The sequence below is a fragment of the Siniperca chuatsi genome, linkage group LG14 (assembly GCF_020085105.1).
Source record: "Siniperca chuatsi isolate FFG_IHB_CAS linkage group LG14, ASM2008510v1, whole genome shotgun sequence".
Taxonomy (NCBI): Eukaryota; Metazoa; Chordata; class Actinopteri; order Centrarchiformes; family Sinipercidae; genus Siniperca; species Siniperca chuatsi.
Genome location: NC_058055.1, coordinates 26483872 through 26623514, shown reverse-complemented (window position 1 = coordinate 26623514; position 139643 = coordinate 26483872). Strand labels below are relative to the sequence as shown.

Sequence of the window (139643 nt, the reverse complement as noted above, 5' to 3'; positions counted from 1 at the left end):
CCAGTCTTATCAGATGATGAATTATAAACAAAGACATTCTAATATGTCTTTAACTTCAGATTAAGGGTGAAAAAACAATAAACCATAATCTGACAGTCACGAAAGAAGAAATCTTGTTTTTTCATAGCTCAATTAAAGAGTTACCACACTGCACATTAAGTTTTTAATCACTCCATACTGCAACATGCTTTCTTAAACAGGAAATTAACAGCCTTGTTGTTCTTAATCCAAAAGGGTGAAATATTAATTTAACTCCTAAATAAATCAGCTTTAGTGCAGTTTATTTTCTACAATAGTTGTACATTCAAGAAAGCATTATCTGCATTTTTTATTTGTTAAAAGCCAAATAAATGTGCAGTCTGTGCTGTCAAAAGGCATCCAAAGACAAACTCCACAGGCATTTGTCTTCATGTTTATTAATACAACTGTTGTGACAAGCCTTGCATGTAATTTCCGCCGCAGTATGTTCCCGCTCTTCATCGTCAAATGCAATTAGCCGCGACCTACTTCATGAGAGGGAGAGATACTGTTCTTTAATTGCCTCGCATCCTGGAGAGCAGTAAATGGGGTATGTTTTATATAATACTGCCAGTCAAGCTGCAGGAAAATAACTGGGAAAATGTTAATGAGCGCGTTCAGGAACACTTATCAGGAGGTTAATGAATAATTACTAACTTTTGTCTGAAAAAATGAGAAAAGACCAAATTCATTCAAATTATGGGTAATCACAGAAAATTTATGGGATGAACATTAAGTGTGTTATGGCTGGAATACCGGGCACCAGGGAAAAGACCCAAATGCAGACAAACTAGGCAGAGCAGGTGCAGGTCAATGATATTTAATTAGAATCAAAACTAAAAGCTTACATTGCGGTGATGAGGCAGGCAAAGAACAAAGGTAGTCCATGAGTGGGAGACAAATCTGATAGAGGAAGCAAAACAGCTAAGGGTGGCTGAGGAGTCCAGGTAAAATCCTACCAAAAAATTAAAGCTGCAAGCAGCTATGATCAGGCCCTAACAAAGTGAGCAGATATATTGTAAATGCAAATGGTAACAGTCCCCTGGCAAACTAGGAATTTATGAATGTAAAGAAAATCTGTTTTGGGTGAATAGATTTTCAGAGTGATTCTACTAAATACTACAATAATGACAAACCTTTCCTATTCTTATACACTGTTTTAAGTAATAAGAATTAGTGTGGTTAAGAACACACATTCATCAAAAAACTGGAGTTTTGCATGAGTTTTATCAGCAGTCAGTTTATGTAAATTATTTTAATGGCCTCCAAATGTACTGTTATTTTTCATTAACCACATAACATACCATAAAACTGCTTTGTCTTTCGCTCTTTATGTAGTGAAGGTTGAGGTTAAATATTCCAGTGTCTTTGTACACAGCCCTTTGTCTTTGTCTGAAGTGGTGTGACATTCAAAACAGAGCCCAGTCTCAGTCTAGTAAAGGTAAAATAAAGTCATTTTTGGCAAAAGAATTCAACTAAGTACTGAGTTGACCTGCTGGTGGCACTAAACAGATTCAGGGCATCAACAAAGTCATTATGATTCATCCTCTGGGGAATATGGGTATACAAAATTTCATGGCAATCATCCAATAGTTGTTGAGATATTTCTGTCTGGACCAAAGTGGTGGACAGACCAACCAACACTGCCATCCCTCGAACCCTGCTGCTAGCATGGCAGTAAAAATGTCTGATAACATGCAGCAGCACAGGCTGCATATTTAGTCACTCAATCAAAATTAAACAGATCGATGACTGGTGTGGCTTTGTCATGCTACAGATTGTGCCTGTTCATTTAAGTGCATTTCAGTTTAGTTTGGCCGTAAGGTACCAACTTTGCAGCAAATTCCGTGTCCGACAGTTCCTCGTGGAGGATCCTGAAGCATTCCCATACCTGATGGGATATATATTCCCTCCCTCTGGGTCTGCCCTGAGGCCTCCTCTCAGTTGGACATGTCCAGAATACGTTCTCAGGAAGGAACCTCCTCAACTGGCTCCTTTCAATTTGAACGAGTTGTGGTTTCTCTCCCAGCTCCTAACCCATCTCAAAGAGTGACACCAAACACTCTGAGAAGGAAACTCACTTCAGCTGTTTGCATGTCAAGTATATCTTTTATTTATGTATTTAGCAACTCACTCCGCAATCAACCTGGAAGGGTTTTTTTGTTGTTGTTGTTGAGTGGACAGGTCCATCTCTGGTCTCTTTTTCACTGTCTCTCACCTTCTCAGTTGTGGCTTCCTATCAGTATTCTCAGAAGAAAACCTTGTTTGAATCTAAAAAAGGCATCAGTGTCACAACCTTCCTCTGGACCACACACACACACACACTGCATGCACAATCCCTGTCCACACCTGTCATTCAAACGAATTATGCCATGCTCTCTGTCAGACTCTCTTGCTCACTCTGTTCATTAGCATCACTGCCTCTCACCTCATCTCTCCCTCCTCCCCCTTTGTCCACAGAGATGAACTCTTCATCACCTCCTCTTCTGCAACGTCCACCCTCCCCTCCATCCAGCCACATTCTCATCAGTTTTTCCAACATTCAAATGTAATTCAGTTATAATCACCTGTCCAGACACACACACACACACACTCACACAGTCGTGTTTCCATCACTTCAGAGGACATTACATTGACTTACATTTATTTTCTGAAGACTTACCCTAACCCTAAGCTTAAACCTTCGCCCTAAAATGTAATGATTTACATTATGGGGACCTGCATTTTGTCCCCTGCACTAGCAGCGGCAACATTAGCGAGGAGAAGCACCAAAAGAGTGAACAAAGTAGGCAGATCGTAGAATTTTCAAAATGTCCCACAGAAAAAGGAACATAACAGGTCTGTTAGTTAATTTCATTGCGAAGGATATTCGACCACTTGCTGCAGTGTCTGGAGATGGCTTTAGGGACATAATCCAATTTTTCGAACTGGGCTACGTTATCCCCTCACGTACTACGCTGTGAAACACTATCACACACCAATACCACGAATTAGCATCCAATATGAAAGATCAGAGTGTTTGACTCACCACAGACTTATGGACTTCTCCCACCATGGGGCCATACCTCACTGTGACGCATTATCTCATCGCCACCTCCAAAAGTCCTCCGCCCCTGCGTGATGCCAGAGAGGCGTACCGCTGCCAACATCGCCCAAAGGCTGACAGACACAATCAGAGAGTGGGGCCTTGTGGTGTTCTGCGTTATACACGACAATGCCAGCAGCATCAACCTGGCGATGACTTTGTGTGAAAATTTCTCCCACGATTTTGGTTCCACTGGACATACGTTATAGTTTGCGATAAAGGCAGGGCTGGATGCGGCGCCCCGGGAGCTTTACCGAAGCAGCCTGGGCTTGAGTCCGGCCGGGGCCCTTTGCTGCATGTCATCCCCTCTCTCTCCCCTGCCTTTACAGCAGATAGAGGTTGACCTGTGGTCTCTCTTAAAGGTGGGGTATGTGATTCTAATCCAATACACATCTTTTTGTGAAATTCAGCGAATATCTCCTCACAGTCTGCTAGCTGTCCCTTCAGTGTGTGTGCTGAAAAAAACCTCCGGTGTTTGTACACAGCCCTGGCCGTATAAATGCAAAATCCCAAATGCAGGAGAGTTGTGAGTATCGCTGTCTGGAGTTGCTGTGCTGCTCTGGGAAACCGCCTCGTCCTCTCTGGCTGTTAGCTTCGCAGCAGCAGCTGTAGCGACAGTCTGCTAACCCACAACCTAGCTAACGTTAGTTACATCACTTGCTGTGTCGTTGTTCGCTCTATATCATGGTATTTGTCATGGTATTGGATTTCTCCAGAATCTCATACTCCACCTTTTACCCTTTCAGTCCCAGGCCCAAAACTGTGTTTTTGTACTACTTCCATTTATTAGCCTCTCAAAGTCTCTCATTAGCTTCAAATATGGATGTATTGCACATTTTCTTTTTTTGAATAACCAAGACTACTGGAAAATAAGATTTATTTGATGGGAATAGTTGCATTCAAGATTTATGATGGATTATACAGAAATACATAATTTAGGTTTGCTGAAACAATTGTTACAAAATGCATTTTATGAGAATTCTGAAGTCGTCAAATATGACAGCTCATTACAGAGCAGTAATCCAACTAATCAGTGACATCTGTGAGGTTTTTGGTGAGCTTTTTATCCTGTTCAGCTGCTTTATGTTTTGCTTTCTCCTGTTCTATTTTTACATGTTGTGTATTTCATTGTTGTTTTAAAGGCTAATTTAACATCTGGCCCACGACAACAGTTGAAAATTAGCCACTGCCACATTTACAGTGATGTTGATCAATGTGTATTGTCCCCGAAAAAAATAAAAAAACTGACAGGAATATGGGCATACAACAGCCTCATAAGCAATAAATAAAAAAAAGTAAAAATTGATAAAGTAAGTAGTAGAAAGTAGAAAGGGACAAAACCAAACTAAACAAGCAGCAGCATGATAACTAATTTTGCTTATAAAGACGTGTTGATATGTGTGAGACAGTGAGATAGACCCATCGATCGTGTGTAAGCCTCACTTAAACAGTGGCTGGGACTACATATTTACAATGATAGGGTTAGAGGGATTGTCACATAGGAAAATAAATAAAGTCAAGAGGAACAAAAGGTGCAGAAGAATTTTTGATCACCTTTATGTCCAGCACTGAGGTGTGTGAGAATACTGAGTAAATAATGTTTCCAGAAGGAGGGAGGCGAGCTGCACCTTTCACTGGGAGGTGGATTAGAGCCAAATGAATCAATCAGAAGTTAATACCTTCCTGGCCAGTCTTAACTTGCCTCTTATACACGCACGCGCACACACACACACACACACACACACACACACTGTTGCCTACACTACTGCCAGATAACCCTAGAGTGGAGATTGATTCATGAGGCGAGTGTCAAGTTCAAGCCAAGGACACCTGAGCACCTGCTTACAGCCAGTACAGCTGAACACCACACACACCTTTCCAGATATATGCCACCAGGCTGAACACACACACACACACACACACACACACACACACACACACACACACACACACAAACGCATGTACAATTATGAACATTTAATGAGAAATAATGAGCAGGTCAGGACTGACAGAGCTGCTTCGACAAAGGCAATCTCGTGTGAGAATGAATGCCTTGATAATCTAAATTTGTTGATTGGAGATCATTTGAAATTAAAACAAATAGCTTGCATTGTTTTAGGCTGTAATCAATCACTGTCATTAAAAAAGATGGTGAAATGAATGCAGCAAATTTACATTTTCTGCACTCCTTTGATCATGTTAATAATAACAAGTTCTAACCCAAGATAAGTGCATGTATACTTCCCAGCAGTGTTATTATCATTAAAGCAGCTATAAACAACATTTGTCGCTCATGGTGATGAACCCACACAAAATGACCATCCGACTCAGCAGTTCCTCTCAGGTATACGGAGCTTTATAGTGCTTTCAGCTCATTGTTTTGGTTTTACAGCCCGCAACCTTATTCTTTTTGTTAACTCTCACTGCTCTAATCAGCGTAGTTAGTACACGACCTGCCCAGCAGCAAACAGCAGACAGAGTCACACAGTTAGAGACTAGCTGGTAAACATAGTGGAGCATTAGCCATTAGCAAGAGCCAGATATTTCCCTCAGCAGTTCTGGGAGACCAAAACAGAGCTAAAAGAGAGTGAATATTGGACTTACATTCAATCGTAGAAAAGGTTTCAGTCGTAGTCATCTGGACACTGTTTTCAGAATCAAGACATTTCGGCTCCCATCCGGAAGTCATTCTCAATTGTGAAAAAATTGGACGGGAACTGGAAATTTAAGCTACTCTGAGTTACATAAGCCCCGCCCTCAGGAAGGAATCTACCTGAGTATCTGTTAATAGCTAGTTTCACCTGAAACTGACTAATAGTTTCAAGATGGCCCAGTAATCAGTAATCAGGCCTATTGTTTTCTGGCTGACTTACATTCAAACACACACAAACATGACTCTTCAAATGAATGGCAATGTCGTTCCATATCTGCTGGATGTGAAAATAAGCTAAGCTAATTTGCTAACAAGTTCGTCACGTCAGCTTAAAAGGTGATAATATGTCAGTATTGCATCCCACTGCCACCAAATGGCAAAATCAGTGAATGCAGGTTTAAATAGCACATAAGTGCAGAGCAGCATCTTCTTTGATACTGGAGGGTTTTGATGACAGTAGCTCTGGAAAGATGTACCTGAGGCTGCTGAGGAATATGTTTTTGTGCCATTTATGAATCAGATCATTTAAAAGCAGAACTGGAGCATGGGAATGACAAAGCTAGCTCAGACGACATGAGCTCTGAATGGGACAACGGTCAAGATGCTATCCAAGTAGCGGCGCCATGATAAGTTAAGACTGACGAGGGAATCTTAAAAAGTTATCTTAACTGTGGACAGCGGAGCGGTGCGCACAGTGTGCAAAGCCATGACTACAAGCGACTGTGATGAGTGATTATTGTGCTGACTAATTTGTGTTTAGAAGGTGCCAGTCTATGAGATGTTACAGTAGCCTGTGTGTGATATATTACAGTATAAACAGGGAATATAACAAGCTATGCTTGAGTATTTGAATGAATTTAAAAACAAAAATTCTGACATCTATAAATGACTGTAAAAATGTCATAGATGACAAAATCTATTATGTGTGTGCTTGTTATTGTTAATAATACAAGCAATGTGATTTTAGTGTATGGCTTAATCTGCGTTATATAAGTGCCAGGTCACAAGAACACCCATACATTCAAGGGTTAAGTTGAATGCTTGCATGTACATACTTGGTACATGTGTACACAAACTGTACACAAACTACATTTAGTTCATCCTATTGTTGACACTTACAAGTGCAAGTACAAGTGCTGTTACATTGTTTCCAGTGAGATATTATTGAGTCTATGTAGTGACATTGCTGTTGTAAACATTACTGTTGCTGCTCTGGAAACAACATTTAGTTATATTTAGTGTATATTTACATTGTTGTACAATGTTGCAAATGTACCACTGATAACATTTTGGCTGGTGAAATTTTTGAGTGGCTGTTAAATCTGCAATGTATTTATTTATGTGAGCCAGACAGTTCGCTATTAAGCCCCTGAACCACATTTCACAATAGATAATAACACACACATTAACACACAGATGCACACATTGTAAAAACACGCACACACACACACAAACAAATGCACACACACTGTAAAAACACGCACACACACACACAAACAAATGCACACACACTGTAAAAACAGGCACACAAACACACACTCAGTAGTGTACGTACAGCACACACTGCAGAATACTCTTTCTCCTCTGTCTCCCCTTCATTCTCTCCTCATGTGTGACACACAGGCAGGAGAGCAGAGGTCAGAACTCGGCACTGAATCAATTCACGACTTTGCCTTCTTGTTGCAAGACGGAAATGTCTGGTGGCTTCACGGCGAGCAGATGATGCCTATATAGCTGTTTAGTGCTGTCATCCGGATTAGTGTGTCATCAAGCAGCATTAAGGTCGCTGATCGTCATGTGACAGTCAGGAAGGGCGAGCCAATTATGTGAGGTCGAAGACTGGAGCAGCGGGCTTCCATCTGAGGAACACATTAACCAGGCTCTGCACTGGAGGATATAATTCGAATGCCTGTAACTTGAGTCTCTCGAGTGGCTTTGACTTTGTTGTTCTCTCCAGTTTTCAATAAATAATGTTACATTTGTTTGTGTCCATTGATCATATCAAATTTAAAGCCTCTATGTATAGGAACATTGCTTTCCAAACAAAGTATAACGGCTTATTGCAATTTCAGTTATTTTTGCATCAGTTCTATTGGTTATAATAACATTGCACACAGATCTCACCAGTTGTTACCATATGTGCACATACGATAAAACTGATTGCCAGAGCTTCTAAAATAAAACCCAAATTACAGCATGACTTTCCTTTAAAAGAAATGTAGAAGACAAGAGCTCATTTTCATATGGTCTAAAATAAATTACTTAAGATTTGAGTTGAGATTTTTAGTGTTTAAAATGCAGGATTCTTCATCAGATAGTATGTGTTGGTATGTGTGAGATAGCGTGTGCGACTTTGATAACGCAGCCTGCACCAACTTTGGGACTGTCTAATTATTCTTCAGACAAAAACAGAATGATTTGATTGACGCTCATGTAAGAATTCTACACGCAAACTGATTTTAAATGATTTAATGATGAGCTAATGCATTTAAAAGAACACTAAAGGAAAGATAGTGTCCTCATGTCTTCATTTTAAACTGTTGAAAAACATGGATGTAAAACCTGTGACGTCACTCATAGCTTTCTGGAGGTGCTTTTTTAAACTTGCTGCAATATTGGTAGTTGTTTGGCCGTGAAATCCAATTTATCCAAATACTTAGGAAACTAGATGATGTTAAGGTGGAAATAGCAATGTACCACCATGGTACACCCAAAACCCAACACTGGTTCCAGTTCAGGTCTGACCTGAAATTCTCCAGGCCTAAGATCTGTGCTAAATTATGATAGGGAATGCACCTCAAGAAAGAGTCAGTGCATTTTGAGTGAACAATCAAAATGAGATTTTACTGACAAATGCGGCTTCATCATGTGGCAAGGAGGCATGCTGACCACAGGGTTTTCCCTCACATTTGACAGCCCTGGTGATTTTTCACTATAGACTGTTTTAGACATGTTTTATATGCATTGTTGACATGCAGAAATGTACTTAAATGGAGTCGCCATGGAGCCACCATCTAAGAACTGCTTCATAAGGCACTGGCTTCAACATTTAGCCATGACCCATCATGGCTGAATGGGCCACTTGGACCTCTCAATCAACAACCCAAATTAAATGAAAATTGCATATGTAAAAAGGCCAACCTACCCGTAGTTTTTCTACATATTTTAGCAATTAAAACACCCATGTTGTTTTATACAGAGAACGTTACACAGTTCAAGTTCTAAAAGACTGTAAATGTGTTCCCATTTCACTTTTCAGCCAAGGTTTTCCATAACAAGAGCCTGCTCCTTATAGACCAAACAAGGCAATAAATGAAAAGCAAAACTCTGTCTGAGTAATAAAAATACATACAGAGCAAGAGAGACAGGGCAGAGAGGGGAGGAAGAACGAGAAGGCAACAGGCAAATAGAGTTGAGGAGAAAAAGTCAGACAGAGTGAAAGAATACCGAGAGGACAAAACTTTGGAACAGATAGACAATCAAAATCTTCATGACTGCAAACTGACAAAATACTACAAAAACAATATTTTCATGGACTGGATCCCATTTCACATGCTGGGCTCATTGTTGCCCCAGGCAACCCAGGTTCCTTGCTCAGGTGGAAGTGAGCAGCTGCCTTGGGCCATAATAACATATTTACCTGACTGTTAATGAAGAGAGTGGACTCTCAGAGGCCCAGAGGTCACGCTGCCTCTCCCTGACAGCATCCTCCAAGATCATACCATCTCATCTCCCCTGCAAAGTAACGAGTCATTGATTTTCAGATGATATCATTGTGGATATAATTTGTGGATTACCAATCCTCCCTTCTACAGAGAGAGCGACAAAAACAGAGATATGTAGAAAGATAAAATGCATTTTTAAAATTTTAAGTCTTTGTACATTAAGAAATATTACAGTACAGAGCAGTTATGTGTAGGTACATAAATAAAATCTTCACACTGGTGTAACAACACAGCGTCACTACAAACACAACTTATGCAGGCTGACCCATTGAAATAGACTGTCGAAAAGTTTTGCTCCACATCACTGTGTTGGTCAAAGTTATGGATTATCTAAAATACTTTGTTTTTTACTTTGTCTAGCTGCAGGTTCTAATGATGGTGAGGTCGGTCAGTCTCTCTGCTCTGTCTGTCCCCACTTACCAGCCAAATCACTATGAGATTCACAACAGATATTCATGGTCCCCAGAGGATGAATCCTAGTGATTTTGATGAACCCCTGACAAGGCTGGACTATCACCCAGGCAAAGCAGTCAACTGTCCCAGTGTATTACAAAGCCTGATGGCCTGATTTCCAATACATTTTGCTGTAGACCTTCATGGTGCTCAGAGGATGAACCCTGACCTTTCCTCTAGCACCGTCATCAGGCCACAACTTCAAGTTGCTCACAAGCTTTATCAACATCTAATGGGTAGGTGGTCATGACATTTACTGAACAGGTTCATGTTCCCCAGAGAATGAACCCTCTCTATTTCCTCTAGCAGCATTGTGAGACTGAAATGTCAATTTGGAAAACAAGTTGTGTCAACATATAAAAGGCAGTTTGAAATCTGTGAACATGTTCATGCTCACCAGAAGATATAAACCTTTAAGCTCAAACAAAAACTAAACTAAAACGCAGCTAAGAACTGCAAAATTATACACTGTTCGGCCCATCCAACACTGTTGTACTGTGTGGTCTAAATAACACTCCAGTCCGTAAAGTCCACCATCAGGGATTTGACTTTCAGTCTTGTTATTTCAGTCATAAGTTCAGTGCTGATGGGGAGAAGGAAGGGGGAGCTACTCTGGATGAGTCAACGGTCTCCAGAGCATCAGGAGGGTGATGAGACTCCGCTGAATATATATGAGCTAATCTGAAATTCAGGTTTGAGTTCAGGGGATGGCCAGGGAAAAGGTCAGTGTCATCAAACTGGACTGGACACATTTTGTTCTTAGGCCTTTTGTCAGTGACAGAGGAGAGAAGAGTTTGTGCTTCTACCTCAGAAGTCTCACCCAGATGCCTAAGCTCCTCACTCATCCTGTACATAAGCATTTAGCAGCCGCTCAGACTGAAAACAGCCCTGCGTTAAAAAATTGCAAGGGGCTGCGTTGGTGAGGGTATGTTGCTTCAGGTACCAGTGATTCATTAAATATGATTCAGGAAGGCCAGTTAAGTTTAATAGATCCATGAGCTTGAAGGCTTACAGTATAAGGTGCCGAAAGACTGCAGATTTATGCTTTATAATACTTTAAAACATGATTTTGCATCTCTAGAAAGTTATCACGGCAATTATTTTATTTTTCATCGCAATAATTGCAAATTTAACAGTAAAAATACTCAGTTCACATTTCAAAGGATGTGCACTTATTATTATGCACATATTTGATGGGGCACCACAGCGCCTTGCAAGATGATGTCGCATTGCGGTCTGGCAAAAGTAGAGCCAGGGTTACCCTTTTTGCTGGAGCCCTCTGTGTTGGCTTCATCAAATAAACAAGGGGCCTGCGTTTTTTCACACAGGACTAAAGTCAATCTGACCACTCCTATTTGTTTCCTAAGCATTTTGCTAAATATTCACACTGTTAAGTAGGTGGCATGAATGAAAGTTAAACATTTAGGGAGGAAAGCCGATCATTTTTGTGGTTTTGGGGTACCATGGTGGTAGAATGATCGGTTGCACTTTATTTTACGGTACACTGATAAGATGTAACAAGCCGTACTTTGTATCAAATTAGACAAAAACTAGTTCCTAGCCGCTCCTGCCCATCACAACTCTAATCGACCCCCGTTAATCGCTATTAGACACTATTAGACACCATTTTACTGAGATTTTGTTCTAATTAGAAATCAAATACAATGCCATATCAAATCCAAAATATGCTACAGTTACATACGCTATTCTACCCGTACTACCAAATTATGCTGTAATAATTAGACACCACATTTAATGCTACTAACATGAGCCTATGATAGCTTAATTAAACAACACAGGCTGTAATTACATGAATGTAAGGCCATATTAAATCGGACATGACCTTTATAATAGACAAAACACTGAGAGGTCAGAGGACAATACATTTATTTGGCCTTTATTTAACACAGTTTCACTTTCTTACAGGGTCATTTGTTGCTCATTAGAATAAAACTGTTCTGTAAACTAAAGTCAAACCACATCAGGTCACATGTGGTCGTTACTTCACACGCCCCTCGTAGCCTGGATGTTCTCCGGAGTCCCGTGGAGTTTGTAGTTGTAATGCATAGCCTAGATGCTTCCTCGACGCTCTGCTCCCATACCAGTTAAGACATCAGACCAGTCATGTCACTATCCAACCCCAGTAACATATAGAAGCTACCAGGACAGTGCATCTTTATTTCCCACTGTTAGACCCTTATTAGACTTTCTTAGAGGGTAATTTGTGACACATTACAAAAGAACTGTACCATAAACTAAAGGGAAATCCCGTAACATCATAAACCTGTGGATTTTCACGTGAGTTCAGTGGGTGATTGGAGCCCACCACAAAGGTAAGCGAGGGGCTGCTTTATACTGTAAACGCTGAGCAACTGTCATACACTGTAGAAGGCACGCAGGGGCCAGTCACTGTAGAAGCCATGGAGGCTAGTCACTGTAGAAGGGTAAACAAAAAACCCTGAGCTAAATACTGTTTACTATTTGTACAATATTGTCATACGTAGTTCCTGTCTCTCTCACACACACCATGGTGGCAGGCTAAGCTAACGATACTGCATCTAACGTTAAACAGCTGCAATAAATAACATTTCTTTTTTTAAATGATTTTAATTTGACATATTTGTGCAATAAAATCATACGTTCAACTTTAGCTACACTGAGCTATGATTGCCAACCTGCTGCTTCTGCACCATTGCTCAAATGCCATCTTCTTCTCAAATGAACTTTGACCTAGATCCAATAGCGACGTCACGGTCCTCCCCTGGCCTATTGTGGGTTTAAGGGTTTAACTGGATGCACACATTGCGCCCCCTCACGCTGCCCCCCCTGGTCTACAGGCCGCAGCTGGACCCTTCTCATTTGAATTTGGTATAGTGTCTAAGTATAGTAATATCTTGGGTCTAATATAGCAATATATGCGGTTTCTAATTATAGCATAATTTAGGTTTATGGAGTCTAATTAGGGTATAACAGTGTTTGTTTACTGTACAATAAAAACACATTAATTCTATATTTTGTCTAATTTGACACAAAGTATGGTTTGTTAAGTCTTATTAGTGTACCATAACATAAAGTGCAACTGAATGACCGAGAATCATTTCCTCAACAGCATTTTGTGGTTTGTTAAAGTGATATTATTCTCCTTCTGCATACAATATTATATATAAAAGACAGATTTATTAGTGCTCTTAACAAGGCGAAGCAAGTAATGCATTTAAGATATCTCTGCATATTTAAATTAAGTTTTATCCATGCTTAAAGTGTTACGGAAATGTTCCAAGGTTCAACCTATATATGATTTGCCTTTGTGACTTTTATGGAAAAGTGTCTCAGTTGCTAATTTAAACATGAGACCAGTGTATAAAATGTCCATCACATCCACATAACGAAGTGTCTGAAAGGGGATTTTGACACAAGATGCATTGGTTTCCACTGCAAGCAGCAGAAAGCACACAGCAGGGGCTAAATTAATTTCCTTAATTAATTTCTTAATTTCTTAATTCCCTAATTTCCTTTCCCCGGAGATTCTGTTTGAATAGATGATGATAAAAATAATTGTGATTAAGAGCTGAAAACTGGAAGCAAACTGGAGCATGAGGGTGCAAATGTCACTCAGATAATACTGTATCCCGTAGGGGAACACTGCTGTTTCATGATGGATCATGGCAAGCTTTATGATCAGCCGTGGCTAAACTGAGAGGAAGCACCCTTCCTGTGGACTCGATTTCCTGCAGGAAGAAAAAAAAAAAACAGGAGAAAAATAACTAACATGAAAGGTGGGTGGGAAAATTGCATCTGACTCCCGCCATATTGTATAAAATGGAAGGAAATTTGGTAAGGAGTGGTATTGAATTAAAATTGTTATTCAATCAAAGTGATATAAGAGCCCTTGACAGTGCGTAATTACAATCAGTTAAATTGCTTAATTCAAACAGAGAGCCATGGGGAACCACAATTTGCAGAGAGAGATAGGAGAGAGGGCAAATAAGAGGAATGAGATTGTGAGGATTTTATTTATTTTACCCTAACCACCTCTAACTATGTTTACATCAGGCTGTGCAATTAATTCAATCTGGATTTTATGTTGATTTAATTGTGTTAATGTGCCAGTGAATATACCCAATGTCAGAGTGACTTCTATCATTTCATTCTTTGTTTCAGACTTGAGGTGAGATGCCTTTAGACCTTTTTCTAATTGTTCCGCAATTTGGGTTTTATCATATCTTAACACTGCAAACAAACCAGGGTGAAGATACTCTTCTGTTTCTTGTTGGTTGGGAGATGAAGTTATTACTGAGGGTGTTGAGGTGTGTCAAGCAGAGAACAGGGAACGGACCCCAACGCAGACAGCCGAGGCAGATAGGATGATTTCAATGATTTAATAGAGAACACAAGGCTTACATGGGTAGTCAGGCAGAGATAACAGTCAAACGAGTCCAAGAGGGAGCAGACAAAATCCAAAACACACGCAATAAATCCACGAACAAACACGGGAAACAAAAGGCTGGGACGCTTGACACCAGATACAAAAACGATCTGACACAGAATAAAGGAAGAACACAGACTAAATACACTCAGGTAGGGGAGACAACAGGACAGGGGAAACCAATAAGGGCAAGCAATCAAAGACAGGAAGCAAAGCCACAAGACACATGAGGGAGGGAGAATATTTCAAAATAAAACAGGAAACATTGATCGAAAACATGAAATTGAGTAAAACCAAAATAATATTATTTACAGAGACCCAACAAATCCCACCATGAGCAAGCACTTGGCGTCAGTGGCAAGGAAAAACTTCCTTTAAGAGGGAAAGAAACCTCTGGCAGAACCAGACTCTGCCATCCGCAGAGAGAGAGAGGTTTAGAGAGAGAGAGAGAGAGAGAGAGAGAGAGAGAGAGAGAGAGAGGTCCCCTCCTGCGAGTATAAAATAGTGCTTTAATCCGGCCTCAAAAATATTAAATGTTAAGCAGCAGTTATTCTCAAGCTGCTGTGATGCAGTGCTGATAAACTCCTTATTTTATGATTTGTGTCGTCCTCTGACAAAATCAACACGAGTACAGTTTAATGACAGCAGCTCTACTGTATGATCGGCTGGACCAACATTGCAAATGAATGATCTTAGAACTTGCTTGAATGCATCTCAATTTTCACCGCCCTGAACGCATTTGTGTTTTTTCACATTCAGTTGCATCCTTTCACTGACTTTTTATGCAACCATGCTGTTGAGAGCATTAAGGAGATAAAGAGAAAGTAGAAGAAAAGAAGGGCAGGAGGAGGAAGAAACAAGGAGCTCTCTGTCGCATCCTTCCATTATTTCATCCATTTTTCAGCGAGAGGAGAGAGTCCTCTGATTGAAATAATACCTTTGGAGTGTTAGTAATACCACCTTAAGTGCTGCTGGAGTCGAGAGAATTAATCGCCTCCCTGACTCGATCTCAGCCAATCACATTATCTCCTGATTTATGAAACAACAGGCCAGAACGCCACCATAACCTTGAGACCAAGAGGTGCTGACTAAAACCAGATCTCTGTGGAATTCCAAAAGCAAAGAACTGTTAATGATAAAATCACATTTGAATCTGAATATTATCATACTATCAGTAATGAAATTGTATCTTTAGAATCTAGTGCTCTTTGTATGTTGTTTCTAAGCCATTGGACATCATGCTTTAGATTCTTACACTTGATTTGGTGTTATTCACTCATCAGACAACATATAGTACACATAACAGAAAACAACATCAAAATATAAAATAAGAATAACTGGAGGACTCTCACCTACAGCTGCATCATACTGCTTACTACCATGTTGCATTTCGTAGTGTTTAATTAATACGAGACAGAGGTGTAAAGAAATCCTGTTTCCTGTCCAACTTTGACAAAACTAAAAAGGGATGATTCAGCTTCACTTCATGTTCCAGCCTTTAAAATTTAAATTACATCAAGTTAAATTGATGTGTGACCATGGCAAACACGGGAACTACTCCACTAACAACAATATAGTGACCATTTTTTAAAGATTATTTTGTTTGCATTTTTGCCTTTATTCAATAGTTGACAAATGACACAGACAGGAAGCATGTGGAAAGTAAGAATCAACAAAGGTTCCCCTGCTGGGAGGCATCTGAGTACCCTCAGTTATTACCAGGCTATTATAATTCAGGCTGAAAACAGCACTGTGGAGAAAGAATGCTAGAGGCTGCATTGGTGTTGTTATGGGTACTGGTGAGACAATAAAACGCCATCCAGGAAGGCTGGTTTGATAAGACATCTATGAGTTTGTAGGCTTATCAGACACCAAAACACTGAGACAGGATTTTACAACTATGAAAAGTTGTCGCAGCGACAATCGATCGCTAACCTCTGGTTATTAATTGGACTGAAAGGACGCAACGTGTGTGTGCACAAGTTCACTCCTGTCTCAGTGAAGAGAAAACTGGAAACACATTTATTGTATGACTCTGCCAGTTATGCATGACTATTGTATTGAAACTTCTGGAGAAAAAAGTTAGAATTTCTAAATGATTCCATCCCAACTGATGCAGAGTGTTGCATGCAGAGGCTACATCTGCTACATCTGTACATAGCTCATGCTCCTGACAAGAACCTGGTTTGTATATATTTTTCTCTCAATTAAAACTCTGGGCAGATATCGTGAGATCTGGCTGCTCGCACCATCTCTGAAGCACTGTTGAACGTTTTTCTGCATCAACCATTGGACCTGTATCCTCCAAGAGTATTTAAAACAAAGGTTGGGTAATTGCACAAACTGAATGGCTGCATTGTGATACAAGGCTAAGGCAAGAGATCCCAAAGTAGTCTGAAGTAGTCCAAAGAACAAATAAAGGAACACAACTTAAAAATGAGGTCAGTCTTTTAATTTTGTCCTTCCTTGACAAAAAGAAGCTTAATCAGATCTTTGAACAGGAGTTGTTTAACATAAAAGTTTTACAGGAGCAGATGAATAAACTGCTTTGATTTCTAATAATAGTGTTCTGCGAGGTCCACTTCACAGTTGGGGCTCATGAATGCTTCATGCTCTACCAGGTGTTCACAATCTGGACTATACCAAGTGGGATTTGAAGGAAGGAGAAGGCAACAGGCTCTTCTTCTTTGTACTTGTAGTTTTCTTTTTCCTTCTTGTCCTAGTTGGATTATCTGTAACCTTGGTGTGATTTTGTGGAGATATTGTTCAGTTAAAACCTATTTGTGGAGCTTTGTGGAGCTTCTTGACACAGTTTGTCTGACCTGTCTATTGGTTTTGACCGAGTGGTATTTACAGCTGCTGTTTTGTTGATTGGGGTTTTGTTTGTTGGCTGCTGGAGTCTTCTTTGTTCTTTGGTAAAGCAATTGTCGCTTTGCACCATTTATATAGTTAAGCTGGAAAAATAGTATAAAAAAAAACATAACTTGACTAAAAGTTTCTGAACTGTTGTTCTCATTGCTGGTGCTCCAAACCTCCCACTGCTGGTCCACAACCTGATCAAAGGGGCCTTTAGATCCACAGCCAAGAGATAGATGAATAGATGGATGGTGTACAGATAACTTTCTTCAGGGTAACGGCAAAAAGACCACAGACGTGGTGCTTGATTGACAGTGACTCAGTTGTAGGAGTCTCAGCCTTTAGATATCTTGGTACTGAGATTGACAACAATCCCAAATTGATTGCATACTTGTGCAGCTGCACAATCGTGCAAATGTGTGTTAAGAGCTGAAACAACAAACTTCAGCAGATTAGAAAGATAGTAAGCCCATCACAGTCGAACTGACAACAGCACAACTTTACAATAACCCCATTTTAAATAACCCCGACACGAGCATGAGTTGAGTTGAATACTATAGCATAATATCAAAACCACAAGATTTAAGCACATTTGTTTCCTGCTGCTGTGTTTAACAGCTGCCTCCATTTGTGCCATGTCTAGCAGTGGCTACTGGCACTATTGCATTTTTTGCAATTGTGTAATATGTTTTATGTTTTTATTGTCATTTATTTAAATGTATTATTAATAGGGGACAGGGACGGGGGCATATAAGACATATCACCTTTAGGTGACGTGCAGCTTCTGTACTGTGTATTTGTATTTTCTTTTATATTTTTTGCAAGACCAAGTGAATTTTCCTTTTTGGATAATAAAGTTAAACTTTACTTTATATATAATACGTGGATGGATAGAAGAAAAGGCTTAATTAAAAATGTTTTTAAGAAAGAAAAAAAACATCTGAATAAATAACGTTAAACACAGCTAAATTATTGTAATAAACAAAAAAAATTAGAAAATGTTTAGGTACAAGATAGATAGAGAGATGCCCCCCTGCAAAAACCAATCAGTTTCCTTTACGTTTAATTTCCAGTGACTCTGTGAACGACTCCACGGCTTTATTCCCTGGAGCATCAGAGAAAGAGAACAACCAGAAAAGTCAGCAGCGGCACCAGATCCTCTCTTTTGATGGGCATTGTAGGTGATGGGATTGTCTGTATCAGCCTGTCGGCGAGTGAGAGCAGCACGATGGAGACCCTGAAGCTGATTAAAGGATGGCGCCGTCCGCCTCCTCCTAAACAGCTTGTGACAGGCCGGAGTCTGGCGGGCTCCACGGAGGCTCCTGCTGCAGCGAGGCGGACACTGGAGGTGCCATCGCTGCTTAGACTGTGTGACAGAAGCAGCTTTACAGAAGGACAGACAGCAGCGTTGCAGTTCTGGTTGGCTGCTGCTGTTGTGCTGGTTGTTGGCTGGTTAGTTGCAGTCTGAAAGCTGATCTGAGAGAAACAGGAAGAAATAAAAAAACAGCTCCCCAGAACGTCCTTTTCAACCGTAGAAAACTATCTGGGTTTTTCAACGGCAGACCCACAAACGGCTGCCTACAACAGTATGGCTACATGCAGCAGTAAACACACAGCAAGGAGTGAACATAATCACTTTGCTCGGTACAACACAAAGCCCGTCACAGCTGAAAACAAGGTAATGGCTGCGAAAGATAACCAAAGGCAAAAATACCAGGTATTTTCACAGAATCAGGGAGAAAACATTATTCAGAGCTGTTAACAACAAGAGATTACCAGGCCTTCACTTTTTGACATTTTCTTCTGTTCTTTTAGCTCCAAGGACACTAATTGCTCCTATTGATTTTCAAGAGAAAGTGTGCAGCATTTTACCTTTTTCAGCCACATCAAAAGAAAGCAAAATACTTTGCACTGCAGCAAGATAAATCGAGCCTGCTCATATGTTTTTCTCTCTGTTATGTCACCATGTACTATGCACTGGGCCACTGGCCTACCTCTGATTGCAACACTAATTTATGCAAACAAAAGCTGAATACAGCATGAGCCTTTACATGTATCAGCCAAAAATGCACATTTACAAACCTGAAGTTTTTACTGTATTATAAGCATGGCCGGATTAACCCGTTAAGAGGGCCCCGGGCCCCCTGTTGGTTGGCTTTCATATACTTGATATCATGTTTAAAACACCTCTCCATGTCTGCATTAAGTCTAATGGAGAAAAGTACAATTTCTACATGAAACACTGAGACAGAATTTATTTACATTTTCTGGTGGAAATAATAGATGTAAGAACTGTACAGTGGTTGCTCTGAGAGTTATGTAAAAGAGGTCATACAGTATGAATCACTAAACCCTGCCGTAACCACACCCCCCGCAAACTTACACCAATGTTCCCAACACAGTGTCTTTGTTGAATGCGCCTCTGATACCGGGATCAACTAGCAAAGTGTGTAGACAAAAAGTTTTGGCATTATTGGCATTTAGGATAAGTCAGGCTACATGACAGCAACTGCAAAAAAATGCAATATGTTTTGAAATTAACTCAAGGCCTTGCAGTTAAATCAGTTAAATGTGGGACTTGAATAATGGCTGCATCTGTACAGTGACTGTGTGTGTGAGAGAGCAAATTGCTTGCACTCCCCCCTCTCGAGAACGGGGGAGGTGACAGTGCGGGCCAGGCCAGACAAATGACCATTTGCACACACACAGACTTACACTCAGGGTCAAGTGTTGGAGAGCTACAGATCCATTATCGAGATCAGCCTGTAGAGGATCCAGGTGTCTAGACACAGAGCACATTACATGATTAAGAGGAGTTAAGATGCCGCACAGGTGGAGTGTGTATGTGCATACCTCTGTGTGTGTGTGTGTGTGTGTGTGTGCAGATGAGGAGTACAGGTTCCTTCAGCAGCACAGAGCTCTCGTTGAGCTCTCAGATGAATCAATCCATGGCCATCCAATTTAGACTGTGGGGAAAGGGTGCGTCGATCCAGACTTGGGGCTTTCCACACATAGTGGTAGCTTTCCAAAAACTCCCTGCACTTGCTGCATATTTTACATCTTGTAACACACACTTGAAATCAAATTTTTCTTCTTCTCCATTGTTTTCACCGCCTGATGAGTGTCATGTTAGGTTAATCTCTGAACAGTTTCTCTCCAAGGAGGAATAACTTGTCTGATCCTCTGTAAGTATGTGCTCAGGCTAAACGTGAAGGGAATTTTAGAGGTTGATTGATGTACTAAAATAATGACAATAAGACTCAAGTGGAGAGAAACACAGATTTGCTCTAGGTGGCACAGATTGATGCAAAGATGCATCTACGCAGGTTGAAAATCTTTCAAGTTCAGTGAAAAATTCACACTTTTCTCAATACTGTATGACTGTATACCGTATACTGTATGGATGTACAGTGACAGAGGAAACAGGGGAGAGAGGAAAACAACAGAAAGAAGTTGGAGCTTCTTGTAAGCTTTGAGATCAGTCTGAGAGTCAGAGCTTTCTCTCTCAAACACACTCACAGACACACTCTGCACACACAATGTTCGCTAACTAGCAACATCTGTACAGTGGGTACATTAGCTGTTTATGGTGAAAAAACTCGGACTGCAGAAACATTCAGACAGTCAAATTCATCCTTATAATATGAGGTGAAAATTTGCTTCAGATTCAATCTGAATGCACTTTAACTGTCCGGTACGGGAGCGTGTAGTAGGTGTGTGTACTGTAGTGTCAGCAATTTGATGTTATCTAGGCGTTTAGGTTTTATTTGCTGCGGTTCTACGATATCCATAATTGAGATTTGTGCTACCATCACAGTACCCGTCCCAATGAATGTCTTTGGATTTGTTTGTGTTATTTAAAACAGCAGAACGTGTCTTTTGTAAAAAATGAAAGTGTCAACCACAGTTAATCCACAGACCTCGCTGCAAACTGGTTGCTCTCATCCAGTGTAAACTCTGATTTATTGGAGGCATTATGTATCTCTTCAGATTTGGTACATACTGAACTCGAATGAGTCAAAATCAGCACAAAACATTTGGTCACACTTTTTGCTTGCCACTTGTACACTGGCTGAGATAAAGAGATGAGAGAAACTTAATGGAGACAGATGGAAAGAGGGAGCCTGAAAGAGGAAGAGATTTAGGAAAACCTCAGACAGGGAAGAGAACGACAAGGGCAGACTGAGGCAGTGAAGGAGAGGCAGTATACCTGTAACGAGATTTGTTTGAGCTAAACTCCCTTGTTGAGATGCTCCACATGCCTGTTGGAATAATGACAGAGCAAAATACTGCCCGGCAATCAAAGCACATATAAACCTTTATCACTCTCAAGCTTTGACATTAAAAACACCTCAGAGTAAACAGTCCCCCGTATAACCAATATAACTAAAGCTTTGTGTTTATGACCCTGTCGGTGCTGTATATCTTATATGTTGATCACCGTCAGAGTGTCACAAAAATCAATCTCAGTCTGAGCCTCCTAAAGTCATCTGTCCTTGCACATGCTCATTGGTGCATTTAACGATCAACTGAAAGGGTCTGGAACATGGATCATGTCCATCACTGGGTTTAACGCAGCGCACTACAACATGGCTGAGCAACCTTCATCTGATGATTTCTGCTTCATTAGATCGACAGAAGGAGATGATGTAACAAACATCTTCTGCATGTCTTTTGCATTTAAAAAGCACCGCCTCCTTTGTTGCAAAAATGTTTACCTGAGGAGGACATGTGACTCAAACCAAGATCAGTTTCCCCAAATCACAAAAAATATGCAATCTTATATGACTGTATATAGCCATGCAGAGTTCTGGTTGTATTTGGTAATGGTTTTTAGCTAATCTGTGTCTGAGACTACTAGCTCCAGCCAAATACAAGGTAAGTGAATGGATTTAAGTTTGTCGTACTTACAGCAATGAAAAATGACTTTAAAAACAACAGAGCTGTTAAATCTCCTAAACAGCGTTACTTTGGATAATTAACAGACCTCACTGTCAACAGTTTTATGGGAACTCTTTTGGTATATATTTGGTAGAAACAGTCCCTGTGAAAGCTGAGAAGAGATGCAAAGAGAGATTAATCCAAATCAGGTTTTAGAATCTGCCATGTGCATAAAATACTAATCGAGGGCGAATATAGTATTCAAAGACCATAGTTTTGTTTTGGCACTTTCTCCTCCTCCTCATATGGAGGCTGTAATGGAGACTTTTTATGTAAGTGAGTACAGCAATTTATATTTTATACATTTCCATAACAGCAATTACAAAGAGATTTACAGAAAGAGAGGAGAAAATAGAGGAGGCTGAAGACAAACAGATTTACCATCCCAACATACAAGCCAGTACAGAGCTCTAACAGAGGGGAGGAAATGCAGTGGGCAGCAAAATCCCACTACATTTCCCCTCGTGAAAAAACCTTGTGTGAAATTCATGTTTTCTAATGTGAAATATGATGTTATATATTTTATGTGAATCATCTCATGATATCTTACATTTCACATGTATTAAATATTGAAATATATGAGATATAATTTATCACATGTGAAATCTCCTCTTATTTTACAATAAAATACGCTAATGGGCTAAATCACTCTTCTGACTTATTTAATGTGTGACCCCTTAAAAAGAAGCGATGGCTCCTCGCAACCCATCATAGCATGTTGCATAATGTCTCAGTCGAAAACGTTAACCACAGAGAGATTTACCTAAATCAGATTCTTTGATTTGAATAATTGTCTGGGTAGAATGATCCAAAAGTAAAATGAATCAGGAAAAGTAAAACAGAAAGATTAGAGAAACAGCAGTGTAAAAACTAAAAACTGACCCCTAGGATTGGGAACGATATTGCCCTCTGACCTACCAATGAGCCACAACACAGTAAGCAAAAAGTACCAACATTGCCATGTAGTGCAGCATGACAGCATCCACTGCAGGCATGTGTCATACTGGTCACCTGTTTGAATCTGGGAAGTGAACATGACACACCTCTGTTCCACCACAGCTACATCAAACATGAGTGAAAGCAAAAAAGCATCCGCTGAGGCCAAATTAAAGCGGATAATGGATGGCACATCATGGCAAGAGATGGGTGTTGATCATTTGTGTTGCTTTTATTGTTGTTTTTGGTTTTTATCAGCAGTTTTTTTTTCCTGTAAAGCACTTTGTAACCTTGTTAATAAAAGTGCTATACAAGTTTATATATATATATATATTTTTTTTTTTTTACCGTCACTGCCTCGGAACAGTTTGAAGCAATAATTTCGAGGCTTCCTTTCACAGACATTTCAATTACACAGTGGCCATCTTGTCACACTTTTTGTTAGAACATTAAATCCCTCTCCAAAGATTTAATGCAATCAAAATAGAGGGATTTAAACTTTGTGCTCAGGTTTTGGGCTGGCATGACAGATGACGTAACTAATGTATATTTTCAATGCGTATAAAAACATCAAAGTTAAATGCTTCTCAAGGGACAAGTCAAATGAAATATCAAACTGATGGTTTTGTCAGTTGTTTCATCCAGTCATTGGTTTAGATTATTTCAGTAAGCTGTTGTGATGATGAAGCTTGTTGAATCCATCACAGTGACCAATGAGTCTGCTTTTTATTTGTATCAGAGATATGTGATCATTGAATGTGAGTTTTGAGCAAAGACTGATTTGAAACACCTTGTTGGTGGTGCATTCAAGGTCACACTGTATATCAGGGATTTATGAGTCTGTAAATGAAATTTATTGACTTGTATTAATAAGATATATTGTTTAGTTAACCCAGAAGACAACCAATAAGCAAACATGGACTTGGACTTGGAGTGACATGGATGTTTTAATTTTAATCAATCAAAAAAATAGCTGTTGGCTTGCCGACTGTCAAATCTCAGATGTTGGAGCATCTTTAGCATCATCAGTGCTTCAGGAGACTCTCGAGGGACTGCTATGATACATAAGACAAGCATCACACATAGCTGAGCAAGTTTCTCAACTTTACTCACCTCATTTTGCGCATTATGGCGGCCCCTCAAGAGTATCCCACATAATTCCCCCAGACCATGTTTCTTGACAAGTCTGCCAGCTCCGCCTATCTAAACTGCATATTGAGATCTGATCTCAATGCGGGCTGACACAAAAAAAGAAGAACACTTATTGCTACCAGGTGTGGTTGAAAAGTTGATCAGATAGCATGGGATTTGTATATGGATATGTTAATACTTAATGTAAATGAGTTCATAATCCAGGCTGGATTACCAGCTGGGCAGAGTGGCAACTGCTCTTGGACCCCAGACCCTCAGAGTCCTGACACAGGGCCTTTAATACCTTTTAATGTTTCAGTTGATATTATGCATACACGGGGTAACTATATAAATCGCCTTACATCCAAACTAAACTTGGAGAACACAGGTGGCTCAATAGGGGCCCTCGGCTCACTTTTCGCCCCGGGGGCCCACTACCTGGGACTGGTCTTGATGTGATGATCAAATGCACAGAAGCAAAGTCAAAACTTGTGACCTTGTCAGGCACAAATGTTACGTTGAACAGAACAAACTTCTCAAACAAATAGGCATCTGTACAAAGACACAGTTTGTGTTTGATGTCACATGATCAACCTAAAACAAACAGTTGTGTATTTTATTTCTGTTATCTCTGGAAAACACGCTAAGTGGTGACTGGACATGACGTTTCATCAAATGCAGCTTCAGTCAGCAGGTAAACTCCTGTGGTCTTTACATGTCATATTTTAGTCTTTAGATGAGACATCAAACACATCATGGAGGACATACTGCATGAGTGGACAATAAGGCTTATTAGTTTCCAGACTTCTCCATCTTACATCCAACAGTCCCAGCAGCTTGTTGTCCTTGAGTTTCAACGCCTGCTGGAATCTTTGCAACAATCTGCTAAAAAGATGAGGTTCATTTATCTTGTGGGAGAAACACGCTGAGATGTTTTGCAGCTTGCAACAAACCTTCCCCCAAAACAAACTTGCGTGCAACATTTCCAAACCAATTAAGGACGTAATTAATGAAACCCAGCACCTGTAGTGCCAGAGCAATCACCAGAGAGGGGACAGTGAAAAATGTAGCAATCAAATTAATCAAGCAAAAGGCACAGGCCAATTACTCACACACCATCTAGAGTGTGGTGCCACGCTCGGAGAACAGGTGATAGTTATCATTAAATTAGAGGAAGATCAGCAGCTCAGGCTGTTTCATCATGTGGGACCTTGATGAACCGTGGGCCGGGCGCCGCATTTGTTGTGGGCACAGTGGAAGACAAGGCAGCCCATATGCTCCATTGTTTAAGAGGAGAGGAGGAGTTGTGATAATGATACAAGGAAAATCTGAGTGACTGCAGCAGCAACACAACAAAAACATCTGGTCTTGCATCGGGCCCTCGTGTTCATCCCGTGTATTGGTGGTGGTCCTGCAGGTGAGCACACACACACAGCCTGCAGAGTTGGAGAAAGTCGTTGGTATCAGAGGGTTTGGGGGAAATTTTGCAGTCGTTTTTTTAACTTTTATTTATATGTGGAAGTTTCACTGAGAGGAAGCCTCTCTTTTGCAGGAACACCCTGATCACGTTCGCACAGTTACACACATCCACATCTGGAAGCTGCCCGGTACAAACACAGTCTGACCTGCTGCCCGCTGAGCAGCTGCACTGGAGCGGTCGGGGTCTTATCATTAACGTGACCCTTGTACACATGTTATGTGTATATGTTACAAATAATATAATGCGTTGCGCTGTTGCCATTACATGATTGCTGCACACAAAAAGTCATTATGTGTCAAGTTCAGCATCATCTGAAGTTTCGTCAAAACTCAATCAGAAGTGTCAGAGATATTGTGTGTGACAGATGTGGCCGATCTACAGTCTATTCCTCAGTTTCATCATTCATCTCTGGGGAAGAACATTAACATGTTGCTGTGACAGTAATAACAAGTTGTATCACCCCTCTAAGTAAAAGAAATATGTTTTTATTAAATTACTCATATTAATTATTAAAAATAATTAATTATGGCTCCCCCATCAGGCTAATCACATTATGTTATTAGACACTGGAACAGTGCTAAGCTAGCCATTAATACAATCCCATGAGTCATAGCCACAGAAGCACGGCCTAAGTGTCATGGTAGCTGTATTTTTTGAATGCTAACAAAATAATTAGTCCTTTATTTAATGATGAGTGGATTGTGGACATAAAACAGAAGCATGTTTCAGGCTTTCACAAAGACTGATGAAAGAAACCTGTGAGAAAACATCACTGACCACCATAAAACCAGTGCAACAGAAGCGAACCCTGCAGTGCCAGGTGCCTGAAATCTCATCTGAGAGATCATATTTGATAGACAATATCATGTGGAAAGTTCAACATGTCCCCAGATGAGTACAGAAAGTTTCACAATATGAGTTTCACTGTTTTGAACTGATGCAAGACCTTTAGGTCTTTAGGTCAGATTTTGCCAAAACAAGATGTTGTCAAGCGACTGACCATATAAAATAGCATGACTTCTTTTGATGCTGTATTTAAAAAGATTTCCAGTGCTGGTGCACACTGTCACATCAACATGTATTGAATGCCAAAATGTGTTGCTGGCAGCTGTTTTTGATCCTGTCTTTAGTATGTTGTGTCACTGCAAAGAAATGAATTGCTCTGTGTGGACAAAAGTTGATTACAGCTTGTATTTCAATGGTAAATACATAGTGTGGAGCTGCTGGGGCATGGAGTGAAAACAAAGGCTGGACTAAGTGTACTGGAGTGTGAATAGCGTTTTGCATTTCAATCGTGGGTGGTCGAGGTGAGTAAAATGTGAGAGGTGCTGTCTGTAGTGCTGATTAGTCTGGACATGCGTTACAGGTTGACTGAATGGAAAAGGCTCTGATGGACTGTGTGTAATGAACCATGATGACCTCATGCTAATCCACACACTGCAGCCCAGAGTCACTAAAGCACAGCCAGCGAATGGAAAGCTGTCCAGTCGCCACGCTGTACCTGCTTTGGTCATGTAAACTGCAAAATTCAGCGACTGAAAGAGACTTCATTAGGCCATCACCGCCTATAATACAAAGAGGGAAACAATCTAATTCACCACCTTGTGAGATTGGGTCTGTTTCTACATAACTAATTTGTCATTGCGTGGAAACATTTCTATTAAAGTGTTTCCTACATCCATTCCTAAATCTTTTTGTGGGAGACATAAATGAGAAAACTGCTTCACAAAGGTGTGTGACTGGGTGGGGCAGTAAAGTCTTTACTAAATGCTGATGGACAGAGCGGATGCTCATCTTTAATACACAGCAGAAACAAGGCTGCTGAGCTGAATGTGCTGGCAGGAGGTGCGCTACAGTAGCTCGTCACTGAAATGCCGATCTGACACCAAATCCACACACAATAACTACACATAAACGCACAAAACAACCCATGAAAAAACATCCTGCACATGTCCAGATGTTAAACGCATTACTGACTGAAGATAAAGTCAGCCACACTGACCAGGGCAGAGTTGTGCACATTTAATGTGATTTCACATATTTCTTCCTACTCCTTCAATGAGCATTTAGCTGCTAAAGAGTCCGTGAGTCTTTCCCTCAGGAGTTGGTTAAAAATATTGGGCCTACATTTGTTGGGTCACTCACCAGAAACATGACTCCAATTGAGCACTAATGTTTCTCCGTGTTGTATGTGTAATAAGCAATGGTTTGCTAAGACGTTGGCAACAACTTTATAAGGTAAGGTCCTTGAGGCCTAAAAAAACATTAAATGTATTTTGTTCCTCGTAAAACATTTGCAAACTGATTTTTAAAAAACATTTGAAACTGCACATCTGCATTACCGCTCTCTGTAGTCCGCAGGAATGTGTATCAAGGATGTGCATCCTTGAATGCATTTGTTGGGCCTCGCCTAGCCTCACCACGTGTGAGGGACAAAAGACAGGCCTACCTGGAAAGGCCAAAGCCTTCACTAAGAGACCGGACTGAGAAACTAAGAACAGAGAGTAGAAAGGCGCCAAGCCGAACAGCCGTTAATTTACACCTAGATGTAATAATGAGACGAAATCTCGCTTGAACCCAACGCGAGATCTCAGTTGAATCTAAACAACGGACTCCTATTGGACGAGACGAGCGAGACAGCGCATGAAATCTCAGCGCACAGCTATGATGACGCCAACTCTATAAATCCTGGCGCTCCACACTGCCCGTTGCCATTCCACAGTAACCCGTTTACTAAAGGAGGCACATCACGTCTCTCTCCACGGTAACTGCCGGTACCACAAGAAGATGCTCTCACGTGAACTTTAATTTCCGTAAGGAAGAGTCTTAGAAACAGACTTGCTGAACACTTTTTGGATCCTGATCGTTTACTCCCCATAACGATCCTGTACCTGCAGAAGGAGGAGACACGGACTGACCGTTCCCTTCACAGAGAGCAAGATCGCTGCTGAGCCCTTCCCCCCTTCCGACGTCGACCGCTGTTTTCCTTTGCTGCCCCGAAAGGAACAGTTTCGCCACTCTTTAGCCACTGTGGGAGCCGATAACTGTGCTTCATCAGACGAAGGTCCAGTAACAGCCGTTGGACGAAAGTCTGCTGCCGGATTACTGTGTGATAAAGGGACAGCTATTACGCTTTGCCACAGCATTTGAGATTCCTTGTGCCTTACTCTGTGTGCTTTCCTCTCTCTTCTAACACATCTCAAAGGGCCCAGATATCTTGGTAGCTTAGCCAGCTGAGCTGCACGTGATTTTGAGGAATAATAGAGCCTGTCCTCCCTGTTTGGCTCTGTCCCTTTGTTAGAGATTTGCGGGTCTGCCCGCCATTTGGTTTTGTGCGTGACGACCACCTTTCTTGATACCCCTGCTGCTGGGTCTAGACAAATTTCCACTACAGTGGACAATGAAGTTATATTTTATAGGGTAAAAAAAAAAAAAAAAATGTTTTCACATATTTAGTAAAGCTTTTGCACAGACTTTAATCATTCTGAGTAGCTGCAAGAAGCAAGCATCGTCACAGCAGCACATCAGACGGGAGGGAGAGGGTTCATCTTCACATCTCCCATCAACAGAGGCCACAAGGCTGTTTTAATCCACCAAATATCTTGGTGGATTAAAACATAAATACTTAATCCATGCTTGCAGGTGCTCATCAAGGTGGTTATTTGACTGTTCAGTGTCGTTTTCGCAGTGCTTGTGTGTGATACAACATCATAACTTGCAGGTCTAGTTGATGACTTTTTCATAACAAAATATTGTAGGCACATTTTACAAGTAAAGAAGCATTTAGTTCAATTTAAACGGTCAATTTACCCAAATTATAAAATAACCTATGTTTCCAAGTACTTCAAGTGGTATCTAGCCATGTAGATAGTTTGTATGGGATGAGGTTGTGAGATATCTGTCTGTTGTTTTCTGCAGCCACCACAGTACAATAGCGGTGAATAGAATGAAAGTTTTTAGTGCAGTATTGAACCAGTATGTGTTTGCTTTGGGGTGTAGATTTTTGGCTTTTTATACACTGCAGTGGTGGTTAGTTTTATCTCACAGTTAGTAGTGAGGTTCACCAAAGTCTGCTGTTCAACACAGATACCAAAATAACCAAATTCAGGCACCAAGTGGTTTCTGTTTAGTTTGGATTAGTTTCTTATCTGTACTGTACAGATGGATACTACAGTGCAGACACATTCAAATTGTTGTCATTTTTGATTCATGAGGTTCTCAAAATTGGCCCAGCTTGGACACCAGAGACACACAATCCCATTATACTGAGTCCCTGATTGTGAACAACATTTGGAAATGGGACTAATTCTAAAAAAAAATGTATTCCTCTTTTAACAGCACGACTGGAATAGGAACAAACACATCATTAAATCAGCAATGTCCCACTGTCGTCATCATTATGAAACTCAGTTTGATGCCAACATCTTTCATTAAAAAAAAAAAAAAACAGGCAGCCATTTGGGGCCCCGAGTTCCCTCGGTATGGAAATATGACGCTAATCACGGACACAGTGCACGCCAGGCCCGGAGAAAACTGCTCTCTGCCTTAGGAATGTTTTCAAAGAATACCATTAAAAAATAATAATTGATGAAGCTGGCTCTGAGCAAAGGCACTAAAGCGCTTTAAAAGCCTTCCATCGTCTTACAATACAATTTCCAAATCAATATTTCATTAACTGGATAGAGGTGCAATGCTCCTTGTTAATAAAGGTTTGGCTCAGCGCAAACCTAACGTTTAACTTTAGTGAATTTCAGGCAGGGAGGTGGGCAATTATGTTCCACCTGGATCCACGTACACATATACACACACACACATTCAGTATATTCTCTGCACTCACACACACGCCTGGTCCTCCCTTGATTGTTTCTGTGTTTATGGGCCGTTTTATGACCGGAGAGCCTCTGATATCCAGCGTCACCCGGCATCAGGTGACTTTCCCGGCGGCAACAGAGAGAAACAAACGTGAGCTCCGCTGACTTTGGCCCTAATTCAAGTGACAGAGACGGTGTAGCGGCCACGCTAACGCTGTAAAAACAGTAGAACGCAGTATAGAATTAGCTCACAGAGAGACTGTAGATCACATTTAAAGAGCTGATTTGATTTCAGATAGAGTTGGACTGATTTATGACCACTAAGAATATTCAACTCTGATTGGCTGGACGGGGTGCATAATTTTAACATAACCACACAGAATCAGAACAGTTCAGATTTTATATTCAAATCTAGAACTTTAGGCTACTTGTTTCCGCTGATCTTTTCTTATTTGTTCTGTGCGATTTGTTTACATTTGGATCGCAGATGGTGCCTTTAAATACCTGCTGTCACTTAAACAGTTAAGGTGGATTTCAGTAAGAGTTATGCTTTGTCCCATCACATTAGACATTTGTCTATTGACAATACTTTAGAAAAAAAAAGTGTTGCAGAGAACATTTATAGATTTTAGTATTTGAAGACTGTAAATGGATCGCTTGTTGCCTTGGTAATATTTTCTTAGGCAAGGCTTGCAGAAGTAGTAAATAAATTATCACTCACGACTCATGTTGATAATCTTTGTTTTCCCTCAAGTAAGTAAGTAAGTAGTTTTATTTATCAGGACAATTTCCCAAAACCTCTATTCTGAAAACCTTAAGTACCCTAAATGCTGTACCGTCCTGGTGGCCTAGTGGTCTAACACACAGTAGAGATGACAGGAGTCTTGCCAGAGGCAGAAGAGTGGAAGTGTTATGTGGTGCAGTATGAGGACCCAAATGCAGAAGACAAGGAAGCAGGCAGACAGATAGACAGGCAGGGAGGGAGGGAGACAGGCAACAAACAGGCAGGTAGGCAGGCAGATACAGGTCCAGGTAATAGAAAACGTGTTACTGGCTGGCAGTGGTCGAAACCAGGAAATGAGTCCAAGGATAATCAAATCCGACAGGGAGCAGGCAAAGTTCAAAGTCCAGAATCCAGACACGGTCCAAGGGAGACAAAGAATAATTCCAGCAGAACTCACCAGAAACAACTGCCTGGCCGCTGGACAATGGCACAATGGAACACACACATGACAGGGACACAACAATCCCACAACGAACAAAGGAAAAGACCCGGACTAAATACCGTAAGGGAGGCGAGACAACGAGACACAGGTGCAAACAATCAAGGAGGGGCCAGCAATCAAAACTGGAGGGAAAGCAAACAAAGACAGGAAGTAAAACCACAAGACACACAAGGGGAGGAGAATACTACAAAATAAAACAGGAAATATGACTTCAAACTTTAACAGGTAGAGGTTAAATGTATGCTCACTCTGCTTTTTCTGTCTTTGTCTTAAGTAATTTACTGTTTATTACTGTATGAATTCCACTATATAGTTTACCATTTTGTAGTGTTGTCGGAATGTCTAGTGAGCATGATTATGTCTTATATCAGATGACTCAAATTATCCCAAAACGTAATGTAAAAAGTACAGTTGAGTACAACTGATGGCTACTAACCAAGAGCCAACAAACATCATGCATGTACAGACAAAAAAAGGTCAAAAGTAGTGTGTGAGTATTTTGCCATCTGTCACACTATGTAGTCCTCTACTTAGAATGCCGTGTAGTGAATGAGTGACACAGCCTCCGTCTCTCAACAGCATAGTGTGTTTTGTTGAGTGTTGATGCAAAAAATTTGACTTCACTGTCCCCTGATGGTGTTTTCAGAGACAAAAGACAATTCTGAGGGACACACTTTCTTCACTTTCCCCAAAATTTGAGAAGTTTGGGGAAAGTAGATGTAAATGTTTTAAGATTACAATCATTTTTCTTCGAGACACCGGTTGTTATTTGAGTACCAAAAACATACCCTTCGAGCAAACCACTATTCATTTGTGCTTGTATATCAGCTGCTGTTATTGCATAAAGATGTTGTTTGGCCCAAGTAGATGGTGCCATGGAGTAAAGAAAAATAGGGACTTTAAACATCACCCAAAGGTCTTTAAAGTTAAGGCCTAATTTTGTAGCCAGAAAATTCTAATTAGGGCATGGGGAAGGAATCCTGGTGGAGGTGAGGTGGGACAACTGCTTCAAACATGTTTGTTTGTCTTATATTTTTGATTTTGTGCCTTTGTCAATCTGCAAAATGCACTTTACTTTGATTCAGCTTTAGATGAATTTGTGTGGAGAGGGTTTTGGCATCAGTGCAAATGCAGTGGTGCTTGTCATTTAGGGCTGTGTGCCTGGACATTTGATTAACTATTGTACAGCTGTAATGAAATATTGGAATGCACACACACAGTATCAGGATTACAGAAAGTCAATTTTACTGTAACAGTCTTTAATAGTACTTTCTTTCTCAGCCTGCCGCACATCGTCCCTGCACTGCACAGCTCTGCGCTGAGAGCTGCAGCATGCGTGACAAATTGAAATATTGAAATTCATCTTGATGAATTGAAAGACATGCAGCGCACATACCCAGCAGGATTGTGTCAGATTGGTTTCTGTGTCTCTCGGTCTCTGGTTTCATGTGGGATGTCATCCGTTGGACATGTTAAGGGAAGCCGTCCTCTGCGTCCTGTGAAACGTGACGCTCAGGCTTTGAGCTGCTGCTGCTGCCGGAGCCTCTGCAGTTTGGAGCAGGAGGATTCAGATGTGATGCAACAGTGACACCCAGTGTAGCTGAAATCCAGGGGTACTTATGCCACCATGCATTTACTCTGGTGGGTCATGAAAACCTTAATGGAAATTACTGATAACACGAAAATGATCACTCATCAATAATATCAGTTTTCCACTCTGAATATCATGTAATTAATATGAGTATATGCACCCTGAGAGCGTGGAGCCAGAAGGGCAGAAATAGGTTGTACATTACAAACAGAACATGATCAAAATTTTCAAATACCACTTACCACCTGGCTCCAGCGTCTAAATCCTGTTACTTTGGCTGCTGGACCAAATTAATTTCCCAACGGTGAAGCTTCATCTCTTTTATTCTCATGTATCTGCTCTCAGTAGTCTCTCCTCTCTGAGCTTCATTTGAGTTTGTGCACCTAATGCTAATGGCATACTTTTCTCTTGCTCCCTTTCTGCAAGGAAGTCAGTGATATCACCCATGCTTTGTGTTCTTGAACAAAGCATTAACACAAAGCAGAGCAGGAAGGTTGAATTATTTAAACTCAGGTCTGCAGTTCTGTTGATTTATATCTACAAGGCCTCTCCAGCTCTAGTGACAAGGAAGCAGCTTTCCAATATTTTCTTCCTTCTGTAATTCTACATGTTTCTAGAGTTAAGACTGGAAGCCTGAACTTGAACAATGACTGTTTGGAACATGCAGAGCTGAGTGGGATGGGGGCAAGTTGCTGCTCGTAATGCAGGAGTTACAGTATCTTGACCACTTCTTCATGAGTTCTCTAAAAATATGAGACTGCAGATACAAGCAGCCGAAATGAGTTTCGTCCATCCAGAAGAAGCTCAGAGTAGAACGGTTCGGGTGGTTCAACAGTGGAATAGACGATCCGAAACTCAGTGATTGGCCAGGCGTGCGGAGCTGTGAAAGAAGGCAGGGTTTGAATGTGTTTCTCAAGGTCTCTTTTTGTACCGCGATTTGTGGGATGCATTACATCTCACTCCTTTCTGTGACAGCAGGCTTTTGGCCCAGTCTTCGAGTGCGGTCATTCAGAACAGAAATAAACACTTGTCTTTAGATGTGGTCGGACAACACGCCATTCAAACTAACTTGTTTGAAGCATAGTGAAACCTTTAGCCTAAAGCCACTGCGACCCAGATAAGTGGCAGAAAATGGATGGATAGATGGATGAACATACAGATGGACAGTGGAGAAGTGGATTATGCTGCAGAAGTGGATTGAGGGGTGTCTTTATTTCTGCTGTGAAAACCACTGGAATACATTGTAGCTGACATGAATTAGAGGTGACCACAATCGCCATTATCAAGAGGGAAACTGTAAACATTATACAGCCACCTTTCAAGTCTATGGGCCACGTTTGAGACTCAAAAGATCGATTGATTGTCTACATTTGATCATCCTGTTTAGGTGGAGCATCACTTGCGTGTGAGTGTGAAAAGGAAACAGACACGCACTTAAGTACTTTTGTTTCTGCTACTTTCTTCCTTTCTTTTCTTTTAAAAACAGATGCGTCCCTGTCAGAGAGATGAAGACGGTGAGATTTTTTTTTAGAAAAAAAGAGGTGAATGTGGCTTTATTGGAGGCTGTCCAGAGAGCTAACAAAGTGTTTCGTGTCTGGATTTGTTTCTCAAGGGCAAAGCATCCAGCGCCGGCCAGCAGGCAGCCTGCTCTGTGGTGTTTGTGCCGAAGATTTCATTTGGGAACTAACACCATTTTGTGGCTGTCGTTCTCTGCACACCGCCACCACAGAGAGACAGGGAGAGAGAGGAAAAAAAAAACATAAAATGGAAAAGTTAAAAGGAAATGAATAACACCCTGAGGCACTCCCCACACAACTGGCTTCTGATTTCTATTTGTTTCTCAATCTGAGCCTCTGCTGGGCCGCCCGGCACACTGACCGACAACTCACATTAAAAACAAATGAAAGGAAGCATCATGACATCCCTTTCTTTCATGCAGGTGTGTGTATGTGTGTGTGGCAGCCCGGGTTGTGTAGCGTATACAATTGTATACAGAATATTTCTGATGCACAATTTCACCCGTCATGAATAATTAAGTCCAAACTATTTGAATCTTTCCTCCAGTTATTTCCCAACCCTGGTAGCACGTTTTCTTGTCTTGTTGTCTGATGAGCTCATGCTTGGAATGAGACGATACATAACCACTGAACTCCATAATGGCGTCCCTGCGGCGGGATGGTAGGGGGCACCAGAGCTGGATAGAAGCTTGGTTTCTCATTTTTGATCATTTATTTATGTGACTTCTTATAAAAACCACAATAGAGGATAAGAAGTGTTTTACCACACCAGTGACTCTTGACAAAAAATATGGAATTTGTTTTTTTGTGATTATTTTTTTGCCATTTTAGTATTTATTGGAGAGCCAATGAAGAGACAGACAGGAAACAAAGGGAAAGAGAGGGCTGTGACATTCAACAAAGGTCCCCAGCTGGAATTGGCTATGTGGCATGCGCTGTAACCATTTGTCTACCAGGGTGCCCATATATAAAGAACAGGGGCGGTTTCAGTGATTTGGAGGCCCCAGGCAAAGACCAATGGGAGGCCCTTCTCCATTTTGCTTAACACAATCTAGCTAGTGCACAAAAACTATTTGGAGGCAGCTCTTTTCAGTTAACAAAGCCACAGAACTAAAGGACAGACCCAAATTAGAATTGTAGAGTTCTAAATGAAGAACTTCAAATGCCATTCAGTCAGTTAGAAGAAAACAATATGGCAAGAAAAAGATTAGAAGCACTGTTGGGCAGTAGCGGCGCTACATGTAGCGGCGTTGCAAGTTTAACTACCCTTTTCAGTAGCGTGGTGGTAGCGTTGCTGTTTTCTGAAACAAATAGCTTTTCAGTAGCTTAGCTCTTTTATTGATCAAGTAGTGCGGTAGCGTCCACACAAGCTACGTTTTCCCAAGCATTTGTGAAGCTCAAGCGCAGCGGAGCTTTCTGCTGCGGTCTGAAATACAACTCCTAAGGATCAGTAGGCGACGCCACCGTCACACACGGACGTGTATGTGTAGCCGACAGAAGCACTTCAGCATGATGGTGACATCAGGCACCAATCCTTGGGCTGATGCCTACGACGTCTCTGCCGCAGTGGAATACAGACTGGCGAGCTTGAGACATTTTACTTTACACATTCAGGTGATTTCCGAGTAAGCTAACACACCCACACAATTCAGTGCAGTCTGCAAACACCAGCCAGCAACTCGTCAACAACTAACCACTAGCCTACTGTAGGCAGAAAATGAACACAATTAAGCGTGGTTGGTTTTGGAGCAGTTGGAGGTGTCGTTATATGGACAAAAATAAAGAAATAGGGGTTGATGAGTGTCCTTTCAGTGAAACGAACCAAGTGGACTAACCTGACATACCGTGTTAAATCTCCAGGTAATGTATTTCTGACATCTGTCACTTTTTATATTGTGAAGACACTTTACGACACTTTGACACTTTTTTGCTATGCACCACTTCCTACAAGGTTCATTAATAGAACTTAGGTCAGCTCAATTTATATTAATTATTAACGTTAAAATACCCTCTACTCACTGGTCTTTCGAGTGGACAGACTGTTGAACCAAACTCCATTTATAAAAGCATGTGTTTTACGGTAGGGCCATATTTTTTCACTGTAAAAACTTTTGTCACACCATCTAAGCCTCTTTTCTGATTTGCTTCAGTCTACAGACACTATCGCCACACATGCCATTTACCCAGTAACATCATCATCAACATCAGTGTTTGCCACAGAGGTACACGTATCGAATGGCTGAATCCCACACTTTACCATTTTCATCTTCTCTGTGGATGGCCTGAAGCCACAGATCTCTTCTTTTACTGTCCTTCGCTCTTTGGGGGAAAAAAGAAATTGTAAACTGGGTTGTTTTATTTTTTGTTTGACGTGCAAAATGCGACGCAGCAGCTTTTAGGCATGTTGCCTCTAGTTTTTTACACATTTACATGTAGACTGATTTCTTTTGGAGTGACAAGAAAGGAAAAATGTTTTATAAATAAAAAAAAGGAAACACAAATTCACGAGGCCCTTTGGCGGATGAGGCCCCAAGCAATTGCCTACCTATGATGTATGGTAAAACCGCCTATGATAAAGTAATATTGGTTTGTATGTACACCTTGCTCTGTGGTCATCTGGATTAAGTGGGAGTGAGTAATATAAAGTATTTTACTTTATTTTTATCCCAGAGGGAATTTTGTCTTGCAGTAGTACAGGCACTAGCATAAGCACAAAGTTCAGTCTTGACCATGGAAATGGTAGTTTGACAAAGCAATCCCAACTCAAGGTCCACTTACTATCTTTTTGATCTCCATGACAACTGAGCAGACTCAGTCCGCTGATGAAGATCATGTGATACAGTGGAAAGGACCTTGAGTTGGTGTTTTGTCAAACAACAAGTGTCACATAGTGTGGTTCTTTAGGTTCTTTAGATTATTTAGATCTGCTTTGTGCAGTAATTACTTTGAACTTCCTGTGCTATATATTTCCTCACCACCTTTCCTCATCACTCTCCTCATGCTCACGACAACAGGAGAGTGATTTTAAAAGTAAGTAATGCAACATGTGAGGTCATCAGTCCCACAATCGCACACTCAATGTGCATGTGCTGTGTTCCTATGTGCAACTTGCTTCTTTGGAAAAGTGAGGGAGGAAAGGTCTGAGTGTTACAATATCCAAACATTTGACCTACTTAAAATGTTATTTTAAGTATTGACATTTGACCATTGACTTTACACTTTACTAGTGTGATTGCAAGTTTGAGCTCAACTAAAAATGATATACTTTACATTTATGCTGTCCATTTGCAAATGCGTTCTGTTGAGTTTACAATATTTGGATGTAGTTTCCCTACCATTCCAGACAGCCATTGGCTTCCATTACTTTCTGTATAGTACCAAAATTTGTAAGCAGACTTGAGTTGTGTAATCCACCACAGTGTTCACTTCAAGCCTGCATTATTTTTGTCAATATTACATTATCATTGTGTGGTGATGCAGTTAAAAGTGCAAATTGACTTTAAAAGTCTTCATATTTATTATCATAACTTAGTAATGTTAACAATAAAGTAGGAAGACTCCACTAATTGACTTTCATATATTATGGATATGAATGGAAACCGAGGTTTGTTATGGTAAAAAATACTAATTCTTATTTCTAAAATCCAGCAGCATGATTTCAAAACGTTCAGCTGTGATGTAAAGTAAATGGGCTAAAACATGCAAAAAAAACAACAACCCACTGGTGTGATCCTTTGAGTTTCTGATTTTTCCTCATTGTGGTTTCATGAAAAGTCATCAATAAAGTATAGGACAAGAGTTCAGCAGACACACACACGGCACAATATTCACACTTCCATTAATCAGCAGTATTGCCGCTTCACCAACACAACTCCCAGAGACATGCTGTTATCTGACAGAAAGCCCAGATGGACCACGAGCCTCTCAGGTTTATTGGCCGAAGCTTTGCCAAACATTTTTCACTTCAATCTCAGTGTGTGTGTGTGTCCATAGCTGCCGGGCAGAGGCAGTCATCTGTACAATGCCGACTAATTGGTGTAGACATTACACAAGTCGCATCTGTGGGTGTGTGTTTGTAGCCTGTCTTTGCATGATTACAGTTGGAGAGAGGGAAGGTGGTTTGTGGAAAACAAAAGTCAATGCAGTATTTTGTTGTTTTCTGCGGTAGGACCATTTTTTTTTCTCAATGCACGTGAATGCATCAGTGCTCAGTTTACTGACTTCATGGATCCATTCAATCATCCAATTAGTCTCAGTGGATTTAAAGGAATACTTACCAATCATCCCATAGACTTTCACATTAAGTTCTTACTCCACCTCAAAAACAGCCGATGGACTCCATGCTTGGACTGTGCTATCTATTTGTAATGATTAATAATTGTGTGTGTTTAAAATGACTGATTTGGTTAGTTAGCTATCCAACAGACAGCTTAACCATCATTCCAAAGTAATTTGTTCATTTTCAAAAGGCCACTTTAACTCTTGTAGCCGTTTCAGAAGATGGATCCTCCAAATGTGTAAATACAGTTGTTTGTTTTGTCCCAACATTGACAGGAGCCAGTACAACCTCCAGCTGTGCAGACGCCTGGTAAGTATATGATCCCTCACTGGCTTCCCACTGTCAAATGGCTTATCATTTATCGTGTTTGTTGGAACACACCACAACCAGAGGTACCGCTGGGAATTGAACGTCATGTCTCTGTGGTGATTTTGGGTAGAGCCCGACTGATATGTAAGCTAGGCCAATATCATCGGTTGATATTAGCTTATCAGGGAGGTATTAGTATGGGTGAATATTTCGGCTGACTAAATAACAAGCTCAAACTCAAGTACAGAAATAAAGATATGCTTGAGATAATTCAAAAACAGTGTCATTACATAGTTCAGAAAGCAGTGACAGGCTTATTTTAATCTTGGTCACAGTTCTTTAATAACTCATTTACAGGATCATTTTCAAAAATGTTGTTAATGTTAAAAGACTGATCTTGGAAAATAAATCATCAGATTATTATTTTTTTTTTTTAACTCTCACTTATCAATGTTGGTATTAGCCTCACAAATCCAGTATCAGTCAGGCCCTAGTGGGGGACAATACGTCCGTGTCTATGATTGATAAATTGTAAATAATTAATATTCCACTAAATGTTTGTGCTCGGAGAGGTGGAGGGAGATAATGAGTAAAGAGAGACAGTCAGGTAGTGAAAGTCTAGGGGGGAGAGAGAAAAAAGATGAAGCCTTTTGCTCTTTTCAAAAATCGGTGCTGCTTTGTGCTTTGGGACTGAGCCGGCCTTCAACCTGAGATTGAGGGCACTTGTCTGCTGAAATTGGGGCCAGCAGATGGCATTTTATTTGAAAATACACTCAAAGCTGCTCAGAGCTGACAAGGGCTTTGGAGGGACGTGGTGACAGGCAGATACACGAGCTGGATCACTCACATCAGGAACAGGAAACTAAAGGCCAATTAGGAACAGCCAGAGACCAAAGCTCTGGGCCTCGACAACACTGAGACACTGTGACCTTTAGAAAATACAAATTCCCAAAGAGGATGTTTTCATGTCTCCTCCTCATTTTGTTCCTCTAAGGATGTTTTCTTTTTCTCTAAATTTTAATTTATTAGCAAAATAACAGACAATAATTATGTGTAGGAAGCTGAGAAACTCAAGAGAATGCAAATATTAAATAATGTGGACATGAAAGACACCACGTTAAGCGAACATAATGACATTCTGCAGGAGTTTTAGATAAGAGGGCAAGGACAACAAAAAGCATAAGTAACAGAATTAAATGAATAAGCAGACAAACATTCAAAAGATAATGTGATGTGTAGTTCAACATTGACAAAATGAATGTTGAATCTTATTTACGTCTCTTTTGGCCAGACTGCCGCCTCCTAGCGAAGGCATTGCCTTCCAGCTTGTTTGCTGTGCTTTATAAAGGCACTGTGGCAGCGTAGAGGATGTCTGCGGGCCAGTTTCTCGCAGAGCTGTGGTCAAAGTGAAGGGATGAAGAACAGCGAAGCTGACAGGTTTGTACTCAGGGGAGGAGTTGTGATGACTGCTGTCACCCTAACACAACTACCAGACCCATCACAGGGAAGCTGTTACAGTATGACAGACACACACTTAAGGCTCTATTATGGTGTGGCCGTGTGGCACAAAAACACATATTTTCCCGAGATGGGGTGTGGGATGTTTTTCCTCTCCTGTGCCTAATTGGGGTTTTGGTGACTCGCTGTGGGCTGCAGTGCGAGGAGAGGCGCAACAGAGGGAGTGTCACTGGCAAACCAGCGGCGAAGTACAATTTTGATGTCATGTTTTACAGTGGTTTGCGCCAGACACTATTCATCAAAGTGGTAAAAAGCGAAACTTTGGAATTGAGTGAAAGATAAAAGCACAAATCCGTCACTTTTAGTCCTTTCTTAAATATTGGTGGGCTTTATGGCCTTTGTCCTAAGTAGTCATCACTTTCAAAACTGCATCATTGGCTCCAGTCAATATTATTTCAACATACTATGTAAGACAATGAAAATACAAAAAATGAGCAACGCTATAAGGTCTCATTACCCATTCGCTCATTTGTTTATTTACAAATGAGACACACACACACACACACACACACACACAGAGTAAAGGTTACATGTGAAATACTATCCTATCAGATGGTCTACAGACTGTGGATGATGGTTCGGTTCTTGAGGCTCTGGACGTACTCTTTGGCCTGGTCAAAGCTCGTCTTCTCTTCTGCTTTGGGCGGCGAGCCCTCCACCAGCTTGACAAAGTAGTGACAGTAAACTTTGTCCATGATGCCAAACATCCCCCTGCCGTGGTAACGGATCCGCTTTAGGTACTTCCCTTTGCCAGAGTAGGACTCAGCTGCAGGAGGGGAGACGGGAGGGGAGGGTGTGTGATTAAAGAGAGGATGAGATAAACAGAGAGAGAGATAAGGTACAGAATAACTCATCTAATTTGTAGAGGTGCCTTTGAATGAAAACTGGTAAAAATAACAAAGACTGTGCTGAGTTTAGGCTTATCTGTAATAACGTCTGCAACTCCACATAAATTACTCACTCTGCTCAGCATCTGAACTCAAAAGACATCTATTGCTTTAAAAAAAAAAAAAAAATACTCAGTACCTGCTTCCTCTTACTGAAGGTCATTTTCCCCACTCTGAAATTTATTTTCTTGCTTTTGGCACAATGGCTGACCGCATGTGATGACTAATATGAAATTTTCAAATAGTTTTGGGAGGCAAAGGTTTTTATTTGCAAGTCTAAGTCTTATTTGATTTTATTTTTTAATAAATACCTGTTTAAATACATTCTGCATCCTTACATAAAATAGATTTGATAACAGAACGCACTGATTATTTAAAATGTCAAACAGTTATTACCTCCACCAGCAAGGTTATGTTTTCAGTCGTGTCTTTCTGTCTGTTTTTTCTTGTTAGTTAGCGAGATGTCACAAAGACTACTCAATTAAAATTGCTTTATGTTGCGATGTCATGAGGCACCCCAGACGTCAATACATGAGATAACATGACGTTGCTTTTTAGTCAGTCCAAATGTCTTGTTGAACTGCACATTTATCAGAGACCATTAACAACAACTCACATTAGCTACCATTTTAATTAAACCACAAAACATTTATAGAGCAGACTCAACTTGTTTTTAACACTTAGCCGTCCAGCTGCAGGAGGTTATGTTGTGTTAATGTGAAACCCATCAGTGCTGCAGACACTTACCTACATACAGGTTGGATTTGTACTCTACATTGTGATTTTTGACCGCCATGTCCTGAGCTTCCAGGAGAACCTGAACAAGCACAGAAACAAAGGAGCTGTGACATCCACACACACACACACACACACTTCTAGTGCATATGTGTGTTAGGGGATTATGTCAAAATAATGCATGAATACACAACTAAATAAATCAAACATGAGCAGTGAAAATGGGAACATTTTAATCATACAGGAATTTGATTAAACATCTATTTATGACGACAGAGTCTAATATTATTAAACACAAATATGCTGGCCAACAGTTAGGAAGGGCGAACATGCAGCTTCGAACCTCTTTCATGATCTTCGCCCCTTTCTTGTCGTTGAACTCCAGCTGTGCAATGGCCTCATCGATGCTCATACCTTGGATCTGTGAAGGAGAACAAACTGAGATGAAACAACACAGTTAAAGTTTCTTCCACAGCTGTTAGGACAGCAGGGTACTGCACTGCACGAGGAGGCTGCTTTGACTGCAGCACCATGCTTAAGTCAACCCTGAACAACACAACAGGAAAAAGCTGTATGCAACAGCTAAGATTAAAACTAATAAGCACTCAAATGGTTGTACAGCCATTAATTAAGTGCAGTAGATCATGATAAAATAGTGAAACTGTTTACAAAATGCCTTCTCTCGCAATGTTAAGAAATCATTTCAAAACATTACTGGATACACTTATCACTTGTTCCTTGGCCTGACTTTCCATATTTAATTGAAATCTGTTAACAACCGTTTAAAAATATCCTGCTGACTAACAAACAGACAAGAAACAAGCACGATGGTGTAAGAAACCCCCCCAAAACAAACAAACAAAGGAATTCATTGTCTTTTGAATACAGTGTCTTTTTTATGGCAGGTCTTGTCTGAGAATTGTTCAGATATGAGGAATCTCATATATATATATATATATATATATATATATATATATATATATATATATATAAAAATTAAGCCACTTGTAGTGTTCACGTATGATCCATCACCAAGGCAGCACATCAAAACTATCAGAGGTGCATCCCTCCTCACACTGTGAGTGGCACTTAACATGTGCCAAGTGAATGCAACTGTAGTGAAGAGACAGAAAAAAAAAAAAAGCCATCCCTGGCAGATTCATCACCGCTGCTTTTTTCCCCCCCCAAATCTCTAAATTTCCTCTCAATTACTTTTGTTAACGCCGGTTTGAAACAAGCATTAGCTTCAAGCATTTGAAAAGAGGTGAGTGGTGCAAAATAACTCACTAAAGTGGACAGATATAATTTACTGCTTGATGCATTTCAGCTGCTTGAGGATATGATATTGATGAGGAAAATCCCTGCTGTAGGTCTCACCATTTTGGCCAGGTACCACATCTTGTCTTTGCTGTACTTAATCTGCCTCCTGCAGTGGTGGATCTCCTGAACAGAATAAACATTAAAGTGTTCAGATGGGATTTGGAAATGATTGCTTACTCAAATATATATACACACACACACACACACACACACACACACACACATTTTGTTTTTTCTTACAGCTGGTCTGCAGGGATCATCTGGTAACTGAGGTGGATACACCTTGAGGTTCTTTCTTTCCCAGTTCTTTGATTCCAGTGAAGTGCTCGTGTGGAGACATGAGAGCTGCTGAGGACCGCCACCCAGAACCTGTAACCTGGAGAGACATTTAGGAAAAGAGGAAAAAAGACATTTAATTGCACTGTCAACATCATCATCATCCAAAATAATAAATAAATAAATAAGCCCCCTCCAATCAAGTGAATCACAGCAGGTACAATCACATGTGACCCATCTCACCCTGTTCACCATCTATTCTACGGTCTGGCCTCTGGGAGGTGCTACAGGTTTCTGGCCACCAAAACGTTATGCTTTATTTTTCCCTCAGCAATAAGGGCTGAACTCTGCCTCCTACCTGCAGAATATACCTCTGCATTTATGCAACGTGTTCTGAACATTCAGCTTTTTCTGCCTATCTCGGAATAGTTTGTTTATAAGGTGACAGGTTATATTGCTGTATGTCTGTCTAAAAATATTTCTCTTTCAATTAGGTGGTTTGCCAGGTGATGTGACCGATGAGCTAACTCAGTCCACAGGCATTTGTCCTTCTGCGATAGAGTAACGTTAACGTTAGCTATGATGCTGCTCTAATGATGTGAATGTACTTACCTTGACTGTAAACCTCCGGATATATTCCTAATAAAAGCGATACCTGAAAACATGTATGCATCCGTTAATCGTCTGTAGACAAAATTAATGTAATATAACGGCAAAAGTATGGATAATTAGGCTGTATTTCTCTTACCACGTCCTGTCATTGCAGTCGCCATGTTGTATTTTTACGACGCTACTGTGTTCGCTTTACGGCAGTAATGTTTACAGCGTTTACAGCCAAATGTGTTGTGTTACGTGTCTTCTTCACTGCGCATGTAACTTCTTAAGTTTGATTATAGGTTGTCATTTATAAGTTGTCTTAACGGTAATGTAAAAATGTAGTGTTAAAAGACGGCAGTTGGGGTTTGAGACAGCAAACTAGTCATGGTTTGACCTATCTAGGACTCCGTACTCGGTACCGGCAGGATTTACGATACCACGCTGGCCGTACGGCCGTTAGTGTAGTCGGTAGTACGACAGTGCAGGTAACATGTGAGAAGTTTGGTTTTGCTTTATCAGACTTTATTAGAGATATAATAAACTTGAAACTGCTCGAGGCGTCATGCACGAAAGGTCGCTCCCCGCCTCTCCCAACTGGTACTGCTCCCGCTGCAGTGATGTCAGCAGCAGCGGTTTACTGGGCGTCGGAGCCAAAAACATCATCTATTTGATTGACGTGTCTGCATCCTCCTGCAGGGTTATAGGTGAGTCTGCTGGCACTGCTGGGCATCATATACACCCAGGGGTCACTCTGGTACTTATCCTTCAGCCTCTTTACGGCTAAAAGTCACGTTACACGCAGGCAAAAGTCACGTTTTTGTCCAAATCAAGGTGATCATATCATCTCAGGTGTGGTGATTACAGAGCTTGGGGTCGTGTCACGTTACTAAAAGAAACGGATGTCTGATCATCTGGCTGGATTGGTAAAATGAAAAGCCGAGTGCTGAATTGATTAGTTGATTAATCTGTTAGTCAATCACAAAAAAAAAACCCAAATAAATCTTTGGTTTGAAAATCTATTGAAGTTCAAGTTACAGTTGCATAGCAGACCTTTTTGAACTGATTTACTGAGCACTTACACTGAATAATACTCATGAGATTAACGTTAGTGCTGAAACGATCCGCCGACTAATTGCTATGACAACAGTTTGATTGATTTTTTTGTTCCAGCTTCTCAATTGTGAGGATTAGCCGCTCTTATTGGTTTTATATTATATTGTTGTAAACTGAATATTTTTAGGTTTCAGATTGTTGGTCAGACAAAACAAGCAATCTGGAGACGTCACCTTGGGTACTGGGAAATTGTGATGGGCAGTTTTCAGACAATTTTTAGACTAAATGATTAATCGATTAAAGGGCTACACCAATAATTTATTATTGCACTTTGCATCATAAAGTTTGGGGACTTGCAAGAGACAGATTTTAAAAAAAGAATGGTCAAAATCAACACAGTAGAGTTAAAGATATCTTGAGTTTTAGCAGGAATGACTCTGCAAAAGCACTGGATCCTACAATTCCCATAATGCAACTCGATAGCATCTTTCATTAGACCCACCCAACTCCACACCCCCAGTTTGTAACCCAGGCTTTCTGTTAGAAATTCAAAGTCACAATCCCAAACCCACCTAACCCTGATGACATCACAATGATGTCATCAGGGTTATTTTCTCAGGTGAATTGATTATTAGTTGTAGCTAGGGCTGCCGATTATTTTCTCGATTAATCATTTATTAATCGGTCTGTAAAATGGCAGCAAAGAGTGAAAATGGCAGTTATATTTCCCACAGCCCAAGGTCATGTATTCAGATTATTTTCTTTTTATTTGACCAACAATCCAAACCGTATATGACAAAGAAAAACATCAAATCCTCACATTAAAGAAGCTGCAGCTACAGAATGTTTGGTATTTTTGCTCAAAAAAATGACTGAAACAATTAATCAAGTAGTAAAACTTTTGCAGATTAATTTTCTGTCGAGCGACGAATCGTTGCAGCCCTTAAAATGTCTGTAGTTTGGCTGTGTGAAGGTTCAGATCTCAAATCATCTGTGGCTTGTTACTCTGTTTTGGTATTTTATGGCCTTTTTTCTATCGTTTCTTAATAAGACGCTGATATCCAGCTCTCTCTGTGTTTTTCAGGTGAGCTTGTGGGCCATAAAGACTTTGTGTCGGGCTTTTCATTCTGTCAGCATGCAGGGCAGAGTCACATCTGTGTCAGCTCCTCCAATGATGGGAGTGTTCGCTTCTGGGACTCAGACAGCAAGGTTCTTATAAAGGAACATGCAGCCCATCAGGTGAGCGTTGACTTTCCTGTTCTGTTGTGTCAGAGCAACAGAAATGGTGCATTTATGCGTCACGCCGGCGCCCCCTGCAGGCTGCAGTCAGCTCTGCACCAGCAGCAAAGAATAGTAAGCGGCAGCCACTCCTCTGCAGCAATTCAATTACTCTCTCAAGGGCATTCTTGAAACAGTTGTCAAGGTTAGGGAGGGCATTGCTTATTTACTTTCCATTATTTGCTTCAAATTATGCCTTCAAGCGATAATTCTTCTGTGGTTTGATCTGAGAAACAGACTCAGACTGACAGGATGGATAGGCCTCCCTCTTTGAGAACAGATTCAGGCCCAGAATAGGTCTGAATTTCTGTTCATAAATAAACCCAACAATGTAAGTGAATTGTTGGCATAACATAAATGGCGTGTAAAACAGTCAGATGTACTGTGTCAGATGTATTCAGTGATGCAAAACAGTGCTTTCTATTTATTTTCTTGATTTTATCATGTCCAGTTTCACTGGAGCCTGACCAATAAAATACAGTATCAACATGATGTCACTGAAGTTGTTTTTTCCACACACACAGAACCCCGTCGCAGCGGTGCACTGGTCTCCGGTGGATAAAAACCTGGTGGTGTCGGGGGATGAGAAGGGCATTGTGGTCTGTCACTGGTACCACACAGGAGACACCGCCAGCTTCTTCCCCGAGCCCAGGACCATCTTCTGCCTCACCTGCTCCCCTCACACCTGGAGCTCTGTGGCTGTGGGGTAAGGAGAGCACACAGCACAGTTCACTCTGCTGGATCCCAACTCTTAAAATGTTTTCTTTAAACAAAGTCCAGAAATTCAAATCTGAACCAAAATAAGTCAAGTCAAGTCTCAAGTCAAGTCTGCTTTATTGTCAATTCTTCCACACGTACATTACATACATACAGAGAATCGAAATTGCGTTACTCTCAGACCCCCGGTGCATACAGATAACACTAACAGTAGAGCCTAAAATCTAGATCAAATATAAAATATAAGCTAAAACTATACAATAAGGGAATACAAAAAAGAGACATAATAAAAAATAAAATAAAATAAAAATAGGTTGACTAAAAGCAGCGCAAGGCACATGGCAGATAAAGTGCAAACCAGTGAACAAACAGTGCAGATAAAAAGATTTTAGGTGCATAAGAAAAATAGCTTATTCAGTCTGATTAAGGTGACAAAGAGCTTATTTTAATTAAACTGACTGAGGTTGTAGAATGGCGTCAGTTCCATGGTGAATGAGGTAGTGAGCAGACCAATGCTACACAAAGTGACTGGTGCATGACATCGTATGTCAGTGGAAGGTCCTGGGGATGTGGGATCTTGGGGGGTTCATAGTTCAGTGGTGCCTGGGGCAGAAGAGGGACGGGGGGGCAAGTTTGGGAGCGAGTTCAGTTTCCTGACAGCCTGATGGATAAAGCTGTCCTTCAGTCTGTTGGTCCTGGCCTGGAGACTCCACAGTCTCCTCCCTGATGGCAGCAGACTGAAGAAGCTGTGTGACGGGTGTGTGGGATCACCTGCAATGCAGAGGGCTTTGCGAGTGAGACGGGTTCCATAAATGTCCTGGAGGGAGGGGAGAGAGACACCAATGATCTTCTCAGCTGTTCTCACTGTGCGTTGCAGAGTCTTCCGGCAGGATGCGTTGCAGGCGCCATACCACACAGTGATGCAGCTAGGCAGAATGCTCTCGATGGTGCCTCTGTAGAAGGTGTACATGATGGGGGGTGGGGCTCTGGCTCTCCTCAGTTTGCGGAGGAAGTAGAGACGCTGCTGTGATTTCTTGGCCAGTGCTGCAGTGTTGTCGGTCCAGGAGAGGTCCTCTGTGATGTGCACACCCAGGAACTTGGTGCTGCTCACTCTCTCCACAGACTGATTTCAGCGGTGCTTATTTGCTTATGAACTAAGGTACAAAGATGGGATGATCGTGCTGATTGATGTGAGCAAGAAAGGCGAGGTGACGCACCGTCTCCGCGGGCACGACGATGAGATCCACTCGCTGGAGTGGTCGCCGCTGGCCAGCGAGGACGCCCTCTACAGCAGACCTGAGGACGGTGAAGGTAGTGGTGTGCAGTCACTTTAACACAACACCAGTCCGACATTAGTTTGGTGCACGATTGTGTTGCAAGCAACATCGCTCAGTGCAGTAGCAGCTATTTTTTCTTTTTCAATGTGTGTTAATTCTGCACAAAGAACTACATTTTGACGGGGAAAAATGTCATAGAAACTAACGTGGTGATGGAAAATGTGTAAAAATGTGTTTTTTTTTTTCATCTTATAGCAACCAGTGGAGTGAAGGGCTGCTATCTTGCATCTGGGAGCAAAGACCAGACAGTGAGGATCTGGAGCTCAGCCAAGGGAAAAGGTAAGAGGTTCAACCGAGGCTTGACCAGCATTGATGTCTTAAGGCAGATTTTTGGATTGAAGCTGCAAATAGCCAGGTTTTTGTGCTCATTCATTATTTCCTTGTGATGTCTATTCGTGTCAAAGTGAAAAAGCCTTTACAAGGTATGTGTTGCTCATTAAGAAGTCCCAAAACATTGTCTGAGTATTAAATTATTTTTTTATATTATAAAAAACTAGATTGATGTACATACCTGTATATTAATTTAGAATAAGGTTCAGGCTCCAGGAAAAAGGTGCAAAATATAGAAATTCTGAATGTATTTTAGGCATAAATCTGAATTTCATTGCTCAACAGTAACATTTAAAAAATAAAGCTAAATGTAGGTTTATTTGTGATGAACAAAGCCGCTCAAATCCACAGAGAACTAAAATCACACTGCGGATACCCTTTTAAGAAAGAAGGAACTTGATGACCTTGTGTAATCCTCTCTGTATCCTCTGCTGCCCCCTGCAGGTGTGATGACTCTGAAGCTGCCGTACGTGAAGAAAAGAGGCTCTGCAGTCGACCCCGGGGTCAAAGAGAGACTCTGGCTCCACGTCCACTGGCCGAAGGGACGACCGACACAACTTGTGTCCAGCTGCTTCTGGTACACACACGTCTTATGAATCAGAACATTAGAGGAAGCCTGATGAAACCTGAGAGCAGCAGGGCTCAGTAGGCAGTGGGGATTTTCAGCAGTGTTGGATTTGACACATACATTTGGCCAGTTGTTTTGCATTTGTAACCCTTAAATGATTGAATTTCCAGCCTTAATAGCAGCCTCTGGTTTTAGTTATTTTCAGTACAGTATGAAAATCATATTGCAGAGACTTAAAAAAACTTGAAACTGGGATTTCAATGTCAATTTATACATTTTCCACAGTGTTTTGTCTTTGAGTCATGATATTGTCTCATGGTGATGCAGTTGCAAGCAGGGTCTAATACAGATTATTCTCGAGTTGTAGTTTAGACAATAAAATCAGCCAACTCGCCAGTAAGTTGTGTTTTTAGACCTCTTTTATTATATGTTTATGTTACCTTTATTTTAGCCTACTAGTCTGCTGGGATCAGGATATCTCTTTGTCGAGTGTTCTGGCGAAAATGACAACAATAAACAGCACAGTGCTTTTTGGCTTCTTCTCTTTGCTGTGCACAGGAATCCACATGTATAAATACCTGTCATATCTACCATAATCCAGGGACAGAAACTCACTCACAGTGGCGTAAAAAGGGACCATGCGAGAGACTATTTACTTATTAAAATAGCTACTGTGTGTGTGTGTGTGTGTGTGTGTGTGTACCCAGTGGTGAGTTGGTCATGTGGGACTTAACCAGGACAGGGAAGCAGAGGTGGACTCTGTTTGGGACATCTTCGGAGGGTCAGAACCACAGCAGGATCATCTTCAACTTGAGTTCCGTCCACCTGCAGGATAACAGGGAGCTGCTCGTCAGCACCTCCATGGACAGAGAGGTGGGTCACGTTTCTTTGGTCTGACACGTGAATGGAAAAATGTACTTTAGTTTTGGTAACCTTTCCTCCTGCCCGGTTAGAGGTTTTTGGGGCTTGACATCACTTGACATTCACAGCAGTTTCAGCCCTGCTTGCACTGCTATTTTACAAATCAAGACACGTGTGCAACGGGATATATTTGACCTTTTTTCAAGACAGAAAGCCTACGGTTTTATAAAAGAGGGGAAAGCCAGAATCGGCTGAACTTTGGTTGAGAACACGTGTTGAATCAACACTTTTAATGGCTGGCAGAGGGTGAACTTCACCCTGTTGATGCTTTGTCAGGTTTGAATATTTGTTGCAGCTAGCAGGAGGCAAAAAATCTTTGGTCTGTTGTGAACTCTGCAGAACAACATTTCTTTGAAATACTGGCATCATTGTTTCCAAAAGGGCCCTTGGTTGAAAGCTGGTTTATGTTGTTGCAGGGAATGCTTTCAGCGAGCTGACGTATTGGAGGAGCCCTGACTTAACTTTGTGTTTTAGATTAAATGCTGGGACCTGGCCTCTCTGGACTGCTGCTGGACTCTGCCCACCCTGGGTGGTTTCGTCTACGCCCTGACCTTCTCCCCTGTGGGTGCAGGGTGTCTGGCGCTGGGCGTCGGTGACAACATGATCCGGGTGTGGAACACACTGACCACCCAGAACCAGTACGACACCAGGTCCTTCTGGCAGGGCATCAAGTCAAAGGTCACAGCGGTAAGATGTTTTAGTTTAATTAGATTTAGTTTAAAGCTCCCTGTAAGTTTTAATTTATTTATTTTTTTATTGGAAAATATTAACTGTAATATTTTACCAGTGTTGTCTTCTACAGGATGTATCAAAGCATTTAGCCTAATTGTTTTGTAATTATCTTTTTATTTGTGGTTTATTAAACAAATACAGAAAAGATATTTACAATAATAATTTCCAGTTCTGATCTTTTGCTGTACGACCCATAGTGCATGCAGAATTTACAGAATAGTTGTATTTCATATAGTCTGGATGTTAGGGTCAGGAACTTCTCTGAAACATATTAGGTCTCAGAGCAGTGAGACAAATAAAACTGTGCCATTGTTCTATCCGTCTAAATGTCTGCTTTTTAATAAAATCCTCCACTGAGCTGCTGATAAGAACGCACAGACTCCCATCAGCCACTCGCAGCTGTAAAACTCAAAAGGGACGTTTGTAAACTTGCCGTGATTCAGATTGCGATTTAGCAGTTTTCACTGGAATCTTCGAGCCCGCACCATGTCTGAGGTTGATGACAATGGCTGAATGAGATCAGGCATCGAATGTAGAGCTAATATCAAGCCAACACATCTGTTTCACTCCGTCGCTCAGAGCGTCTTTGAGGACGTTTGTGGAGAGGATTATTATGATTAGGTTAGACTTCAGTTGTTCGTTTTTGCATCACTCCATTATCAACAGTCGTTTCGCATTTCAGAAACCCTTAGATGACACAACAGAAGCGCTTGAGATAAGATTAAGTGCATCAAGAAATGTTTTCATTCACTGCAGCTGGCGTGGCACCCAAAAAAAGAAGGATCCTTGTCGTTTGGAACAGATGATGGTAAAGTTGGTATCTACGATGTCTTCTCAAACAAGTAAGAGCCATTATTTTATGTTTATGTAATCTAATAGTTTCCAATAATTTATCACACCAGTCCACACATACACACTGTAGTTTCATACCCACTGCAGTTCCTTAATGTCCAACTGAAATTAAATTGCTTTTGTTTTCCAAAAGGAGTAAATTTCTATTTTATTTATTTATTAATTTCTGTAGTTTCAGAAGAGTGTCCCCTGTCTGTGTATTGTCAGTCAGAATGCTGATTCTCTGTCTATGCAGACAAAGACATAATTTGCATATAGCCACTCAAATCATTTCATTGTATAAACTGTATTACTGGCTGACGGTGACACTGACTAGCAGCCAGACACAACATGGTGGGCTGAGACATTAGCTTTCTATCTAATGTCTCCTTCTAAAATACAAGCATGGACACATGTCTTATGTTGCACGTTTGCCGAACGAGCTACCAAACAAACATCCACTAGTTGCACTATGGAACAATGTTTTTATGAGTAGGTTCCCGTTTAGTTTGTATCATGCACGCGATGAGAACGCACACGGGCGAACATGCGAGTGGTGCGATTCACATTCCTGTCACCAATTTCATGCATTTCCACCGATTGACAGTTGGCGACGGTAACGCGCAAAGAAGCGTAGCAATGTGCCAACAAAAGCAGAGAAGAAGACTGCTAGCATGCAAACATGGACGTAAACAATGCATTGTTTAAGATATCATCTTTGCAAATGTTTTATGAGGAAGGAAATGCATTCCACACATTTACTAGACCTCAAGGATATACACAATGTATTTTTATAGGAAACACTGTGTGTTTGTTTACAATGCTTCACAAACATTTCACAGGGCACCTTTTTAAAGACTATGGGCCTGATTTTTAACTGCAAAAATGGGTGACTGTTGTGATTTCAATTGGACTTTGGGTTTGGAGTCTTTTCTGAAAGTCATGAAGTTAAAACGTTGCTTGTTTTTTGCTCGGGGCCTTGTGGATCTTTCTCACAATCCCTCGAGGCCCCTGCGTCCCATTTTGCTGCAGCTCTCTACGTCATCTATTCCTGACTGGGCATTTGTTCTGCTTCATCTCCTCCCAGACCTCCTCAAATATCGAGCTCCTATCATCGAAAAACAGTGTACACATTGGCCTGGGGACCCCCAGTCCCCCCGATGTCATTTGGTAAGTTCCTAATGAACTCTCAGCAACTGCTGCTGTTTGCTCTGACCCAGCAAAAACCCTGGCGGTGGGACGCCGAAAATCAGCGAGTCAGCGAAAAAGCCCAAGCATCTCTGCACGCCCTTTTGTAATCGACTCTGTAATTGAATGAGCTGAGAAAACACTGACTGCTCACCTCCCCTAACTTCAGTCGCTCGTGGGGAAATCAAGACGTAGGAAGTCGATTTTACCAGCTGTCGGCAGATGACATTTTGATTAGCGTATCAGTCACTCGGCTTCGAAGCCGTAAACGTAATTGTTGCCATGCCAACAATCTGCTGATGCCTCCTAAACGAGCAAAAGGAGCAGCTAATGTGTTCTGCGACCCCATTGGTTCAGATCGTCACAAAGACTTACAATAGGTGTGCAGAGGAAATTAGAACCAGCTGCTTCCTCTCAAGGCTGTCAACTGTCGTGCTCCTTTTTGTTCTTTACATTTAAATCCTCTACACACTGAGTGCTCGCATGCAGGTAAACCAAGCATTTCAGACCACCTGCTCTTTCCATAAAATGAGCTGAAACAGATGAATGCAGGTGACAACTGATGTCCCTTTTTTATAAATGCATCCGTTAAATCCATTTCAGCAATTAAGGACATCTATGTAATGGGGAGGAGATTGAGCCATTGTAGTTAGGCCTCTATAATGCTTTCCCGTCTGTTTTGTCACATGTAACGGCTTCTTGTAGTATGTTTTTCTGCTGGGTGCCCAGAGTGTGTTTTCTACTTGTACTGGCTGAAATACATTGAAGGGTTCAGGTGTTAAGAGGTTCATATCAATATTCTCAAATTACAGTTGCCAGTACAACATGGTTAAAGTTAAAGGAAGCTATTTTTTTTTTTTTTTTTTAATAAAGCACTTATTTGGAAGTGTAAGCAATGGTGAACATTACTGTCACCATAAGTGTCCAATATACTGTAATCAACCACTGTAATGCTAAACTGCACATACACTTGGTCAAAGCTGAACCAGGATGAAGTTTTTGTGTTATTTGTGTGTGTGTGTGTGACGTTCAGGTGCAGCAGGAGGAAAGCCGTCCTACAGCCTGTACAGCTGCGCCGGCGAAGGCGTCATCCTGCAACACGATCCGTCTAAGCTGAGCGGGGAGGCGTCAGACATCGACAAGCTGATCCGAGACACCAACAACATCAAGGTGGGAGGGATGTCGACATGATGATGATATTATTACCTGGACCATTTAACCTGAAGTCTGTGTAATGGGGTTGAGTATAAGTACATGCTTTTTCAATGTGGGTTAGTGCCCTGATCTACTCAATGAACCACAACAGCAAAGTAAGTAAAGATGTTCTCCATGCATGCACCCATTTGGCCAATCGCTGAATCGTCCTTCCAGGTTTGTTGTAGCCGTTCTTTCGGGTTAATGACGGTGAATCTGCATGGCATTAGAAAGCGACAACTGGATGGTGCTGGATGTGCACACAAGGCACCAGTCTTGATCTGATTTCTATTTCCAAGTAGTTTTTCTTTCAATGTTTTAAGCAAATTTTAAGGAGAAACAAGACAACAGCAGTTACCTGACACCCACCATTGAGCTCTTGTAACCCAAAAGCAAAGATAACTTATTTCTGCTGCTGACACTACGATGAGCAGTAAAACAATCGTTCTATATACAGAGAAATGAATTGGTGTCAGTGTTCTTGCTATTCGTTAATTCTCCGTGTCCTCTAACGTCCATGTGCAGACTTCAGAAACCCTTCGGTGAATTAGAAACAGCCACAGTAAAACCTGACGCACACCTCCAGGTGGCGAACAAAGCCGACTTCAGGTTCTCAGTGTCAAAGCTTTAACTGAGCAGATATTGTGGCCGGCGCTCCTGGCTGCGACAGTTTGTTTCATGTTTGCTGCTGAATGTAAATGGAGGTGATTTGAATAGGTTATGAAGGTGAGCTCTGCTTCCCAACAGCACAAGCTGTCTCCGCACACCGACCTCAGCTGGAAGCCAGATGGGAAAGTGGTTGCCATCGGCAACGAGGACGGGTGAGTGAACGGCCGGGCTTGACCCGTCTCACAATAGACCATCAGCCTGTGGAGTCCTGCGAGGGACCAACTGTCCACGCAAAGTGTGCAGTCTTTAGGCTACAGAATAATGGATTTATTTCAGTGAGAACCACACAGAGCCACTGTAAAAACTAAAAGACACAGCCGTCTGTTACAGTGAGAAAGGAATTTAGTAGTTAGAATACCATTAGTCTGCGATGTTTCAGTTTGTTTGTAGATGTTAAGCATCAGTGATCTGACTCAACTAGCAAAACGTTTTAGTTTAACCTCAACAGGTATGGTGGTGAACTTGCTTATGCTTTTTATGTCAATTTATTCAAATTGTAGAAATGTATCTCTTTCGTTGTATCTTCTCGCGCCTTCCTAGTTTTCACATTGTCTTGGAAATAGTTACTTTTAATTCCTAATTAAAGTTATTGTGTTCCTTTCCCCCCCTCACATATCTGACCTCATGCTCTCTGCTGCAGGTGTATTGATGTGTATCAGGCTCCCAGTCTGAAGCTGCTGTGCAGCATCCAGCAGCACCACAAGATCATCAACACGTTACGGTGGCATTACGACCACAGCTCTCCGCCAGAGCTGCACTGCCTCCTGGCCTCGGGCTCCAGCAATGCCACCGTCTACGTTCACGATCTCCGCTCCGTCATAGGTGGGAGGAGACCTCAGACACATTCTCCATCCGAGGAATTCCCCTACGAACCCTATATTATTCACGAGAGCTTGCACTTTTGTCTGAACCTGAGTATTTCAGCAACTTAGAAGAATGATTACAAATTTCAGTATTTAGTTACTGACTAAAACCTTTTTACAGGTTAAGGCATTTGTATTAATGTGAGTTATTAAAATTGCAGCTCTTGACTTAAAATGTATAATCTTACAGCAATTTCATCAGTATGTATTGACATTAGTGTTTTCCCTTTGCACAGAGAATCCTCCAGAGAGCCCTGTGGTGTTGACGGAGCCATATCGCAGGCTGTGTGGACATACAGCTAAAATCACCGGCATGGCCTGGAGTCCACACCATGACGCCCGGCTGGTCACAGTCTCATATGATGGCACAGCCCAGGTCAGTACCAGGCCAGCATCCTGGGATAGAACCATGATAATGTTCCTGACCGATGCACCAGAGTCTGTCTGAATCAACCCACAAACTGTAGAACAGCATCTTGAATCTGTGCCACATGCTCCTTTTTTGAGAGGATTGGTTTTGGGTTTGCAGCTCATCTGAAAAGTGGATTTGGTTTCTTTTTGTTAGCTAAGGCATCAAATTATTTGTATCTCCTTTTTTAATATATTTTTATTCCTTGTTTTCTTTCAAATATTTCTTCCTTTCTGACTTTAAGGTCCAGTGTGTGACATGTAAGGGGGAGCTATTGGCAGAAATGGAATATAATATTCAAAAGTATGTTTTCATTAGTGTATAATCACCTGAAAATAAGAATCGTTGTGTTTTCATTACCTTAGAATAAGCCGTTTTTATCTACAGAGGGAGCGGGTCGCCTTCCACGGTCGCTATGTTGCACTGCCATGTTTCTACAGTAGCCCAGAACGGACAAACCAAACACTGGCTCTAGACAGGGCCGTTCGCGTTTTTCGCGAGTTTCGCGGCCACCGTAGTTTCTCCGACACGCTTGGAAGGGGAGGGTGATGCGAGCCGTATTCAAATGGTTGCAAACTGCAGTTTCACCTCTAGATGCCACTAAATCCTACACACTAGACCTTTTTAAAGTAAATATAATTTGGGCTTATGTTGTTGGCTATTTTTGCTCTGTTCAGGTGTGGGAGGTGGTGCAGGAGGAGGCTGTCTCTAACTACCGGGGTCATGTTGGTTATCTGCTGTGCGTGGACTGGTCACCTGTCGATCCGGATGTGATCTGGACTGGAGGGAAGGACTTCACCCTGCAGGAGTGGAGAGTTTCCAAACAACAGTTTAAAAAGCCACCTAAAGGTGAACATCTGTCTTTGCAGCACTGTTGAAACACACAGAACCACATCCTCCAACACTCAAGAATGGGTTCGAAGAAAAGCTATTTCTCTTTCTACCTTTGGTGTAAACAGCAGACTGTAACGTTCACATGCTTACCCTCTCAGGGAAAAAGATGGTCGACCTGAAAGAGAAGATGAAGACCAATACCAAGCAGAAGAAGAAGAACAAGAAGGCGTCGAGTGTCGGAGGAGCCGCACCGCTAGAGATGAACGGAGAGACAGTAACAGGCGGAGAGAAGGCAGCGATGGGACAGGAGCTGTCTGGTGAAGATGAGGAAGATGAAGTCAGCTCAACAAACAGTCCTGTACCTCCACCAGGTAACAGTTGTTATAGACTTCAAAAACAGTAAGATTGTTGGGACCTTTTTGAGTTTAAAACCAACTTTATTCTGAAAATTTGTTTCAGCCACTTTTGAGATGCAAAGAAAATCCTCAACTGCCACAAAAAGCAAAGACAAACCCGGTACGTACTTTAATTTTATAAAAAAAGACTTCAGCTGAATGTATTTCTGAAATTGGGTGTATGCACAGTTTTGTATGTGACTGTATGGGTTTGTGTGTGTGTGTTTCCAGACTTGCTGAAGAAGAAGAAGCCTCGCTCAATGTTGCCCATCAGTACCTCCATGGACCATCGGCCCAAAGAGGACCTGCTGCAAGACTGCATCACTCTGGCCTCTGTCAAACACAGCAGTGGTGAGACTGAGTCTGCTGTGGAGATGTTTGGTTCAGTTTACTGGTTCACACAGTGATTATAATACACAGACAGACAGTTTATAAGAGCGATGAGTTAGAATAACTGATTACCTTTGGAGGAGACACTATGTTTCCATCTGGTCGGAAGATGTTAACTGCAGTTGAGCCTCATTGGTGAAGAGTTGAAAAACTGGCATGGGACCAAGGTAATCATAGCAGGTTAGTTTTAGATCATCAGTTGCAATGGTAACAGACAGACTTTCAATAAATGGGTAAACCTTTTGAAACTGTAGCTGTCCCTCTGTTGCAATAAGGAAAACCATGAAAAGTTTCAGTTCCCAAGTCAAAATTACACATGGTTTCCTGCAGCACCTTATGGCGGCTACATGCCACCTTGCCCGAAGTTAAGACCGTGTTACGACCCCAAGATGCTCGAGGGGACAGGGGAGTAACCTAAAACCAGATGAAGAATGTGAGGAGTCACATTTTCTGATTTTTTTATTACCAAATATGGAAGCTTAAGTTGAACTTCAGGGACAGTCCAGGCCAAAATAACAAACACAATAAGCCTAGCTAGAAATTAAACCACATTGCTAAATCAACCACCGAAAAACCAAAATGAAACTTATTACAATACTCAACTTTACTGCCTAACTAAAAACAGGAGAAAAGAGAAGAAAAGAAAATGGCAGCTCTCCTACAGAGCTTCCTAGTGAGGAGGCAAGATAGGAGTGAAGATACACATAAAAATAAAACAAAACAATAACTCAAAAACGATTAACTGCAATGTAACAGCAGAACCACTACCTTTCTGACATTAAGTTGGTAAGAAGATCCAAATGAGATATAGACTAATCAAAACTGCTTGCAACACACACATACTCAGGATGTAAACAGGTAACAGAAAATAGCCAAGAGGCCCACAAATGCAGCTGCTCATCCCTTATATACCCCCAGAAAGTCCATGATTGACTCCAATTCCCCAGATTCACCAGCCAATAGCATGAGGGGAGGATGCCCACGGAGCCTGAGGAGCAACGCAGAGACAGTTGTTTATGTTATCATCTAGTGACTAAATTGCTAAAGTAATTGCTAACTAAACTGAGACGAGATGCGTCAAGATCTGATTCAGCTCTGCAAACGACAGTGATTGATTGATCACATTATAGGCTCACTTTGTGGTAGTTAATCAGAGCAGCACATCACAATGTCAAAGTTTGGAAGAGTAGAAACAAACAGATCAGTGAGTCACAGTAATGTGGGGATGTGTGAAGAAAAAGTCACTGCACAAGCAAAGGAGATAAAAGGTAAAACAGGCTGAGGTTAGTTTGACCATCACCAGCTGGACAGGCTTTACCCAAAGGAGTCTGCATCAAGTGGAAGATATTTTAAAATATAGACCAGTTGGACTCCAGCTGGATATTTTTGTTTGCTTAATTTAGGTTCACACTTCAGTTACAAGCAAAGTAGGGCTTATAAGCAAATGTCACACAGATTAGCTCTTTTACTCTGTGTGTCTGTTTGGTTTCCAGCGCCCCCTGCAGGCTGTGTCCCAGGCCAGGGAGAGCACATCCATCTGGGCCTCTTCTCAGACAGACTGGCCCTCTACCGCATGTTTGAAGCTGAAGGTATGTTGTTTTTCTCAGTCTGAGCTTCCTTGTTTTGTATGTGCACTCTCTGATTAACACAGAGCAGTTAATAAATGGTGTTCACATCCTTCACGGATTCATTTTCTGTTGGTTGAAAACTTGAAAGGAAATGGCATTCCAACAACTTGGAAGAATCTTGTTTAGTCTGGCAAGACAGTCTTAAAATATATAGGAAAGCCCTCCGTAATGCCAGAGCAGCCTACTACTTATCATTAATAGAAGAAAATAAAAACAACCCCAGGTTTCTTTTCAGCACTGTAGCCAGGCTAACAGAGAGTCATAGCTCTATTGAGCCATGACTTCATGAGTTTCTTCAATAATAAAATTCATTAAGTCCTGCCTTCAATCGGTACCGACTTATCTTCAAACACGGGAACCTTAGAAACGACTGATATATATTTTGACTGCTTTGCTCCTATCGACCTTCTTCAACTAACTTCGACGATTAATTAATCTAAGCCATAAACCTGTCTCTTAGAACCCATTCCAACTAGGTTGCTTAAAGATGTTTTACCCTTAATTAGCACTTCTTTACTGGATATGATCAATTTGTCTTTATTAACAGGCACTCTTGATCCAGGGGTTTTAGCCAACTGTAGACCTATATCTAACCTTCCCTTTCTCTCTAAGATCCTTGAGAAAGCAGTCGCCAATCAGTTGTGTGACTTTCTAAATAACAATAGTTTATTTGAGGATTTTCTGTCAGGATTTACAGTGCATCATAGCACAGAGACAGCACTGATGAAAATTACTAATGACCTTTTTAATTGCATCAGACAATGGACTTGTCTCTGTACTTGTCTTGTTAGATCTTAGTGCTGCGTTCAACACCATTGATCATCACATCCTATAACAGAGACTAGAACATGTAATTGGCATTAAAGGAGCCGCACTAAGCTGGTTTAAATCCTATCTATCAGATCGATCTCAGTTTGTACATGTTAACGGTCTTCCATGCACACCAAAGTTAGTCACGGAGTTCCACAAGGTTCTGTGCTTGTACCGATTCTATTCACCTTTTTATAAATGCTTACTCTAGGCAATATTATTAGGAAACACTCCATGAACTTTCATTGTTATGCGGATGATACCCAATTATATCTATCGATCAAGCCAGATGAAACTAACCAGTTAGCTAAACTTCAAGCACGCCTTAAGGACATAAAGACCTGGATGACCTGCAATTTTCTAATGTTAACTAAATTAGACAAAACTGAAGTTATTGTACTTGGCCCCAAACACCTCCGAGACATGTTATCTAAAGATATAGTTACTCTAGATGGCATTGCCCTGCCCTGCAGCATCACCATAAGGAACCTCGGAGTTATCTTTGATCAGGATTTATCCTTTAACTCCCACATGAAACAAACTTTAAGGACTGCCTTCTTTCACCTACGCAACGTTGCAAATAGCATGCACATCCTGTCTCAAAATGATGCCGAAAAACTACTGCATGCATTTGTTACTTCTAGGTTGGACTATTGCAATTCCTTATTATCAGGCTGCCCAAATAAGTCCCTTAAGACTCTCCAGTTGATCCAGAATGCTGCGGCACGTGCACTGACAAGAACTAGGAAAAGAGATCATATTTCTCCAATATTAGCTTCTCTGCATTGGCTCCCTGTAAAATTCAGAATGGAATTTAAAATCCTTCTCCTCACCTACAGAGCTCTTAATGGTCAGGCAACATCATATCTTAAAGATCTCATAATACTTTATTACCCGACTAGAACACTGTGCTCCCAGGATGCAGGGTTACTTGTGGTTCCTAGAGTCTCCAAAAGTAGAATGGGAGCCAGAGCTTTCAGTTATCAAGCTCCTCTCCCGTGGAATCAGGTCCCAGTTTGGGTTCAGGAGGCAGACACCATCTCCACATTTAAGAGTAGGCTTAAGACTTTCCTCTTTAATAAAGCTTATAGTTAGGGTTGGCTCAGGTGAGCCCTGAACCATCCCTTAGTTATGCTGCTATAGACTTACACTGCTGGGAGATTTCCCATGATGCACCTCTTTCTTCTCTCCTTCTCTCCCTCTCCATCTGTATGTATTTTTAACCCGTTACTGCATGTTACTAACTCAACATCTTCTCTCTCCCGTAGTTCTGTGCCCTCTCGTTTCTCTCCTCTCTCCTTCTGTCACTTTCAGCTCCGGACCTGCAGAGTCTGGATCTGTGGTTGTGGGCCACCTGCTGCCCCCGTGTTCCTGCTCGACAACTGCTACTACACTTGTTGTTATTGGCTCTGTTACTAATACTGACATTATTTTTCCTATAGCTGTCATTCCTATTATTACTAATTTATTAATATTAACACTACAATTACATTTCTGCTATTTTAAAAATTCTAGGTGGTATTTGCATTGTGCCTCCCTCTCTCCCACCCCCCCTTTCCCAAAACCTCTCTCTAGACCTGCTCTATAGGAAAAGTGCAATGAGATAACTTCTGTTATGAATTTACGCTATATAAATAAATTAAATTGGTTACTTTGTTAATCTGCCCAGTTTCACAAGTTTAATTAAAGTGAGCACATAATTACACCTGACCCATTCTCATGATGCATACAGTCATTGCCAGACTGAGACTCTTCATGTGCTTCTGATACAAATCACAGCACTAAATCAGTGTTCATTTCAGGAATTCTAACATCCACCGTGTTTCAGCTGTTGGAATAAGCCTTAAGTGCAGTGAAGATTTCACATGTTGCAGTGAAGTCATTGGCACTGCTGTCTCTTGTTCTTCAGAGGAGGGTCATGTGGAGGCGGGTCACTACGACTCTGTTGTGTACCTGCGGCTGTGGAGTGGAGACCTGGAGGGGGCGCTGCAGCTCGCCACAGAGAAAGGAGAGCTGAATGACCACCTGCTCTCCGTCGCTCCTATGGGTAAAGACTGATCTTTAGCTGACACACTGAACCTCTGATAAATGATATATAGATAACATTTGTTATCAGACAGTTTTCTTAAATAACTATCTCGCAAGACTTGTATCTAATAATTTTGCATAGCAATTTTGTGACAACAAATTATTAATGGTAACTCGGCTTATTTCAAAACTTTTTGTCTATTTTTATGTTATTTACCTGACAAGAATAGTGACTACAAGTTGCTCAGCTTTACTGACTCCGTTTTTAGTCGGCTGTAAGTGACTGAAACATCTCTACTTGACAAAGACATCAACAGGAGTCCAACAGGGAAAACTTGGCTGTATAAACCTGAGAAATAGTAGTTGTGCATGTATCATGATAATGTGGCACTGCATTAATGTTAAAGGTTGATGAAATACAACATTAGGAGGCTTTCAGATATTGCAATAATGCTTGTGTGCTTCCTCGTCCAGCTGGGTTCGAGGTGTGGAGCCGAACAGTTGAGGCCTTCATCAAGCAGCTGTGTCTGCAGGAGCAGTACCTGAAGGCGGCCTCCCACCTGCTGTCAATCAACAAGCTGTATGAAGCCGTTGACCTGCTGTGCTCTCACAAGCTCTACAGGTTCACTTTTTTAATCTTTTAGTTTTTACTGGAAAGTTATTGATTATTGGCCTTTTTTGTCATTTGCTTTTGGTCATATACCTACAGTGTTATGTAAAGATTGTTTGCTTTGCACCATTTGTTGTGCTGTAAAATGAAAGTACTTGAACTACTACAGTACTATTTCTACTTCAACTTGGTAGTGTTTCCCATTACATGAAATCAATATGACAATTCTCTTCATTTTTAAATGTCATGCTGGTCTAGGCATGGCTTTGTTCATATGCTGACAGAACAGATCGGTGTGTGTTTTATGTCAGGGAAGCCATAGCTCTGGTCAAAGCCAGGCTGCCGGCAGACGAGCCCGTCCTGAAGGAGCTCTACACCTGCTGGGCCGCCGTGCTGGAGAAGGATGGACATTTCTCTGCAGCCGCTAAATGGTGAGAATTGGAAGGATTTTATGGAATCGTCTCTCAAAGAACTCCTCTTCTCGTCCTTCTGTCATGGTCAAACTAGCAATTTAATATTAATTTAAATCTCTTTTACAAACACATTTAAACTTGCCCTGTTTGTTTGACCTTGTCTTCCAGTTACCTGGCTGCTGGTGCCAGTTTCGATGCTGCTAAAGTTATCGCCAGGAAGAATGACGTCTCTTCGCTGAGGACCGCGGCCAGTCTAGCGAGAATCTCAGGAGAGGTCGCTCTGGCTGAGTCGCTGGCACTGCGGTGCGCTAAAGACCTGGCTCTGGCTCAGGACTGGGTCGGAGCCCAGGAGGTCCTGAGCTCACAGGAGAGCCTGCTGGTCAGTGGCAAAAACAGAGAAAACTTTCTGCAACACAAATAATGTTGACTTTTACTGTATTTTATCAATTTGAGAAGGGAACATCACTCTTTGTTTGAATTCCTCGCAAGTCATAAACACATGCAACCTAAGACAAGCCAAAAGGTTGTAAACCACTGTGCCACGCCTTTAAAAATGTTCACTTCATTGTCCTTCCATTGGCTCCATGAAATGGCACACAAAACAGGATTATTAAAGCCTGATATCACTATTTGGGTTCTCCATCATCAGAATATACTGTGTGGGGCCAATTCAAAGTCTGGAAACAATAGTTTCAACCCTCCGCAGGTCCACAAGCTGCATCTCTGCGTCGCTGAGCTGCTGGCTGTGATGCTGGCAGACTCTCAAGCTGAATCTCAGTCCTGCGTCTCCAGTCACACGTGGGCGTTGCCAGGTGAGTGTCACATCAGCATCCAGGATCACGTGAGAGACGTGTGGGAGGAGCAGTTTGGCGTTTCACAAACGTCAGCAGGACACCGCAGCGTCGGAGCTCTTCTGCAGGAGCTGAAGTCTCTGGAGAGTCCAACACCCACCGCCAACGTTCCTCTCAGACAGGTGCAGAGTCCTCAAACTGCTTTCTTGATTTCATACAGTATGTTTTCAGATGTACGCTGGCTAAAAAGGGCCTAGAGGCAAACACTCATTTTGATATTTACAAAAAGTGTCTTACAAGTTAGAGCAGAGATGAGGTAAGTCAGATAAAGTGACCTCCTTATCTGACTCCTTCTTGTTGTCTTTCTGTCTATGTTGGTGCTTGTGTCTCACTCGTCCTCAGGTTCAGCTGTATTCATCCCTCCATCTGACCCGTGCTGTGTTGAGCTGGTTATTGGACGATGATGGACAGCTGATAAAGGAGTTATGGCAGGCGGTGGCCTGGCTCAGAGACGCCGGACACGTCTGTGTCTCTGCAGCGCTCTGCAGGCTGCTGTTCTCTGACGGTACAAACTACCAACCATTTCTGAATTGGTGCAACACAAATGTTTCATCATTTAATTCCTAAATGCACTTTTTGACATTAATCAGAGACATATATTGTCAGCACGTCATTTAAGTGTAAAATGTTCAAGTGTAAATAAGTAGCATACACAAGTGTACGCTATGTACTAATGTTGACAGTGCACTATTTTGGCAATTAGTAAACTAGAAATGAACGTACTGAACCATTTTGGATTAACATGAATGATTCAAGGCGTGTGCTGGAACTTTGGAACTCAGCTACGAATTTCAAATTCAAAATCTTCCCCAAGTAGCGAAAGTCTTTACCCAAGAATTTCTATAGTCATATATTTATATTAACAGCAATTTTAATAATCGATTTTTATCAAGTCATTTATCAAGCCAAAAATGACAAACACTCTGGTTCTGGTTTAATTGATAATAGAAATAATCATTAGTTGCAGCCATAATGGATACATTTTATATTCTGGGCTGTAAATATTCCATAATTTTTTCTCTTTCTTTCATCAGGTGATGTCAGTGTTTGTTCCAGGAAACATCCCAAAACACTTCATCACACAGAAGAAGAAGCCAAAGCTGCTGCCAGCAGTCTGCAGGCTTTTGTCCATTACCAGCATCTGTACGATCACTGGTGGAGCAACTCCATCCAGATCCAGAACAGATTTTCCCTCTCAGCAGCTGACTCCAGTCCCGGAGACGAGGTGGAGGACAAAGTGGTGAACGGAGATGCATCAAAGTCAGAAGAGAGTGTCTGCCCGGCGACCAGGACGTTTGATAAACTGGACTTTGATGCGTCTCTGCTTCTGTCTGAGCGTCACGCTGCCTGTCAGGCCACTCAGAGGTCAGTGAGAGAGATCCAGGAGCGTCTGGCAGCCATGGTGCTGCAGCACAGCAGAGCCCAGGGAGGGCAGCTCGACTCTGGGGAGAAAGAGGCCTACGCGCCCACGCAGAGCTCCAGCACCAGAGAGTCATCAGACGGCCAGGGGTCCGCTGATGCCGGGCAAGGGTGAGGCTCTGTTGTTGGTGACTGTTGATCGACTCATTTGTTGTTCTTTTCAAAGTGGTGATGTTTGGGTTTGAAACTATAAATGTAATATACCATTTAGAACACTGGAAGATTTCATTCCAAAAATATCAACATTTTCAAATCTAAGTGTGGGTGCAGTGGTTGTAGGATGACTCTTATGACTTTGTATATTAACAGAATCAACGCCATACGGTAAACATGCCAGCAATTAGAGACGTTTTGTGAGACTGACTTATAGTGGTGGAAAGTAACTAAGTACATTTACTCAAGTACTGCATTTAAGTACAATTTTGAGATCCTTGAGTATTTGCATTTTATGCTACTTTGTACTTCTATTCCACTACATTTCAGAGGGAAATATTGTACTTTTTACTGTACAGACAGCTGCAGTTATAGTTACTAGTTACTTTGCAGATTAGAGATTTTACATACAAAACATATTATCGTTTTATGAAATATGCATTTAAAATTAAACTACTCAACCGTAAATAACGTAGTTTAAATTAGCTCCACCTCAACCAACTCCACCAGGGAAGTTCTACTTGCACATTAATGCACAAGTATTAATTATCCAATAAAATAATACAAAATAAAACACTCACAGGGACCATTTTTCTATACAATGAGTACTTTTACTTTTGATACTTTAAGTAAAAGTATTAATATCACAATGTAAAAATACTCAATTACAAGTCCTTCAAGTAAAAGTATGAAAAGTAAGCAGTAAAATGCACTTTAAGAAGAATGCCCCCGGGAGTGTTGTACTAGATGATGATGATTATTATTATTATTATTATTATTATTATTATTATTATTATCATGGTAATCGGGAAGGATTTTACTGGGTAGTTTAATCTATAACATTCTTATAAACTGGTCATATGTTTTGTATGTAAAATCTGAATCGGTTTTATATAATAGCTGTCAGATTGATGTAGTAGAGTAAAAAGTACAATATTTCCCCCTGAAATGTTGTATAATAGAAGTATAAAGTAGCAGAGAATGTAATGCTCAGGTAAAGTACAAGTACCTCAAAATTGCACTGAAGCACAGTATCTGAGTAAATGTACTTAGTTATATTCCACCACTGTTAAAAGCTCCATTTGGTCTCCTGGGCATATTTTGAGGCCAGGCACTGTATGTTAATAGACTTGGTGATTAAACTCAGTGGTGAACTTATTGCTAGTAGATACATCTGAAATGTTTGATGATTGTCCATTTAAGCATCTGTGTACTCTGTCCCTCAGGCCTGAGTACCAGGAGACTCTGCTCTCTTTGTCTTCCAAGATGTCAGAACACCAGAAACAGCTGGCTGACCTGCCTGACACAATCAAGGTACAACTCCCTGCACAACACAGACAGTGTGCGACTGTAGAAGGAGAGAGGGGCAGCGTCCATGTCTTCAACCTCTTAGAGAGACTTGCATTTCCAGATGAGAATGCACCCTGTCAGTTGTGACTGAAAGAGGACAGTGGTGTAATACTTGGAGTGACAACAACATTTGTACAAACTTTATCAAAAACTCTACTGTAGAAGGTAGAAGCCAACATTTTGACATCTGATAGCCAGAAATCTGCCCAGAAATCTGCGAATGGTTTATGGACCGATGCTTCTCTGCTGTTTGTGTTCCTGTGTTCTTAAATAGTTTTAGTAGGTTAAGTTACAGCAAAGAGCAGAAATGGGTCCATCATGCTAAAATCACAAGGATCGAAAACAGACTTTATTACCCAAATGATCTACGTGAGTCCATTTGGTTTGACGGTTTACAGGCTTTACCTGTAGCTAGGTAGTTTGAAGAAGACATGTACCGATCCAGTGGGACGTTTATTAAGTGGATCAGGTTGACGATCATGACATGACGATCCACATTAATTAGTTTCTTTTTCAGTGTAAGCATAAAATTCCCTATTTCTGATATGAGTTACATTCATTCTTTATAGGGCCAGAGATGTACATGTTTTAAATGTGGAAAAAGAGCACTGGTGTCAGATCAGGAAATGGTATCAGCAGATGCCCTGAGTTGAGGTACTGGAATGAAACAAAAGAAGGATTGGTGCATCCTTAGGTTGACTTAGAATCCAACCGATACTGGATTTTCTTTACAATACAAATATGAAAATTTAAGAGTTTAAACAAATCTAACGATATATTGGCCATTATTAGATTTTTGAATATAAACTTACAATAAACTCCTGAAGGATTAAAGTGTCTGACAGAAATAATCTGCATCCAGATTTGACCTAATCATCAGTGCTAATGAAGAATTGCATCTTTGTCTGCGTGTCCTCTCAGATGTATCCACACCCAGACGTTGTTGAATGCTGCCTGGTTCTCTTGCACCTCAGCAAGTCTTCACCGTCTGTCTCTGAGTCCCTGCAGCAAGAAGCAAAAGATCTGCTCCGCAAATATGGAACGAATCCCTCTGTCCTCAAAGCCTCACAGCGATTCCTCACCTGACTGTTTCATTAGTAGACTGAAAGAAGCACTTCCACTGTACAGCTATTTGTTGAATAAAAAAATCTTAAATTACAAGATGATGTGCAAACATCCTGAGTCTGTTTGAGTCTACATTCAGAAAAGCCTGAAGGAGGCTCTAATGGATTTGTCAGCGCTCGCTGCGTGCCCTGGAAAACGATGATATGGGTCACACTGGAGAAATATCTGATTAATAACATTGGGTGATGTCTATTTAAAACCTTTAGGAGATCCAGCTAATGTTGTGCACAAATATAGCTCTATTTACAATAAGGAAATACTGGGTTTGACTAAAAATGACCACTATCACTTGAGTTTTGTTTAATCTGTAAAATGTAATTCCACTGGAAACTGCTCGGTGTGCTCTGTGGATTATCTGTGGACCAAGTAGGAAAATGTGTATGTATAAAGTAACAAAAACGATTTTGATAAATCAATTGTTAATCATTTATCAAGCAAAAATGTCAAATATTCTCTGCTTCCAGCTTCTCACGTGAAGATTTGCTGCTTTTCGCTGCTGTTTCAGAACATTTCAATTTGAAGATCTTTGGTTTGTCAGACCAACATTTCAAAACCCCAACGATTTTAAGACATAGCCTTGGGCTCTGGAAAATCTGAGCATTGTATGACATATTACAGACAAAACAAATACCTAAGATGGTTGTCTTCAAATCTCATGTTTTGTCCGAGCAACATTTCAAAACAAAGATATTCAAATTGAGGGGAAAAGCAGAAAATCCTCAGATTTTAGAGGCTGGAAACACAATAGTTGGCATTTTTTTCTTGAGAAATAGTTAATTGATTACCAAGATGGTTAACACTAGGGAACCAGCTGAAATGAGTATCCGGTACAGATAATATACTTTTATAAAAAAAAAAAAAAAAGGTTCTGTAAATAGTTCTTGCTCTTGTGATCAAAAACATTGCTCTGATGCTCAATTCTGAGGCTGTTCTGTAAATAGTTATCTAATAAATATAGCAACTTCTAATCAACCCATATCAATTCTGGTTAGTCCCACCCACTTTCAGTTTAAGCCCCACCCATTCCGAGTACAGATACAAATAATTTAGTTGAACATATAACGGAATACTCGCTCATCCGTAGTTAATACATTTTCTGTCAGTTGACTAATCCATTACTCTAACCGTTTCAGCTCTAGCTGCAACCCGACTGCTCTGATTTTTTTTAAGGTGTCCCTCTTGAGATTGTAGACGACACATAAGAAGAAATGTTGGGTGGACGTTTCCTTAAAGTCTCATCCAGTGGTGGAATGTAAGTAAGTACATTTACTAAAGTACAAATTCGAGGTACTTGTACTTATTAGTATTTCCATTTTATGCAACTTTATACTTCTACTCCACTACATCTGAGGGCTATATTGTACTTTTTACTCCACTACATTTGTCTGACAGCTTTAGTTTCTTTTCAGATCACAATTTTCCATACCCTTCCTGTCCAGTGAAAACCATGCCTCTGCAAATTTGGTGAATTTGAATGTTTTTGATAAACTGAAGGATGAAGTGTTCCTTTATGGGCTGAGAAAAGTCTGCTTCTTAAGATACATAAAAATATTTAACCCCCCCTCGGATCAGCTGGAAACAGGCTGTTTTTCTGAGCTCATGAAAAGGTGACTTTTTAGAGATACGTGTTTCTCACAGGACAGTGACGCTACAAACATATGATCTTATAGACCATGATGCATTGCTGTAGATGAAACTACCCAACAGTATATAAAGTAGTTAAAATGAGCTCAACCTTAAACATCTACAGAAACATCAGATATAATAAGAAAACACTGACAGGGAACTTTTTACTGCACAATGAGTACTTTTACTTTTGTACTTAAAGTCCATTTAGCTGAGAGTACTTACATACTTTAACTTAAGGTTGTGAATGCAGGACTTCTACTTGTAGTGGAATATTTTCACAACGTGGTATTAGTACTTAAGTAAAGGATCTGAGTACTTCTACTACTTCACAAATTCCAGCCAAGAGTTTCTACTGACCTGAAATGAACCCTTTTAAACATAAATGTTGAACAAGCTGTCAGTGTAAGGCTAGTAAAAAAGATCAGATACTTAAGGTTTACATTCAAAATACAAAACAATTTAATATACAACTGTTTAAAACAATGTAGAATGTAAAAACAACAGTGACCACAACATCTGTAAACCTGACGGTGGACAGTTTGGTCGGTGAATGTACAGAACGACAGTAGTTGACCCACTGAAACACATGCATAACCAAGCACAGTTACACACTTTGACGCCCACTGTTAAAAGCTTCTGAAAGTGGAAAAGAGCTAAAACATTTTTATTTTCATCAAAATTATACATTTTAAACTTACAGGCCCTTCCAACTTTAACTTAAAAAATGAAATCCCTGCAACAAGAGCCGAGTCCCGCTGATGAGAAGGATAGGCTGAACTGAAGAATCTGACTGTTTTTGTCAAAGTTTGGTCTGAAATCACAGTAGGATACAGGAGCTGGTCCCATGCTGTTAAAGAAGGGTGTCACTAATGTTGCTGTAAAAAAAAAACAAATAAAAATCCAACAGATTAAAAAAAGTGTTCTGAATATATGGCCATATACTCAGTAAAGGTGACTAAAAAGAAAGGTGTAAGCCAGTGAAGGATCCACTGTCATTGTGAGTCCATTTTACAGTCACTCGGGAGGAAAATTTTAAGAAATATATTTAGTTTTGTCTTGTTCAGGGATCAAGTGTTGAGGGAGATCGGAGGGGAAATCTGCTGGTTGGGTTTTAAAACAAGTGCATATTCCACTTGACGATTTGAGCGCTCAGTCAGTGCTTGTTATTCGTCTCCTCCTGACCCGAGCTGGAGATGCCGTTCTGGGGTTGGCTGGAGCCCGAGCCCAGGCCGTACAATCTCCCACAATACTTTGCATCATCAATGTTGTCTTCGAAGAAAAGCTGAACAAAAAGAGAAAAACAAAAACAGATTTCAGTGAGATGACTGCTGTATTACTACAACACTTACTATACTTCCCTTTATTACTTCCTTCATGTGATGTATTTCCTTTCAGTACAGGAAGTTGGAGTGGGACAATTACAATGAGGGTAAAACACACAAAGGGGCGAGCTGAGCAAAGCAGCTTGCTTCATTCATTTTCTATGAGAAGTGGTAAATCTCTAGTGAGCACGATAGGATAACCTGGGAGTGTGCAGGACAAAGTTCTAATAAATGAACTGATCTGGACACTAGATATTTATGTGACTGTACCTCTTTCATCCTGAAGAAAGCCATGCCGGTGAGCAGCGAGTCTGATCCAGCCTGATGCTGACGCCCGATCCTCTTCAGCTCCAGCTGGTCTGCTACTTCCTGTAGCCCTCCCTGCACAAACACACACATAAGTCAGATGTCTCAAGATTTGTTTTGATGGATTTTGTCTCCTATGTACATGTGGAGGACAAAACAATGTGAACACCATCATCAACTACGGTCTCAAACTGTTGAGCTGAATCAAGGCCTCTCATACAGTTTCCCCAGTATGTCTGTATCCAGTCTACAATACCTTTAGGTTCTTGCAGCTCTTCATCAAGTACTTTACATCATAGATTGCGGGGAAGAACAGGTTGAGGATCTGGAAGAAGTCATGTTCCTCCTCGGGGAGCCGTGCGTCTGTCAGGAGTTTCACCAGGTAGCCGAAGTCGTAGCCGCTGAGAAGAACAGAACAGGAAGATTCAGGTCAGGATGGACTGGAATACACGATGTTACTGGGTTCAAACTAATCACCATGGCTCAAATTGAAGCCAATGTTAAAGTTGAATACAGATTGTTTAACAAAACTGTCTTTTTTTTTTTTTGCTCACATCTTCAAAGTATAGAAATCCAAAAATAATCGCTCTCAATCAATACATATGACGTATGGTGGTGTCTGTATCTGCAGAGAGCCTGCCCTCTGCCAGTATTTTCTTTAGTTTGCTGTGTTCGGGATGTTTTTGGGCATCTACCTTTGGGCAGTGGTGTGTAGCCCCCAGCCAATAACAGGCTGTGATGTCAAGACTATAAAAACGTAGCGACCAGGTTAGATTGCTGCCTCCGTCTCTCTCCTCTGCTCTGTCTGTGTCACAGATGGATCTCCAGCGCTGTCACAGCGCTAAAACAAAGTGTGCAGATAGGTCTGGCTATGTGAGACTGAGACTACAGATGTATAAAGAGCAGCTCTTTATTTTGTTTGTGTCGGTTTGACCGAGAGTGGGGCTGCGCACACGCACACGCACACACACACACACACGGAAGTGTTGCTTCACCTGCATTCACACAATTCTGGCAATATAGCACCTTTAAGCAGGGTCGTGTGGAGGTGTGGCCGTGTTTATTTGTGCTTTAGAACGTAACCGCTGTGAAACAATCAGAAAATAATGTTTTATTTCTCTGATTCACTGCTTTGTTCTCGTGAACACCGCTCCCTCTCTTCACTCATTCTTTAGCTCTCTCTCGCTCGTTGAGGCGGGGCCAACTTTGAATCTTGTGTTTACAAACAACAACTGACAAATCCTACTCATTCTGACAGAATTTTTTTTTTTTTTACCCCTAACTAGATTTCTTTCTAGAAAGGGAAAAACACAGACACTAAAAAAAAAAAACAACATACATATAACATTTAAAAAAAAACTGTAGGATTCACAGTCTTCTGAACTGGGACTAACAATGCAGAAGATGAATCAGAACCAGCAACCGACCTGTGGAAGGAGAGCCACTTGACGTTTTCACACAGCACCAAACCAGACGTCATGAGGAGCTCAGCGAAGTAGAGCGTGTCAATTCCCTCTTCTTCGTGTTTTTTAAACTGGAGGCCGGAGTTCTGAAGTAGGTCTATGGAGTCCTGTGAGTACATGTCTTCTCTGTGAGGAGCAAAAAACATATAAATAAAAAGTGTTGAATTTTAGAAAGTGCTAGAAGACAAAATGGAAGTGTAACCGTCTGCCTACGTGAGGTTGAACTTGAAGTTGAACTGCCACGTCGTAGTGCCAGGAGGATAGTCTCCATCCTCGTTCATGAACGTGAGGCCAAGCTGGATGATCTTCAGGAGGTCCACGTTACACCTCAGCAGCTGGTACTGGTAGTCCACTGTGCTGCGAAACTCGCCGATTGGCCGGACAACCACTCCAGGGAATTCTGTGTCCTGATGTAAAAGAAAGAAATTAACAGAAAACACCCTTCACTATTCCTGCATTGTTATTTCTGATCCGTATGTGGTGGTCATTAGGGCTGCACGATATATCGCTTCAGCGTCGACATCACGATGTGTGTATAAGCAATAGTCACGTCGCAGGATGTGCAATGTCAAGTAAGGCAAACTAACTCAAGTTTCTCATTTTCCATGGCTAATCTACAAGAGAAGTCTGTCTGATATTACATAATTTACTATGATTTAAGGGTTCGAATATTGAAAGAGTTTGAATATTGCTTTGCTTGCTTGCTTGATTTAATACACCTGTTGAAAACTGAATTGAGTTGTGGTCTATTTGTTTTTGCAGTGCTGGTTTTTGGTGACGTATATTTCCTTGCTACTTGCTTTATTGTTTTGTATGGTTTGACAGAGCTATTTTTGTTCTATTTTCTAATTATTATTTCTCAGACGTGACTCTGACTGGCTCCCCTCTTCATTTAAAAGTGTTAAACCCGCTACAAAAAAGTTCTAGAATAATTCATTCTTTCCAAACAGAGCTATTCAAGTCATCTGGTGAAAACTCCTGCATTTTTTCATATCGCTTTATCGCAGAGAAAAACAAAATCGCTATGTCAGATTTTTCCGATATCGTGCAGCCCTAGTGGTCATCACTCAACTACTTGAGTGCACTCAACTTTCGTATTTAACTTTTTTGTTCCCACTTTGCCTTAAACTGCCTCATATATGATAGCTTTTTCGTTTTTACAGATTAGCTGAAAAATACCCTGAATTTTGCACCTTTAAGTAGTTTTTTACTGCAGCAAGAAGACAATGAAGAAGACACTGTTCACTTTATTTTTCTCTTTCTATTACCTGTCTTGACTGCAAGAGGACCTAATTTCTGTAAACTAGAGACAAATGAGCTGCTGATTAAGGACCAGAGTCTCTCATATTTAAATGTTCAAAATTTATTTTAAAAATCCAATTTTGATTTTAAACTTCTTCTTCTTCTTTTCCTTTCGGTTGTTCCCTTTCAGGGGTCTAACCCTGTCCTCTGCGTCCTCTTCACTCACGCCAATTAACTTCATGTCCTCTCTCACTACATCCATAAATCTCCTCTTTGGTCTTCCTCTAGCCCTCCTGCCTGGCAGCGCCAACCTCAGCATCCTTCTACCAATATATTCACAGTCTCTCCTCTGAACATGTCCAAACCACCTCAAAATAAACACTGATAATTTTCCAGTTATTAAAAAAAAAAAAAAAGAAATAAATTAATAATGAGCCCTACCAAAAGGATGTTTTCCAGAATGACACTCAAATGTGTCAGGGTTTATCCCCACTCAGTCATGTACCACTCATGCAAAGTGTTAAAAGGCTTTAGAAAACAACATTTACAATACAGCACATTAAAAACACTAAAGCCCTCAAGCCTTCTAATTCCATGTCTTTGAATCAGAAGGCAGCCTACTACTTTTACATTACTCAATAAGATGGGAAAGCAATTCTTTACAGTAACTCTGCTGTCAACGAATGCAGTTATTTTTCCTTTTTACACCACCACCGTCTAACTCCTCTCAAAGTCTGTTACTTACCATGGCAATGTAATTGTAGCTTTGAATAATCTGCCGGATTTTCCTCATTTCCTCCTCCACATTGCTTGCCCAGACTTCACAGATTATCTGACTGGAATCTGTAAGTGCGGCTGGCATGTTGGCAGGTCAGGAAGAGAGCTAAAACCCCAACAATCCTGCAGCGCTCGTGAAGGGGGCAAGGGGGAGGCAGTGTGATGAAGAAAGACAACTCTGGGAGAGGATGAAAAGGAGTTGGTGAATGCATTTAAATCTCACTGCAACACTGGTATAAGGATAATATCAGATAAACAAGGATGAAGACTAATGTTACTACCACTACTGCTGTCACCACTGACAATAATACACACACTTATGCACAGAGCACAAGTTAACACATAAAAACGTTGAATAAAAATGACAAAATAAAAGGTGACCATACATAAAACAGCAACAACTTGAGAAATGAAAATCAACTGAGAAATAAAATTATTATCAACAGAGAGAGAGAGACTATATATATATATATCTCCATTACATCCTTGATCCCCGAGTGATGTCTTCCAAGTTTTTGTTTATAAGAGAAAATATCCAACTCCTCACAGCCTACAAACATGTTAATGAATAACTGTAGAATTAACGCTGTATTAAGCGAAATGCCAAGAGCCATCATGTTTTCAAAACAGCCAGAATGAAGCTTTCTTGGTGTCATTAAGCATGCCTTTTTTCTAAATTTTATAGCCATAAAAACACACTGTGGTGGAGATTTTGATGGGTGTTGAATGGGGGCGAAAGCCTCTTCTCAAAGACCAGAGCCAGCACAGCACATGTATTGCCAGTAGCATGACTACATTTGTACTGGCGCACTACACTCAGGTGCCAGTTTATTAGGCACACCACCTGGCTAATACTAATGTACTCTAATACAGCAGCCCTGCAACAAAACCTACCTTCATGAAGGTTATAATGTTCAGTTTTTGTTGAAACTGTTTTAGAGAGTTGACTCAACTTAATGGTCATTTTGGAGGCTGACTTTGTGTTGCTATATAACTGTATTGAGTTATAACGTTACTGACAGGTGTTTTTGCTGTTTAGCCTCTAACATACCCTGATAGATAATGGCATTTTCCTTGACCGCGAAGACAAAAAACATTATAAAACAACTCCTTGAGAATAGGTATGGAAGACGATTTCCTTTTAAATTAACTACCTTTGTGTTACCATGACATCTAGATGAATTTACCTTATATAGTTGGTGGTTGTTTATGATATCGGGCTAACAAACCCAAAGTAACATCAGATATGACAAACGTTCCTCTTAACTGAAAGTCTTTGCGAACAGTATAATAGTGTTAACAACTCGGGGGCTTTAGTAACTGCACAGTTTGATAAGCTAGTAATACTAATTAACGACGTTGCAGCGAGGAACTAAAACACTAACGTTAACTTAACTGAGTGCTTAGCATGAACGGCTAACGTTTACAAGCTAATCCTCGCGTTACCGAGAGAGCTAACATCACCGGACCAAAGATTAAATGAAATGGCTCTGCTTTTCCACTTCTCAATATGTCACAACAGCTACGCACACTACAGACATGGCAGCGTATTACTGTGGAAAGTATAATAAATAAATAAATAATACATAGGTTTACCCTCAAATTTCCTCGACGTAACCAGCCAAGCTACTTGTTAGCGCCTCTGTCTCCTTCGTCGTCTTCTCGTCCTTCTCGTTCTTTGTGTATATTAGCAAATCGCAATTACACGGTAAACGTGCACACCGCCACCTACTGTATTGGGGTGGATAACGACGTGACTTTCTACAGGCTCAACGGGTAAATGTACATAAATGTTTTCAAGAATTTAACATATAATAATTCTGCTGCCACTCTTGAGGCGAATTTAGTTTGTTTTACTGCTCAACACAGTGGCATTTTCAAATAAATAAAAATAAACATTTACTAATAGTTATTGGAACTATTCAGTGGCGGAATCTACTCCACTACATTTCATAGGGAAATATTGTACTTTTTATTCCACATTTATTTGAGAGATATAGCTACTAGTTACTTTACAAATTAAGATTTTACATACAAAATTGTTAAACTATCCAACAGTATTTCAAATCGTTAAAATTAGCTCCACTTCGACCAGCGACAAAAGTAAAATGCTGTTTACAGATTAATACATCGGTGATGATATATTATTGGATTAATTCAGTAATGTAATAGCATAATCCCGATCCTGAAACCTGATGCAAACTGTCCAGAATACAGTCTGTTGATTGAGAAACAAACAAAAAACAAAACATGAATACATAAATGTAATTTTATCTATGGGCAGGAAGGAATAATAATAGTATATATTCACCAGTAGTATAGGAACACATGAACATTACACCCATATGCGATTGTTAAATGTGTCATTCCAAAGCTACAGGCAGCCTCCACTCTTCTGGTTTCCACCAGATTTGGGAACCTGGCAGCAGGGATTTGCTCCCATTCACCCACAAGCACACCAGTGAGGTCCGACACTGGGATTGGTTGTTAAGACCTGGCTTTGAGTCCACGTTCCAGTTCATCCCAAAGGTGTTGGATGGGGTTGAGGCCAGGCGTCTGTTGTCATGTTGAAACAGGAGAGGGCCTTCCCCAAACTGTTGCCACAAAGTTGAAAGCACACACTAAAATATCATTGTATGCTGTAACATTAAGATTTCTCTTCATTGGAACTAATGGAACACAACTAGATCAAAAGCACACAAAAGGTATGTGTCCCTTCAACCATCAAAAATCTATAACAGGATTTTAACCCGCTATTACTTCCAATATGATTGACATGTATTTTAATACACAGTAAACTAGTCCACTAAATCTGTAATTTACCTACATGAAAGCACATTTATTTGAAAACCACCTCAAATACCTGATATAGAGTACAGTTTATTGCTCGAAAAAATAGCACTTTACATGGCCACAACACACTCCTGTTAACAGTTCAATATCAGAAAACTGAATTCAACTGGCTAAAAGAAGAAAATCACAACCTTTATGGCAGATAGAAGTTCATTTGTTGATTAATAAACACCTGACGTTATGCTTAAGTTTCACAAATAATGAATTTGATGACAATAAAGGGGGAGATAAGCTTAAAATGACTGAAATGTGCAATCTGTATATCTTTTCATATTTCTCTAACTGGACATCGGAAATTTACAAGAGAGGGGAATAAAGAGAAAACAGAGCTGTGAGTTTTGTCCGATATGTCAGGGATTGGGAAGGATGAAAAACTGCATTTTATTTACTCGATTAGAACAGGGATGCAAAAGAGGATTTCTCTCGAGGTACCAGCTCTTTTAGGGGACATAGGGTAATCAATACGCAGGTATTGGGAATCACCATTTGATCTTTTCACCAGAGCTGTTTTAAAACTCGAGACTTTAATGTTTTTGCTTTCAAGAATCAAATCAAGTCTCACAGCAGTAAGTCGTTTTTGCCTTAAATCCAACTTACCACAAATCCAAGTCTTAAGTCTTCAATTCTGGGGCTGGCTAAAGAGAAAAAAGGAAGTGATTATTTATATGGAGAGCCACTGAAACATGTGAGGATGCCTAGTGTTTGCAGGTGACAGAAAATACTTATTTAAAGCTGATATTGTTGTACACAGTAAGGGGGTCTACACACTCAGAGGCAAAAGAAAGCACCAAAGTTGAATTGCAAACATGGTAATAACCCCCCCCCCCGTACAAACAGGTGTCACTAGATCTGCAGCACTGTTGACTAATTACAGGCAGTCTGCTAATGATTTGAGGATGATACCAAGGTTGCCAAAAGCCTCCCAACTGCTCCAGGACCAGCCGTATGTTGCACAGTTTTAAAGAGATATGCATAGAAAACCAATTCCCAACTATTCTCTGTGCAGTAATAGACAATTACATTATCAATATGTCTTACTGTTTATTATGAGACACACGGTTTTGTTGTGAAAGTGTTCTGAGGCAGAATTGAGATTTTTGGGTTAAGAGCACAAGTGCTCTCAGGGGGAAAAAAATAGTGTACATGTTAGAATAAAAGGAAGAACAAGAAGTCGCTCCCTGTTCATCACAAATACATTTGTTCCCCTTAGCTGGTAGATCCAGCCCTTTTCAACACTGTATGTCAATGAGTCCATGTACAGTGCTTTACAATTAAACCAGCAATGCAAAACAACTTAACACTGTTTGACAAAAACACACTTTTCCTCACAGGCGTGGAATTGATTTTGTCCTGCGATGAAAACCAGACATAGTAAGAGCAGATGCAAGTGATTTTTAAAAAGAAGTTTTTAAGATGTGTCAGTTCTCTGCTGTGACTGAGTCCCAGCGTCATGGCAGCGATGGACAGCAGAGGGGACGTCAGCTGGTCACTGCTCCGTGGATCCAGCTCTCCTCTGGATGTGGGAGATCTCCAGTATGGGCATCAGCAGCTGGAAAGCATCCTGGATGTAAGACGCACTGTTGGATGCCTGTGAGGAAAGATGATTCATGATTGACTCATATCAAAATGTAACATGTAACACAGTATTTTAATATCTTTCTGAAATGTCCATATTTGTGCCTGTAAAGCCCAATGACACAAATGCAGACAATCCAACTGCAAAACATCCTCCATAACATCTTATTTAGGCTCTTCTTCAGCCTCCACAACCTTTTTCTTCAAGGAGGAAACCTTTCTACCAATGATGTGAGATAATTTCACTTGTTCCCAGCACAGTTTCCCCTAATTATCTGAGGACTTTTCTAGAAATAAAAGGGTGAGTACCAGCAGAATGTAGATTGCTGCACATGTATCAAGAAAATGACACATGATTTTAGGAAATTCTTCCAATCACTTAATTTGTACTGGAAACAGGTGAGATAATCTCCGCCCCTTTACAGAGGTTTTAAATTATTTTTTGAAAATAATTGGCTAAATAACTATAAATTACTATATACATTGCCGTGCAAAAAATCCTGAATCAAAATCTAACTGGGATGTAAAGCATCACATTTTTGAAATATTCCTGAGATGATGAAAGGCTACTTTGTTGATGCTGCTGATGAGTGAATAAGAAGTCAGCATCAATGACTTGATGAAGTTTTAAATTTTGGACTCTTAATGTGCAGATTTGCTTCCTCTGAACCGTTGCACACAATGCAAGGATCTCAGTGTTTTCTCTGTTCACCTACAGGAAGTCTTGTGACATCCATCTCATGTAATCAGGAGATAGTGAAATCTAGAGTTGTGTGTCACCTGCATAGCTACGATGACTGATCTTGTGTTTGCCAATTATAGAGCAAAACAGAAGCATACAAAGATTAAAGGTCCAAGAATCAACCCGCAGTGGAATTCCATACAGCATGTCAAATTCACTAGAGGTGGAATCACCAAAACTGTGAAACAGCGGAAAAACCTTCACATGTCCAACAGGAACAACTACACATAAAACAAACAAAAATCTGTTTAAAACTGACTGTGGTACTGTGTGTGTTTGCATCGGAAAGTCAAATCAAATGTTCTTTTTGAGACATAAAATGGATAGGGATAAAACTGCAATAGTGTGACATAGATTTAATTACACTGTGTGTGCATTAGGGCTGTCAATCCCATTCGAATTTCATTCCTTATTATTTTTAATATTCAAATTATATTCAAATTTCTAATGCTCAAATTTAGCCTATTATTAATATGCACTATGTACTTATACCATGTATACACAGGCTTAAGCATCGCCAATGCCACTATCAGCATGTGGTTGTTATACATTCTGTCCACTAGATGGCATTCCAACATTACCAATAAACATTTGGAATTAGACAGGTGATAGCTTTCTTTCTAAATAATAATTAAGCTTAGGCACAAAATGAATAACGTTGTCAACTTTTTTTTTTTTTTTTTTCCTGTCTGTAATCGCCTTTTGGTGGGCAGTTGGTAAGCCCCGCGATGAGGAGGAGGGAGGAAAAAAGATGTCATTCGTGCCTGCTTCAGCTGCAGTTCCTTGGACTGTAGATCACCTAGCTTGCCAGGGTGTTATCAGGGTCGCTTTCTGCCATTTCTGTTACATTTCGGATATTATAATGTTAGAGGTTGACGTTAACACATTGAACGTGAAAACTTTATTGTTCATCAGAGGTGACGAAGCATTTCGTTTTCACATGCGGGTAGGCCAAGGCGAGAAGGGCGAGATTCGCTAATGTCAGCCAGCACATTTATAAAAAAAATAAAATAAATACACATTTGAATAGTAATTTCAGCATTTGATATTCATTTTTTTTTTTTACTATTCAATTTATACTCGACTCACGAAATTGGTTCCAACAGCCCCAGTGTGCGTGTGTGATGAGAGTGCTGTAGTACTATGACACAAACCTCTAAAAAGACTCCTGTTATCAGCGGGTTGAGGACATCTCCCTTCTCATTCGACTGTAAAACAGAACGTTTAGATTAAATTACAATCAGCTCTCAGAGGAACAAACAGCAGCAGTGAAAATGGGTCATAATGACAAAAGCAGTTTGGGGAATGAAAATGCTGACAGCAGCACGTATGAGAGTTTTGCTGCCGTATGAAGTTTGACAGATAGACCAGAAAAACGTGGGTGGAAACAAACAGAAGGATGAAGTGACTTAAAGATGAGAAAATGCCGGAGGTCACCGAAGATCAGATTTTCAGGGGGTGTTAAGTTACTCTTTATGGTGCGTTACCTAAGAATTTTCATGCTATGCTAGTTATTTCTCCCAATGCAAAACCCAGTTCTTCTGTTTATGTTAAACAAACCACTGATTTAAAATTCATTGCTTCCTGTGAGGTACAAACAAGCAGACACATTCAGCACAGCAAATTGAAAAGCTGATTAGCAGTTATTGATAATTATTGATAATACAATGTTATGACTTCAGGTGTGTCCTCATAGCACCATTAAAGGGGCACACATTGATTTAGTGTTGCATGTTCATATAGTTGGGAGACTGCATTTTCAAAATTGAAGCAGCAGAAGTTAGGATATAGTGACTTAGTCCCTAGTATGGATCAAGCTCCAAAAACACTGGGTACTACACTTCCCATAAAGCATTATGGGATAGCGGCATAAAAAAAACAAAAAAAAAAACAAACACCTAGTCAACTTAACCTTTATTACTTTAATGGTTCAAAATAATGTGATGATGATGGTGATGAAAATACTCAATAATCCCACACTCAACAAATTCAGCAATTTGGTTATCAACAGTCTTAAACTGTCTCCAAACAATGGCCTGGACGTACAGTATTTCCTATATTCAGGTGAAATGTCTAATTGCAGGACCAAACTCTTTGATACACAGAGCTACGTTAGAATCATCACACTTACCCCTGCAGTTGTTAAGCAGGATGTGAACTTCTTGGAAAGTAGTGAGATTTCTTTACACAGGACAACAGTTAACCTGAGGACAGACAACATGAAAAATACAGACGTTTAGTTAAAGTACAGATGAAACTGTGAATTTCTACAGTGCAGCTCTTGCAGTGTCTCCACACACGTTCAAAGAGAAAATCCATGTAGCCTTACTGTGACAGAGCGCCGGCCTCAGTGCTGCCGTTGGAGAAGAGGATCATCTCGGCCAGTTTGTGGAAAAGCTCGATGGATCGAGCCGTCAGCTCCGCCAGACTCCTGATGGCTGCAGCATGAACCTCCTGACAAAATTCAAAATACACACACACACACACGCCCGCCCGCACACACATGCACACGCACACCTGAATGGACCAGAAACCGCATGCAGAGGAAACTTTGTGGACTGAAACAAGAAACATACTACAAAAACATCCAGCAGTGTGTTAAAATGTTAAGATTTCTTAAAATAATAAGTCAGTTTCACTCGTTCCAAATACAACAGGCTGCACAGACAAAAGAACATCTCGCTTTTACCGTGAAATTCACAAAAATTTAAGCCTTGTAATAAAGCTATGAGTTGAACCTGTTAGAAATAAGCGAGGAGGTCTGATAGCAACCAATGCTTTCCTCCTTTGTAATGTTAAATATTGATCATGGTTAATATCAGCATACCTCTACAGAGAGTGTTTTCTTTACGTCCTCCTGGCTCTCTTCCTCTTCCTTCTCTGGTCTGGTCATGTCCGTGATCTGGCTGCAGGTGCTCTTACAGGCCTGTTGGAAGGATTGCTTAGGTTTGTGAACCACCAGTTGACCACAATAAAAACAAGAACTGCACAATCTAATGGAATCCAAAACAACAGCCATACAATAAATACTACCTCTGTGACACTTACAGTGTCATTTTGTTTCCCATCTAGACTGTGTCAGACAGGGTTTGATTCAACTCTACAGTACTTTGTGAGGCTGAAATTTGTGATAGCGTTATATTTGACTGGATTATACTGCCACATAGTCCCGTTATTTTGTCCAGCCGCATCAACAGCACTACAAATTGCGGCCTCGTGAATGACTCAACAAAAACTGAACAGGAATCCGATCCAAAACACAGGAATTTTCGAATCGAGGGTCTAAGGACGCAGGGTGTTGTATGCTGTAAATATTGTAAAGCCCCTTGAGGCAAATTGTGAATTGTGATGTTGGGCTATGTAAATAAAATTGACTTGAGCAGAAATGTGTAGTTGGTACCTTGCTGAGTTTGTCAGCTGTGGCAGTGACACTGAGACCCTCCAAGGCCTCCGTTAACTCCCTCTCAAACTCTGAGCCATCTTCATCTGGAATTGGAAATGTACAATCAATAGTACAGTCAATCAATCAGTTCTGGTGTAGATGATGCTGCATTCGTCTTGCAGTGCTGGTATTTTTTATAGAGACATTACCTTTCTTCTCGTCCACTTCCTCGTCATCAAACTCCACCAGGGAGAAAGAGTCCTTGATGAGATCCAGCTCTTCTCTGAGCTGAACCAGCTTATCTCCTGATAGAGTGGTCAGCACCGACTTCACCTACAGCACACACACACACACACACACACACACACACACACACACACACACACACACACACAAAAATCAACAACAAAGAAAAACTGTCACATTTGAGGCTTTTACCAGATGCTATTGAATGATGTAATGTAAAACGACGTCTCAGTATGGCTATTTAGCCGCAGAAGATGTCATATTTTAGAATGAAACCCCATCAAACCTTAGCCTCGCTCTCTCGAGACAGAATCTCCAGCGCCTCGAGGTGAGACAGACCCTGAAATTCATCAAACAGCATCCCGTAGTGAGCGACCACCTTCTTCTCGGAATCTGACCACTCTGTCTCTGCTGTCTGCAGCTCCTCTCGCTCCTTTGCCTCCCTCAACACCTATGAGACAGAGAGAGATGAAAAGTTGAAGGAGACAATCAGGAGTAAAGCAGTTTAAGTCAGCTGAAGTTTGTTTCTGTTTGTTTCACTTAACGCTGATAAAACACTCTTTAGTCATTTCTTTGTCTGTCTTAAAGCGGTTGAAACCTTCAGAAAATCTACTTTGTGGAAATAAAATTATTTTTGAAAACTGTTTTTATTTACATCTTGTGTCATCTTACTTAATTTAGATTCACTGAGATTAACTTTGTTTAGTCTTTTGTATTTTATTCAATTCTATCAAATTTTTTAAATTTCATTTTATTCTCATTTATTTCATTTTTGGCCATAAACAGACATAAAGAGGTAAAACAAGATGGATGAGATGAGATTACAAACTGTCTTTATGAAATGCTGATGGTCAAATTTAGACTAGATTTAATTAATATTCCAGTCCCTCATCAAACATAAATATGTAGCACTTTTAAAATGAGATCCTCGTGTACATATTTGACGATGGTCTGCCTACCTGAGACAGAGTGGAGTTCCTGTTCATCAGTCCTTTGGTCTTCTTAAATCCGGGATCACCTTCTGCTATCACATCCATCGTCTTCTTCCCGATGAACTCCAGAGCATCCAGCCCGCCCGTTATCACCGTTTTCCCCTGTGTGAAGAAAATATGAAGAGCCTAGTTATCCACAACAACAACGCCTGCAAAGGACTTACACGACATATAACATATTTAATGAGTGAATTAACGAGTTATCAAGGAGGGTAAAGACTACATGATACTAACTTTTAAAGGTTTTGTTGTTAGCTTGGTTGCTGCATCAAACTGGGCAAATACAGATGCATCAATAGTGACCTGAAGTTAAAAAAACTATACTTGGGCTGGGCAGTTATTCTCTGGTGAGGAAGAAATGGAACAAGGATGATGTTTTAGCAAAATGGCTGCACCTGTTGAACTAAACACACATTTTAAAAATTCAAAACAACCTGGCATCGTGTCATACTAATTTTGCTGATATTAAGTGAAAACTACATATTTCCAAAATGTCAACTTTGGAAATACGGTTTGTTTTTGTTGGCACTGTCTGAAAGGTTTGGAAAAGGTTCTCAACCCACAAAGGAAAATGTAATCCTTTATTTTTTTCAGAAATCACCAAAACTGGACCTGATAACACAGAGTCATGCTCACATTTACTGTCTTGGAACATTTTTAAAAGATTAATCACAAGTGAACTGGCTTTAAATAATAGAAAATAGTTGAGAGTAACTGGACAACAGCATTGCAATGCTACCATTTCTCAAGAGCCGTACATTTTCAGTATCAGTGCTCCACACAAAACCTACTCTGCTCTTTCTGCTCTATGAGATATGAAAAACTGGATGTTTAAGATGCACTTGAAACATGTGAACATCTCTTTCCTCCTTCCAAGGAACAGAAACAAAAACACACAATATTTCTGCTTACTGTGCTCTGGACGACGCTGGTGAGCGACGACAGCATTCCCATCGCACTTCCCACCACTGCCGATCCATCTCCTGCTGCTTTGTCTGTCTCGCTGCTGGCTTCACCTGCAGGAGAAACAAACACAATACATACATACAAGGTTAACACAATATGGAGACAATATGTGATGTGTGATAAATTAACTCATATTCATATATTTCTGTGTACAAGGAGGGTAGATCCATGATGATTGGACCAGTTAACCCAGTGTTGTGCCTTAACTACACAAGACACAACATACAGTAAAGCCTCACCCTGCTCTTTCTGCTCTTCCTCAACTTGCGCAGAGAGTTCGGTCGGACTGGGGATACCCAGCGACGTCTCTGCCTTCTCTATCACATGAGTGAGCCCTTGGCCTGGACGAACAGGAGAGACAAGCAGCATGTATAGTATAGAAGAAGTCTGAACGGTAACAGGCAGAAAGACGGTGAGGTGAGTTTTTTGTTTTTGGAGTGAATTCAAATTATTTCTTGGACTCTTCTTTGATCACTTTAGTTCAAGTACAATTAACAACATAAACCAGCACACATGCATGCAAACACAAAACTACATTTACCTTGAAAAGGATAAATCTAAGGTTCATAGAAATGATTTTTTAGGTTCCAAGAGGGATCTCACATAACTGCATAGTAAATCTGCTGAACTATTAAAGCTTTAAATAAACAATATCCCATGGCATGGTACTTTGTTTCAAACGAAGATGTGGAACAAGGCAAGACAAAGCTTAAGCATGTGTTTAGATGACTGGCTGTAGTTTTTTAGGACAGCTCTCCAAGTAGACAACTAAAACTACCACCATACACATTCTATATAATACACAAAGATTGGGTTAGGTGGTCTATACTCACCCACAGTGGACACAGTAGCTGTTGCTGTGGATAAGATGGATTTGCCCCAGCTGCCCCAGTATCCCCAACCACCCTGAGACACAGTGGACTCACTGGACATCTGAGAGAGAGGACATGAGGATAGAGGGGATGAGGACGGAAGGAGGAGGAGGGAAAGAAACGACAGAGAGAAAACAGGAGACAGAGGTCGTGAATGAGTAAGAGAAACAGAAAGACAAAATCAAGGACTTTTGTACACACAAACAAGTGACCTTTGGTGTGACCCTGGGGCTGGCGGACAATTCAACTGATACACGACGAGGCTTATCAATAGTGTCAAAACACTTGCAAAAAACTGTAGCTTGTTTAAAATTCACAGTTAACACTTGAATAGTCATGCTAGGAAAAAGGAGCAGCAATCAGAGTCCCTGAATGATGGACAGAGGTCTGTAGTGCCTCCCAGGGGACAAATGATGGAATATGTAGTGAGCAGTGTGAGAGACACTTCAGATATTATTTAGTTTATTTAGTACAGTAGTATTTTTTGCTGTACTTTAGGGTGTGCGACTCTCTGAGCTGCCATACCAGATTGTCTTCAATGAAGTGAGAGTACTTTCAATGATGGCTTTATAAAACTGTTATCAAAAAGGTTTGATATTTTCATGAGCATTTCATCAGCCAAAGTGTTGACCAAGTGACCAACGCCTAGATGGAAATTACAGCTAAATGACCTCTGAGAAAATGTTATGCAATATTTGTCTAGTTAAAGGCATATGCTCTCAAACGAGCATTCCCCAAGAAATTCTCTCTTTACCATTATTTGTTTTGTCTCGTATTAACAATAAATATCTCATCAGTGCCTTTGGCGGTTGCTCCTCTGCTTTCGGCCTCTCCTCAACTTCGGCTGCAGGTTTGGCGTCTGGTCTCCTCCTGGCTTTCCTCGTCGGGGCCACGTCAGTCGAGATGTCAGGTGTGGTCTGCGAGGAGCTGTCAGGCGTTTCGGCAGGAGGGGCATCCCGAATCTCTGGTGCCATCTCTGAACCCTCCGCTGCTGTAGCTCCGCTGTCTGACATCTTAATGTCTCAGTACATGCCTGCACAGTGAAAATATAACAAAGGATATAGTTATTAGTCAGATAAGTATCCAATTAAAGTCCTGCATACAGTGTGGCGTGTTGATATTGAGAGTATCGAATGCTTACAGACCAAGCTGGGAACAAAATTAAAGTTTAATTTCAGTTTTTTGTGGGCTACAAAACAAACCTGCAGAAGTTAATGCAGAGCTGGTTTGTCCTGAAGAGAACCGAAAACAGGATTAGTTGAAGATCAACTTGAAGATTTTGAGGTGACAAGGGTTTTTTTTTTAAAACACATGACTAAATAAACATAGGGAGACTGTTAAAAGTTTCCAGCTGGGATGTTTAAAGAAAAATCAGATCCTTCTTCCACCGTTCGCTTCAAACACTCTGCGACATTTAATGAATTCGTTCCAGGAGTCAATAATACAATAAATATGGTAATAAAATGATGTAATTCACTGTTTTGGTGACTACATACATTTCCCTGAATGCATTTCAACTACACCCAGGGATCAGCAGTCAACTCTTCAGCTGTTGGTTATCTGTGCAGCTGGAGGGAGTGTTAGTTTTAACAAAAGTTAAAACCAATTCAGTATATTGTATATACTGTGTATCCACATCGCTGTGCATGAAAATACTCATTCCTGAAGCAAATGCATCACATATACATCAGGAACAAGAATTTATATTATTATATACATTACATTAACCTCACATTCAGATATGTAAGCACCATTATCCATTAGCTGTTAGTATTATTGTAGTATTGTAACTAGTCTTAGTGGCATTGTTATTCAAGCTTTAACTACGGGTTGCTAGAGGCTTTGATAAGCTAATGACTCAGTCATGCATTTGACAATATGGCTAAGAGGAGTGTTAGGTTCTTTTTTTTATTATTTTTACCAATATAAGTTGTTTAAATAATTATCAACGCATAACTTAGTCGGAAAAACACAACCTACACTGTGATACTTCTGCTATAAACTGACCTTTTCTCCTGTCAAAGTCTTGATGCTAGCAGTTAACGTTACCCCAGTCTGCTAACAGTTTCCTTACCAAAACCAAGACAGCTTTATCGTCTTTACTTCGGTTGGCACTTCTGTTTCTACACGTTAAACGCCTTTTAGTTTTCCTGTAAACAGTTTACTCATAGAGGTTTTCTCACTCTTTTTGTACATCAGGATTAGCCACGTCACATTTTGTTGTCACTGTCCAGGTCCAACAGCGAGCAATAAGTTCCGGTTAGCATCTTCGAAATAAAATATGTTTTTTTTTTTTTTTTTGACCATTTGGGTTTCAACACAATTACTGTAAAATAAAGATCATCGGGAAAATACGGTAAAGTGGGAATCTGTATCGGGACAGCAATTTAAGCAATTAGACACATCTGAAAAGTTTGGTGTACATTTAGATGTTATTTGACTGTTTCAGGGGTGACAGGTGTTACGATTTTATTTTGAAGGAAAACCCGCCATACTACCGGTCTCTCTCTCTCGTTAGGTAGCTTGATGCAATGATTCACCACGTCAAGTAATGCAGACTTCCGATGCCTTCAAAATAAAATAATTATAACTTCCGGCAAAACTTAACTTTGGGTCTCAAAAATAAAAGACATTAATATTTATTTGTCGTTTGTCTTCCAGGTCTGTTTTTAAAAATCAAGTAATTCATTAATGTATTTATTCTAGAAAATAGAAATGCAAATGACAATTATATAATCAATACATACTTATACACAATTAATTAACATAGTAAAAAAAATCATATATACTATATTCAACAAAAAATACTATGTATTTTCACAGCTTTCCTATTATAACACATCTGTCTTCTGCAAGCAGTGCTTGGCAAAACATTTCCAGGTTTGGACATATTGGGCATGTCACATGTAGCCTACAAAAATAAATCTTGTCCATCTCAGTTCGTAACTCACAGTTTGTAAAACAAAGAGAAGTCTCTGCCTTGTAGTTACAGTGATTGTTCAGCCTTCGTGCTTAATAAAATGTTCTACATTAATCCAAAATGTTTTGTGTATAAGCAATGAAATAAAACAAATAGTTTGAAAATGTGTTAGATATTAAATATACAAATACACGAAAATATTAGATGAAAAATTATAATTATTATCATTATTAAGTATTACATAAGCTATCTTTAATTCAACACTGATTACACAGTATGTATATACTTTCCCAGATGAAGTCACCTACCTGAATGGGAGAATTGAGAACAAGCCACGCCCACTCACTCCTACCTGAAGCAGGAAGTGAACGGACCGCGACGGAGCGTGTTTGCTTTGTTTGAGGGTAAACGCTGAATAACAGACTGAAATAGGAGTAAGAGGAACATATTTCAACATACACCAAGTTACAGGGATTGTTTGTTGCTTAAATGTCGGTCGAGGATTTGTTGTTTTGGTCGCTGTCCGAGCAGCAGGTGAGAATCACTGGCTCAGATTTGAGGTTTTGGTGAATTTGGTGTTTTATGTGTTGGTGTCCTTCTTCCTCAGGTAAAATGTGCTCGATACACCAACGTTATGCCAGAGGAGCTTGGTATTTACTGCTTAATAACTGTATTATAAAAATACTATTTATTTAAATCAACTATTCCTTACACAAATTACCAGAACAGGACTGGTATTTATGCCATAACTCATTAACAGTTATCTTCACTGCTTTATTGGTTTTGTTTTTTTAACCAATGCTTTTATGACGCACTGAAAAGTCAAAGGAACCAAATCAAATTAACAATATTTCATCTAAAAATCTTTGCTGTAAGAGAAACAACTTCAGACAATGAAAACAGGACATGAAAAGTCACTAAGTCAGTAACTAATAAGATATATTATTGTAGTTAAAAATATGCAATGAAGCAAAAAATCAAGAGTGGTAAGAAAAAGTTTCAGATTGAAAATGTGGTTTAAATGTCACAGCTAAAACTCAAGAGATTTCTACATTTAATTAAAAATGAATCCATGAAAGTAGTATGTCCTGAGGATTCATGTGTGTATGTTGAAATACTGAAAAGTGCAATAGATAAAGATTTATCAAAGATGGACAGGACTATAGATTATGAAGACACTAGCATGTAAGTGTCTACAGTCCTGTGTTGCTGCATCAGCCTTTATCGTTGACTCTTCCTGTTTTGCAGGTTTGTCTCGTCTAAATGTGAGCTGAAGCTGTAACTCCTTTTGACATGTTACCACTTCAGAAGCACCACCTGTCACACCTGCTTCTCTCAGTCCTGCTGCTCGGTGGCTGGACAGCAGACGGAGCTCAGAATGGGTCAGAGGCGGAGGCGGCGTCCTCCATGCGGCTGACCAGCGTCCCCTCCAGCGGGGACCTCGTGGTGAAGGAAGGATCCAGCATGCTGATTGAGTGTAACGTGACCGGAGGCCACAATGACATCAAGTGGTACAACTCTAAAGGACGTGTGCTGGGTGAGGACACAGGTAGGAGAAGGAAACGCTGTGCTGAGAAGAAGTTCATGAACAACTTTGAGGTTTTTTTACATAGTACATAGTTGTTTTATATGAAAAAAGTAAAAAAGAACGAACACCCAACTGTAGATGGTGGCCAAGGCAAAAAACATCAAAGTAAAGTAGTATGTACTGTGTTCTCAGTATCGTTAGAAAGCTTTCATCAAAGCGGAAAAATCAGATACCACGCCTTCCCTTAATGTGCATTTGTAATGTACAAACAGGTGCATTTAAACAGGGACACAGTCAAACACCCCAGTAGTCAAACAACACACTTCTAAACACTTCTAAGCATCGATTTGGTGATATTGAGGATTTAACATTAAAAGTAGGCTCAAACTTGTAAATAATTGTAAATAATTCCACAAGCAAATAGATAAGACAGAAGAAAGGAAACCACTCCCAACAGTAGAAACCCGTAGAGAAAACGGTACAGTACAGTACAGTGGGAAACAATGCAACACAATAACATTTTGTACAGACAGACTTTTCTACAGATCAAAAAGATACATAACTTTTGGTGTCAAAAGTAACAATAGTCAAAAAGTTATCCGTACCATACTAATACCAAAATGCTATTTTAATCATAAGAATAGGCTATATGTAATAAAATTACAATAACATGCATACATAATGACACAATGTGTTTAATTTTACACTGAATACTTATTATTATTATTATTATTAGTATTATTATTAGTATTAGTATTATTATTATTAGTATTATTATTATTATTAGTAGTATTATTTTGACATGAAAATGAACTTTCAATAACATTTTGGCATTCAGTCCAGTTTTCAGGTATCAAAAATGCTGATATAGCAAAAAATATTGCTATTTATCAATGATTTCCTCCCAATTCCTCAATATTTGTTATCATCCCAGCCCTTGTTGGAATCGCCGTCATGAACCGTTATCAGTCGAACGCTGTGTCAGTCTAAGTTGTGCTCTCAGTAAACTCTGACGCCACAGTGCACAAGCAGTTTGTGAGTCAACACTAATGCAGTATTATTGTTGTTTGTTGAATCTAATCTCATATATACAACCACTTTTATCTCATCAGGTAGTGTTTTGTATGCTCATTTTTCAAGTAAAATTGAAATTATATTAGCGTTAACTGGGTTTCTTGGCCAGTGTAAACATTTTTGATGCTGCATTACAAACTGCTTGATGGAGGAGATGGTGAGAATTTTCTAATCCGCTCTTAATGACGCTCTGTTTTCCCAGTTCTCAACTCACATCTCTAAAGTTTCTGGTAAAACTAAAACTGTCTTTGTCTTGTTGTCTTATGTGTTTTGACTCCAGGTGGGAAGTGGCAGATTCAGGAGAATGGCGCCCTGAACATCACTGTGGTCTCCTTCGAGGACCGCGGCCGATACACCTGCGTCTCCTCCAATGGCGCCGGCGGGACCAAAAACTACACCGTCACTCTGCGTGTAGCCCACACCGACAGCGGCCTGGGCCTTTACTACGTCATCATCTGCCTGGTGGCCTTCACCATCACCATGATCCTCAACGTGGCGCGGCTCTGCATGGTCAGCAGCCATCTCAAGAAGACGGAGAGAGCCATCAACGAGTTCTTCCGCACCGAGGGCACAGAGAAGCTGCAGAGGGCGTTTGAGGTCGCCAAGCGCATTCCCATCATCACGTCGGCCAAGACGCTGGAGCTCGCCAAGGTCACGCAGTACAAGACCATGGAGTTTGCCCGTCACATGGAGGAGCTGGCACGGAGCGTTCCTCTGCCGCCGCTCATCCTAAACTGCCGCGTGTTCGGGGAGGATGTTGTGGAGACGGTGAACCCGGGGCCTCACACGGGGCCTCACCCTACAGAGCAGGTCGGGGCGTCGGCGTCTGGGAACAGACAAGCTATAGGCCCGCCCTCCTCCGACAGAAATGGAGAGGAAGAGGAGGTGTGTCAGGCGCTGCTGTCAAGCGAAAGACAAGGGAACAATGGAGGCGCGGACATCAAAGTGTCAGTCCACACGGTTTCTGAGAAGGTCGAGGAAAAGGACACGGAGATGTCCTATGAGAGCAACATATAACCTCAGTCTGAATCCCATCAGGAGAAACACATTTTGTCAAGTGTAAGGTGTCTAACTGCAAGCGCTTAGAAAATCAGCAGAAAATTGTGGGGTTGGTTATCATTTAGATTTTTGCGATTCTAGTTCTGCTTATCGATTCTCATTTTTAGCGAATCCTGACTCCATATCTTGTCCTACTGTTTGAGTAAGAAAGGAAACCACAACACATTCAAAGCAAAAACCAGCTTTGTTTCAAGGCGATAAACAGTCCGTATTGGCAGAGTGCGATATAATTCTTTTTGGTTAAAAGGTAAAGTCAAGAAAAATATACATATTCTCTCTTGCCATGTCCAAGTTGGATTCTGGCTGTTTTCCACTTGTTTTTCCTTGGGATGGACGTCCTGGCGTCAGCTGATCTTTGACATCATGACTACATCTACATCAAAATACTGCGTTCTATACCTGCTGAGTCATGTTCTTCCTCTTTCCTGCATAAAACTGTTCATGCAGTGATTACGTCTTTTGTCAAGCTTACTGAAGTCTCACTTGTAAGCGATTGCTCCCATCTGCCATATCGTTAACACTATACACATGCACTGACATATGCCTATCTCGTAACGTTGAAGGAAGGTCAACTTTTGCTTTCAGGAATCAAAAGTTTCTGAACAAATCCTCAATTCTTATAAAATTGTAACTGGTACCAAATCAAACCGGCATCTCAATAAACAGCCGTAGAAAATTGTACATGGCTCAGTGATTCTTGTATTCAGTGCAACCCCTTAACATTTTTAAGATTATTTTTGGGGCATTTTGCCTTTATAGGGTGCAGTGGAGAGTTAGACAGGAAACCTGAGGGCAGAGAGAGAGAGACGCAACAAAATGTCCTAGCTGAATTTGAATCGGAACGTTGCAGTTATGCGATATTTGTCTTAGACCAGCAGGCCTCTGTGATGCCACCCAGCTCACTTGTGATTCTCTGTGATTTCAAATAAGGATTAATGATGCCTGTAAGTTTGACCAGAGCCAAACTGCATCGACTCAGCTCAGAATTGTGTATTTCCTCTTGTCTTAAATAGCTTTTAGTTTTAGTTTTCATGTTTGTGTAGTGCGTTGCCCTCAACTCTTTACTCTTTGGGTTTTTCTGCACACAGCTAGCGTAGCAGCAGATATAAGAGCTCTTTTTCCTCCTTCAGAAGACTCCATTTGCTGCCGTTCACTTTGACAGTCGGCTTTCAAAGAACAAAATGTGATGAAATATCCACATTTCATTGTTTTCATGTCATTGCTTCCTATCAATCACCTGACACTCAGAGGAAGTTTAAGACTTTGAAATAATGCCTCAGAAACATGTCGCTTCACAGACTTGATTGCCATCTCCATGTCTCTCTATTCGGGTCTTTGATTGTCAGGACATCAGTTGATTACAGGCTGGGTTTTACTTCAGAGTGACTGTTTTAATAAAAGAAGTAAACATGTTAAAAAAACCATAATTAAAATGTTTGAGGGGATTTTCAAAAACGTTGCAGAGTAAACACCAAGCTTCCAGCTACTTTTACCTTTCAGAGACAGCAGAGGAACTGAAATATAAATGTGATTATTTTTATATTAGAGCTCCAAAACATTTCTGCTGTGATGGAAAATGTCATAAATATGCAGATATAATCTATCAGATTTTGGTGTGTGCATGCCTGGAAAAGTCAGGGACTTTTTTTTTTTTAATGAAGGTGATGCAGCAGTTTTTCTCTGTGTTTATAGTGACATTTGTAAGTTACATTTGTAAAGACACGCTTCACTATTCTAATTATTAAGCGTGTCTTTACAAATGTAACTTACAAATGTCACTATAAACACAGGAAGGTAAATAGTGACCCGTTGGGAGCAAGTTTGTGTGTTTTGTGTAGAGGTTTAAATGTATAAATATGAATACTCAGACTGTCCATATCCTGGGTTTGGTGTCGAATAATATAAGCATGTCCATCCCTCACAAGGCTTAAAAAGTCACATTTGACCATGTTTTAAATGCTTGATAGTTTCTATAGAATCGTTTTGGAGCGTGTTTCAAGCTCTTGAAGTAAAAGACAAAAAGAAAGTCCTTCTCAAAATCACACGGAAACTCTGTTGTATCTGTTGCTATGAGGAAGTTTTAGAACCTAAGAACAAGGTCAGAGGCCAAAAGAAAAGAGAAACCGGGACAGCAGCTTCTTTACTGTGTCTCAGAGGGATATGTAAGAAAATTGTATCATGTAAGGTGTGCAATTTGTGAATCAGTTGTAGAACTTGATAACTATGGTCGAACAAAAAGTTTTTTGATTAATTGTGATACTATTTTGTACTTTGAATTTTGCTATTATGCTGCTGCTGCGTGAAATGGTTTCATAGGTGTTTAAAGAGATCCTAAAGAGGTCATTCTCAGGTTGAAAGGGAATGTTTTTTCAGACCACAAGAGAAAAAAAAATCCTATAATTGACAGTAATTAAATATATACAATCAAAAATGTGCAGATGTTTGTGTGCTGGTTATTTCTGCCCTTTCAGGTAACACTGCTAATGAGCCACTGGGTGGCGCTGTTGGGTAAACCATCACTTCTTTATATCCGCTACAACATTGGTGCATTCACCACCTAAAACACTCCTGAAGGGTCGTTTTGCACATTAACAGCTGTCGATGAACACTTGATATCATTGTTAAAGGACCAGGGAGAGATTAACTGCTGAAGTGTTACCACATCTCGGGCAAAGCGTTGCTTTAAGTTCCAGATTTCACCGTCTTGCTTGGATGAAGTACTGAATACAGTTTGAACATCTGTAGTTGTTTGCTGGTTGCCATTTCACAGTGACTTGAGAGGAACGTCATAACGTGGGTAAAGCTAGAAAACCAGAATAGTCTTAAATATACACAGTGAAATTTCTACCAGTGCATATACTCATCATCATTTAAATAGTACTTAAACTGAAAACAGTTGATCCAAAGTCCTTTATTCAGTTCAGAGAAAGAAACAAAGAAGTGTAAAAAAACACTAAATGAAAAAGCAACATCTTCCAGAGTGAACTTTGATTTTTCCTGTAATTCTTCTTTAAGCATCTGCTTGTTCCAACACTTAATTTATGCTATTAGCTTAGCTCAAGTTGAAATATTCAATATACCGGTATTTGGAAACTTTGGGATCTCTCCTAGAATTTACAATAAAGTATTGCGGGTTTGAACAGTGGTTGTCCACCCAAAAGAGTTTGTGATGCTGGACCACCAGCAGAGTTGATGACTGCCACCAAAACGGAGGCGTATTATAACATTACATTTAAATTGCATCCTTGTCCTTTTTTTTTTTATCTTTTTGGTTCTTTTTCCTCTTCATCTGTAACCACAAACTCTTTAACATTTCAACATTTAGTTCTTTCAAGTTTTAGTTTAGCTTTGTGCATATAATAAAATAAAACAAAAGAGTAAGAAATATACAATAACATAAGAAAATGCAGAGGTGGAATGAAAAAAACCCTGAGGGCTTGTAAAAAGAACCCACCTAACATTGAAATTAAAGATACAAATTTACAAACACACATAAATATCTTTAAAATATCTTAAAGAAAGAAGAGAATACAATTTCCAAACAAAAATACCTACAGGAAGAAAAAAATAAACCAAGGATTACAATAACATATATTTGCACTGCTTTCATACACTGTATCATACCTCATTTACATAGTACTGTACTCCATCAAGAAAAGTTGTTTAAGATCTGTTTTAAACATCAGAAATGAGGAGTGACTGCGTGGTGAAGCAGAAAAGCTGTTCCATGTCACTGGACCTCTGTACCTAATTGAAAACTGGCCAAGGCTAGTTCTATAGAACTGACTAGATAGAAGGTCTGGTGTAATAACAGCGGATCTGAGACCTAGTTGAAACTGTGAAAGGAAATGGGAAGTGAATTGTTAAGAAAAGCAAAGTTTGATTTCAGTCTGATCTCCAACAGCACTTTCTGATCCAAACAGCTGATGTCTGTTGGTGTTATACAGTGTGCAGCCAAGTTGCGCTTATGCGTAGGAATACAGTTAAGAAAATACAAGTTCTACAGTTGAGAAAATGTAGTTCCAAAGGAAATGGCTGTCTGACACGTGAACTGATATTGATTTTTTTCAGTAGGCCTTCTTTTAGGTGGCTAAAATACCTCATACAGCCCCACTTCAGAAAACCCGAACTTTCCCTTTAATCTCCTGGAATACAGCTACCAAAATGTTACAGCCTGCCCTACCTGAGAAATAACAGTTTGGAGAGCAGCCCAAATAACAATAACCTTGGGCCTCTGTGTTGAATAACTCAAAAAATGCATCCTTCTTCCCTTTCCTGTCCTCTCTGGAGGCCAGCTTATCTAAATAGAATTGATTGGTCCGAGCGATCATTCATCATGCCGAGCCAAAGCAGACGTTTAAGGAGAGAGGGAAGGAAGATTGTATGGATAGGATATTTTCAGCGGGCCCTCAGTGTCATTGAGGTAATTTAACAAATTGATGAGGCTAAAAAGGACGGCGACTGAATTTGTGTGTCTATAAGGGCAATACATACATACATATATATATATATATTATATATATATACACACACACACATTTGGACCAACTAGTGTGTATGTTGAGTGTGTTTGCATGCAAGACAGAGCCTTCTACAGACTGGTATGTGTGTGTGATTATGCATACTTACATAAATGAATGAAGCCTGTCCGTGCAGTAAATTTGGGCCTCTTGTATTTAAATTGCTCATAAAATCGGGTCAGAAGAAAACTGTCTCTAATTGCATTTTATTTCTAATCAGCCTGAAGGAAAAAAGACAGGAAAAAAGCCAAGGACAGTAGATGATGAATTAGATGAAACGATGAGAGAAGTGCTCGTCATATCTGTTCATTAGACGAGAGGACTCGGTGCAGATGCAGCAACCGTGATTAGCTCTGCTGTTCCAGCTGTGTGTCTGTGTGTTTACTTTCGTGATTCACTGGCATGATCCCAAACATGGTGTTATCCTCTCAGCTTTGAGATCAATTGTACACTGAACACACGCAAACAAAGGTATTTGGACACCTCGACAGTACACCCATATCAGACTTTAAGGTCGACCGCTGATGTTGGCTAATAAGGCCTCACAGACTGTGTTCCAGTTCGACCCAAAGGTGTTGAATGCAGGCCAGTCAAGTTCTTCCACACCAAACTGGGAAAACCATTTCTTTATAAACCTGACTTTGTGCACAAGGTCATTGTCATGCTGAAACAGGAAAGGGCCACACACAATATAACAACAATAATTGCATGCTGTAGTAGGATATTAAGATTTCCCTTTGTTGGAACTAAGGGGCCCAAACCATGAAAAACAGCCCCAGACAAAAAGTACACAAAGGTATGTGGACAGGGGTAGTATTGTCCACTCTGTGCTGGATGGAGTTAGTACAATTTTCAACTCCATCTATTTCCATATATGAAAATAGATTTTTTGTCGGCCTGTTGGTCAGAGCGCTGCTTTGGTCCAGACTGAAATATCTCAACAACTATTGAAAGGATTGCCATGAAATTTACTTCATACATTCATGGTCCCCAGAGGACTAAACCTACTGACCTTGGTGATCCCATAACTTCTGATCTTGCGCCACCAGCAGGTCAAAATGTTCACTTATCCAGTGAAATATGTCAACATCTGCTAGATGGACAGGCACAAAATTTGGTACAGACATTTACGGTACCCGACGAATCTTAATGACTTTGGTGATCACCTGACCTTTCATAGCGCCATCATCATGTGTCCAATACTTTGGCTTATGACCAAATACCTGCAAAACTAATAACATTCCCATCAGCCTCAGCTGTACTTTGTGTTTGGTGTTAATTAGCACGTGTTAGCATGTTAACATACTAAACTAAGATGGTGACAATTGTGAACATTATACATGCTAAACATCAGCATGATTGCATTGTGCCTCCCCCCCACCAAAACCTCTCCCTCTCTCTCTCTCTCTCTCTCTCTCTCTCTCTCTCAAAACCTAATGGCGGATGGCCGCCCACCATTGAGTCTGGTTCTGCCCGAGGTTTCTGCCTCTTAAAAGAAGTTTTTTCTTGCCACTGTGGCCAAATGTTTGCTCATGGTGGGATTTTTTGGGTCTCTGTAAATAATGTTATAAAGAGTACAGTCTAGACCTGCTTTATAGGATAAGCGCAATGAGATAACTTCTGTTATGAATTGGCGCTATATAAATTAAATTGAACTGAATTGAAATTGTCACTGAGAGAATGTTAGCATTCTGACATTAGCATTTAGCTCAAAGAACCGCTGTGCCTAAGTACAGCCTCACAGAGCTGCTGGTTTAGCTGCAGACTCTTAGTCTTGTTATTCATTGTCTATTTTCTCTCTTCTTTGTCCCTAATGAAAAACACTTTGTAATACTGTTTTGAAAAGTGCTATATAAATAAAGTTTACACAGGCTACTTGTTTTACATTAAGATAGCTTCAACTGTACTCTGTAGTATTTGCATTCAGTCAAAGCAACCTATTTACAGCAAATTTTAGGTTTCAAGCTTACATGTCCTTATTTTCAGATAACCTCCAACAAAAATATGCATCAGGGAATGGTCCAGGTGAGGTCAAACAGCATGTATGCTAACAAAGGCACTGTGGCTGACCTGATTCTCTGCAGGGTCTAGCTGCTACAAACGGCCCCGCTGTCAGGCACTAATGGGAAATAATGGCTGCAGAAGCATCACAGTGGCGGGCTGGGCTTGCTGGGGACTGGGGTGAAGGTATTGGGGTCACATCTTCTGATGGCTCCTTGCATCCTTGGACAGATACGTACTGCACAGAGAGAAAACATCTGGAGGGAAAATGTGAGAGTGGTGAGCAATGACGTTGGCCAAATGAGGTCATATGGAAAGGTTGTGACTAGGAGGAAGTCAGTAGGACTGACTGTGCTTTGAAGTTGTAGGTCAGTCTCAAGGGGGGCACTGGACCACTGCACCATAAGACTGTACTTTACTGGGACACATCATCATCATTCTGCACATTGTAGGTCTGGGTAGGTCTGAGTGGTTATTTCCCAACAATTTTTCCTTCCTTAATGTAAAACCTCATGAGGTCAAGGACAGGTGTAAAAAATAATGCAATGCTTTATTTTACAGGTCAGTACTTTCCTAATAATTTTCTAGGAAGTTTTGTGGACTAAGTATGAAAATACCTTGACATAAAAGCTTAATTTAAACAAAAGTAATCATTCATCTATTATTGATTTATTAATGAAAACTATATTCTCCATATATGCTGAATTGTGTGCTTGGCCGTTGACAAATTTTGAATTTTATATGTACACCAGATTTGCTACACTAGCAATCAATTGGAATTAATCAATTGGAAGTGCACCAATTAAACAGTCTCTTTTTTTCTCTATAATCAGCACAAAGCGCTGTCTAATTGCACATCTGGTAGAAAGGTGCATATCAAAATGAAATCATGTAAAAGAAAGTGCTGAATTCCCACACACTGTCAGCATTAGAAATACAATGTATCAGTCGTGGACCTTTGTCAACTTCTTACTTCGAAATGTTGCATTTCTAATAAACGTTGTGCAGAAAGTGTGTGGGAATTCAGCACATGTCCTTATAAACACTACAAAATTACATAGTTCTTCCCAGGAAACTGCTAATTATTGCGAAAGTATAGACCCATGAAATACTGTTACTGAGAATGAAGGAGTTAAGGAAAGAAAACCATGTGTGACATGTGGAAGTGTTCGTGTCATCAACATCCAGTGGGAATAATTCAATCAAGGCTGTGAAATAGCCTTCATGGCATAATAGTGGATGCTTTGATTCAGAAAGGCAAATACACTTCTAATGATATCACCCACAAACATCACTTTTGCATCAGCAGCATGGCAATAACATTCAGCTGGCAGATTTTTCCTATTTTTCACTGGAAAATAAACAGAAGCGCAGATCATTTCAAACATTTTCACCCAGATTTGATATTCCCATGTGAAGACTGAATCACCAGAGTGTGCAGTAAATAGAGTCACTCAATTTGGAACATTTTGAATTGAAGAAGTACATTTTGAACCCACAGTGTGCCACACTTCATTTCCTAAAAAGACCCGAAGGTGTTTGGTTAAAGTCCCAATCCAAACTTTTAGGTATTATTAATGAGGCTTTCCTCAACTTCAGAGTGTACTCGAAGAAATATCAAAAATGGAGCAGGGAATTGCCTCCACTCAGGAGTCCAGGTGTGTGCTGCACTGAGAGCAATTTGAGTCCCAAAGAAGCAAACAGAGCCTGATGCAAGTTATAATTTGTTGCATTATGTGAGCCTTACTCAGACCATAAGTGCCTTAAATTAAAGCCCTGGGTTCTGTAGAAATTTTGCTACAGAGGTTCCTTCATTTCCATTATTATTCTTCAAACCAACAAAGGCAATCATAATTATTTCTGTGACACCTGACCTCTGCTCCAGCCTGCAATTTAAAAGGTTCCAGCTGCGTTACTATACATGTCATGTGGCTATTTTCTCATTTTAACCACAAAAACGTTTGATAACGCGGTATCATCTATGAGGGAATATTGTATTGCAAGATCGGATATTTTCAATATTTTGGTGTAAAACAAATGAAATGTGTTGTCAGTGAACATTCTGCTGATATGTTCAGCATTTCTGCGACTTGCCCGTTACGTCTATTAACAACATTTCCTCATTATTTTAAAAGAAAACATAATCCGGGTGGCATTACCTTCCCTACCTCCCCCCACGTCATTTCGAGGAGACAGGGTTGACACATTGATGTCAAGTTTTAAAAAGTGCTTTGAGCAGCACAAACACAATTCATTACGCCTCCATTGTAGTAGGGTGGCTGTAGAAGCAAATTATACCAAATTCAAGTCAAGTGAATTTTATTTATATAGCCCAATTTCACAAATCACTATTTGGCTCAAGGGACTTTACAATCTGTGCAGCATACAACACCCTCTGTCCTTAGACCCTCGATTTGAATGAGGAAAAACTCACCTCTCGCCACCTCTCACTCCTCACTGTGGGCGTGTCAGCACTCGAAAGCTAGCAGGTAGCTTTCTTGATAGCAAATACTGTGTAAATAAGCACCCTACAACGTTCTCCTACAAGTTACGTGACCTTGTGCCAACAGCACTTTGTTTTTAATCTTGGAGTCAAGGGACATACAAAATAGGGATCCCAGAAACTACAATAATAATCTCCCCCCCCCCTAAACATTTATTCACAGCAGGTAATAACTTCTTGACCCACCACTGCATCACTTTGTCATTGTCAGTTTTGCAGTAAACCACTGCAGAGATGCCAGGTTAACATTCCCCTTCTTTCACATCACAAATCAGTTCTGTGTTGTTTGGAATTCGCTCCCGTCCCACAGAAAATGAAAAGGGGCAAACTTTGTGTCATGCTGACGTCATGCTACTTCTGCATTTTCGTCAGAGGGACAGCAGTCAGAGTTAGCACAAATACGAGGGGTTGATGGTCTTTATTAAATGCTTTTTCTTTTATTTAGTTTTACAAACACACAAGATAATGTACTACAGTTTTATTTACTATAGTTTTTATTTATTTATTTGGTTGTGTTTTTTTATTATACTTTTATTCGATTTAATTTAGCAGACACTTTTGTCCAAAGCAACTAACTTCCCCGAGCAGTTTGAGGTTCACTGTCTTGCTCAAGGACACTCCGACATGTGGACAAGAGGAACTGGGGATCAAACTACTGACCCTATGATTAAATGCCGACCTGAGCTACCAACTGAAACATATCGGCCCCATATCACTGCATTTCAATTAACACTGATGTTTTTAGTACCTAGTTTTTGGCTTAGTTTTCCTTTAGCGTAATTCCTTTGGCTCAGACACATTTTGGGATGATTATTAATGTGTATAGTATAGAGTGGAAGCCTTACAAAAGCCCTTTCCTTTAACATTCAATTTACACTTTTATACTTCCATATCATTTCTCCCTCACTCTCCTGCTGAGCAATTAGACACTCATTGCATTAAGCAGCAACACAGATAAAAACCCAAACTCATTGTAATTTACAAAGTTCACTCCCCTCATTTGCTGTAGGTGTTTTCTGTTGCACATATTGTGTCCTGATGCTCTCGAAGACAAACGTCACACCGCAGTAGATCAGCTAACAAGATTCTGCCCTTGTTGTCGTTTCAGTGGCAGTAACCGCTGCGCTGGCTTCACTTGGCAGGACAGTTAAATTCCACGACTCTGCCTCGCCTGTGCTGAATGGCTCGACTTTGTGGCCGTTGGGTTAAAGATCGTTTCACGGCACAGACTCAGAGAGATTTACTGAGTGGCAGACACACTATAAATATGCAATAATGAAACTCATGAAATATTTATTGACCAGCTTCTTCTTCCATCTTTTCCTAGACAGGTGTGATGTGTTCCTCTGTGAAACAAGACTTTAAGTTGCTGGCTGACATTGCTGTAATAACTTCAAGTTACTATTCAAGCCACTATGCAAATGGGGGATTTTAGTTCTGGTTATATTTACAGAAATCAGTCTAAGACAAGCTGTCAGAGGCCGTCCCATGCTACAGAGCATTATTTTTGTGCTTGCCAACATCCAACATGGGCTCCATACGAGCTGCATGGCAATAACATTCGACATATGTAGGTCACTGGCAAGTCAATTATACAGTCCGTGCTCAATCTTCAAATACATGACACACTGCAAACAAGTTTACTATGTGTGAATGTGTGTGTTGGCATCATGTTGTTTGCCTTTACACTGTAGTTCCAGGATTTAAGGAGGCTTTTGGGAGGCTAGTGCAGTAAAGTCAGTGACGTTTTAGGACTGTGATAGATTTTTATTATTTTGTCTCTGCATTGCAGCAGGTTGGATTTAAAATCAAAAATGACTACGGGGTGAAAGTGCTGTCTTTCAGCTTTAATTTGAGGTTTTTCACATCCACATTGGGTAAACAGTGTAGGACTTACAGCCTTTTTTTTATACACAGTCCCTCAATTGCAGGGCAATGCAGCAGGACAATGATCTTAAACATACAGAGGAGGAGCCAAACAGTGGAATGTCCCTGACTGTTTGAATGAGTCACATGAACTGAATCTAACTGATCATGTGTTTCACTGCTGAAGACCAGACTGAAAGCAAAAAGACCCCGAAACAAACAGGAAGTGAAGACGGCTGCAGTAGAGGGCTGCGGTCGAAAAGCCCCATCCTAAACACTTCCTAAACACTTTTCCTTGACCTCAATGGAAAATGTCATGGAAAGATGTGAAGGAGAATTCCTAAGAACTTCGTTGACAACCGTTGTAAGTGCCGACTGCACTTACACTAGGCGATGTAACAATATGAAATGCTGCAATATGCTTCAATAGGCTTTTTTTTTGCAGAGTAATTCCAGTAATGCAATACAAAACTATACATATTCACTATATTGTGACATAATATAGTGTTGTTGTTATAATATAACATGTGACAACATACAGTGCTAGTCAACCCTGTCTTCTGCATTTGACAAGTTCTCATCCATGTTACACCTTCTGTCCTCTCCTTTACTGTAATACACGTGGGAAAAAATCTTATTGCATGTCTCATCCATCCCTGGCAATGTTCTGCAGATGTGTCCAGACATCCAGCATCCACTGTGTCCAAGAGGGACATCTGATCATGAGGGTGGTGGTTATAAACTTTCCACCTCCATGAGGACAAAAATTCCTCTGTGGGGTTGGGGAGTGGAGAGTAAGGTGAAAGGAAAAGTGACACCATCCTGGGATGGCCTGTAAACCACTCTGGGACTGCCTCACCTGCCCCCTTTCCTCACCTGGCACAAGTCATAGAGGTCATGAAGGAATAAAATGAGGTGCTCAGTACCCCAGTTAGAAGTTTATGCATTTTTATTTTTATTTAGTTCTTTTTAGTTATGTTAGGTTTTGACAACAGTGTGTAATCATGTGCAAAATGGAGTATAAATACACAGGGTTTTGGTGTTGGTTGCATTTGAGTGAATTTGAAAGATGTGGTCATTGAATGCATTTTGTGTGAAAGCAATGAAAAGTGATCCACAGTTTAGTCCACACTGACTTCTGTTGTGCTGACTGTGTGAAGAGAACAAGAAAAAAAGTGAACTTAGTACAGAGAAATGTGAGTTAGCAGTTAGTTAACTGAGTTAGTTAACTGTTTTAGCTGAAAGTCTAAGCTGAAAGAAGTTGTACCTCATAATCATTGTATTCTACAATATCTTTGCATGACAAATTAAGGTTAAGGAATGGTTAATGTTAGACACCTAAAACACTTGCTTACGATTGCAGGTTTTATTTTACCTCTAGTAGCACAGGTGTGGGTCCCCTTTTTGTTCTCATGCACTTGAGATACAGTAAACAGCAAAGTGAACAAGCTGTAGCCTTTAAAATTATGTTATTATCATGTAGTAGTGTAGTTGTAAGAAGGCTGTTTTGAAAACGTTTCTAAATGAGTGGAGGAACATAATGAATGTAGATGCTTCCATACAGGACTTGAGGGCTCACTCAATAGTTTGATGAGTATGAAAATGATGTGAATCATGACCTTCACAGTGACCAGAACTCAACCCAGCTGAACACACATGAAGAACTTTGAACTGGCATGTCAGACTGCACTCTCCACCGCTGTCATCAAAACACCAAAGGAGGGAATATCTTTTGGAAGAATGGCATTCATCCCTGCAGTAGAGTTATGAGACTTGTTACGTCTATGACAAGATGCATTGAAGTCGTGGCCGTGCTTGTGCTCATAGTGGCCCAACAACTTACTAAGACACTATCAAAACTGATGGTTTTGTTTTGGAAAAAGGTCAGCAGCGATGTATAATACCTGTATAGGTGATTTCTAGTTAATGGACTAAAACATGCAAAATAGAAAAGTGACACCAGCTCATCCCCTGTGAAACATAGAAGTCCAACTTCAAATTCTATTTAAGTTTGATCTTAAGACATTTCTAAAACTTTGAAAAAAACAGCTGGCTGCCCCTGCAGGACTATTTGGGTGGACTCATGCAGGGAAGATGGCTGCAGATGAGAAGGATATATGAAGCTTGGGTTTTAAGATGAAAGGAGTGTCCTTGTGTTACTCAGAGAGCTGAAAGAAAGCTGTCTTTTCCTCTCCACACACACCAGACGACCATTTTAATGCTTCATTTCTCCACCGTCTAGAGCCTTGGGTTCATTTCTCTGATATTCTCATTAAGCTCCCCTGAGTGGCTGCTCTTGTATGACATTGACAATTTATGTAATGTCTTATTTCATGTCAAACTGTACTGAAAACCTGGGAGGCCTCTCTCTGATAGTGTCAATTAATTTATGTGGCAATAACCCGAATTGAATCACAGGAATCACGTTGAAAAGACCAAAACCATTCGCCTGTGTAGAGAAACATCAGTCCATTTTTCTTCCAGATTGGATATTGGATTTCTACCCATTACGACATTATTTTTACTCAAAGTTTTCATCTGCCTTAGAGCTACAGCGATTCCCCGAATGAGAAAAATCACACCCTCAAAACTCAAATGGATCTCGGTGAGGATGCATCTCATCTGCCGTAACGGCTTTGTTTAATCGTTTTGAGTCCTGCAGCTGAATGGCGCCGCAGACAAACGCTGTCAGTGTGTGTTTGCTCATTTGGCAGCGCTTTTAACACGTTGAGTTTTTCCGAAAGCTTTTATACAAGGAGAAACGCCACATGGGAGCAACAGCTTGTGTAAACAAAATCTTAAGCAAAACCACCCACCCATAAACAGCAGACAGCCTCGACTCATTCACACACACACACACACAAACACATTTCCTTTGCCCTCCACCACCTACAGTTCATCACAAGAACGGCACTTTTCTTCATGAAAAACACTCATATGCCAGGAGCTCTCAGATGTCGTCACACCACAGGTTTGATGTCATTAACGGACTACTGAGCTGCTGAGATAGTAAAACCCATTAGGAGTCTGAATATGCTTCTGTAATGACACAACAGGGCTCAGGCTGTGTCAACTGGTGATAGAGGTTCTGCGATTTCATCAGAAACACCTAACCACATCCACATTTTAAAAGAAGTCTGCCAAGATATAATGTGCACAGCGATAATGAGATTATATCTTAATTTTTGGTAGGTTTGGTAGATACAGTAGATGTTGTTAGGGAGCAGAAAAGTTGTTCAAGAAGCTGCCAGGACAACAACTTTCAGAACGTTATTAAAGGAAGATTTCAGAGCTCAGAGAAACAACCTTAACACAAAATAACCCTTTTCAGCTGGCTGTAACAGATTTTCACACTGGCAGTTTATTTGGAGCCTGAGTCTGTTTGGCTGAAAAATGGTTAATACAAAACCTTTTTCCCAAACTGTTCTGGTGTGGACCAGGAAACTGTACCTGTTTGTTGGTCTGACTCCATCTGCACTGCACTCACACTGAAGTATGGGTTCATGTGAAGTCAGAACACCATCCCTACTCACACAGGGGAAAATATAACGTCTGCATGTCATGATAACATCATAAGTGCCTTTCTTGCATTGTTAAGAGGGGTTTATAGTTGTCAAGGGGTTACAGAGTAGCTTCAGAGCCTGCACCGAAGCAGACATGCACCTCGAAAATGTAGCTACAAGTTGGGGCTACAGAGATGGAGGCCACAACCAGCCCATGGTGACCAATCACTGTTCTTGCGTTTGCTGATGCTGGTGGAGATTTTTGATAGTGAAGACAACATTTTGGAAGTTTAAGACTTGATAATCATCTCCTTTTCAGTAACACACTTCTAGCAAAGTCATCTCCAATGCCAAGCTTTTGCTCGCCGTGATCGTCGCTCTCTCTCTCTCTCTCTCTCTCTCTCTCTCTCTCTCTCTCTCTAAAAGAAAGAACGGCGATTCCACAGCAGCAGTTTCCTCTTCAGTAATGAGACAAGGTGACATAGAAGTTACTTGGATGGAACTCCAGTTCTGTGAATATGTGCGTAGGCCACTCTAGCTATATATCACAAAGTAAATGAAGTTACTCTGTGGATTGTAATTAAAGCACAACACCACCTGATCATGTGTGAAACATGCATCTATTAATGAGTGAAATCAGATGCTGAACTATAATTTAAAACCCACTACGTAGGCATCTACGGCGGCATACCCATTAATACCTTGCATCACACAGTACTTTCTCATGGAGGTCGCACACAGATCATCCTCGGCTGTGTTTTTGACATTCTTCTCAGGAAAAATTACAGTGCTCAATGCCAACTGTGTCTTGACTTAAAGGTCCTCTCTCTCAGTTGCCTCGTTAAATCAGACTGCTGTGCTTTAACCCTTCCTAACATCACCAAAAAAACCCCCCAAAACATTAAGTTAAGTAGTTTTTTGTAGTTTGGACACATGTTCACAACAAAATGCAAATCGATACTTTTCAATATTCTTTTTTTATATATATATTATGACCCAGCTTTGCACCTTTGAGATTAAAGTCATTTAGAGTAAAGTCCTTAAGATGTTTATCAGTTTGTATATGCTTTCCTGGATTGCTCTAAGCTTAATTTGGAAACAAATTTAAATTATTGGACCATTAATTTTAGCCTATAACGTTACTAAACAAACATTTACTTGTTTTTCATGTATCTGTTTTTTAGTGTGTTTTATTTATTGTACATCAGAAATGATTCTTGCAAGATTTGAAATTCAATTGCAGAGCCTCTAAATTATAGAAAAACTACACAAAAAGATATGTGCTGTAATGTGCTGTACTGTACTTAAGGCATCAGGTATGCAGCCTGTCTGTTCATCTGCAGCATGGAAGGTCCTGCTGTCTTTGCACCTTGTGTGTGTGCAGCATGGACAGTCAAATGTGTTTAGTACAAGCATCTAAAAGACCATTTCTTTGTGTTTATTGCACTCTGTGTTTAAAGTGATATGGCAAACAACCTCCTCTCGCTCTCTCACCGACTCAGATACTGATGTGCTTTATATTGATTTCCTGACTGGCCGGGTTTCCTTCTCTTCCCAGTGTGTGAACATCCTGAGGAGTCGGTTAATGGTGCGTTACTAACTCCAGCCCAGTCATCCTTTACATGCTGCTCTCACAAGAACCCCTTCACCCTGAATATCCATTACTGCCGGACTGTATAGTAACGGCAGGCTCTGCTCATAACACATTTATGAATGCGGCCTGAGGGAGGCTCACGCTCTGAATGCTGATGTGATGTTCAGACGTTGCACTTTTATCACTTTTTTCTCCTCTTCTTTTTCAGCCACAGTAGTGACACTGTTGGATGAGATTTCAGTGGGACCATCCTGAATCTGAATTGCCATGAAATTTTGTACCAACACTTGATAGCAAGTTCCTAGATATAAAGTTGACATCAAGAGCAGAGCACAAATCAAAACATAACAAGAGTCCTTATTATAGTGCGATTTTGATCCCCTGCTCTTCCTGTCCACATGTTGAAGTGTCTTTAAGCAAGACACTGAACCCCGATGGGCGGACCAGCGCCTTGCATGGCAGCTCGGCCTCCATCGTTGTGAGTGTGTGTGTGAATGTGAGGAAAATTGTAAGGCACTTTGTCCGTTCAGGTAGAAAAGCAATATATACAGTAAATGCAGTCCATTTACCATCCATTTACCATCAGGTACTATCCAAATAGTGCCATGATAAGTTAGGACTGATGAGGGAATCTTATCAGAATCAGAATCAGAAATACTTTATTGATCCCCGAGGGGAAACTCTTTCGTTACAGCTGCTCACTGTCACGTCAGTGCACACAGGAATAGAAGTACTAATAGAATAGAAAGAGAAATAATAATAAAATAAGTCTGCAACGAGACAATTATTTCTAGCAAGAAATAAGAGATGTGCAAATCAAAATATAATACACTATAATACAGCTACGATAAATTAAGTACAAAAGTGGATATAAAGTATAAAAGCTAAAATATGTGTAAGTACAAAAGTGGATTTACAGGTTGATAAGTATAGTATAGTATAATACAATGTAATAATATAAGTAATAAGTAATGCAATAATGAGTACTGTCAAGTTAAGTGTAGCAGATTAACCAGATTATTAGATGGTGGATATTGCACAGCAGTAACATAATTATTAATAAATATCAATAAACAGGGAATATTAAACTGAAAACAGAGAATATTGCACAATTTTTCAAGTACTGCGGTGATGTTAATGATCCATTGTCCAGTTTAGTAACTTAGGGTCATACAGACTGACACTTAGAGGGAGGAGTTAAAGAGTCTGATGGCCACAGGCAGGAATGACTTGATGAGTCTTTGGCTGAAGGTGCTCCTTTGTTTGACCAGCACGTCATGGAGCGGGTGGGAGACAAGATAGCATGTAGTTTGGCCAGCATCCTCCTCTCTGACACCACCGCCAGAGAGTCCAGCTCCACCCCCACAATGTCACCGGCCTTATGGATCAGTTTGTTGAGTCTGTTGGCGTCCGCTGCCCTCAACCTGCTACCTCAACTTCCTCGACCTGCTGCTATAAACGAGCAAGTGGTTTTCCGACAATTTCAAACTTTGGAAGCCAGAAGATCTCACAAGTGTCACACTTTCCTGGAAAACCTCAGCCTTCAGCTGTTGCCTTGGCAAAGAAAAGGAAAGAGGTGCCTTGACTTCCAAAAGCTGATAGACGCTCTAAAAGTCTTTGGTTTTTCCAGAAACAGAACCGCTTCAGCTGAGAAACTCCCTGACTACAAGCAAGTGACTGTGATTAGTGATTATTGTGCTGACTAATTTGTGTTTGGTAGGTGCCAGTCTATGAAAAGTTACAGTAGCCTATGTGTAAGATACAGCACAGTATAAAAATGAACAGGCTAAGCTAAAATATATTAATGAATTTAAATCTATCAATTATTGTACAAATTTTATAAATGGCAAAAATCTATTTTTTGTGTGTCTGTTATTGTTAATAATATGTTTTGAAAAGTTTACAAGCAATATGATTTTCATATATGGCTTAATCTGCACACACACACACACACACACATATATACATATAAATGTTAAGGTGTTTAGACACGCAAGAAAAAAATACTGTTAATATTCTACTCTACTCTACTTACTCTAAATCAAATCATTTGTGCACATATAAACATGTGCATGTCCATTTTGGCTGACAGGTTGGCCTTTGATTAAAGAGTGAAGCAGAAAATGCACAGGTTTGACACCTGTAAGTGGCAGTATATTCACATGTCCATGAGCAAGACACCGGTCCCCCATCTACTCACTCATCATTCACTCTGTGTGAGAGCATCAGCTAAATGTGTTTAATGTAAATGTAAATGTGATTGTAAATATAAATGTAAATGTCTCTCTTGGACTTGATCCCTCAGTAAAAGGACTCCTGTCTCAGCTCAAAAATGGGAAATGCTGTGTTGTAAAACAACCCAGTAGGATGCAGATGAGTACAGCTTGGAGGCAGATAACAAAAGTATTACAGGTGCTGAATTTCTGCTTAGCTGCAGAAAGATTGGATAGCAAGAGGGGATGTTAACGCTCAAGTTTATAGTGATTCCAGTTCAGTCCTTTAAATAGACTGCTATTTTCAGAGAAAATCATTTGCAAGTTATTTAAAAACTGAATGAAACTATACACATACAAAGTGAAATTTCGCTTTGCTGAAGTGTAAGAGGTATTTTTTTTATTCATTCAAAGGTAAAATACCTCAGCTATGAAATATGCCACTCATGACTTGTGCATATCATCAGAAGCCAAAAATTGAAGGGAATCCACCAATGACCGGACTGTGGAGAGCAATTTTCTTTGTTCTTTGATAGATCACGTCCCGTTTTGTGTTGTATTACCTGCCTCTTCATGAAAGTGGATCTATTCACTGTTGGAATTAAATGGTTCCTCACGGAACCCTTTAACAGTGTTAAGTCAACACCATTAAAAATGGCAGTAATGAAGTTCTGTGACCTGCATTGATTTTTCTAAATTGCAAAATCTGTAAACTGAAGCTCTTTATAAGTCAAGGATAAAGTCCCCACCAAAGCTTGTGTTTCAAAAGGCTGCCACTAATCCGCTGATGAAAGGACTGCAGGTCTTTCTTATTGTTTGGCTCTGATCAAAGGGTATGAATTCTCCTTTGATCAGAGCATGTGGCTTTTCTTTTTAGATGCATACCAGATGTGCTAATTTAAACAGCAATTGGACAGTGATGAACAGAGCCGCACTCTGAACAAGGACAGAATCTTTTGATGTTACAAATTGCTTTTTTCACAGTCATGGACGTGGCACACATTTGCACGTGCAAAATCCCCTTAGACGGCAGTCTGACAAGTCTACCTCTTCTTTAAAAGGCAAGACAAGTGTTCTCAAGGTAGCCATTATCCTAATATCCTAAAGCCAAATATTGAATTAGCTAGAATGCACCACTAGCCTCGCATTGAAAAATTGTATATAACTTTGTAATCACACAACCAACCAGAAAACATCCTGCACTTCTGCTAGATGTATGAGAAATGATTCATGTATTATCAAAATTGTCATTGATTAACGTAGTCAGCTTGTATTCACAGCAATTACTGTACCATGGATTCCAATGGGGACCTGGCAAGTCATGGCAAAACATAAAACGTATCAAGTCTATTGACTATCCAATCCGTTACTGTATTGTGAATTTTGAAACCATAAAGATTTAGTGTTTGTAAAAACGTTGTTAGAACCTAGAGAAGCTAGTTTTAGAAATGGGAGGTGGAACAACTGCTGGAACAGTTCCCTGATGCATCCAGGTAGAGGAATCGAAATAGACCTGTGGAAAACCTACCTGAACCCGATCCGAAAGGGAACCTAAGGATAGTCCAATATAGAAGCGGAATAATTACAACTGATCAAAAGCCGTTGTCATTTTCCCTGAACTTCAAATTTCACCCATTACACACCACAGAGGGAGCACACAGGAGAAGAGTTTGGATTGAGATTTACTGCCTTGCAGTGATCATAGCGAATGAGAAGGTGCATAAACCTCGATAGAGTTTGAGTTTGTCGGTGCTGAGCTAGTGGCAGCTCTATAGGTGAGCATTACTGACGTAAACTTGCGAGCTGGGACAGGGATCTAGTGGAGAGTAGATGCGCTGTTTGTTTGTATCAGACCATTTGCAGAGTTTTTATTGTTTTACATGCTGGCAGCCCTGCCAGAAGGGTTTTACAGGAGTCAAAGTGAGAGTGGACCATTGCCTGTACAAGTAGAGTTGAGTGGCATACTTTGTCACCTTCAGAAAAATGTCTGTCTGTCAGAAATCTGTCTTATGTGACAGATGCAACATGCAAAGTGAAAGTTAGTTGGCCATCAATCATGATGCCCAGATTTCTTGCAGACTTTGTTGGAGAGAACAAGGAGGAGCTCAGATGGACACTAATGTTGTGCTGAACAGAAGGACTTTCTGGGATCATCAAGAGTTCAGTCAGAATGAGTTGAAGGTGATGTTTCATCATTCATTTTTAAATATCAGTGAGGCAGACTGAGATCTGTGGCAAGGCAGAAGGGTCATCTGGCGGGAAGGAAAGATAGAGCAGGGTATCGTCAGCATTGCAGTGGAGGTGGTGGAGAAGGGGTCTTGGCACCAATTTTTGAGGTTACCCAGTGGAAAGGTAGTGACACTTGGACACCTCTCTTTGCTACGCCACTACACAGCAATTGTCCTGTGAGGTAGGAATCAAAGCAAAGGAGTGCTGTAACAGAGATTCCTAGTTAGGATAGGGTGGATAGGAGGATTTGGTGTTTCAGCACTGCTGACAGGTCAAGCAAGATGAGAACTGATGAATAGGTATCAGTTCTTGCTAACCGCAGAGTTTCTATCACTGACATCATGGCAGTTTCAGTTGAATGATCTCTCTTGAGTCAAGTAGATTATTTTGCACAGGGACACCAGAGACTTGGGTAAACAAGTAAAACTGCACACTGAAGAACTTTTGATAGGAAAGGTAGCAGCGCCAACCTATAGTTCTAAACTTGAGGTGGGTTTATCCATGTTTTTCATTGTTAATGTGTAGCTTGTGTGAAAACCCTGTTTGTTGTACTGAGTCATAAGAGCTTGGTGAATGTTTTCGGGTGTGTGTGTGCTTGAGGAGAGGCAAAGCCATGTGTCTAGACTGGTGAAAAACAGAGGCCAGCATTAGGGCAGAAATTGCTCAGAGACTCTTTAAAGTACAGTGTATGTTTTGGCCTTAAATCTATGTATGCCATCCGAGGTGCTGTCACATTATCCCCAGAGTTAAACTTGAAACCGATCAAAGAGAGACATGCAGTTGAGAATAAATTTCAGCAGAATTGAAATGACATCTGGAGGATTTCAGGCACTTCAGCAATGAGCAGCACCTGCAGGAAGACATATGGCTGGCTAGCTTTTGTTTACTTCAGCACCATATGTGGTGAGAAGTGCACGCAGCACTAAGCATTCATATTTACACACATATGCTTATGTGTGGATGCACACTGTCACCCTTCTTCGATGCACACACACACACACACACACAATATATCCACTCCTAAACACAATCACAAGCATCAGCTCACACATTTTATGATATTTGAAAAAGCAAAAGGAGGACAGTTATGTTTTCATCATCAACACCCTAATTAACAGGAGAGGAAAACAAAGCCAGATGAACACATGGCGCTAAGAGCAGTGATGGATGGCAGAGAGTGGAGCGAGAGATAGAGGCAAAGAGACTCCAGAGATCATGATGACAAGGCTGCAGGTTTTTCCCCCACTCTGTTTTTCTCCAGATGCTGCATGACAGACAACCTCTGCTTTTTTGTCATTAATTAAACATTAACCACCTCAGCTCCTGAACAGCAGACAGGAAGTCTTGGAAGTTTCCTATGACAGATGCCAGTGTTTGCGATGTGCCACAGTGCCATAAGGTCACTCAACGAAGGAACCAGGTGCAGCTTTAAATGCATTCAAAGATGAATCTGATCCTCCGTGAATTTCTTCAGATGAAGTTTGGGATATAGAGGCACAGGATGGAACAGCCCACTAATCCATTCCCTACAGAGCTGAGGAACCAGGGAAACTCATCCAGTCATTATAGGGTAGTTTTTTGGTCCAATTTACCATCCAACAACCATGAGACAACAACAACACCAACCAAGATTCATTCACTTTCAGTGAAAAATGGTAGATTTTTTTGATGTGTAATAGCTGAAAGGAATGCAAGGTTCTAACCAACAGCAACCACACATTACATTTAACAAAAATACAGACAGGAACATGATTTCCACATTTCTCTGGTTGTTTTCGTATGTTATCTTTACCATAGCATATATATCTTGCATTTATACTACAATGTAAAAAACATGCAAGCTCTCAGTGATTCTGTATTTGTCGTACCGACACAAATTTTGCCTGAGCTTCTTCTTTATTATTGGGTTGTTGAATGACCAACTCTCTGTGGCTTATGGATTTTTTTTCCAGAAGTAGACATGATCGCTAGATACAAAAACAAACTCATGTTTGATCTCAATACCTTAATAAAAAGTCCATTGTGATTACATTGGTACTGAATCCAGACTGCATTGGCTGAGATATGAAATTACTTATTTAGAAGGGCTTGTTCTTGTTGGCTAGCAGTCACTTTGATTTCACAACTCAATGTATAAGCAGGATGTGCTTGGTAATATGTGCCAAATGGAAATAGTTTTATCTCATCAATAACAGATTTGGTTGCATAGATTAATTCATCAATATCTTTACCCGCATTATATGTACAGTCTGAGACATGACTACATTAATTTGTTCATCTCATCTGCTTCCATTGTTATCATCTTTACTGACTGGATGGTAGAAATTAATGAAAAAACACAGATACATTCTTTGACAACTATATCGCTTTGTGAATTTCTCTTAATGAGGTGGTGGGCAGCATATGAATTCACTCCCAATGGAATATAGATACTGTGGTGGGTAAAAATAACTACAACTAAAGTCAATTATCCTTGGAACTGGATGGATTTGACCTGGACCTGATGAGCTTAAGTTGGACCTACAGCTGTATCACACTCTGAAAGCCAGCTGTTGATTAACACAGGAGGAGGTGAAGCAGGGATAACTACTGGACAAAACTGACAGCTATAATAAGCGAGTTAGAGACTTTTAAATTTTTATTGATAATTCAATATTTTGATTGTTTTGTCTATACAATACCAAAACTAGGCAAAACTGCCCATTACAAGTTTGCAGAAACAAAGTGGACAGTTCAGTAGCATTTTTGCTTCATCAAAGACTTAAATGGTATTCAAAATGGTTTTCTGTCCATCAACAAGGTACTTGGTTAAAAGTGGGTGCGGTCAAACCAGGACTGACTGACAGCACAGGATATATGTTATATACTGTTGTGTCACAGTTGAATTGGAAACAGGGAAAAGGAACCAAATGCAGAGAAATTAAAAGCCACTTCTAGAAACTATTTTCAAAATCAGTCCAAAAAGGCAAACAAATCTGATTGGCCAAAAGCAGGAAGGACAGCCAGCATTACTGAAACCACAATGGCAGATGAGCAACATAGACAATCAGGCAACCGGGAGTATGAAAGTGGCTGGTATTTATATGCTGAGGCTAAATGAAGGAACAAGGGACAAGTGTGCAGGGAGTAGCTGTGTCAGGTGACTGGAAGGAGCTGGAAACTCAAAGTGGGTGACTGGCAGCGTCTGGAAAATGAAAGGCCTAAGGGAAGAGAGAGGTTCCTTTGCACATTATGTGAGCATGCGTAAGAAAGTATTATGTCTTGCTGAACTTTTCTCTGAGCTCTGTAAGGCCTGGAACATGCACTTTTGTGTGTACTTAAGGAACAAAGTAAAGTCATTATTATTATCATTATTATTGGGAAAGCAAGACAAAATAGCCTATAACAGGTGATTTAACATAGATAGACATGCCAGAACATACATACAATGAGAAGCCTTATTACAAACACTCAGACAGAGGATAGGGCATTCATGCAAGTCAGATGGTTTGTTAGGAGAGGAGATGGACATTTCGTCCATTCAAAAATGACGGCAGACAGATGTTTGGGAGAGGTGCATTTAAAGGGGAAGAGGTGGTAAGGATGTGGGATGGCATAGATGATTGGGTTCCTGGGAGTAGTGGCTTTCGGGATTCTGGACCATCGCCCAGTTCAACAAGGCTTGAGGGTAGATTATGTTTTGTATTTATTTTTTAATTTCTTTCAATTTCCAGCAGCACCTTTGTTCCCTATCTCAACAGATCCCAGACCCTGATGAGTGGCGCTTGTTCCTTGTGGGCTTCACAGCCTTTTATTATAATTCAATTTATCCTGTTTTTATTAATAACATCATCAATGTAATTATTATTATTATTATTATCATAACTTTGTTAATTCACCAATTACTATGAGTACTAAGGCCTCCCTCCACCAAGGGACAAGACCCAAGATTATTATTCAAGGATACAAGGATACAAATTATTATATTTAGCACACAAACTAGTAATTTAAGGGAATGATTAGTTATTTGAGGTCATAAATTACTAATAGATTTACAAAATACACTTACTGAGCTCTGAAGTAATTCAATTCGATGCACTTCAAACGGTCTCAGAATACAGTTGAGTGAATTGGAATTACATTGTTCAGGGGTTTCTTTTTTTCTGATCAATTAGAACCTAGAATATATTTTTTTCTATGTGTTGTTGTCTTGTGCTTTTATGGGGTGATGACTGCTTGTGTGACCTATTTTGCTTGCAAACCTAATTTCCTCCACTGGGACAACAAGGATTTAAGCTGAACTGGGATCCTGGCTGGTGTTCAGGCTACAGCCCCTGTTTACAGTACACAGTTAGGCTGCTGGAAGATTGTTAGTTTGGAGAAATGGAGGTCTGGAGAAAGCCAAAAAACCGGAGGCCAAGGTCAAGGTCAACAACCAGACCTGATGGTCTGACACATGTCAGTTCAGGTCACATTCAGATCTCTTCAGTGTGCAGAGAGGAAAAACTTGTCCTGTACAGCTCAAGACTGAAAAGGTGAGCAATCCTAACTGGTGGTGAAGTGCAGAGCAAAGTGCTGGGACTTATAATAAAACATGTCAGATTCACTCACCTCAGCTCCACCACAACATGGGGACACTTTGTTTTACTTGACTGCTTGTGATTGGTTTCCCAACACAGACACACCCACACACACTCCCACTACCCTTCGCTTATGAATGCGCACTCACCCCATGAATACAGTGAGAGACGAAGAGACACCTCCCACATACACCGCCACCAGTGTCTTCCATTATAGAACAGAGGAAAGGAGTGAGAGAGTAAGCAACCAGCTGCAGTGAAGCGTGTCGTATAAAACTTGGATTAATGACAAGAGAACTATAGAGTTGTGAAGTAAAATGTAAATTCCCATTTGAAAGTTTTCTTTTAATGTAATCCTCAATGTTCCTCAACATAGAAACACATGGAGACTCCTGGAAATGAAAACTGAAATGAAATTGTGTTTTTTTCACCAGTTTGGTATCAGGGATCAAAACACTACAACACCCATGAGCCTCAGCTGCCATTGTTACGGAGAAGAAGCCAGTCAGAGGTATGAACATCAGTGCGCCATAGTTGCTGAATTCATCCAAAATAATCCCAGAATGTGTAAGTGAACTAATTTGAAATGCTAAATGTTTTATCAGGTCACACATCATAATCTTTAGCCTGCAGTTAGTGGCACGTACAACTGGATTTTAGCTTGGTGACTATGTTTCAGCTTAGCTGACTTCTTTCTTTAAAGCGATAGTTCGACACATTGGGGAGCGCACTTATTTGCTTTCTTGCTGTGAGTTAGATGAGAAAATCAATACCACTCTCATATCTGAACGCTAAATATGAATCTAGAGCCAGGAGATGGTTAGCTTAGCTTAGCATAAAACTGGAAGTGTGGGAAACAGCTAGCCTGGCTCTGTCCAAAGTCTCCTGGCTCTAGCTGTTTTTTGTTTTTTTTGTTTTTTTTTGCTGTTGTATTTTAAATCGCAGTAGGCAGTATTTCTCTGCATTTCAATAAAATTCTTAATATAGCATACTCTCTTACAGAGCCAGACACGCCGTTTCATTTCCTCATTCATTCAGTCCGTATCAAAGCACGTATCAAAGCACATTAATTAATGACTGTATGTCAGAATCAAAATCCTAGTTGGATATTAGTTTGATACTTAGGACCATCTAGAGTTACCGCTTTTATGCACTGTCAGTCATTTCTTTGAACAGCGATTTTTGCCCTCACATTCAAATATTACACAGCATCAAGTCACCCACAGCTCAGAATAAAACCTCACTGTGACTGTGCACACAAGACAGCTGTCAGATAGAGCAGTTCCACTAAAATGTTTATTGAACATAATATGTAATCTCAGTTTAAATTAACTGACAACTAATGTTAGCTTGTGTAGCAAAAGAGTTTCCCCTCGGGGATCAATAAAGTATTTCTGATTAGCTATAGGTTGCTCACCTGTCCAACAAAAATAATCCCAAATAAAGTATCAAAAGGTTCAGAGAAACTAAAACAATCCCATCTGCCTGATCATTAGGGGGAATTTCAGTTCCATTTTCACTTCACTATTCATTAATTTTAGCCATTTTCTCTTTGGGAGGGGTCTCATCCTAACCAATCAGTAAGTGATGTATCCGTACTGTTGACATCACTTTTAGTTCATACAGAAGTTGCACTTGTGATTTCTTACCAAAATACATCGTGTCTATCCTTGAGGCCTAAGAAATGTGTTGCATGCATTTCCTTCATCATAAAACATTTGCAAAGCTGATTTGTCAAGTATTTTGTAACCTGCATTGTTTACATCCATGACTTCTTCTTCCCTGCCTTTGTTGGCACATTGCTATGTTTCTTGACCATTGTCTGTTGATCAGTGGAATAGCCTGAAAATAGAGGCAAGAAAGTGTGTTGAGTTGCCACTTGTTTGTGCAGATACATGTGCATTCTCGCCCTTGTTATTTCCGTAAGTCAACTTACAACAACCCGTATAGGCTACCAACTAGCAATAGCCTTTATAACCAGTGTGAAAAAAGAAAGAAACAACATTACACCTTGTAGTTTGAAAACTGGTTTAAAGTTCAGCGATTAAACAGATGTTGTTGATGTTCTTCCTTCCAGCAGTGATGCTGATTACACTCTGAGGTGAGCAGTGAGCCTAGCTGCCGATACAACTCATTTAATAGTATGCTCCATGCTTTCATGGTCCCATTTAGATGATTGATTCTGGGTATCTCAACCAGCTCAGCTATGCATTAGTGATGAATGGAGCTGTGATTTAATGCTCTCTTGTGGAGGCACTTGGCAATCAGCAATTTTTGTAAACAACACAACACCTGTATTCTAGTGGTCTTTCCATCAAGGGAAAAGAACACTGAATGTCACAATAAGCATGATTTCACCAAGGAAATAGTACTGTGATGTTTAAAATATTATCTGTAATATCTGTTTCACTTATGGCATAAGGCACATTATCATCGCCACACACAGTATGTTATGCAGCATGAAATCTTGTGTGCAATATCATACTTGGAAATATATGTCATGGCTGACTGAGATTTATATAATCTCCTTTGATAAAAGTGTGATGCAGGATGAACTACAAAACCCAGAGGGTGCAATGACATAAATCCTCTGTTGCCTTGTTCACAGTGCAGTTGTGTGATTTGTAGTTAAACCATCATGGTGTTGCACGGACTGTCAACATTATCATTTGTATCAAAACACAGCTTTCCCTCAAGAGGAAAGGACAAAAGAATGTGTCCTGTTCTGTGTCCTCCAGCATCGAGTGTCTGGCAGTGCTGGTGAGAGCACAGTGTTCGAAATGAACTTTTTGGCTCAGATGCCAAAGTCTGGTTGGAAAAACCAACAAATCTCAGTTGGAGGCAGTTGTACAGAGCCTGGCAGGTGTAATCAAGAGACAAATAAATAAGGAATTTGTGCGCACATATTTCTTAATTATATTATTATATTACATCTGGCCTCAGTACACGTCAGATTGCAATAAAATGTGGTATTGATATTACTACTGTAGTCAATCCAAATGTTTCCTCTAGCACCATCAGGCAAAGCTTTTCATTTACACACAAGATCACATTGACAGCTTTTTATGAATTTAACATTCATGCCATCATTCTTTCCAGAAGATGAAGTATTTCCATTTTGGAAAAATCCATGAACCTGCCTCTAGCGCTACCCTCAGGCCAAACTGTCCACTTAGCTTATTGCCACATGAGTTGTTCATTCGACAACTACCCTGTTGTCCAAAACTGTATTTTGCTGCCTTATCATAAAACTATGATACACGTTTTTTAGCCGTCATCTTTTTTGACTTAATGAATCAGGTTTTCCTGACCATATTACTCTGGGAGTAATGAAATGATTAGCATTATGCTGATCCTGTAATACCTGTGCTGGTACAATATTATCAGAGACAAGACTGAGATCACTGACCCTTGCAAGACAAAGACAGCGAGCAAGGTCATTATCAAAGTTATGAGCCAAAGTTATTGCTGGCAATAAACGCAACTTTTCAAGTGATCTTTGTCAAGAGCACACAAGGGCTCAATCTATTATCCCAGGGCATTTGGGGAATATATCAGCATATTAAGTGGTTGACATTACAATTTATTATCAACACTGATTAGCACCTGCATCTCACAATACATTTGGAAGTCATGAGAGGTGTCATTAAACTACAATTTGAAGAAGTTAATAAAGAGGCGAGGAAAAAAAGTACCAGGGGGGTGCAACATTATCATTGACCTCTCCCAACAAATTACCTCTTTTTTTCCTCTGAAAGCCTCATTTTTCACATTGGAACCCCAACTGAAAGATTTCCTGTGCCTCTGTAGATTAAGATATGACCCTTGTGCTGGACATGTTACGGACAGAGCAGGCCGGAGACAACAGTAAGGAACAGGAGGTTTTATTGTACAAGTAATTGATGCAGAATAGGAGATGACACTGATACTGTCCTTTGACTGGATGAACTGGAGTTCGGAGGCTGCTGACACGAACACAGGAGACTGTGGATCTTGGGCTGCGGAGGCGAACACAGGAGTGTGGAGGTTTGGGGCTGAGAAGACACTCACAGGAGACCGGATATACGTGGAACCAAGATCGGGAGCGTTGGAAGGAGAAAGGCATCTTGAAATAACGAGGTAGCGTCCGTATTGCCGTACGTAGGCTGGATACTATGATCTGTCCTTTTCCAAACAAGACCGGACACTGACTGAGGTGAGGGATGGGGTTTTATAAGGGAGTGGAGTGATGATTAGGTGTAGGTGTGTGATTGGTGACAGGTGACTGGAATTAGTACTCGGGTGAGGGAGTGCAGTGTGTGTGTGGTGTAGTTAACTTGGAAATGTGTTTTTTATTAATATATAGTGTTACTATATCCATTAAAGTTACAAGAACTGGTCAAGTGGGTACTGTAGTTTAACTAAAAGTTAAACATTTAATAGTGTGCTGGTTATCTGAAAGATAAAATAAGCATTAAATTGATACTAGCATAATAATCAAAATTAATTATAGTTTTCACTTCATCATTCAGTCTGATATTGCGGTCATGTCAGTCATTTTATGTTTGAAAGGGATTGCTGTCATTATCCCAAAAGTGTACAGAACCACCTGTACACTATTGTGGCCATTTTTCTGTTGCCATGACCATTACATATTATTTCTGGTTCTGACGCAGGAAGAGGACGCCCACATCCTGTCTAAAAAGCTCTGATTGGCTCGGCTGTTTTTTTTTTCAAGCGAGCACAACACCAGACCTATATAGAGGTCTGTATGTATATGTACTGTAGCTGTGTGTGTACATGTGTATCTATGTATAAGAATATACTGTATGTGCATGTGTGACCACATGTATATTGTGTGACATGTACACAAGCAGCCTGCCCTGTTTATTTGAATCGCTGAGATGTGGGATTCAGAGTTCAGGAACCAGACAAAATTGAAACTACAGCTGGCTGGTGAAGTCCTTTTATCTCCAAATTGTCAACTTTTAACTAAGAATAACAGTTTGGCCTGACAATAGTGCATTTTTGTCCTTTTATCCAACTAATTTAGTTGTACTATTTTCTAGTAGCAGTCATTTCTGTGCTGAAAATGTCAAAATCTTGCCAAATGAAAGGGAAACTACAGTCTGTAAATATCTGGACAGTCACATAGTCCATTATTTTGACTCTGTACTCCAGCACGTTGGATATGAAATTGAACAAATTAGCTCAAAGTTCTGATTTAATGTTTTGGATTTACAAGGATATCATGGAAAACACCTGGTTTTAGCCAGCTGTAGTAATCATTGGATAAGTCCTTCCATGTCTACCATTGACGGTAAGCAGTAAAGGTAACTTTTACGACCACTGCACTCTTAAAAAATGTTTGAAGACACATTGGGAATCACTGATATTACCCTCCTGAAAAATCATTTTAATGTGGTTTTCAAGTGACAGCAGTGCTGTGGTGAAAGGAGGACAAGAAGGCCAAATGTTAAATCAGATCCTTGAAGAGCACAGACTGGAACATCCGCAGTGTGCAGTCGTCCAGAACAATAACAAGCAGCAGAAGTAAACACATGACGAGCAAGATAACCGCAAAGGAGATAACGGAGGGAGGAGGGAGGAGGGAGGGAGGAGGGAGTGAGAGCGGAAGAGGAAGATGCACTGGAAATGTCATTATTGTGAAGATGAAGGTTTGCTTCAGAGCTGCATCTGGAACACAAATGGAACTTCCAAGTCTGCACGGCTGAGGAGACTGTTTACACATTGCTTACGCGTGGCTAATGTAATAAATCACAGCAAATATGCAGCCTAAATCAACACTATCATTTCTCACGTGCATAATTTACTGAGATTAAAGCCCTCTCCAATGACAAATGGTCCCTGTTTTAAATTGTACAGAATCAATAACTTGTGAGATAGGAGCTAATTTTGTTGCTTTTTCATCTATGTTATCAGCTGAGTTTGCCATCTGTGTGCTCTATGAAACCACTTTGATTGCAATATGTAAAAAATGAAAGAAAGTTGAATCAACACGTCGTCATGAGATGTGTAGAATAGAAAGCAGCTGTTTTTACAGAGCCTCTTGTTCATGGAGGCGTGGAAATTGATTGAATTTGTCTTGCAGCATGTTGCCGATGCAAAAACTGTCAGTTGCCTGGGGACACTGTGATTTTCCTTCCGAAAAACTGAAGGAATAGCCTTCACATTCATGTTAAAAATGTCACAAGGAGAAACATCATGAAACCTTCAAAGTTAGCCGGTATCCTCAGGATGTTTAAGCCTTGTACTTTCTACAGTAACCGTGCAATATGGGCTCTTCAGCGCTGTGTATTGGGGCAGCTCGGTAGGAAAGGTGTGCCCAATTTCCTGATTATATAAATGCTATATGATGTTATTATTGGGATGAGGGCTGAGGACTAAAAATCCATTGTAGAAGAAGCACAGTAAACAATTTCTCAACTTTCACCAATATCGGTTAGAATACAAATAGAACAAAATATTTCCCTGCATTGTTTACAATTTCCTTTCAGGTAAAGCCTACATTTCTATCTTTCATGATATTCATGTATGGTTACCAGAGCTGAACAAAGTCTTTCCGCTTGCAGGAAGCAATGTAAGTTAGTCTTTCTAGACTGACAAATTCGAAAGCTTCCTTATCCACATTCTCAATGATGGAGCGTCCATACTCTTCCAATAGCTCTCCTGACTTGAAGAAGTCCAAAGTCCAGGAGTTGTCTGTTTCGATGTTTGTATAAAGTCCTTCGGATAAATTCCAAGCACAGAGTTTGCCATTTAAAGGGACTTTGGTATTAAACATCTCTGACAAACATTTTATAAGATCCTTCCTGAAGTTTTTGATCTTTGGACATTCCCATAGACAATGAAATAGAGTACCCTTCTCGTCAAACATTTAGTACAAACATCCGGTATATTAGCAGACATATGATGAAGTCATGTACATTCTCACTAACCGCTTATATTGAAGTGATTGAAACCTTGTATTAATTATCTGTTTTTGTGCTTTTAAACAAGCATTACTCCAATCTGTCTCGTCAATGTCTTCTTGTATATCCATTGTCCAAGCATTTCATTTATCAACTCTACTGTTGACTCAGCACTATATGCAACCAATGTGCTGTAATATTTAGTTACATGGCCCTGCCCTTCTAAATTTACAAGTGTTATTTCCTCAAGTTTTGATAAAGGTGGAATACACATGTTCTGTTCATATTTTGATGAGCATTTTTTAGGGATTTGATATCTCTGACATAATTGATTGAAAAGAAAGCAAAACTCTGTCTACATAAAGATCCATCTTTTTCTGAATACCTTTTATATTCCATGACCTTAATCCTCCATCCTTTTTACCAGCCGTAAACTGTTCATTACCCCAAATGGGAGGAAACTGAGACAGTACAGTCACCTATGTTTGTGTGCAGCATGCCAAACTGAAATTGTATTTTTTTAAAAAGCATTTGTACATTTCTTCAGTGTCTTAATAGCCGAAGAGTATAGATACAAATTTCTCTAAAATTATTGTTTATCTCTAATGGGTCCATAGTTAAGATGCCAGATGTTGACTTTATACTATTATTTATTTCAGCTTGCATTTTCTTTATCCTCCAGACCAATAATTTACCTGCTTTTTCCCTTTGGTCATAGTATATTTGTTTAGGCACAATCAGCTCTCATGACAGCTAGATTATACAGTATAAATTTTCAGCGCCATTTTCGGTCTCAGCTTTTTAAATTTAGTTTTCTAATATCGTAATTCTTGGTTGTGTCGTTTGGTTTTAGAACTTGTGTAACTAATAATATCTCCCCTTATATATATATATATATTATATTTGTATTATATCTGTATTTATCAATGCAACTTTCCACAAATTTAACAAAGGCATTGTGTAGCTTTGTTATAAGCTTGTGACCAAGGCAAAGTGGTGAAATGTGATACGATCTGATTTTTTAAAAATAATAAAGGTAGCTACTGTCGGCCACAGAGTCTTTTTTTATCCTACCAGTAGGAGTCGCCAAAGTCAGAAATGTTCAAATCCAACGCATAGGGGCTTTACTTTATTAATTAATTAATCACGTCATACACAGGAGAACAAAATACATTCACTACATGAAAACTATTTGGACACAATCTAATTCCAAAGACATGAGCATTAATCTGCTGCTGTAACAGCCTCCACTCTTCTGGTTTCAGGCTTTCCACCAGATGTTGAACCTGCTGCAGCGATTTGCTCCCATTCAGCCACATGAGCATTAGTGATGCCAGCCACTGATGTCGGGCGATAAGGCGTGGATTGCAGTCGGTGTTCCAGTTCATCCCAAAGGTGTCGGATGGGGTTGAGGTCAGGGCTCTGTGCAGGCCAAAATCTTCCGCACCAAACTGGGAAAACCATTTCTTCATGGTTCTTTGTGAAAAGCGGCATTATCACGATGAAACAAGAAAGGATCTTCCCGAAACCTTTGTCACAAAGTGGGAAGCCCGAACCATGAATAACAACCCCAAACCAAAAGTACACAAAAGTATGTGAATAGGGATGTCATATGGCGTCTTTCCTTAGGTTTTGATCAAAAGGAATCCTGGGAAATGTAGTAAATCACTAACTGAAGTAGAAGTAGATATAAGAAAATAATTAAAAATATTAGTATCTGTAAATAGTATCCTTGGTTACACAAAGAACATTACAAATTAAGGGTATCTGACAAAGTCAAGAGTCACCTACATAGGCAGCATCAATGTAAATTGCAAAGTGTTACCTACAATGTGTCTCTGCTGCTTTAGAAAAATCTTTACTCACCTGCAAAAATCACTTATGAAGTCCCATTTTAGCACCTGCACTCATGCGGTCAGAGTCACACTCCACTGCTATCACAGCTCACATCTCTGCCAATTTTCACTTCTGTTCTTTTCACTTTCCTCCCCCACATGAACTGTCTGTCTGTCTGTCTCCCTGAAAGCAGCTTCATCACAAGCTCTGGCTTCCTCCAAATCCGTGGTGATGGAGCACTTTATAATCCCACACACAATAATGGAGGGAGCGAGGAAGAGATAGACAAGGACCAATTAGCATCTCTGTGCCAGATTTACACCCCAGAGAGTCTCGGGTCGTCTCAGGGTTTTCATTATGCAGAGGATCTTGTTTTTTTTTTATGGAACTTGCTTTAGCTCAATTCAAGAAAACTCAAAACTTCCTCAAAGAAAAGAAAAATTTCAAAGCTGATATTTCATACTTTTTCAGTTGGGGAAAAACTTCACCTGTCAATCAATGCCAAGTGCCTGTACAGCAAAATCATAGCTTGCTTGAAATTTAAATCATTTAAATCTTTCAACTGAATTGTTTGCTCAAAAGGGAACAAATTATGAAGTTTCTCAAACAACATTATTGTTGGAAACTTATTTTCACTTATTTTGTTTTGTCAAATTCTTAGGGAAAGAAATTACGTTCTTTTTTTCAATAAACCGTCTCTAAACAGCTAAAAGCTCTTTTTCCTGAAATGTTCAACTAACTTCTTTGCCTCTCAGATGCAACAGTCTTTCTCTTGTTTTTAATTCATTAATTTTTAAAAGTTTTTATTTACCAATTTTGTTCCCTTTTAAGGGCAATCCATGCATGGGACACTGAAGATGCAGCTGTCAAAAACATATTATTCTTTTTATTATTTATTATTCTTCAAGGTTCCCCTGAGTGCAATGCTTTGCAGAAGCTAACTCCTAAATATTAAATGTTGCAATGCCCTTGGAGAGTTCAGCAAGTTTCAGGTCTTGCAAGCTGATTGTCATAGAAATGAACTGAAACAAATGGCTTCCTGAAAAATGTATAAAAACTTTTATAATGCATTGAAAATAGTTGGCAATAAATGTACAGAAATGTGCTTAAACATGCAGGAAAAATATGATGTAGTAATATTGAAGGTCTGCAACTATTTGGCATTTCTAAACATTCAACATGGCAGTCTCAAAAGATTTCAGTTCACATTAATTTCCATGTCTGCTTTAGAAGGAAGTGATCATTTAACCATTGATAAAAGGGAAGTTTCGATTTGATTGGTCAGGTAAGTCTTTGGTTAAGGGATCTGTGATACATTATTAAAGAACATGGGCTATACTGTTAATAATATCTATAGTGCTAACACTAAAAGTCCTAATGTGTCCAGTTTCCACATGATGAGAATAATTTCATAAAACACACAAAGCAAGGCAGGTAAAGGAGCTGAGCCACAGGTGCTGAAGGTTTCACTAAATAGATCAAGATTTTTGCAAAACCAAACTTGTTTTGTTGTTGTTTTATTGTTTACAGTAAGTAATTATATGGTAAGAATAAGTTATTGTGTATAATTATTTTGTCAAATTCTCAATAAAGCACAGATAAATAGTCCTCATGGGATAAGTGGTTTGCTATCAAATTTCACTTATTTGAATGGACTTGAATTGTTTCAGCCTCCAAACGTCAGCAGCTCACCGTGTGCGTGTGTGTGTGTGTGTGTGTGTGTGTGTGTGTGTGTGTGGGCCCTGAATAAAGGGAAAAAAAGGTTGTAAAAGTTATTGGTGTGTGCTGTGTACTGTGTGTATTATGTGAAAGCAAGGAGAGCATGTGCAATCTGTGCAATACAATTGTTTTATTAGGCATCTGCAGGTATACACTTATGTATAACATACTAATATTAGTGTGAATTCAACATCAGGGTAATGTGTGTATTTAACTGATGAGTGATAAAGTGACAGCTTTATTTATTAATTACTTTGCAGATTGTGCAAAACACATGGTGATGTATTGTTAGATTTTAAACTTGCCAGTATTACAGCAATGCTTTTACTTCAAAGAAAATTTTATTTTAATATGCAGTCACCAGCGCAATTCTTTCATTTGATGAATTATAATTATCTCTCTCCCGCCCTTCCTGTCTGTCTATGAGCTGTCACTGTCAAATAAGGCAAAAATGGCCCCAAAAAATCTACTAAAAAAGTGGTGAATTTACAGCCCATAGCTACTTAATACGATATCGTCTCTGGCTTTTGTTTGATATCTAGTGTCGGAAAAAAATGTTGCATATTTCCGATCCGTCGAGCATAGTTAGCACGCATTAGCTTGGAGGGCTAACTTGGCTTGTTCACTATATTAAGCGAACGTCGCTGTCACCCTGAACGTCCCACCGAACCCCGGTCAAAAATCTGGCAGTTCAATAAAGCCTTGCTTGATAGTCTGTGTGAAAAAAAAAGGATATTGACATTTTACACCAGATCACTGTTAAAAACAAATAGTTTGAGGAATATCACGGAGTTGAGTACTTAATTGAATGAAATGAATGAATTAGACAGGGTGTAAAATAGTCCTGGGCTGCTAAAAACCCAAAGTATGCATTTAAGGGTTAAACACAAAATGCTGCTCTTACATACACTATGCACAACATGAAATCACATGCTCAGTCCTCAGAATACAGCCACCCCATATTGGCACACGTTTCAATGCATATTCCTGTCTCCCAGAAATTAAGTTTACACACTAGTAATTTGTTTTGCCAGTTACGTTTTGATGGGAAATGTAATTGCTGCCTGGATTATGTTCCCTTTTTTTTCTTCCAGTGAGGGAAGTGCTACGTCTCCACCCCATGCAAGTCGTACAGGGACATGTTTGGGGCGTACGGTGGGCGTCTCAGAGTTCCACATGTGGTTAGATTTAGGCACCAAAAGGGTTTGGTTAAATGTGGATAAAGTAAACACTCTGGTGCTTCAAGTCACTTTCGACTTGTTTAATATCAAACCATGACCATGAGCATTTCCTAACCTTAATCAAATATTCCGAGTGCCTAAACATAACAATAAAAAAAGTTAATAACGCTTTAGTTGCTGTAAGCGAATATTGTATTGTAAGAGCCAATAGTGTAGAAAAAACAAGTTGATTCTGTGCCTAAACCAAGTTGTCTTCATGCTCAAACCAAATCTTAATAGGGGTGTCAGATCAGAAAATGCTCATATGAATAATTTATGTAACAGTCATTTGTAACAGTGTTGTCCTGCAGGTAGAGGTGTCAGATCATTAAATGTTTATTTGGGTCATTTTGGAAGACTATGACAAAGATCACATTTTGTCTTTTAGTTTGGAAGACTAGTTGGCATGAATAGATACTGCATATGACATATTTATTGTAAAACAAAATGCAAACCAGCATACAGTTTCAGCATATTATGATCTTATATCATATCATGATGATATTGTGTTTCTAATAAGTAACCAAACCATTTAAAATGAAATTGAAAATGAGCAGATCAGCAGGAAAGATTCAGGCCTTCACCGGCATTAAAGGTTTGTTTGATAGCAGGCAGTGGAAGGCAGAATAATCTCTGCAGGCAGAAAAATCATAACTGTACAGAAAATTGGTATCAAACCTATTGAACTCTCTGCTGCTTAACTGCACACAAATAATTGACATATTGCATCTGTAACAAGATCCGACATCCATCAGAAAAATAACACCACACTGCCTGCAAACACAACCCCGAAAGCATTTCATTATCCTCTGATTTTCTTTCTAGCTGTGAAAAGACAAGAGTTTAATTAATCAAAAACAGCATCAGAGCTAAAAATGGAACATGACTGACGCACATGTGCACATAGTACGACAAGATGTAACTTTCCCAATGAAGTAAACAGGAATCTAAAGATCAAAATGAAAAGTATCCTGCTGAGGCTGAGCAGATGTTTCTCCATTTTTACTTTTAGAAATCTTTCCTTCCTCTAAGTTTTTTGTTCTTTTTCTAACTTCCCATCTCTCTTCTCTTCCACGCCTTCACTTTTTTCTCTTATCTTCATCCTTTCCATCTTTTTCTCCCTCTTCCTCCCTGTCCTCGCCATCTTCCTGTCTCTCTTCTTCACTCACTATATTTGCACCCATTGTCCCCATAGAAATTAATTATTTTCCACTTTTATACCGTATTTCTACAAATTACATGGCATAATGTTCTTTAGTATTTTTTGTTTCTTGCATAAATTGGTTTGTTTTATCATTAAGTAATTAATCAGGATTTCATATTATATACAATATATTATTGTATATATTTGATACTATATATATTATATCAAATATGTCAACTCAGTTGTATATAATAAAATATGTTGTGTATATGTTTCTGTTTGTGTAAATTGGAGCAAAGAAGTGCTGTTTTCTCTGAGGCAGCCGTCAGCAGGACGAGTCTGTGCTTTGTGAGCCAATATATGTTTTCAATAGAGACATGCTCCTGGAGTGTCCAACATAGACAGGGTTTACCCTCTGAGGAGCAGGACTGTGCTCAGTAAATTTGGACTACCTACGATTTGAATGTTTCTTTTATATGAGTAAATATTCACAGCAAATATCTGGCCCTTAATTATTGCAATATCCTGTTCTGGAACAAATCCTTGGACGGACCAGTCAGCTAACTGACTGTCATCTATAATCCCTTTTAGTAATAGAATCTTTTTTAGTAATAGAGTAATACATATGACCTGATGTTGAGTGCACACAGTGTTTAATGTCCAGCTGACATTTTAACTCTCCTCACTTTTTGTGTAAGGAAATATAAACTCTGATGATATTGTATCTATTGTGCATTTTCAGTTTTTTCAGAAGAGAAAAATCAAAATCAAATCAGTTTGAAACGTTGATGCAGGAGTTAAGTCTTCCAGATAATTTAAAAATGTGTACATTAATGTGTGGTTAATGTGTTTTCAGAAATTATAAAAGTGAAAGCAAGTGCTCCAAAGCATGGGAATGATATATATCTTGTGCATTTGAATCAACTAAAACTTAAGCATAAGCTATCTCTTGACCACACAATACCATCTCCTGCACTCACTATAATAAATCATGGCTTTGAAATATTTATGACTAGGAAGGTACCATACCATCCATTTTGCACTTTTGTGGCTGCATCTCTGCTCCTGGTGCTGTTTTTTTTTTCTTCTTGTGTAACACCTCTATCTTGCTTTGGGATTTTTTTTAAAGTAGAGAAGAGTCAAATTTGAATGGGAATCAACTTGACATCACAGAAACATTACAACGTTACTCTTTAGGCTGGCTAAATATAGAGTGTTGTGTTACCCACTTTCATTTCAAGCGTATTTTTTTTAACCTGTACTTGTATAATTTTATTTCTACAAAAACACCATAAAATAAACATTGATGACTCTGCCACTAGAGGGCAGAACACCTCCAGAAAAAGCTGACACATAAACTTGACATGAGGTATAATGCCTTGTAAAACAGTTATGGCTAACATGTTAGCAAACAGTCACCTAATTACGCATCCAGCAGACACAGAACCGCATTATCATCCCAGTGGAGTCGTGTTTGTGTCCACCTGATGAATATACGTCCAATATTGACTCCATAAAAAAAATATCTGGTATTTTAGCTGCGAGATATTCACTAACTCTGTCTGCTGTTTGGTTCTGGGCAGGTAGTGGGTTTATCCGAGCTTGATTGCTGAAAACAGCTGCCTCCAGCTGGAAACAAGGTTGATGAAAGCACTGAGAACAAACCAAACAGTAAATGTGCTGTAAAACTGAAACAATGAACTAAAACAGGCAAAAAAATATGTAGAGCTGCAAAAATTGGGATAATTCTATTTGGTCATGACTGAGAGCAACCACTTTTTGTTGCATGTAGTCATTTGATTCCATGTCAATATAGCTAATTTTGATTAGTTTTTATGCTCACTTCAACTTGCAGGACAAAAGTCTACACCACCAGACATCTAAATTCTTAAATAAACATAACTTCTTCCGACTTTTCCTAAATGTTTGTCTTTGAAAACAGTTTAAGAACTGAAACAATCAACTGAGTTGACAAGTTTCTCCTCAAAACTCAGTTGAAAACTGCTTCCACGCATGATGATGAGAACTTCTAAGAAAGCTTTTCTCATTGGGACTGTCCATCATTCCCCTTGAAAACAACTCAGTTATTGCTTTATGTATACAGACGTGAAGGTGACTGTGAAGGTCGCACTGTATTTCCTCGGTAGAGATGACTTGCTTCTCTTGCCTCTCTTCCACACCTTATTCTACCTTTAAAAGATTCGTATGTACATATTTGGGAAGAGGAGGAGACACATTGGGGATGTTCTATAAGCCGACTCTTTCGCCTGTCGACTCCGCTGATTGCATTTCTCTGTCAGTGAACATACATCCACACTGTGCTGACTTCGGTAAACCCAAGGCCCCGTTCGCTTCCACTGTGTAACCCTTTACTGTTGAGTACGATACGTGGTGGATGAGCTCCAGTGGCCTCTATTTCTATTCTTTCCACCCACAATCCTTCTCTTTCTCTCTCCCTCTCTCTGCCGCCATGTCCCCCCTCGCCATCTGTTAGGCAGGTGAAAAATTGGAGAAACATTGTTCTCGCCATTTCCCATAACCCGAATTAGACCTGGCCTGCTAAATCTGCCCCTTCTTCACCTTTCCATCAGAAGTGAGCCATTAATATCTCCTTGGAAAAAAAGGAAATGTCCTTTTATTTTTATAATTTTATTAATTAAATACTAACTGGAAAATGTTTAACATTTTGTGGTTACTTCATGGTGTACCAGTTGGCATACTTAAAAAAATACATTGAAGAAGAAAACTAAATAAACCGCATGAAGGATTTCCTGACACAAGACCAGTATCTGCTTTAAAATATAAAGCATTGACTGAAGTAATGTATAGATACACTGTAAACCACCGGTAAGCTTATGTAATTACCTATTTTGAAGCATTACTGCTCCAAAATTCTATCTTTTTGGTAGCAAACTCTCAGCCATTGCAGATTTTTTGAGGCAGCTCTAAAAAGTAACAATGTCTGCAGTTTGCTCCCTCACAGAAAGCGGCAGCTGTGGTCCGTTTGTATTCACAGCAGCTACACTGGATTCCATTTTCATGATAACAAAAATATCAAAACGACCATAGAAACATCTCACACCTCTCCTCCAACATAAGGTGCATTCAAATTATACTCATCTGATCATGTCTGTCATGTGTCAGTATTCTTAGGAGTTATGTCCATATTGGACGATTCTGTGCCTCATGATTTATGTCCAGTGCCAAAGGTCAGTGCTAATGCAGGAAGTAGTGTGCTCTTTATTTAGCAAGGCAGAAAATAAGGCCATGGAGGTCAGGGTGGTGAATGGGTGTAGAGCATGTCAGATTCTTTGTGGGAGACATTTTTTTGTGTCCTGTCACAGAACTGCAATTAACGTTGGCATTTTGAATTAACCACACTAATGAACTTTCCCTGTCCCTAAGCCTACGGTTCTCCCCTAACCTGAACAGTGTTTTAATTGACTAACCTAACCATACATTAATCAGTTGATTTGTAGTAACCACAGTTTCCTTTCCCTAACCTTAACCATACCATAGTTGTGATGCCTAGATGTTGCAGAAATGTTGGCATTGGATGTAAAAAACAAACAAAGAAACGCTGTCATCGAACAGAATCTGGGGTTTTACAGTTTCATCTTATATCGACGCTCTTGTCTGGTGATAGGGCTACACACTGCATGTCTGTCTGTCTTTGGCTTCACCACTCACACCATGAATTGAAAGGGAAAATAAGACGATTGAGGACAGACAAGAACAGGACGTCAACAAACATCATGACACTAACACTGTGTAGGCCTACACAGCCTGCATGAAGGAAGCAGCACGTTAGCAGCGCAGCAGCAGCTTCAGTCCTCCGTCCTGGCACAGCAATGACTGTAGGTCACTTGCGTTTTGGCAGCGCTCAGAGCCCAACACACAATCACTGTGGTTATTTGCAGAAATTGGAAGAAAATAGACTTGAAGTGTAAAAATATGCTTCAAGTACGTGGCTGGGGTAGACAGCTGGATTGATTAAAATAGAATCTGTACCATCAGATGGGTGTGAGACGGAAAAAACGCGGCAGTTAAAAAGTCGGAATAGGAAGTTCTTGAAAAAAATGATATGGCCTAGACTTTAAGCTACATACTAAAGTTCAGGTAAAGTAAAAAAAAGTCTAAAAAAGCAGTTATTGGTGGGCTCTGTGCAAATTCCTTTTAAATTTAAATTAAATTTAAAGCTGGTAAAATGTCTTCTAAATCAAAAACAAATGAGGCAGCAAATTATGCCTTCAGAAAATATTTAGAAAACAGCCTGTTATGACTTCTCAAACAGTGGAAATTGTTGGCGCCATAACACCAGCAGCAGAGGTAAACACCAACCTCAAATTAACCACAGCATCAGCAAAAACTATTTGAAAGAAGTGTTGAATCTAAATCAAGTATTTTCAAATGTTCGATAATTAAATTTAATTATTATATAAATACTCCTAAACAAGTCAGAACAAGGAGTCAAAACTGTCCTCTTAAAAAGGTAATTCCTTATTCTGACAGACACACACAGACGCACACATATACATGCTCACTCTGGCATCCGCTCATACATATTCACCACCCGCAGTCCTTGTATAGAAGCAGCAGACCTAATCTCTGCCACATACTGTTGGGTGTAACAAGGCATGAAAGATGCATGCACGACATTTTGGAAAGAGGGTACACCCCATGAGGGAATGACTTTCATTCTGCTTTGTTCAGACTGGTTTGTTGTTCTTTTGTGTGGTAGATTTGAATGTGAAGTGAAGGTCGCTCTGTCGGTCCAGAACTGAGCCTTGTACTGTTTTGAGAGAATTGAGTTCTATCAGCTGAGGTCAGATGAGTTTTACTGTAGAAGGAAGGTTATTCTGTGGTTTCTAACTAGGTTTTGCTGAGTAATGAAGGTCATTCTGTATCTTCTCTGTGAAAAGGCATGGAGCTTTATCTCTGAATTGCTAATGGCAATGACTGTGGAATTAAGGTCACCCTGTGGGTCCATAATAATGTGCTGTAATGTTAAAATTAATTGAGTACTTTTCCCAAGGACCTACATCTGTTTGGTGGTTGAATTGAATCCATTGTTTATTTCAAACAGAACATTTCCTGTCCAAATATATTGTAGTCCAGAACAGTCAGCTGCTGACAGCTGACAGGAAGAAAACACAACCCAAGCTGTTTAAGCTGTATTTTTGCATCACAGCTCAGATAAAATGGTCTCAAAACTGTAAAAATCAATGATGGGAATCATATGGGGCCAGTCTTACAAACACAAATTGCGAACACTAAAAAAAATTAAATAAACTTTGACTGATTTTTTTGGTATTTCTGCTGTATTGTGATCGTGATAGCTGGAGGGCCCAGGCTGGAATCAAACCTGGGCCGCTGCGATAAGGACTCAGCCTGGATACGTGGCACGCACTCTACCGGGTGAGCTACCGGGGCGCCCACAAATTGTGAACAGATCGCAATTGATATTTTTGGAAGATTCAAAGTGAATCTGTTATATTTTCAGCAGATTTAAAGTGGTTCATGTCAAAAAAGTTCTATTCTGGTTAAACTCAGCTCAACAGTCTGAGATGGACTAATCATGATTTTATATTTAGATTTAGTATTGTATTAAGACAGACTTAGAAAAATCTGAACTTATCCTTTAGGTCAGATTATTTTTCTCTAAAGCATAAATGTTCCATTCTGTGTTTAAAATCATCAATAACTGCAATTAATTATTATTAATTAATTAATATTTGCAAATAATTGACTTAACAATGATGACAGACAGTCAAAGTGCAAACTCTCAGTTTCAGTTATGAAACACTCTATGAAACAGGCTCATACTGGCAGATCATTGTGGATCCACCAATTACAGGTGAAGCACAGAAGGAAATTAGGAAACTGAATGCTCAGCAGTACATTGCTTTTGTGTCCATCAGTTAAATGAACCTTTTTACATGGCAGCTAACATCAGCCAGAAAATAGCAGCCACTTAAATCCTGCAATCTAGTGACTCTGAAAAGATCTGTCCATTCCATTATAGCAACGACCAACAGACATACACGCCCACTCATACATCTCTCTATGATGGTCCAATTAAAGTAATGCTTTCTGGCGTAATGTGCTGCCCTTGCTATATTGCAAAATGAAACAATAAAACAAGAATAATGTTTTTTGTCTCAGACAAACAAATCTTTTGCTGGGCTCTAAACCACCGCAGCTCGGCCAAGTACTTGTTGACTGCCAGAGAATCTGTAGCTTGAAGGCCAACGTAAACATCAAACTTGAAAAACAGAACCCACCAGCTTGTAACACTTACAGGCCAGTGTCCAGGCTCCAAAAAATGGAATGAATAATACATTCTTGGACAGATTTAGCCTTTGCCCTGCCAAAGTCCCAAGTTTTTACTGCAAGCCTACAGAACTACAGCTGAACTTTCGCTTAACCCTCCGAGGGGATTGGGAAAGTCAAGACTGGCCTTCTTTCAGATGCAGTAAAATTGATTTGGTAACTACTGAGCTGGGAAACATTAGTTTTCTCTTAGAGTATACTTGTTTAACTGTAATGTCTAAACTTTGTTTTTTTCAATTATTTAAACTCTGTTGCTAAGACACACCTTGGGTCCAGGTTTATTTCCTGTCAGCTGCGTTCAACATTAGCAAACACTAAGCCTTGGATTATATTTGAGGGATGGGTAAGTGTTGTCATACAAATGTTTACTGGAAGACAGCTAGCAGGTGGACCTTCAAACTCAGGAGTCCTTGTACATAAAGAAGTAAATCAATGGAATAAGAATGGATAGAAGAGAAACTGCAGTTAAGTGACTTTCTCTTTCTATATCAACCACAAAATTAGAATAAATCAACACACGGGAACCTTCGTGAAGGATCTTTGTGTGTCATCCATATCCCTGTACCTCCATGCTCAGTGTACAGCACATATGGGAGATATTCAAGTGGCAAACCAAATATAAAGCTAGTATATACATTAATATCACTGAGGCTGGCTGCTCATCATTTTTACAGTACAGCCTATGTCAAGAAATACCACAGAGACCTTTATGGGGCTAAGAATATGTGGTTATAGCAGTGAACAGTATCCATAGAAACAACCATGTTCATCATCATGTCCCCATCAACAGGGCACTATTGACCTCTCTATACCAGTTTGTATCTGTTGGGAAAATGAGGATGAAAGCATGAAAGAAGAAGGGCTGCTACATTGTCACAACAGTGAGGGAGAGTGGTAACAAATACAGTGCAGACAGTCGAGTGTGAAAATGGGTGGGGCGGTCAGGTGATGGGGAAAGGAGGGTTGCCCAATTCCACCCTCTCCCTGCCCACTCTCACTCTGCGCGTTGGTGGAGTGGGTTATAAACCTCTCAAGTGCAGCGCCTCCTTGTGTCCGGTACGGAGGAAACGCCACATACCTACAAATGTGAGTTCCGTGCGCGGTTAATTCAAAGGATAAGTAATAAGTTGCCTTACGTCAAACAGGTATTTGATTTGTTTCCGTGCAGACATGACAGAATTAGAGGTTTCATTGTATTTTGTGTTCCCGAGAAAACAGCATACACTGTTGATTTGATTTATTCTTCATTTGGATCCCCATTAACTTCCACAAAGTGGTCACTGGTCTTCCTGGGGTCCACACAAAAAAAATAAAAAAGACAACTATTTAAAATCACACAGTATCAATAAGACAAGAAACTGCATTATGAGCCAAATATAAATAATAAGTGAAATGACTACGCATTAAACAATAAGGAGGAGTAACCTATAATGGAAACAGAAACAAAATTGTCATTGATGGAGTGGGAGGGTGTAGGGGCCGGATTGGAATTAGGCCAGAAAGTCTGTGGGCATCTGGTGGGAGGGAAATGGCAATGAAAGGGCCATGAAGGGGATTAGGCATGTGGCTGGAGAGACTGACTGTGAAAACCATAGAATAAAAGCCAAAAAAAAAAAAATAAAAAAATCTATAATCAAACTGAAGGGCCCAAATATTTAACGGCGATATTTGTGTAATT

General features: G+C 40.1%; 5 protein-coding genes and 2 long non-coding RNA genes across 16 annotated transcripts; 3 read left to right on the top strand and 4 right to left on the bottom strand.

The window, feature by feature from the left end:
- Positions 1 to 17296: 17296 nt before the first annotated feature.
- Positions 17297 to 31892, bottom strand: LOC122887858. The gene is made up of 2 exons (XR_006380622.1): positions 31697 to 31892; positions 17297 to 18692 (listed from the first exon to the last, which is right to left on the bottom strand). It is a non-coding gene; the product is annotated as an uncharacterized LOC122887858 (long non-coding RNA).
- Positions 31893 to 41403: 9511 nt separating this feature from the next.
- mrpl22 (mitochondrial ribosomal protein L22) lies at positions 41404 to 45097 on the bottom strand. The gene is made up of 7 exons (XM_044221479.1): positions 44922 to 45097; positions 44786 to 44828; positions 44138 to 44273; positions 43955 to 44020; positions 42921 to 42998; positions 42590 to 42659; positions 41404 to 41721 (listed from the first exon to the last, which is right to left on the bottom strand). Exons 1-7 carry the CDS (start codon positions 44944 to 44946, stop codon positions 41513 to 41515), a joined length of 627 nt encoding a protein of 208 aa, XP_044077414.1. The 5' UTR covers positions 44947 to 45097; the 3' UTR covers positions 41404 to 41512.
- Positions 45098 to 45194: 97 nt separating this feature from the next.
- Positions 45195 to 68902, top strand: gemin5 (gem (nuclear organelle) associated protein 5). 3 transcript variants are annotated; one of them, XM_044221477.1, is made up of 28 exons: positions 45195 to 45474; positions 46908 to 47062; positions 47626 to 47807; positions 48978 to 49129; positions 49351 to 49434; positions 49930 to 50062; positions 50761 to 50926; positions 51449 to 51661; positions 52463 to 52548; positions 53625 to 53707; positions 54759 to 54895; positions 55667 to 55740; positions 56229 to 56410; positions 56688 to 56827; positions 57538 to 57709; positions 57853 to 58065; positions 58154 to 58210; positions 58321 to 58440; positions 59973 to 60068; positions 62827 to 62964; positions 63420 to 63567; positions 63867 to 63986; positions 64137 to 64347; positions 64675 to 64941; positions 65162 to 65324; positions 65854 to 66349; positions 67618 to 67705; positions 68663 to 68902. In XM_044221477.1, the coding sequence occupies exons 1-28, from the start codon at positions 45333 to 45335 to the stop codon at positions 68825 to 68827; spliced, it is 4383 nt and encodes a 1460-aa protein (XP_044077412.1). In that variant the 5' UTR covers positions 45195 to 45332; the 3' UTR covers positions 68828 to 68902. The 3 variants fall into 3 exon arrangements, with proteins under 3 accessions (XP_044077412.1, XP_044077410.1, XP_044077413.1); XM_044221475.1 differs by having other exon boundaries at positions 48978 to 49132; XM_044221478.1 differs by lacking the exon at positions 46908 to 47062 and having other exon boundaries at positions 45336 to 45474; positions 48978 to 49132.
- A 2028-nt stretch (positions 68903 to 70930) lies between these two features.
- Positions 70931 to 77358, bottom strand: cnot8 (CCR4-NOT transcription complex, subunit 8). Its single transcript, XM_044221474.1, has 7 exons — positions 77202 to 77358; positions 75574 to 75783; positions 73800 to 73993; positions 73551 to 73712; positions 72380 to 72524; positions 72088 to 72198; positions 70931 to 71777 (listed from the first exon to the last, which is right to left on the bottom strand). Exons 2-7 carry the CDS (start codon positions 75688 to 75690, stop codon positions 71649 to 71651), a joined length of 858 nt encoding a protein of 285 aa, XP_044077409.1. The 5' UTR covers positions 75691 to 75783; positions 77202 to 77358; the 3' UTR covers positions 70931 to 71648.
- Positions 77359 to 78465: 1107 nt separating this feature from the next.
- On the bottom strand, positions 78466 to 89498 carry fam114a2 (family with sequence similarity 114 member A2). Of its 5 annotated transcripts, XM_044221471.1 has the most exons (15): positions 89308 to 89485; positions 88436 to 88465; positions 88034 to 88266; positions 87195 to 87294; positions 86601 to 86702; positions 86308 to 86411; positions 85363 to 85497; positions 84690 to 84854; positions 84367 to 84490; positions 84176 to 84261; positions 83603 to 83701; positions 83105 to 83229; positions 82907 to 82979; positions 81930 to 81983; positions 78466 to 80046 (listed from the first exon to the last, which is right to left on the bottom strand). In XM_044221471.1, the coding sequence occupies exons 3-15, from the start codon at positions 88244 to 88246 to the stop codon at positions 79945 to 79947; spliced, it is 1482 nt and encodes a 493-aa protein (XP_044077406.1). In that variant the 5' UTR covers positions 88247 to 88266; positions 88436 to 88465; positions 89308 to 89485; the 3' UTR covers positions 78466 to 79944. The 5 variants fall into 5 exon arrangements, with proteins under 5 accessions (XP_044077406.1, XP_044077407.1, XP_044077405.1 ...); XM_044221472.1 differs by lacking the exon at positions 88436 to 88465 and having other exon boundaries at positions 89417 to 89498; XM_044221470.1 differs by lacking the exon at positions 88436 to 88465 and having other exon boundaries at positions 89241 to 89485.
- A 976-nt stretch (positions 89499 to 90474) lies between these two features.
- Positions 90475 to 96247, top strand: LOC122888539 (microfibrillar-associated protein 3-like). Of its 3 annotated transcripts, none has more exons than XM_044223120.1 (3): positions 90475 to 90687; positions 91462 to 91690; positions 93036 to 96247. In XM_044223120.1, exons 1-3 carry the CDS (start codon positions 90643 to 90645, stop codon positions 93770 to 93772), a joined length of 1011 nt encoding a protein of 336 aa, XP_044079055.1. In that variant the 5' UTR covers positions 90475 to 90642; the 3' UTR covers positions 93773 to 96247. The 3 variants fall into 3 exon arrangements, with proteins under 3 accessions (XP_044079055.1, XP_044079054.1, XP_044079056.1); XM_044223119.1 differs by having other exon boundaries at positions 91462 to 91702; XM_044223121.1 differs by having other exon boundaries at positions 91402 to 91702.
- A 22738-nt stretch (positions 96248 to 118985) lies between these two features.
- LOC122888435 lies at positions 118986 to 127096 on the top strand. 2 transcript variants are annotated; one of them, XR_006380699.1, is made up of 3 exons: positions 118986 to 119121; positions 119237 to 119369; positions 126979 to 127096. It is a non-coding gene; the product is annotated as an uncharacterized LOC122888435 (long non-coding RNA). The 2 variants fall into 2 exon arrangements; XR_006380700.1 differs by having other exon boundaries at positions 119237 to 119313; positions 126979 to 127094.
- The last annotated feature ends 12547 nt before the right edge of the window (positions 127097 to 139643 follow it).

Coding starts and splice junctions, on each gene's coding strand:
- cnot8 (XM_044221474.1), bottom strand. CDS start 75,690: ATGCCAGCCGCACTTACAGATTCCAGTCAGATAATCTGTGAAGTCTGG. Junction 72,199..72,379: donor AGAGCTGCAAGAACCTAAAG/GTATTGTAGACT, acceptor GTGTTTGTGCAG/GGAGGGCTACAGGAAGTAGC. Junction 71,778..72,087: donor CTTTCTTCAGGATGAAAGAG/GTACAGTCACAT, acceptor CTTTTTGTTCAG/CTTTTCTTCGAAGACAACAT.
- LOC122888539 (XM_044223119.1), top strand. CDS start 90,643: ATGTCGGTCGAGGATTTGTTGTTTTGGTCGCTGTCCGAGCAGCAG. Junction 90,688..91,461: donor GGTCGCTGTCCGAGCAGCAG/GTGAGAATCACT, acceptor TTACCACTTCAG/AAGCACCACCTGTCACACCT. Junction 91,703..93,035: donor TGTGCTGGGTGAGGACACAG/GTAGGAGAAGGA, acceptor TTTTGACTCCAG/GTGGGAAGTGGCAGATTCAG.
- gemin5 (XM_044221475.1), top strand. CDS start 45,333: ATGCACGAAAGGTCGCTCCCCGCCTCTCCCAACTGGTACTGCTCCCGC. Junction 51,662..52,462: donor TCAAGTCAAAGGTCACAGCG/GTAAGATGTTTT, acceptor CATTCACTGCAG/CTGGCGTGGCACCCAAAAAA. Junction 56,828..57,537: donor CATATGATGGCACAGCCCAG/GTCAGTACCAGG, acceptor TGCTCTGTTCAG/GTGTGGGAGGTGGTGCAGGA.
- mrpl22 (XM_044221479.1), bottom strand. CDS start 44,946: ATGGCGACTGCAATGACAGGACGTG. Junction 44,274..44,785: donor TCCGGAGGTTTACAGTCAAG/GTAAGTACATTC, acceptor ATGTCTCTCCAG/GTTACAGGTTCTGGGTGGCG. Junction 42,660..42,920: donor GGGCGAAGATCATGAAAGAG/GTTCGAAGCTGC, acceptor GTGCTTGTTCAG/GTTCTCCTGGAAGCTCAGGA.
- fam114a2 (XM_044221472.1), bottom strand. CDS start 88,246: ATGTCAGACAGCGGAGCTACAGCAGCGGAGGGTTCAGAGATGGCACCA. Junction 85,498..86,307: donor CCAGCGTCGTCCAGAGCACA/GTAAGCAGAAAT, acceptor TTCTTCACACAG/GGGAAAACGGTGATAACGGG. Junction 84,491..84,689: donor CTCGAGAGAGCGAGGCTAAG/GTTTGATGGGGT, acceptor TGTGTGCTGTAG/GTGAAGTCGGTGCTGACCAC.